At 42.2% G+C, this 144,179-nt stretch overlaps 9 protein-coding genes across 45 annotated transcripts in view; 5 read left to right on the top strand and 4 right to left on the bottom strand.

The window, feature by feature from the left end:
• The window catches only part of LOC112043681 (serine/threonine-protein kinase grp), a 21,819-nt gene extending 13,408 nt beyond the window's left edge, over positions 1-8,411 (top strand). For 6 of the 11 annotated variants that reach the window (XM_052883702.1, XM_052883696.1, XM_052883701.1 and 3 more), the window contains 6 exons: positions 3,037-3,321; positions 3,872-3,960; positions 4,275-4,362; positions 4,677-4,765; positions 6,410-6,539; positions 7,162-8,411. The gene's annotated coding sequence lies outside the window, so the exon portion shown is untranslated. The remainder of the gene's footprint in view (positions 1-3,036; positions 3,322-3,871; positions 3,961-4,274; positions 4,363-4,676; positions 4,766-6,409; positions 6,540-7,161) is intronic. The other 5 variants (XM_052883700.1, XM_052883703.1, XM_052883699.1 and 2 more) reach the window with 5 other exon arrangements.
• Positions 8,412-11,663: 3,252 nt separating this feature from the next.
• LOC128198388 (protein phosphatase 1 regulatory subunit 14C) lies at positions 11,664-25,041 on the bottom strand (the record flags this gene model as incomplete). Its single annotated transcript, XM_052883628.1, has 6 exons — positions 11,664-13,778; positions 17,273-17,314; positions 20,920-21,024; positions 21,100-21,225; positions 21,298-21,502; positions 24,728-25,041. Coding segments are annotated over 6 exons (834 nt in total), but the record flags the coding sequence as incomplete, so codon positions are not given.
• LOC112043658 (uncharacterized) lies at positions 24,832-35,621 on the top strand. 9 transcript variants are annotated; one of them, XM_052883690.1, is made up of 7 exons: positions 24,839-24,972; positions 25,046-25,061; positions 28,332-28,933; positions 32,509-32,800; positions 33,036-33,293; positions 33,893-34,639; positions 35,482-35,619. In XM_052883690.1, exons 3-6 carry the CDS (start codon positions 28,655-28,657, stop codon positions 34,582-34,584), a joined length of 1,521 nt encoding a protein of 506 aa, XP_052739650.1. In that variant the 5' UTR covers positions 24,839-24,972; positions 25,046-25,061; positions 28,332-28,654; the 3' UTR covers positions 34,585-34,639; positions 35,482-35,619. The 9 variants fall into 9 exon arrangements, with proteins under 9 accessions (XP_052739651.1, XP_052739650.1, XP_052739649.1 ...); XM_052883689.1 differs by having other exon boundaries at positions 25,046-25,136; positions 28,335-28,933; XM_052883688.1 differs by having other exon boundaries at positions 24,841-24,967; positions 25,046-25,141.
• Positions 35,622-36,671: 1,050 nt separating this feature from the next.
• Positions 36,672-50,681, bottom strand: LOC128198392 (blastoderm-specific protein 25D). 2 transcript variants are annotated; one of them, XM_052883681.1, is made up of 6 exons: positions 50,314-50,681; positions 42,037-43,461; positions 40,894-41,114; positions 40,352-40,464; positions 39,774-40,129; positions 36,672-39,469 (listed from the first exon to the last, which is right to left on the bottom strand). In XM_052883681.1, exons 1-6 carry the CDS (start codon positions 50,362-50,364, stop codon positions 39,410-39,412), a joined length of 2,226 nt encoding a protein of 741 aa, XP_052739641.1. In that variant the 5' UTR covers positions 50,365-50,681; the 3' UTR covers positions 36,672-39,409. The 2 variants fall into 2 exon arrangements, with proteins under 2 accessions (XP_052739641.1, XP_052739640.1); XM_052883680.1 differs by lacking the exon at positions 50,314-50,681 and having other exon boundaries at positions 42,037-43,840.
• On the top strand, positions 48,500-50,318 carry LOC112043680 (chitinase-3-like protein 1). Its single transcript, XM_024079198.2, has one exon. The coding sequence runs from the start codon at positions 48,913-48,915 to the stop codon at positions 50,206-50,208; it is 1,296 nt and encodes a 431-aa protein (XP_023934966.1). The 5' UTR covers positions 48,500-48,912; the 3' UTR covers positions 50,209-50,318.
• Positions 50,682-61,272: 10,591 nt separating the features above from the next.
• Positions 61,273-72,167, bottom strand: LOC112043677 (SID1 transmembrane family member 2-like). 7 transcript variants are annotated; one of them, XM_052883673.1, is made up of 16 exons: positions 71,367-72,167; positions 70,351-70,423; positions 69,419-69,524; positions 69,230-69,346; positions 68,527-68,666; positions 68,348-68,458; positions 67,645-67,728; positions 67,395-67,571; positions 66,961-67,123; positions 66,365-66,427; positions 65,659-65,870; positions 64,978-65,136; positions 64,595-64,895; positions 64,020-64,142; positions 62,577-62,693; positions 61,273-61,829 (listed from the first exon to the last, which is right to left on the bottom strand). In XM_052883673.1, the coding sequence occupies exons 1-16, from the start codon at positions 71,459-71,461 to the stop codon at positions 61,327-61,329; spliced, it is 2,544 nt and encodes an 847-aa protein (XP_052739633.1). In that variant the 5' UTR covers positions 71,462-72,167; the 3' UTR covers positions 61,273-61,326. The 7 variants fall into 7 exon arrangements, with proteins under 7 accessions (XP_052739633.1, XP_052739637.1, XP_052739635.1 ...); XM_052883677.1 differs by lacking the exon at positions 71,367-72,167 and adding an exon at positions 70,911-71,306; XM_052883675.1 differs by lacking the exon at positions 71,367-72,167 and adding an exon at positions 70,557-70,891.
• Positions 72,168-72,316: 149 nt separating this feature from the next.
• On the bottom strand, positions 72,317-92,156 carry LOC112043676 (serine palmitoyltransferase 2). 2 transcript variants are annotated; one of them, XM_024079194.2, is made up of 6 exons: positions 91,944-92,156; positions 83,111-83,302; positions 78,677-78,831; positions 78,248-78,452; positions 77,570-77,797; positions 72,317-76,103 (listed from the first exon to the last, which is right to left on the bottom strand). In XM_024079194.2, exons 1-6 carry the CDS (start codon positions 92,100-92,102, stop codon positions 75,420-75,422), a joined length of 1,623 nt encoding a protein of 540 aa, XP_023934962.2. In that variant the 5' UTR covers positions 92,103-92,156; the 3' UTR covers positions 72,317-75,419. The 2 variants fall into 2 exon arrangements, with proteins under 2 accessions (XP_023934962.2, XP_023934963.2); XM_024079195.2 differs by lacking the exon at positions 91,944-92,156 and adding an exon at positions 88,608-88,744.
• A 1,509-nt stretch (positions 92,157-93,665) lies between these two features.
• LOC112043675 (reticulon-1-A) lies at positions 93,666-124,453 on the top strand. Of its 8 annotated transcripts, none has more exons than XM_052883682.1 (7): positions 93,666-94,686; positions 102,753-102,788; positions 118,021-118,228; positions 119,127-119,228; positions 120,951-121,057; positions 122,142-122,247; positions 124,219-124,453. In XM_052883682.1, exons 1-7 carry the CDS (start codon positions 94,068-94,070, stop codon positions 124,268-124,270), a joined length of 1,230 nt encoding a protein of 409 aa, XP_052739642.1. In that variant the 5' UTR covers positions 93,666-94,067; the 3' UTR covers positions 124,271-124,453. The 8 variants fall into 8 exon arrangements, with proteins under 8 accessions (XP_052739642.1, XP_052739643.1, XP_023934961.2 ...); XM_024079192.2 differs by lacking the exon at positions 93,666-94,686 and adding an exon at positions 96,061-96,217; XM_052883684.1 differs by lacking the exon at positions 93,666-94,686 and adding an exon at positions 102,018-102,102.
• Positions 124,454-125,717: 1,264 nt separating this feature from the next.
• Positions 125,718-143,498, top strand: LOC112043674 (solute carrier family 52, riboflavin transporter, member 3). Of its 4 annotated transcripts, none has more exons than XM_052883669.1 (4): positions 125,718-126,018; positions 129,252-129,382; positions 131,563-131,740; positions 139,162-143,498. In XM_052883669.1, coding segments are annotated over exons 3-4 (1,299 nt in total). In that variant the 5' UTR covers positions 125,718-126,018; positions 129,252-129,382; positions 131,563-131,738; the 3' UTR covers positions 140,459-143,498. The 4 variants fall into 4 exon arrangements, with proteins under 4 accessions (XP_052739629.1, XP_052739631.1, XP_052739632.1 ...); XM_052883671.1 differs by having other exon boundaries at positions 125,718-126,180; XM_052883672.1 differs by lacking the exon at positions 129,252-129,382.
• The last annotated feature ends 681 nt before the right edge of the window (positions 143,499-144,179 follow it).

Here is a 144,179-nt window from a genome sequence, read left to right as displayed (position 1 = left end):
GTGTTGATAAATTTGTATTGATGAGAACTTTCCACCTAGATGGGTTGTGACTGTATTAGGGGTCTGGTAATGAAGACGAAGGACGGTTAAGGGAACTTCTCGATGGTTCACAGTAGTAATTAGTTTGATTCTAAGTCAGAGGCAATCAAATACAATGTTTTATCACGACTCATAGCAACATACCTTTGGCGCTAGATCAATATCTAGGATGATTGATGAGGAGGATGATTGAGATGATTAGAACGAAAAGGAGATTTAAACCTACGTCTTACTAGACACGGGCATAAGTTAGTTATTTCTGCATATCGTCTCCAAAGAGTAAAAAAATCTTTTGTAGGTTTGGGTGTACTCTTCTATAATAAGATCCCCAAGACTGTGATGGACCTGCCAATGCATAGCTTTAAGCAATGTGTTAAAAAACATTTACTTAGTCGAGGGTACTACAACATTGATGAGTTCCTTAATGATAAAGATGCTTGGAGGCCGTTGGATCAGCTTCCACCTTCACACAGAAAGTAAAACTATAAGAAATGTAAACAGTAATTGTTATTAACTGTAAATTATAATACTGTATGACTTTTTCAAAAGAGCAACTGTTGAGTTTCTTGCCGGTATCTTCTCAGCAGAACCTGCCTTCCGAACCGGTGGTAGAATCTTTACAAATAGTCAACTGACGTGTCAAAAGTGCTTGTAAACTGAGCCTACTTGAAATAAATGATTTTTGATTTTGATTTTTTGATTTTGATTTCACTAAAAATGGAAAAATAAAAACTTTTAATTAAAGAAATTCAACCAACTTCAAAAACATAAAACATACTGGCTAAACTAAAAAGCGAAAAATAATATTATACTAAGTTCATATCATATTATGTTCTAACTGATGATCAGTTTGAAGGCTGTGCTAAACCGGTGTTGCTTTAATTTAAGCTGTTACTGAAAGAACTACATGAAAGAACACTGTCTGAAAAACCTAAATATTTATGATATTCTTACATGGCTTGAATTAATACATCATTGGGCTAACACCACCTTCAAACTGATCATCAGTTAGAACATAATAATTATGATATATAGAACTTAGTATAATGTTATTTTTCGTTTTTTAGTTTAGTAAGTATGTTTTTGAAGTCGGTTGACTTGTTTTTATTAAAGTTTTTTAATACACATGTTCCTTAGACATTTTAAATTAATTTTCCTTATAGAACTTGGAGCTACCCTAGAGTTATGGGAAATACTCCCGAGCACCCTGTAGATGCTACTTAATCCTACTAATCCTTCATTCATCAGTATCGGTTGGTTGGCTTGGAGTTTATAAAGAATATTAAGTATATATAATTTATTTATGAACATTCCTCATTCAGTTGAGCTTTTACTATCCATAACACAAGCTAAGCTTACTTTGAGACTAGTTAGTGATGTGTGTAATGTGTTAATATAAATATTAACCAACTTTCTGCAGTTTGAGAATACGCGGATAAAATATAGCCTATGATACTCAGAAATAACATGGCTTTCTAGTGGTAAAAGAATATTCAAAATTGGTTCAGTAGATCCAGAGTTTACCTGCTAGAACACCACTAACTTTACCTCTTTATAATACATACTAGCGGACGCCCGCGACTTCGTCCGCGTAAAAATCGATGTCAACTTTCAACCCCTATTTCACATTCTATTTTGCAAGTTTTATAACTTATACCTTGTAACTAAAAAAATTAAGGACTTTCCGTACAAACTTTCTACCCCTACTTCACCCAATTCTGATTATGTTTTCACGACAAAAAGTATCCTATTATCCTTCTACGTATTATGGTCTCAAATCGTCTTAAGTATCGTTTGAATTCATTCTGTAGTATCAGCGTGATGCCCGGTCAAAAAAAAAGGCAAACAGACAGACAAAAAATAGAAAATATGAGCGTGGTGCGATGACAAAGGAAAATAGAGACTTCTATGCTAAAATTATAATCTTTGGATCTACTGGACCGATTTGAAAGATTGTTTTATCAATAGAAAGCTACGTTATTTGCGAGTGTCATAGGCTATGTTTGATTCCCATATTCACACAGGAACGGGAACCACGTAATGGAAAGCGCGGGGCGTCATGTAGCGGACTTTCTGCGTCTTTGAGAAATTTTGTATTATCTCCAAAACTAATTAACATACTATAAAGGGCAAATGTTATCTCCATAATATCCTTGTGATTATTAAATAATTTATTTTGATAAGGATTTAAGTTAAGTAGCATAAATAATGACGCAAACCTAAGTATATAAAATTTATAATTTTTAAAACACAAAAGGTACTATATCTGCTAATATATAGAAGATAGATATATGGTGTCGCGGACTTTTTTGTAGAACTTTTAAAGATACATAAAGCCTCCATACATTAATTTCAATTTTACACAATGGTTAAGGCAGCGCATGCGAATAAGTCTGCTTAAGAGGATTTTCGGTCCGACCTGTATGACAAAAACTGTGTTAACTCGGCGAATATATATAATGCTAATATAAAATATAGCCTATAGCACTCCCCGATAATGTAGCATTCTACTGGTGAAAGAATTTTTGAAATCGGACCAGTAGTTCCGAAAATTACCCCATTTAAAAAATGTGACAAACTTACAAACTTTACCTCTTTATAATATTAGTATAGATTAACAACCCATTTTCGGCTCATTGTTGAGCACGAGTCACTTCTCAGGACGAGAGGGGTTAGGCCTTAGTCCTCCATGCTGGCCTAATGCGGATTGGCAGACTTCACACACCTAGACAATTAAGAAAATTCTCAGTTATGCAGGTTTCTTCACAATGTTTTTGCTTCACCATTTAAGATATTTAATTTAAAAATGGGTTGAATACATATCAGTATAGATTTTTATTGTGAGTTTATTGAAAGAAGGAAATGCTCTCAGAAAACTCAGAATTTCATGATAGTTACACTGAACCAATAAAGCAGTTAGAGAGAGAGAGAGAGAGAGAGATAAATAAAAAGAGTTTATTATGTATTAAAATTAAAATATATACCTAATGCTTTCAGCAATCCTGCTTCTTCACATGAATTTTACCCGCATGACGACGGTTTTTAATATAAAAAATATTTACACAATGTCTCAAAAAGCAATCAAAGCTTTCAAAAATAAACAATGTTCGCAGAAGTTCAGTACCAACAAACTCACAAAAAATGAGCCCAAAATTTAGCATTACTTGCAAGCCAGACTAAGAAATTTCAAGAAGATAACTTAAAAGAAGACAATAGAATAAAATAATATTAAGACACAATGCTTAGCAAATATAGCATTAACAGATGGAAACCAGGCAATAGGTATGTTAAAATAGGTTATGTTTCATAGAAGCTATTTTAATCCTACACATCCATCATTCATTATTGTCTCCATATAGTAGAGGAGGTATGGAGCTGAGACCCACCACACTGCTCCAATGCTGTTGGTGGGCTTAGGGTGATAATGTTCAATTAATTAATTACCACTATCTGATGCTAATGTTAATAATCGGGATTAAAGGTTTCCCAACTTCAGGACGAGAATTTAACTGATTTTTTTTTACATTTTTCATAATCTATTCTTCACATTATTCACTTAATAAAATTCTTTTAGTTTTTGTTTGTTTTTAACCTGGTGAAAATATGTGAAATTTTGCTATCGGCTTCCCAACTCCAAGATGAGAATTTGACTGAATTTTTTTTTATATTTTTAACCGATTTTAAAAAAAGAAGGAGGTTCTCAATTCGAGTCTATGTTTTTTTTTCATAATCTATTCTTAACATTTTTCACTTAATAAAATTCTTTTAGTTTTTATTTGTTTTTTAACTGGTGAAAATACATAAAATTTATTCTTTATGTTTAAATTTTCAGGTGTAGCAAAATAGAAGATGAAGGTCTAGCTGTGCCAGTCAGTGCTGAGCCACACAGTTGCTGCTGGCATGTTTGCAAAATAGCACAAGGTAACCTACTTCATCGTTATTATCAACCTATTTTAACAGCAGTACAGGGCCAGGCCTTATAGAAAAGTGATTATGGAGCTGAGACCCACCACACTGCTCCAATGCTGTTGGAGGGCTTAGAGTGATAATGTTCAATTAATTAATAACCACTATCTGATGCTAATGATAATAATCGGGATTGAAGGCTTCCAAACTCCAAGATGAGAATTTAACTGAATTATTTTTAACCGACTTCTATGTTTTTATTTTAGTTTTCATTTGTTTTTTAACTGGTGAAAATACATAAAATTTATTCTTTATGTTGAATTTTTCAGGTGTAGCAAAATAGAAGATGAAGGTCTAGCTGTGCCAGTCAGTGCTGAGCCACACAGTTGCTGCTGGCATGTTTGCAAAGAGCACAAGGTAACCTGCTTCATCGTTATTATCAACCTATTTTTACGGCATTACAGGGCCAGGCCTTATAGAAAAGTGATTATGGAACTGAGACCCACCACACTGCTCCAATGCTGTTGGAGGGCTTAGGGATATAATGTTCAATTAATTAATAACCACTATCTGATGCTAATGATAATAATCGGGATTGAAGGCTTCCAAACTCCAAGATGAGAATTTAACTGAATTATTTTTAACCGACTTCTATGTTTTTATTTTAGTTTTCATTTGTTTTTTAACTGGTGAAAATACATAAAATTTATTCTTTATGTTTAATTTTTCAGGTGTAGGAAAATAGAAGATGAAGGTCTAGCTGTGCCAGTCAGTGCTGAGCCACACAGTTGCTGCTGGCATGTTTGCAAAATAGCACAAGGTAACCTGCTTCATCATCATTATCAGCCTATTTTAACGACACTACAGAGCCAGACCTTATAGAAAAGGGGTTAGGGAGCTTAGACCCACCACACTGCTACAATAAAGGTTGGTGAGATAAGGGAGATAAAGTGAAATTCATTGTGGATCACTATCAGATGTTAATGATAATGACCTGGACGAGGCGCGGGAGTGTAATACAAACAACTTACCAACTCCAGGCTGAGAACTGTAAATTTCTTGGAAGAAAGAAAAACTCAGTATCTGTTAGCCTGACCCAGAATTTGAAGCCACGACCTCGTTATCCAAAACCACATTGGCTAACCAATATTATAATACTAGCGGACGCCCGCGATTTCAACCGTGTGATGTTCAGTTTTTGAACATCCAGCGGGAACCATGTTTCTGGGATAAAAAGTAGCCTAAATATTGCTCAATAACTTCCTCTATCTTCCAATGAAAGTCCAATTAAAATCGGTTCAGCCGTTCCAAAGATTATCCCAGAGATACAGAAACACAGACAGACGAAAAATTTAAAAGACCTTGTTTGCATTTTAGTATTGTGTATATAATTATAATCACTTGAAAAAACTATTGATAAATTTCACTAAAATTAACTTTTATTCCTGAAAAAATCAAGGGAGATTTGTGAAAAACTGTATTTCACGCGGTCATTGTTGCTTGCCTCACCCTACTCAACTAAATTATTTTAGTGTACAACATGATTTTTTTGAGACGAATATCTTACCAATTCATGGATTCACCATGTGGGTGTCCATCACGTGGCAGAGAGAAAAACGCTGAGCAGAGCTTGGACTTGTGATCAATGGACGTAAGGTTAAAGAATTCCTTGACAATTGATTAACACTCCCCTTCTCTGCTCGTGTTGTTGTCCCTGCGTAGTAAGGTCTGCCAAATTTGGTAACCCAAATCTGCACTTCTAGAGAGACCAAGGTCTCTAAGCAAATTATAGAGAGATTTTGCTGGTAATCCTCTCGCACCTCTCTACGGCGTACAAACTAACCATACAGCCATTTTAGTTAGTTCATTTGTTAGGTCATAACATTTATTCAGTTTTATACTGTGGTCCTTTGGAATGTTAGTCTCCCACGGGACAGTAAGCTCTACAAGTGCTATGCTAAAGGAAAATGTCTGGTTTAGATCACGAAATAGCAACATCCTCTGGGATTATCCTCTTAACTGGTAACAATAATAATTATGTAAAATGTATACCTTATCAGCCGATAGACGTCCACTGCTGGACATAGGCCTCTTGCATGGATCTTGTTGTGTTGTACTATACATTGCAAGGTAATGCCCATAAATGACCACGCTGGGCATGCGGGTTGGTCATTCGCAGGCCTAGACTTCTCGCACCGGTATCGCTGCTGCCTGACACCGGTCTGTGGTACTTGTGAAGTCTAGCTGAATCAGAATGGATAAACCGCCATTAGTCGGTCGCCAGAGCCTCGTCGGTCAATCTGCAGGGTTCACCACGTGCAGGTGATGTTGGCAGTTGGAGAGGCTGACTGGTACTAGCCTCCCCCGTACACCCCATAAATGTATACTTCTTATTTATTTTTGCAGGTGCAGTGCATGCAATAATAGTTATGTAAAATGTATAACTTCTGATTTATTTTTGCAGGTGCTGTAAAATGAAGATATATTGTTAAATATCATGAGATAGAAATAAAAGATGAATATCTAGCTGTACCCGTCCCGAGCCACACTACTGCAGCCACGTTGCTGCTGGCATTTTTGCAAAATAGCACAAGGTAACTTGCTTTATTCATTCGGCTTAGGTTGATATTATTAGATTGTTTAATGATCACTATCAGAAATGTTAATGATAATGACCGGGTTCGACGGCTTAACATGCTCTCTGAGGCACGGGGGTGTGACACCACCAACTTCCCAACTCCAGACTAAGAATTTGTTAGCAGAAGCAAAAACTCAGTATCTCTTAAAGACAGAACCAGGATCTCGTGATCCAAAACACATGGACTAGCTACTGAAACAACAAGGTAGTTTTGACCTGCTTAATAACAATGAACTACATGTTTCCTAGATACACTTACAGTTTTGTTTTTAAAAACTGAAGTAAACACATTATAATTTCTCTTTAAGTTTGTGTGCAAGTTTGTGAAAAACTGAATTCCACATAGACGAAGTAGCGGGCGTCCGCTTGTAAATAATGTAACAAATTATCCATATTTCTATACTTTTCAAGGTTACAGCTGAGCTTCCTAAAATGATTTTTTTTAAATGGAGCAGAAAATAGACTAAAAATTTGATATGTCCCTGATGAGAATAGGAATTCTTATTATATATAATTATGTAAATATTTATTTTCAGTGCATTTTAAAAAGTCATGTTAAATGAAATTTTCTATTACAGGTCACAACAATTGATGTAACAAATATAATCAATGGACCAGGCACCTGCACCATGATTCTTTGGAATACTAAAATTCGTCTCTTTATGTCTGTACATAATTCTCATAATGAAAAATGTCACGTTTTTATGAAAGAAATAATGGAATCAAATAATAAATAAAACAAGCATATGCTGGAAGTCCTCAGAAACAGCTCCGACTTTAATGATTTTTTTAAAGTCATGTTTTTTATGTTATTTAAAATCAGAAATGTTTTGGTGGACGAAATTATTTAAATTGTTAAAAAATATCTATGCTATTTATACATATTTTTTTTTAAATACAACCGACTTCAAAAATACAAACTTATGCAGAAAACTAACAAACGAAAGAAAATATTATAATATTCACTTTGAAGATCACTTTGAAGGCGGTGCTAATGGTCCAATTAATGGGTCGACAATTAGTTATCTATTGTTTACCTAGCTATTGGGTTCGAATTGCTTTTTCATATCTTTAAAAGACTATCTTCGGAATGAACCCTTTATAATAAAAAAGTATTATCAAAATCGGACCACTCAATAAAAAGTTATACTTGGTTGTATACTAAAATTAATGGTTAAACAATCAATTATCCCCTGTTTTCGTAATGTAAAACCAAGCATAACTGTTAACATGAGTAGTCCGATTTTGATAATTGTTTTGATGGATCATTCTTGATTGTTTTAGTTTAAAACCAAGCATGTCTTCGAATTCCGATTTGAATAACTTTGTTTTAAATAGAAAGGGTATATTCCGACAATGGTCCCAAATCATTATAAATTTAAAAAAACGAAGATGACTGGTTATTTTCCCATTAATTGTATTGTAAAACTATGCGTAACTTATTACGAAGTGGTCCGATTTCGTAAATTCTTTATAGATTGTAAAGGTATTTTGATTGTAAAGCTCCCATATAAATTTTAAAAAACAATTCCAATCCTAAATGTGCGATTGATTGTTTTCTCATTCATTTTAATGTAAAACCAAGCATAACTTTTTATTGGGTGGTTCGATTTTGATTATTCATTTTTTGATAGAAAGGGTATATTCCTAAAAGTCTCATAAAATGTTGGAAAACAATTTCAAACCTAATAGTAGGAAAATAGAAGATGATTAATTGTTTTCCCATTTATTGTAATGTTAAACTTAACTTTTTACTGAGTGGACCGATTTTGAAAATTCTTTACTTTTTGTAAAGGGTTTATTTCGAAGTAGGTCCCATATAAATTTCGGAAAACAATTCGAATCCTTAAGATGAAAAAAAACGGTACGATTGATTGCCTACCCATTAATTGTACAATTGGCACCGGCTTCAAAGTAATCAGTAGATAGAAAATATTATAATGTTTTCTTCAGCTTATTAGTTTACTGCATAACTTTGTGTTTTTGAAGTCGGTAGTGTTTGTTTTTTAATTATTTATTATATAAATAGCATAACTATTGTTAAATAGTATAAATCGTTCCATCCTCACTCCAAAAGGTTTCTGATTTCAAATAATATAAAGAAACAAACTGAACAAAAATAATCATCAAAATCAGAGCTGTTTCTGAGGAGGTTGAGGGTAAATGCTCTATTGATTCGCCTAAAAGTAATATTATGTTATCGCATTAGGTTGTAAAGTTTAGCTAATGAAAGTAGAGATTGATATTGCCCGCCAAATTTAAAAATCATATAAATAAATTAAAAAAACATGCGTTTTCATAATTTATTTAAATTAGTTTTTCTTTGTGAATACATTATTTCCTTTACTATAAGTGTTAAACTCAGTTATTCCAATATTTGCACTATAATTTTGAGAATTTACTCCGATTTTTTAAAATTTGGCGGGTGATTTCAGTTTCTACTTTCATTAGCCAAATTCTAATAATTTTATTGTTTATGAAATTTATACTAATTAGAAAGAGGAAGAATTTGATTATTTGTTTGTTTGCATTGAATAGGCTCTGAAACTACTTTGCTGATTAAAAAATTTCTTACAGCATTATAATCATGGATTAGGCCATAATTGTTATCTCTGTATTCCCACGGGAACGAGAACTACATTGTTGAAACTGCGTGACGTTTGCATAGTTTATCATATGTACAAATATCCCGACAATCTATATTTTTATGTATGAATTGGTTAAGTTATAATTGACTTGATTTTCCCAAATATCTCAGTGAAGTCACCCAATTGATGCATAGATATATTTTTATTTTGGTTTTCATTTTACTTTAAAGATAAAATTTAGTTTTAGAAGCAAAATGAATATATGTAGATTATATTTTAGGTGCCGATGTTTACTTAGTTATTGATTAAGTGCATAAGATTTTTTATTTGACAATAAAGACATTTCAACTTGAAACTGTTATTCTTTCTATTGTTTAATTTATTATATACAATTACTTGTTACTAAAAAATTGTGCTATTATATTGTTTTTAATATTTTCACAGTTCAGCTTTTGGGGACGGAGTGGTTTTAAAATAAATATTTTTAAAAATCTGTTTAAATTAATTAATTAATCAACAGAGTTTATAAATATCTGTTTAAATTAATTAATTAATCGAAATGGTTTTTAAAAATATTTATTTTAAAGCTATTCCGTCTACAAAAGCTGAACTGTGAAAATTTAAAAACAATATATTAGCTTTGAATTTCCCGCGTTGGCAAATTGTTTCAATGGGGGCATTCCACAGATGGCGGTAATTTTAGTGCCGCTTTTTTTGTATGAGGTTGGTATTCTTCTCCTGAGTAAATATGTTCCTTGGTCGTGACTGTCATTAGGCGTCTGGCAGTGAAGACGAAGAACAGGTTATGGTTTACAGTAGCTACCCTGTGATTGGCTTGATTAATTTGTATTGATGAGGACTTTCTAACTAGATAGGTTTTGTTTCTCATTAGGAGTCTGATGAAGACAAGGAACAGTTAATGGAACTCCTTAGTGGCTTACAGTAGCTACCTTGTGATTGAACTTGATTTATTTGTATTAATGAGAACCTTCCACTTACATGGGTTGTGAATGTCATTAGAAGTATGGTGATGAAGTTAAAGACAGTTAAGGGAACTTTTTATCGATTTACAGTAGCTACCGTATAAAAAAAGCCTAACAGAAGGCTTTTTTTATACGGTTCAATATGCCAAAATGTTCAGTTCGACAAAAATAATACCTAATTAAGATTATTTTACATGTTTTTGTACCTATTAGTTATGATGTCATCGTCGTAATCAAGTCATCTTAAGTAATGCTCTTTCGTCGTGTGGTAGGTATACTAATTGATTTGCACAGGGTTGATTGACACAGGGTTGCAGTCAAGTAAAAACATGAAGATGAGATACGACCGAAAATCGAATACAAGCGGATTCGATGAGGGAACATTGGTCTGGTTGTACAATCCGACTCGCCGAAAAGGGAAATCCCATGGAAAAATACAAACGTCATGCGTCTCCAAAACATCCGCACATACTTACTTACAAACTTTTTTCATAATTTGTATTTCTGAGACGAATGTCTTAGCATTCCATGGATTCACCGTGCAAGTGCCGGGTCCATCGCGTGGTAGAGAGAAAAACACCGAGCAAAGTCAAGGACTTGTGACTACTGGATTAGGGAATTCCTTGACGATCGATCAACATTCCCTTCTCTGCTCGTGTTGTTCTCCCCACCTATCCAAATTTGGTAATATCCTATTAGAGCAGCTTTGGATACTCGTTCTAATATAGAACTAGCTGCACTTCTAGAGGCCAAGGTCTTTAAGCAAGTTATAAAGAGATTTTGCTGGTAATCCTCTCGCACCAACTTCTACGGCGTACAGACTAACTACATAGCCATTTTTAGTTAGTTCATTAATTGTTTGGTCATAATATTTATTCACTTTTATACTGTGGTCCTTCAGAATGTTAGTCTCCCACAACACAGTAAGCTCTACAAGTACTATTCGCTTTGTTTGTTTGGACAAAAGGAAAATGTCTGGTCTAGATCTCGAAATAGCGACATCCGCTGGGATTTTATAATGTTTCTCATACGTATCCATTAATAAAGTCCAATCAGGTGCAGAACCTAGGATTTTGACGGCCCCCGAGGCGCAGTGGATTGACAAAACGGAGGTCCTGGGTTCGATCCCCGGCTGAGCAGATTGAGATTTTCTTAATTTGTCCAGGTCTGACTGGTGGGAGGCTTCGGCCGTGGCTAGTTACCACCCTACCGGCAAAGACGTACCGCCAAGCGATTTAGCGTTCCGGTACGATGCCGTGTAGAAACCGAAAGGGGTGTGGATTTTCATCCTCCTCCTAACAAGTTAGCCCGCTTCCATCTTAGACTGCATCATCACTTACCATCAGGTGAGATTGTGGTCAAGGGCTAACTTGTAAATTTTATAAAAAAATAAAATATAATAAAGAGAAAGGCTTATTATATGGTTTTGTTATTGAACCTGCTTTGACGAAGTTTAAGGTATGTACCGATTTTGATTTGCGGGTACGTTAGGTTTAAATGAAAATGCTCTTTTATTAAATTAATTTATTACAAAAGTCTATCATCACTTGACAGCAACAGCCAGCGGCAGTGTGCGGCGCGCCGGCGACGACTCGCTACACTTACACTGACAATTATATCATTATAGCTATTATCATTAGTTATCGTTACCAGCTACGGCGGCCTCCGGGATACGCCGACACGCGCACTCCGCACGAGCGACGAGCGACGTGCGACGTGCGCGTGCCGACGTGCGCGTGCGACGTGCGTAAATAATAAAGTGCGTAGAACCTTGGCTGATGTAAAAAAACCACAAATTATTCTAAACTAAATTTAAAAAAAAATCAAACATTGTAATTTTTTCATCTTTTCTTATTTGTACAATAAAAATAATACTTTTATACCGTTATCTGAAACTTAACTCAATCGATATTGTAATCTTATATTATAAACCGACTACAAAAAGGGATGTTCTCAGTTTGAATCTATGTTTATTTATAGTCGCCGACGCCGAATAAAGACGGAATTATAGTTATTAGATCTATCGTGTCGAGTGTCGATGACACGTCGCGTTGTAACAGGGAGGTATACGATTTACTCTTTGGTTCTGACGCTCGGTGACGAGTTGACGACATGTTGGGTCTCATCCCTAGCATCTAGTCATGTTTCCATTAATGTATCATGTTCTTATCTCTGTGTTTTTCCATATTTTTTTCAGTTCTGCTATAAATAACTGTTAAATTTTGGCTGTGTCAAAGTTTAAAAATAAAACAAAAACAACTAAGTTGTAAGCGTTAGCAACTTAGTTGTTCGATAGTCGGCCAACTAAAAATTGCCAGTGACCCTAAATACTTCTGACGCGACACGTCACATTGCGTCACGACGAGAGGCGCACGACAAGGGTGAACGCTTCCATAGCATTACATGAAATCGATTTCGTTCTGATACGACACGATCACTCTAAAGGCAGATATATATTTGGCTGACGTGATGCCACGTGTCATGACGTGACGCCACGTGTCATGATGTGATGGCAAGTGTTTACATTATAAGTCGTGTTCTGACGCATCAGGACAATGTTTTGAATCATTACAGCCGCTGCTCTTTACGTAAATGAACAAGCGACGCACATTACTCTGATGTGTCCGTGTCGGGATGGCGTCGTTTCAGCTCCCCCGCAACCCGCCGCTCTGACGCGAACCGGGATAGGGTCTGTCAGACATCGACATATCAGAAGTCATCACGACATGTCAGAATACATACGAGTAAGTGTACGTCGCCATACAAACATAATATCGATTCTGTTCTGATACGTCACGACACGACACGTCAGGTCAGACTAATATAATTCCGCCTTATTAATATAATTCCAACTTAAATATACAAATATCGTGGTGAAGGCGACCGACGCGGAATGTGCGCCAGAAGTACACGCCGCGCACCCGTACACGCCGCGCACCCGTACACGCCGCGCACCCGTATCTACACGCCGCGGGAAACGTGACTTTGATTATGCTTTTCGTAGTTTCTACGGGATGCGGAACGGCTAAATTTAAGAATAGGACAAACTTATACCTTCGAGTATATACAACGTTTAAGCATTTAGGTAATTTGAAACGCTTGCTCGGTTCCTATCCACTGACCACCAGTGAGCCGTGACGTGAGCCGTGACGTGAACGCGAACATTAGTCGCGACGGCGACGGCGAGTGCGGGGGCGGGTCGCGGGGAGACGCGCCGACACTTTCCCGAGGGCCCTACGCGAGTGTACAAAACATATTTTTAAATTACAAAGTCATTTATATGACGGCAGTGGAAGCCTGTCGTCAGACTACGACTGCACGGACGCATCGACGAGCTGCTCGGCGGCTAGCCCCGGCAGTCGCTGCAGCCGCTCGCCGTGATATGTATGCGCTGGTCTGCGCCTGGCGCTGCGACGCGCCTGTCGCGGCGGTGTGTGGCGCTGCGACGCGCCTGTCGCGGCGGTGTGTGGCGCTGCGACGCGCCTGTCGCGGCGCTGTGGGGCGCTGCGATGCGCCGCTCGCCGCGCGTCCGCCGCAGGAGCCAGGCGAAGATGAGATTTGGTTCCGTTTACTATTACTTACTTAAAGAGTTTTAGCTTTTTCTAATAAATCGTTGATAAATTTCTGAAAACAAAAAATTCGAATGAGTATAATTACAATGATCACGTGTCCAGCAGAACATTGTCTGTAAAGTCACAGTTGAGATATATATGATGAATATATGATGAAATACTTTTTTGTTGCTCTTTGTACGCGCTATAATTAAGATCCCTTGCATTTTTTTATCTATCGTTCATAGTTATTAAAATATCGATCAAAACAGTTCGAAACGATTATTATCGATTATTGTCGCCAAACCGATCGAACCGGCTCGGCGACAATAATGACAACTCAATAGATTTATATGAAGTTGTCTGTCGTTATTAAACTGGAATTAAATAAAATAGGCTTTTGAGGACGCTGATACCGTCATTGTAACCGTAGCAAGGTATTGAGATATCATTCACGTTTAGGGTTATCTTTTTGTAAAATGATTAGTGGACTATTTACTACTAGCGGACGCCCGCGACTTCGTCCGCGTGAAAGTCGTTGAAAACTTTCAACTAACTATCCCCCCCCCCCCCTAGAAACCCCTATCCTACCCTACCCTAACGTACCTCTACCCTACCCCTACCCTACCCTATCCCAACCCTACCCCTACCCTACCACTACTCTACCCCTACCCTACTCATTAAAGCTGCACTTCTTTATTTATTCCATCCACCGCGAGTCGCGTCGAGCGCGACAAAACTAATAAACCGTTACACAAAAATAATCCTTAAAGCATGAATTAGTATTCACGCGCGATGGCTTAGCGTATTTCATGTATAACTTTGATGTTTTTTTACCGATTTTTATGATTCTTTTTTTATTGAATAGGTAATAATATTAACTTTCATATTTGGGATGAGTGATGAGTGTTATAAACATAAGAGTAGACAAATATAATTAGAAAGCTCCGAACTGCTAAGCTATCGGGAGTTACACGTGTTATTGTGAGTCAACCATAAAAGATAAACATATACTCAGAATACAGAAAACCACCAGAAGGAGTGATAGCGCAAAGAAGTGAAGCCATTTAAACTACACATTTTACGATTACTCACTCTGTGTTTGTCGTGTTGTTTGACGTGCTATACAGGTGACAAATTTAATTAAATTAAGCCGTCTTGTGCTATTCCTTCGTGTAAAAATGCCGTTGGTAAAAAAAAGAAACTGAATAGGATCACATTTCACGTGTAAGTAGCACAAATAAATATTCTTATGTTAAAATAATGAATAATTTTTACGTGAATTTAGTTGTCATAGAAACCGATGACTTCATTTTGTAAGTGTTGCCAATGTAATTGTTTTGATTTTCCCTACTTTTAATTTCAATTCAAGGATTTATTATTTATGTAAAATATTAATCAACTAAATAGGTAGGCATAGGTTCCGGCAATTAAGTTGAAATAAAATTGTGGTAATCAGCGCAGATAAAGAAAGTGTAAAATAATCTTAAAGCTTTAAAATTTTACAAATAACAATGGCGTGCTATATTATAATAAGTTCGATCGTTCTTGTCTGTTTGTGTGTTTGTTTGCACATTTGTTTGTTTTCGTGTGCTTGTTTGGTCTTTTGTTTGTTTGTGTACCTGCTTGTTTGCTTGTTTGTTTGAGCAAGAGGATTAAATAAAATATTTTTATCTTCAAAACACATTCTTAAAAGATATTAAACCAATTCAATGGCCTTATTTATACTTGAATTTTAAGAGACATAAAAATTAGAGAAATAAGACGAGATAATAATAACTGTGCACACGATTGAAATACATATTTATAATAATAATATAATATAATTATATGGAATATATAAAATTATTATTGTAAATATGTATTTCTTTAGTTTGTTAAATGATAAGTTTTATAATAACCGTCTTATTATATCTATTATTTATTTGTCCTTGTCTTAAATTTTTTAGAGTTCATTTTCTTGCTGACTCTTAGCAATCACTAGAAAACCGGTCCCACTGTTTTTATTATTTACCATACAAGTTAACAATGTGATGAACTGTACACTTATTGTTTTCCTTTTAACATTATAAATTTTTACCACAAAATAGGGAAAAATTTAACAGCCTCATGTACTAGCAACATTACGCGGGTGAGAATTGCGACTAGTGCAGGCTGTTGTGTACAATTTTTGGACACACTGCGCACTATAGAATGACATCTAAACGTGGCTTCTGGTGGTTTTCTGTATTCTGAGATCATATATATGCTGTTGTGTTTTTATAGATAATTTTAAGGAAAACATTTCCGTCATACATGATTTCTATGTAGCTTTAACCATTAAGGCTGTACACGCGACGGAAGCTTAAAAAATTTAGTAACTTCTCCCGTTTTCTCAACATTTCTCTTCACTGCTCTGCTGCTATTGATCGTAGCGTAATGAAAAGTATACTATAACCTGCCCAGGAGTATGATGAATAATTGTACCAAGTTTCGTTTAAATCCGTCCAGTAGTTTTTGTTTCTATAAAGAACATACAGACAGACAGACAAAATTTTTACTGATTGCATTTTTGGCATCAGTATCGATCACTAATCACCCCCTGATAGTTATTTTGGAAATATATTTCATGTACAGAATTGACCTCTCTACAGATTTATTATAAGTATAGATAATATATAAAACACTAGTAGATGCCGCGCGGTTTCACTCGCGTGGTTTCCGTTCCCGTAGGAATACAGGAATAAAATATAGTGTTATTTATTCTTGGTATTTTACTTTTTTTCATGACATTGTCAAATTTAAAATATTCGACATATTCGACTTCACAGCATAATATTCAAATTTTTATTAAAATATAAAGTAGGTAGTAAGAATTAATGTAAATAATGGCTATGAATATAGTTTTTATATTTTATTTATAGGTAAGATTTAGTTTAATTTAATTATTTAATGTAAATATAAATAAAAATTATATTTTATTAATAGAAACGCAATCAAGCATTTTACTTCAATTCATGTGATATTATTATCCTCAGTCAGAGTTTGTCCTCAATGGACCCTAAACCACTTAACCGATTATAATAAAATTCGCACACCATGTGCAGTTCGATCCAACTTGAGAGATAGGATAGTTTAAATCTCAAATTATAGTCGCAATTTTCATTTATTGCTAATTATTTGTCTCTATATACATATACAAAAGAAAGTCGTGTTAGTTACTCCACTTATAACCTTATAACTCAAGAACGACTGAACCGATTTAGCTGAAAATTGGCAGGGAGGTAGTTTAGAGCCAGGAGAAGGACATAGGATTTTTTTGTAGGGGTAGGGTAGTGGTAGGGTAGGTTTATGGTATAGGGATAGGGTAGGGGTAGGGGTGGGAGTAGGGTAGTGTAAGGTAGGGATAGGGAAGAAGTGCAAATAAATAAATTAATAAGTCAAAGCGAAGCTTGAGCAGGTCTGCTAGTATATAAATATATAAAACATGTGAAAATATTAAAAGAAGGGGTGAAATAGGGGTTGAATTTTATGCGGTCGAAGGACGGGCGTCCGCTAGTAAATAAATAAGTACATCACTTCACTTACATGTACATCTTTTTGGGGCTTCTTGGCGTCTGCGAGCAGCGTCTGCAACAATACACGACATCAGTGTTGGGGCCGGTCGGACTGGCGACTGTCGCGGCACGTCAGCACAAGCGCGACGGACGCGGGACGACGTCGGAGGGATCGCGGGCAAGTTATGTGAACGCGCAGTCACATTCATCCAGTGGCCGAGGGGCCCGTACACCCGTCGGGGTGGGGGAAACAGTTCCGAGGTCGCAGCCTTGCTGCTGCGGTTTCCGCCGCCTGCCATGGAATCGGTCAGGGCCCATTGTTTTGAGATTCAGCGATCACCTGCAGACCTCACACTTCGGCAAATCCAAGACAAGTGTTGAGCAAGCAAACACACCACTGTTTATTTCCTTTGTCGACCTGAATGAAGCGTTCGACTCATGGTCAGCGGAGAGGGAATAATAATAATCAGTATTAGAAAGCATAGGCTGTCCTCCGACACTCCTTAACCTCGTCAAGACTCTTTACCATAGATTGAAGGGTTCCGTATCTCCAACCATGTTTGGGATTTTGCTATTTTGCCCCTAGTAGTTGGTGCTTGGTGCCGTAGCAAATGAAAAATACCGGACCAAGTTGAAGTAGCGTGAAGAGGGTTCCGAATATTGATTGACTATCATGTTTTTTTTTATAAAATATTCCTTTCTTCGGCTTTTCCTCATTTCCACAACGCGTTGTGGAAATGAGGAAAAGCTCGACACGAATTTCGCTATTTGGTCTTTCTGTGATTGTCACAATGCGTCGTGTGCGTTTTCATTAGAGCCATAACACGAATTTCGCCATGTGGATGTTTTACTGTGACCACAACGCGTTGTGAGCTATTTTTCCGCTCACTGAGCGTTTTCGATGTTTGTGCATAATATACATATCCCTGAATGATTTTCCCATATTTATACTCACTGTAAAGCTGACATTTCTCGCTAAAAACTAGATAAGTAGCAATAAAGTGTGAAGCTATTATGCCGTTAATAAATATCGCTTATTGGTTTATGATCTGGCAGGCACAAGGCGGCCCCAATCGACCGCGGGGCCCTGGGCAGGGGCCACTTGCCCGACGTGACCAGTGAGATGGATGACCTCTTCAAGCACCTTACTTTAATGTGAACAATGCAGTAAAACACGTCGACGAATTGGTCTTCGCAGCCGTCTATCGAAGTGCTTCCCGAAATATATTGTTTAAATCGTGTGACAGACGTAAAGGCTTCGACTGACTGCCGCGACTGAGTGAGTGCGCGAGTAGGAACTTTACTCGAAATTTACTTAGATGACTTTTTTACACAACAATAATGGCCGACTATGAATCAAAGACAATCAGTAGGGTTGAGAAGTTAACGGCGGGCATCGGAACGATATCAAGTAGGTATCGTTATAACTGAAATACCTAAACTAAAACATCCGTTACTATACTACGTTATCTTAAAAGGGAACGTATAGTAACGTTTGTCGGTTGTGTGCATTTTAAGAAATTAAATATCACGTGTCACAAACGGTGAACGGTGCACGGTTTATGCCTATGGGTACGCGTGGTTAAGAAATGGGGTAATCTTTTTTTATTATTATTATAAATATACTTAAACAATACACATCACTATCTAGCACCAAAGTAAGCATACAGAGTAGCTTGTGTTATGGGTGCTAAGATAGTTGATATTATAGTATTAATATACAATTATATACTACATATAAATACTTATATACACTCATGCTCATCACACAAATATTTTCCAGTTGTGGGAATCGAACCCACAGCCGTGGATGCAAAAAGTAGGGTCACTACCCACTGCGCCACGCGGCCGTCTCTTTCTTTAATCTTTTGGTAAGATTTGCTTATACTTCAAAAAAGTGTGCACGTATCCACGTACATACTGGGTGTAAGGGACATGATACCGAAAACTGCGTGAAGAGGTTAAATTTAGTTTCCACGACGATATTTTAAATAACAATTACGTGGGAAATGAGAAAATTCAGATTTTGAAAATTTTGAGCACGCAATGTACAGCTAACAATGCGATAACAACGCTCCGCAATCTACTGTGTACGTACGAGTAGGTACGTACGCATCGACAGCAAATCGGCTGGCTATACTTACCTATCTAATACCTATTTTTTATACTTTACAAGTTTTTAACTAGGTACAGGTAATTAACTTACTTCAGGTTGTTTCTCGTTTACGAGACGTTCTGTCGTCATAGTAGGTACAATATTCATGAGTACTGAATTGATTTGATCTAAGCATTTCAAGACTTCTCAGTCAACACACACAAACACACACAATACAAACGACACAATTGTATGAGTATTCGTTACAGAAAATCACTACTAACATAACATAGAACATACACAAAGGTTTTTGAATTTTGGTTTGTTTGTCAACAGACCGCCGAACACGAACTAAAGAAAAAATAGCGTAGCGTCTAGCGAAAGGACCTAAAGTTTCAATATTTTGAAAATACCTATTAACCACGCCGCGCGGCTTAGGTTAGAGAGAGATAGCAATTATTTTCCTCGGCACCGGCGGCGGTCGGCAATACAACGTCGCGCAGTTTGTTTGTGACTTTGTATAGATAGACACCTATTAGTCGTGACCTGCCTATTTGACCTCTTGGAAAACAGCTGATCGCGCGCATTTTGCAAATTAAATTTACATTGCTAGTTTTTGTTAAAATCTTGATTTGACGATTTTTATTAAAAATCGTATTGAGATAATGTTATTCATACCAGTGTTTGAATAATGCTACTATTCGTAAGATATCTTTTACGCTATAGAATAACGTGAGCATATGTATTGTATAACATTTTTATTAAAAAACTATTTTTTAAAATAAAATGATTATAAAATATTTCATTTTCCCATCTTTAAACTAACAACATATCAATTATTAAAGAATCATTCATTATCATTTATCGATAAGTTAACACTCGATGTTATTTACCCATCCTTGCTTTTCATAGACAATCTAGCGTTACGCAATGTCAAATTGCCGTAATCGTAGTTAAGCTGTGCAAATTAATCTCGTTGTGATTTTGTTTTTCAGAAAATAAATGTGAATAAATCGTAAATTCGGTGTAGTTTTTGGTGTAATTCGTACTGTACGCGTATAATAAAGGATTTAGACACTTTGTTCTTTAGAAATTACGTATAACGTAAGTGAAATATGTGATTTTAGTGACAAGACGGGTTTGTTTTGGTGATAAGACTTCTAAGAAAATTTTTGGTATACGTATGTATACGCTCATGTGGTGCGCCCTTGGCGCGCCGGTCGCACAGCTGTGCGGACGCTGCCGGAGCGGAGCCGGAGAAGATACTTCAATAGTCGGTTTTCTGTAGTTCGACTTACTTTACATCAATTACATTATCACTTGTACGAATAGTTAGGTACTTGTACATATCATCGACGCGAAGTTTATCATAATTATCTCAAATTGAATTTATTACAGACAATATTTATCTATCAATATACATAAATGATATGTAATCGAATCGAGCATAGAGTATGTAATTCGGTTATCACAAAACGTCCTTTATTTCAACCCCCTTCGGGAACGAGGCCTTGCGAGCTATGGGTCATCCAGATTGTCAGTGCGTATACCGCACATCGGGCCGGGTGTGTGCGAGCGCTCACCGCGAGGTGTCGCCGCCGCAGCTCGTCGCTGTCCATGTCCAGCAGCTCGTCGATGTCCACCTCCACCTCCGCGTCCCCGCCGCCCGCCGCGCCCGCGCCCGCGCCCTGCAACACCACTCAGTCACTGCGCGCCGGCTACGAACGGCACATCCCGCCCCTCCCGCCCGGCGCAGTACTCACGGGCGCCTCGTACAGCTTCTGCAGCTCGTCGTAGAGCCACATCTCGACGGCGAGCCGCTTGCGGATGAGCGCCATCTGGTGGCTGCCGTACTTGGCCGTCAGGAACTTCTCCCGCCGCTCCTTCACCTGCGGACACGCGGCGAGAGGTGTCAACTGGTCGCAGTCGGACTGGGTCGGAGGCCGTCGCGGCGAACCCACCTCGCCCTTGTCGCTGAAGTTGACGTGCAGGCCCGCCTTGGCCGGCGAGCGCTCCGTGGGCGACAGCGGCGGCGCGGGCCGCGCGCGCGGGGGGAAGGCGCCCGCCGCCGCCACGCCGCACTCCATGCCGCTCGCGCTGCCGCCCGCGCCGCTGCGGCTCTGCAACAGTGCGCGAGCGTCACCACAGGCGTGCCCGCGACGGTCGCTTGCGCGCAAACACTGCGACGTTCGACATCGTCTCGACTAGATAAACACGCAATAGATTGCGCACACAGCACGACAGCGTTACGAATACAATCTAAAGGCGAATACACAAGGCAAAGGGTATATATGCTAGCCATTGACGATCAATATACTATAACTGATCGTGTGTTGGTCGCTGCGTGCATGACGCAAAAAATATTTTATTATTTTTCCTGCCCACAAGTGTGCAGCCCACAAGTGTCCATCTGTGGGGACGTCAATCATGTCGGATTTATATTTGTCTGACGTCTCGCGTCGTGACGCATCAGAACAGAATCGGTATCATATATTTTACTAGGGGACGCCCGCGACTTCGTCCGCGTAAAAATCGATGTCAACTTTCAACCCTTATTTTACATTCTTCTATTTATATTTTTGCATGTTGAATATATAATAACGTAAATACCTAATAAATAGTCCACTAATCATTTTACATTTACAAATGTATCTAGAAAAATTAAGGACTTTCCGTACAAACTTTCTACCCCTATGTACCCGTTTCTGATTTTATTTTCGTATTATTCTTCGTATTATAGTCTCAAAAAAACTTGGCACAGTTTTATTTAAATTCATTTAGTGGCTTCAGCGTGATGCCCGGTCAAAAAAGGCAGACAGACAGACAAAATTATATAAATGCCCTCCAACAAAATTGTTCAAAATATTATATTCAATAGCGGACCCAGTCAAGGTTTGCTTTTATTTATGTGCACTTCTTCCCTACCCCTAACTTACCCTACCCTATCCCACCCCTACCCTACCCTACCCCTTCCCTGCCCTACCTCTACCTCTACCCTACCTCTACCCCTACCCTACCGGTACACTACCCCTACCCTACCCCACCCGTGCCCTACTCTACCCTATACCTTCTCTACCTTACTCCTACCCTTAGCAAAATCGATCCAACCCTTTCAGCGTGGTGGGATGACCAAGGGAAATAGAGACTAATAGAGATAATCATGGCCATGTTAAAAAAAAAAACTACAATTATAAAAACGTTATTTATTAATTGTCTAACAAAATGCTCGAGGCGGATGACTATGGGTGCGAGGTTTATGAAGTGAAGTTTTAGAACACCTAAAATAGACTAAATTTTATATTGATTATAAAAATCGGACAAGTGCGAGTCGGATTCGCCCACCGAGGGTTCCGTAGATTTTTTTTTTTAAATATTTACTTAACCTCGGTTGGACGTATCGTACTTAGTAACATGTTACAAACGTAATTAATTTATTTTAAACTACATCGTGTGATCGTTTTTGTAATTTTGAAATAAATAGTTTTCAAGTTATTAAGAATAAGAAAATAGACCAAACCCCCCCCCCTCCCCCCAACCTAAAATATGAAAAAAAAAATACAAAAGTTAGCTTTCTACTTGAAAATATCCGGAAAACTTTGAAACTCAAATTTTTTTCATATCTTTATAAATCATTCAATATTGTACCGGCCTACTTGCATATTATTATTAAACCTATTCATCAAAACTAATGATGAATTTTGATGAAAAGTGAACTTGGTTTAGATAAATATTTAACTACTGTCCTACTAACTGTCCCTAGTACCAAGAAAGACGCAAGCTGTAGTTTTTATCGGGAGGCGGAAGGTAGAACCTTTAAAATTTGTAGTCGAGGAGACGACAGTTTCTCCGTCAGAGTACATCAAGTATCTTGGGGATGGCTAGACAAAGTACTTACAAAAAGCATATAGAAGAGACTGCCCTGCCCAAAAAGCGCAGAGACTATCCGAGTCCTTGTACAAACTGATGCATATAAAAGGAGGCCCTAAAATGAGCAAAATAACGGTACTAGCATCAGTGGCCCACTCCATCCGGAGCCCCAATTTTCGCGAGTGCAATGAGGGTTGGTTGGTCACGGGGTGTTTAACACCTAATTATCTCTTCGTGATCGGGAAAGCTCCTAGCGAAAAAATGCTTTTTTGCGAAGAGGAAGACACTCCGCGGTATCGGTCCGCTATCTTTGAATGTGTCGCCAGTAGAGACCGAGCCCACTCACACAAGGAACGAGTAAAAAACAGTAATGTAAATCCTGAAAGCCTGATCACACGTGTGCTGTCTAGTAAGCGAGATTGGCAGACATATGGACAAATGCTAAGAGCGATTATGTTGAGGAGAGAAGAGATAGAAAAAGAGGATAAATAGAAAAGAAGAGAAATTAAGTAGAGTTGCGGCGCCACGCTGACTTCACAGGAGGCCGTTTAGTCCGTGCGAAACGGATACCCTGCCCTGATCGGCAATAGTCCAGAAGGTATTTTTCATCCTCAAAAAAGTTATTGTTTGTAGTCATTTTGGGGTCAACTAAAACTTCATCGCTGTGTTCATATTGTATTGATTTTTTTCTTGGACGAATTGTATTTATGGGCGGGAAATCTGTTTTTACATTGAGTCGTGAGCACACTTTGCAGCTTCTGCTAACACCATTTGAAAGTGTTCTGCCGTGCAATATTTTGTGAACTTATCAATCTTTCTTCGATTACATTTTTGCATATTTAAGTATTCATAGTGGAATTCTGCATTATTTTGTATAGAACATTAATTTCGTTTAAAATATCGAACCAAATTATTACCGAGCAAATAACAAGTTTTCGTGGATTACTTAGGGCGGCGCCACCAAATGAGGCTGTGGCGTAACTTAGTTTTAACTGATGGTAATAGATGGTGGCGCATTTTTATATATGGGTGGGTATTATGAATTTATAACAATGACTTGAATTAGTTGCTTGCGGCGGGCCTGGCTCGGGCCCTCGGGCCGCGTGGTTGTTTCCGCTGCTGCTCAGTGCTCACTATCAGTATCAGTCACGTGTTAACTAATTGCATTCGAGCGATGCGTGTGCTCGGTGCGTAGTGCCGGTGCCAGTGATAGTCAGTGCCACAGGCCACTGCTACGCGCGTGAGCGTGTACTGTACGACGGTGACGCATCGCACGGCAAGCAAATAATAACATCCTCGTCATAATATAACGGGAACCGACTCCGTTATCTTATTTATACTCTCAAGTCTCGACGACTGTGACCCGCGTGTCCCACGACGGCGCGGCGCATATTTGCGACGCGGCGTAATTAGGTTACCGCCTGCGGAGCCCGCTGACGAGGTGAGCCTCCTCGGGCTGGGAGCCGACGCACGGGTGCACCGGCCGGGCGCGAGTGTCGCCTACGTCACACGAGCTGCACGTACCGAGAGGCGAGACGTGGGGTCAGTGGCCGCAGGAGGCTGCGCGGCTCGTCGGCGGCGCACGGCTGACGGCACTTGGCACTGCACGCTACGGCTACACGACGCACACAACACTGAGCACGCACTCCGCCACGGCGCACGGTCGGGCGCGGACTGAGCGCGGGCCGGCGGCGAGCGGGCGGGGCGGCCCCGCGCGGGGCGCCGGCAGGGCGGGCGGCACCTTCGGGCGCACCTCGAACGCTGGTGAGGTGAGCCGAGCGGGCCGTGGGCGGCCAGCCGACTACATCACATGAGATTGTAACTAGACACTTCTGATTTCAGGCAAACTTCAGCCGAGGTCAGTGCCCGACGGTACGGCTTCCGCCGGAGGGCGCTACCTGTCCGGGGGAGGCACGGGGGAGGCGTCATTCGGGTTTAGTAATTAGATCATTAAAATTATCTTATACATACTAGTGAACGCCCACGACTTTGTCCGCGTGTGGATAGTTTTTCTACCTTTTTAGGATTCCGTAGTCAACAAGGAACCCTTGTTTGGCTTGTTCGGACTACTTTGCAGTTTATTCAAGTCACTTACTTGTACACAATATGTTTTCTGTGGTCGAGTAGCGTGTTTAGCTGATAGACGTGTCTGACAAACGATTTTTGGGCGGTAAATCCAAAAATCCTTCGTACTCGACTAAAATAGCTAGTGTCCGACCGAAAGTTCGGTTTCGGTTTCGGCCGAGTTTCGACCAAAAATCAAGTTACGGCGCCAGTTTCGGTTTCGGCCAAAATAGGGCGAAACTTTTGCCGAAACCGTAACTGATTTCGGCAGTAGTCGTGCACGCTCGTCTAACGTCGTATGTCGCGACAACGCTAGACCATACGCTATGGCGGACGCGGGAAGCGCTGTTGGCAGTTGTCGGTTGTCGTCACTCGTCCGCCGCTCGGGCAGATCTTCTGGCTCTGCTTAGTCAGTGCATTAATCGTTATCGCCCGAAGCAAACATTCTTTAGAGGTTATGTTTTGATGGAACTGATTTCTTTTTATTTTTCCAAGTACAAATACAAAACAAAGTATTAATTAATAAGATTTCAAAATACCAATACAGTGATTTGATTATTGATTACTGATAAACATTCTGCTATGAGAACTTTATTTGAAAAATAAATATTATTAATGTTTTTTTATATTATTTTTAACCCGACTGCGAGAAGGGTTACGTTTTTCACGCGTATCTTGTATGTATGTATACATATATGTAGGTAAGTATATTATTTATTACCTCATATCTTCCAAATCTCTAAACGGATTTACGTAATTAAGATATCGTTAGATTTTTTTCTCTCTACCACGCAATGGACCCGGCACCCGCACGGTGAATCCATGGAATGCTAAGATATTCATCTCTCTCTTAATATCCCAAGTGTTCTTAGATAGGTGAAATAAAAAAACCCAACACGACAACTGTGAGACGCTATGGACTTGAGGTGAAAGAAAAAAAATATTTCGAATATTGCAATATGGGTATCAAATTGAAGGACTTTTTACGAGGATTTTAAAATGGTTTTTTTAACACTGCCACGTTAAAAAAACTACAAATACAAAATACGCGAGGCGGATGACTATAGGTGCGACCAGGTTTGTGAAGTTAAAAAACACCTAAAATAAACTAAATTAAATATATTGATTATAAAAATTGGACAAGTGCGAGTCGGATTAGTACACCAAGGGTTCCGTAGAATTTTTTTTAATATTTACTCAATCTCGGCTGTACGTAGGTATACATTATCTTAATTTGTAACATGGAACAAACGTAACAAATAAATCTGAAATTCACCATCTGTTGTAACTAAAAAGTGTGAAATAAATAAATTAATTAAAAGACCCGACTGCATAAAATAACAGTCGGGACCTATTAATTAAATAATGTAGGTAGACGAAAATATTTTTATCCAATATACCTATACCGACTGTTTTCTAATTGCTTACTACACTTCTGGACTGAGCTTGTTTTTTTTCTTTTCAGTTGTTTCATATTTTATGCAGTCGGGTCTTTTTATTTGTTTAATTTATTTATTTTTTATATTCTATTATTAATATTTTTTATCTCATCCACTTCTTCTATTATAGCCATTGTGATTAGCTTAATTAGTTTATTTACTTTATTGCATTATAGGTATTTCATCTTGCTTACCACCACTTACTTGTGACGTACTCGAGCAAAGTGTAAGTTGTTTTTGGGCAGTAGCAAGTACTTTAGTACGCTACTCGACTAAAATGCTAAAGTAGTCCGATTATATTACAATTTAACGGTAACATATACATATTATTATATAGTTGCCTACACTGCCTACCTACCTACCCCTAAACTACCCCTACTCTACCCCTAACCTACTCCTAACCTACCCCTACCCTACTCCTAGGGCTTAGGGGTTTGAAAAGATATTGAAAAAAGTTTCAATTTAACAGCCAAATCCCCATTAGCAAAACGAATTCTATTAATAATTCTAATTCATTAGAATTAAATATAGGCTCGAGTTTTACTTATTACTACTACTACTAACACTACCTACTAGTACTGTCTACTACCACAGAAAACATATGTACAAGCTACTACTACCTACTACATAATATAAGGTATATACATTCATATTAAAATTAGGGTCTGCGGAAGTCGGAAGGTGTGTTCACTAAATACCGGCAGTAAGGCAGGCAACTAAACTAAACGCAAACATGTCGTTGGATACCAAGCAACATCAAAGAATACATAAATGCACGCTTTTTTTATTTGTCAATTTTCAGTAGAATTTTGTAAGTTGGTGTTCCGGCCAATACGCCTACAGAGAATACCCCCTAATCGTCTATTATACTAATTGCTATAAAAATATTGACAGGCGTTATATTATAGTGACCAATCTTTTAAAATCGGTTTATTAGATGTAGAGATTACCTCTGTAATAGCTCACAGATTCACTAACTGTATGCCTTTATAACATTAGTGTAGACTAACAGACGCCCGCAACTTCATTCGTGTCAAACTAATTTCTCACGATTTATCACGAATCCCATGGGATGCCCAAGCGTTAGCATAAAACGATTTCTACGTATCTGAGGGGACGCTTCCCGCTGACCCGACGCCGAGCGGCGGCGCCAGCGCTCACACTGCTGGTGCTGGAGCGCGCCGCCGACCTCGAGTATGTGCGGGCGGGCTACGAGATGTGTGCTCTCCCGACGGTATGGATATGGAATACCTAATAGATAGCATTGCTTAAGGTCTGCCGTCTGCGACAAGCACGACTACCTATACTTGTGTTATTTATCTCGAATTTGGTATTGACGCATTAGAAACGCGACGTGTGGCCCCGCGCCCGGCGCGCCGGTAGACACATTTCAAATTTGAAGAATAATGAAAATTGAAAACAATCGAGTATCGCGGCTCGAGCGGCGGGCGGCGGCGGGCGACGACGGGTGCGCTGACATTGCGAGCGCCGAGCGATCGGCCGCGCTCGCCGTCTCGAGCGGCGCCCCGTCCAACGAACACTTGATTGCCTGCAGGCCTGTCCGGTCGGCACGGACGCCCCGCGGCACCGCTTCCAGCTTCGGACGATTCAGTATTTGTTTGCAGCAGTGGGCGGAAAGATCTCTCCGAGAGCTCCTCCCGCGGCGCTCGCTACTCACCGCGCTCCGGAACTTGAAGAACAGCGACATGCGGGCGCGGCGAGCGGGCTGCGGCCTCCGGCGCACTGCCGCCTCCCGCGGCGCCCGGGGGACGGCGACTCTGCGCCCTGCGGCACGTGGCGACCGCTCCGGAGGGGCGCCGCCGGAGGACCGCAGGCGGGGAGTCGCCGCGCGGCGCATGCGCGCGCCCATCGATCGCCCGCTCGGCCCGGAGAGGACACTTTCCGGGAAACGCCTCCGAGCGGACGTCCTCACGCCGCGCGTCCCGAGATGAGCGCGCCGAGGGAGCGTGCGCGGTGTGCGCCGTGGGCGCGGTGGGCGCGTGCGGCGTGGTGCGCGTGGTGGGCGCTGGCGGCGGCGGCGCACGACCTGGACCCCGCGGCGTGCGCGGCGCGCTTCGACGTGCAGCGCGACAAGATCATCCGCACGGAGGAGTCGCGCGACATGGGCGCGCGCTACCTGTCGGAGCTGGACGTGGGCGCGCGCGACGAGTGCCTGCGCCTGTGCTGCGAGACCGACGCCTGCGACGTGTTCGTGTTCGAGGAGAAGGTGAGCGACGTGACACGTGTGCGATTTGTTTGAGCAAACTTCACACACACCATCTACTAAATAGTCCGAACAAAGCCTAAACATTTGGTTTGGATAGATGAAGTTGTTCTTGAGTTATAAAATTACAACGAAAAGTGTGTATACAGATATATAGATTTAAGGTCCATCTTGAAGAAACTAAAAAGTCTGAAAAATAGTGATTGTTATACAAGGGGCTGAAAAGACCCATTATACGAGGTATTAAATAGAAACCGAGTATATAATGGGTTTAGCCCCGTGTGTTACACTATATTTTTCACTACGATTGCGAGAAAATAAAAAAAATACTTACGATAATTCAATGTTTGATTTCAATTAAAAGTTAAATGTACGAACGGAGTTATTAGTTTAAAAAACTTCTTCCTATTTTTTTCCATTTATTCCAAATTCAAGTTTAATTTTTATGAAACAATCAGGACCTCAACTCTGGCTCAATCGCTCGACGCGCGGAGCCATATAACCAAAAGAAGAAGAAGAAGGGCCTTACTTATGATGATTCTATTTACGAATAAAACGTTATAAAGTAGGCTAGTACTTGGCTAGTACTCGTAACAGACAAAAATTAAAAAAACAAAATTACTTTAGCCCCTAGAGGCTAAAATGCTTGTTTAGCACCGCTGTGGAGTGGTAATATGACAATGTTTTTGAGCAAGAGTAGTGAAAAAGTTTATACTTATTATTACAATCAGATGAATCTTCAAAGATTAATATTTATTCAAAAAAAATTAAAGGTAACACACGATAGACAAGGCTTTGCCTAATAAAATACAAACTCAAGAACTTCATTGACGTCTGAATATGCTGTATGGTCAACGATCTTTGCCTGTCCACAAATTTAGTTGGGGACGAGAAAAAAAAGTGGCGAGCTGCGTCTGCAAAAAGAATTTTAACATTGTAGTAGAGGAGCCGAAGAGGGGATTTTTGCAGTTACTCGAGCGCGGCAGATAAACATAAGGGACTATACCTTACACTTTGTCGAGTACCTCCACCGAGTATGAGCCCTTAATATTGGTGGGTACGTTTAGGCAACCAAAAAAAAAACTAACTTCATAAATACTCAACCAGCACGTCAGATTAAAATAAGGTAGGTGAGTTGATAGCTAAAAACTGCACATTTCGAAAATCTGACGATTTGAGCGTAACGTAGCGTAACGTGTTCATAATGTAATTGTCTGATAGATCCATATCTATATTTTCAAACGCAAATCTAAAACAGTTTTCTCCCTAATTTAGTCTAATTAACTTATTTATTATTCTTTTAATTTCTTTTTATGTGTCTATTCGAGTACTAAATTACGCATGTTGAGGTAACCTATAAGTGGGTCTATGACACAACAACTTCACTAATCTATGTTTTTGTAAAACTCAATTTTAATTGTCATAACCTGTTGGTACCCTATAAAAATAAATAAATAAATAAATAAAACGTAATGGAATGGGAGGGTTTCAAAGTTACAAAATTAAACCCTTATATTTTAGTGCTCGAGGTACGAGTGCGATTAATTTTTTACTTATTTTTAAGGAAATAATCTCCTAATTAATCGCTAAAATTTTCTTACAATTTCAGTAAGCCAAAGTAATAAAAATTGTTTTTAAAGTCTGTAGTTTTTTTTCCACCGCTAAAAGCGAAAAAGTAAATAACCATTTATTCTTCCTATAATTTAATCTACCAAATGTAATCGGTCTCAATGACGCTCGAGTAACTGCAAATTTAGCATCCCGGGCTCCCCTACTATTGAATAGTGAAAAGTATTGTGTAACACGCGGGGCTAAACCCATTATCAAAAAATCCAAACCCAATATAAAAAATGTGTGGAAGTCAATAACTTGAGACCTATTGCAGTACTGTCAGTATTCGGAAAATTATTTGAATCGATATTGGAGAGTCGAATTAGAAGGTAGTTTGAGTATCAACTTACTGATGCACAACATGGGTTCCGTGCAGGTCGGTCAACTTGTACTAATTTATTGTCTTTCTGGACAGTGGATGGTAGTTCACAGGTTGATGCAACTTACTTTGATTTTCAAAAAGCGTTTGACGCAGTTGATAATGACGTGCTTCTTAGTAAGTGTGCATCGGTTGGATTTACACCGTCATTACTCAAGTTCTTTTCCAGCTACTTGAGAAATCGGAGAGAGTACGTACAGTATGAGGGACATTGTTCGGAACCATATTTCATTTATTCTGGTGTGAGTCAAGGAAGTAACCTAGGCCCGCTGGAGTTTTTAATATTGATCAACGGTCTGCCGAATGTTATAACCCGCGCTAGGTGTCTACTGTTCGCAGACGATTTAAAAGTCTTTCATAAGGTGGAACGCGCTTCGGATGTTCAATTTCTTCAGGACGACGTAGACAATGTGTTGCAATGGTGTAATCAAAATCTATACTAATATTATAAAGCTGAAGAGTTTGTTTGTTTGAACGCGCTAATCTCTGGAACTACTGGTCCGATTTGAAAAATTCTTTCAGTGTTAGATAGCCCATTTATCGAGGAAGGCTATATATTATCCCTGTATTCCTACGGGAACGGGAACCACGCGGCGTCAGCTAGTAAATTATATTTTAATATTGATAAATGCGCAGTAATTACGTTTAGTCGAAAGCACAGTAGATTGTCGAAAGGTAGCACCGATTGTTGGAAATTACAAGTTAGGTGACACAAATATTTTGCGTGTGACTGCAATTAGGGATCTATGGACAAGTATGTCTGAAGACTTCAGTCACATACATGATATTTGTGGTAAAGCCTATAAAACTCTTGGGTTTGTACTCCGACAATCGCAGCATTTTAAATCAATTGCTATAATAAAGACTCTGTATAATACGTATGTGCGGAGTAAACTTGAATGTAATGCCATCATATGGAGTCCGTTTGAGTACGAATACACAGATATTGTAGAAAAGATTCAAAAAAAGTTCGTCCGTTGGCTTTATAGGAAGCAATATGGGTACTCAGTGGGTTATCCTACTATTTATCTAAGTGTCTTTCTTCTGGGTATGACAGGGTATGACTTGAATTAAGACGGCGAAAAAAGTAATTCTGTCATATTAGGGTCAATAGATTTACATGTTCCCGACAAGTATGTAAGTTGCCGACGTCGCCAGTTGTTTGCGGTGCCGCGGGGCAGAACTACAGTGAGCCAGCACGCGCCGCTGGCTCGAGCGCCGCTGGCTCGAGCGCTGCGCCTGCTCCATGATCTCACCAGTAGAAATTTAGAATTAGACATTTTTCACACTCTTGTCTATCAGCTTGTAAATAAAATTATAAACTCTGTTACTATTTAGGCGGTCCTCGCCTTACGTCTCGGGCCCTAAAGATACCTCGTATATAATGGGTCTTTTTAGCCCCTTGTATAACAATCTACTAATAAAAACGTGCGCAATGCACTGAAAAGAAAAAAACAAGTCACAATTCACAATATCTCCTTACTAAACGAAATTCTAACTAAATACTGTATGGTGCTGCTAGCGGTCACAAACAAGTGTTTGTCGTCGCTTGCGGCACACGTGTGTGTGACCGCCGCCCGCCCCGCAGAGCCCCGGCAGCTGCTACCTGTTCACGTGCGGGCCGCCCGAGTTCACGGCGCACGGCAACTTCAGCAGCGGCGTGCTGGCGCTGAGCCGCCGCCTGGCCGAGCTGCAGGACCGCGAGCGCCTGGCGCAGCGCGAGCGCGAGCTGGCCAGCCTGCGGCGCCCGCCCACCGCCGCGCCCAGCCCGCCGCCGCCGCCGCCGCCGCCCGCGCACAGCTCGCCCGCGCCGCGCGCGCCGCCCGCGCCGCCCGCGCCCCGCCAGCCGCCGCCGCCGCCGCCGCCGCCGCCGCTGCCGAGTGAGCGTCGTCGTCTACTTCAGCCTAGCCTTTCTTACTCTAAACATTTTTCTTAATGCTGACAATAAAAAAAACGAGTCAAAATTAATTCGACACCGAAAATTCCAGAAAATATTTCAGAAATTAAAAAGTGTTATTAAAAATACCCAAACTCATGAATGGAAAGTAGAGGATGAATGCGATAGGCGCTCGGTACACGAGATATTCGGATGTGAGCTACGCCGCCTGTGTGCAGCGCGCCGCTGCAGCCGCAACCAGTTCTCGTGCCGCGCGGGCGGCGAGTGCGTCGCCGTGTACAACGCCTGTGACGGCGTGCCGCAGTGCGCCGACGGCAGCGACGAGGCGCCCGAGCTGGGCTGCCCGCCGCCCGCGCCCGCGCCCGCGCCCGCCGCGCGCACGCCGCCGCCGCCGCCGCCGCCGCCCGAGGACGCGCCGGACACCGAGCTGTGGCCGCACCGCCTGGCGCAGGCGCAGCCGCACCGCTACGGCGCAGGCAAGTCTCGGCGCCGCAGTGTGTCACCATCATCATCATTACTAGCCGATGGACGTCTGGACGCTGCTGGACATGGGCCTCTCGCATACACTGCCAAACACCACGGACTCGAGCCGTCACCATCCAGGGGTTCCCTGCTTAATGTCTTCGGTCCACCCAGTAGGAGGTCGACCGACACCGAGTGCTTTCCGATTCCGGTGCGGGGTCGCCATTCTAGCACCTCAGGACCCCGGCTTCGAACTGTGTGCCCCGCCCCTTGCCACTTCAGCTTCGGGACTCGCTGAGCTATGTCGATGACTTTAGTTCGTACATTACTACTACCGTAGGTTAGTTAGGCTAAAGAAAACATATTATGTCCAAGTAGTTAGGTGTTAAGTTAATGTAGTGCATCCAAGCGTGTTTTTTGAAGTGATGACTTCTTATGGGAGGGTAAACCGCTTCCTAACGTAACGCGTTACGTTTCCACTCCTTCTGGCTTCTCTTTTTCTTACGCATAGGGCAGCAGGTTAAAGTCATCATTTCTGTGGAGCGTCCAGAGACGCTTCTTTTATTTCTGATCAACCGCAAGTGTGGATGTAACGAGTGCGTCCGTCGCGCAGCGAACGCGAGTCCGGCGGGCGGCTCGCGCATCTTCAGCCACACGGGCGGGCTGCTGCAGGACAGCGCGTACGAGCCGCCGCGCGCGCCCTGGCCGCCGCGCGCCTGGCCCGACGCGGACGGCGCCTGGGGCTACGCGCGCCTCGACTGGCCCGACGTGGAGCCGCGCCGCGCCTGGCCCGTGCCGCCGCGCCCGCCGCCGGAGCCGCCGTACGCGCCCGCCAAGACGATGCCGGAGCTGCCGATGCCGTACGCCGGCCAGCAGCACACGCTGCGCGACGGGCCCAAGAAGGGCTTCGAGCTGCTGAGCGAGCCGCCGCCGCCGCCGCCGCCGCCGCCCGCCGCGCCGCCCACGCCGCCGCCCGCGCGCCCCGCCGCGCCGGCGCCGCCGCCCGCCGCCGGCGCCACCGCGGCGCCGCGGCCGGTGAGCGGGCACTGGTCGGCGAGCGCGGCGGAGCGCGCGGCGGCGCACGGCGCGGTGGTGCTGGAGGCGCACAGCTGGCCCGAGGGCGCGCGCGGCGGGCGCAGCGAGCGGCCGCCCGCCGCCGTGCTGCTGCTGGTGCTGGGCACGCTGCTGACAGCGGCGCTGGGCGCGCTGCTGGCGTGCCGCGCGCGCGCCGCCCGCCGCCGCCGCCGCGCGCACCCGCGCCTGGCGCTGGACGCCGACTACCTCGTCAACGGCATGTACCTGTGAGGCGCATGCGTCGAGGTGGCCGCTGTACATATTGCTGTATATTACTATTAAGTAGGTATATATCGTCTGAGACCCGTGTTAGAAACGACCTTCACCCATCTGTTTAAAGGAAGAAAAGTGTTTTATATGTATACTAGCGGACGCCCGCGACTTCGTCCGTGTGGAAATCAATGTAAACTTTCAAGCCCTATTTCAACACTTTAGAGATTGAATTTTAAAAATTTTCAAATCTTAATCAAATCTTAATCTTTTAAAAATGAAGGACTTTCCTTACAAACTTTCAACCCCTATTTCACCCCCTTCTTATTTTATTTTCGCAATAAAAAGTATCCTATAACTTTCTCCGTATTATGGTCTCAAACCGTGCCAAGTTTCATGTGATTTCATTTAGTAGTTTCAGCGGGATACCCGAGTAACAAAAAAACACAGACAGACAGACAAAAAATCGAATAAAAATAGCGTAGGGGTAGTTGAAAGTTTACATCGAGTTTCACGCGGACAAAGTCGCGGGCGTCCGCTAGTTCTATATAACGAATTTATATGGAACTAGCGTTTACGTTAACGCGATAGTAACAGTATGAAAATATTGAAAACTCCCACTAGGCACACAGGAAATAAAAATTTCTGAGCGTCGGAACGAGATAATGTACCACGCAATTTATTATATATATACGCACGACATTGTGGCTGTAAAGTTGTATAACAATTAATTAAGCTATTATTCTGGTTAGTAACAACTTTTGCTAAACTCCTCTGAACTTGTATTAATAATAACTAGGTTAAAGATGATATCAGCTTTCTTTACTGTTGCTTAATTAATAGTTCACAAACAAACTTTACTACTACTCTTTATCTTTAGTAAATTAATATTATAACCCTACTATATATCTGTGCAAGGTGGTGTCTGCGGCTGCGGCGGGTGAGGGACTCGCATCTTCGCTCCGACTGTACCGTCCGCCTGCCGCCGAGTACACGAGCACCCACAGCCGCTCCGTGTTGTACAGAATATTCATAATTTGTACAATTGTACAGTCCACAAATGTTATTTTGAAATAAAAAATGCACCGAATTGTGTTTTTTTTTTAATCCTGTCGCAAACATTGTGCTTGCGCACGCAGTGCACAGCTCATCCTATCGAGATCACTATCGTCGGAGCGATCACCGAGCAGATACCTCATAGGTACCATATCTTCTAGTGTAGCTGGGCCATCTGCTCCAACACCCCACCGCCTGTAAGCGTTTTTTTTTATTCTTTACAAGTTAGCCCTTGACTAACAATCTCACCTGATGGTAAGTGATGATGCAATCTAAAATGGAAGTGGGCTAACTTGTTCTGAATAGGATGAAAATCCACACCCTTTCTTCGTAGGGACTTCGTACAGCGTCCGCTACAGAACACGAACAGCGACACTTCGCGGAGGAAACGATAAACATGCGCGTGGCCGCTGTCGTGTTGGCAATGAGGTTGTCGCTCTATACTACTGCGGTAGGTTGTAGGTATTTACTACTGAAGTTAGATTTGTTGCTGTTAGTTTATTGCGTTCCTGATTTATAAGAAATACTGGCGTATCCAAGAATCTATTAAAGAAGCACCAACAGAAATTGTAGTCCCTGAAGTCAGAACAAGGTTTGACCCTGATCAACCCCCAGCGAGGCAACCCTGCAGCGAGTACGTGAGGCAGCCCTGGCCAAAAGTGCAAGATTGCACCCATTGTTCGGCCGCATTCCTTTGTATGAGCGACACCTACTCTTTCACAATATGCAATAATTATTTTAACACTTTTACTCCCAACTTTGGAGTAAACAGGCACTTGTGTTGTGACTTAGCTGTAGTTTCTAATATTAAATCTAATCATAAGTCAAATTTGGGTTTTCTTTGAGATTCTCGGTGCGACCATACATTTTTAGTAGGCACGACATAGAGGTGCTGATGGAGAGAGAGCGCTAGAATTCTCAACATGTTCGTAGCGATATTGGGCTCTATGCTGGGCTCGTCACATGTTTATGCTCAAGTTTATTATGACCAGAGTATAGGTATCGGCGACACCGAGGGAGAGGCGGCAGACACAAACAATAAAACTCAACGATTTGATCAACATTTATTTAATTTACTTACATTGTCCGTGCATCTGAATCACAAGACGACCACGCGCGATCGAGTCACAAACGCTTCCAGACTTAGGAATGTAGGTGATGATAAATATATTAAATATAGGTAAACACATTTTGATATTTTTCCTTTGTCTGGCTTTAAGCTTCCACCTGACTTGGTGGCGAGTCGCTGGCACGGCGCGGCGTCGGCGGACGATCGCTGCAAACGATTACCGGAGGGCCACAGCCGCGTCGCACGAGCGACACACTCGCACGATTAGCTGCCAGTGGCCCGGCGGCGAGTATAATAAACCTGCTTATGCAGAATATAATGGTTAATATGTTAACATTTACATATCGGCGCCGATTCGGTGGCGCGCCGGCGACCGGATCGGCGCCGAGTCAACTACAACTAACTGAGCTAGAGAACAGCAACTGAACAGAATGATGACCCTAGTTTAAAGATGGAAGAAAAGGTAATAACAGTAAAAAAATATACTGTAATGATTTTTAACAATAAATCTGTATTGAAAGTGAAACAATAACAATATTTATTTATTTATAATTATTTTATTTTCTCGTAAGTGAAAAGTAGAGTGCAACACGCGGTGCAAAGACAATTATAACTCTTGTTTCTATTTAACGCCCTCGCCTTACGGTTCGGGCCCTAAACAATCTACTATTTCATCATTATTTGATATACCTTTTATTTTTCACATCTTTATGTGACTGGCTGACGCGAATTCCATCACATTTCAGCTGATTACTTTTTGACTATATAGCTGGTTGGTTACATACCTATAATGTGATATTCTTTTGCAATGGCAGCTATATTGAAGCTGTACACAGCAACACTGTGAAGAACTGCACAAGTGTCGGGGTGCACATGTGGGTAGCACGCGGAGGGGGAGGGGGAGCGTTATGTCGGTGGATGTGTTTTACAGCGGACTCCTCTACAACTATATTCTTTAACTTGTACCTATAATAATAGTAACTGTGACATCTGAGACGAGGGCACTCCGTGTCTACAGTCCGGACGCTCAGAGATTGCGTTTCTAATGGTTTCTCTCTCTCTCACATGTTACATCGGCCACCTGTCAGAGACGCAGAGTGACACGATTCTACATATTATGTAGGCAACAACACAAAATAGTATAAATTTCTACAATAAGTAGTAATTGCGGATTTCGAGCCGTTGAGCGGCGAAGCGAAAAGATTTACCTAAACGGCATGAAGTTTGTAGCACGGCTTTCGTTTGCTACAAACTCAACTATAAACTAAAATGCTTTTCACAGCAGCTGCAATAGTTTATTTACACGGAACCACTATAAACCATTGCGCATGTGAAACGCGTTCATACTTCACTAGGGATGTTTTAGTGTCAAGGTAACGCGCGAGGCGCGACGCGGTCCCTGTGTGTACAGTGTACACGTACAGTGACATGTGTACAGTGTACACGTAGTGACATGTGTACAATTCACATCATACAATATTATTAGTATACAGATGTCCAGTAATTAATGAACAAAACGCAAATGGTATAATACACCAACTCATTATCTAAAACTAATTTGTCTAGTTTTCCAAAATTTTAAAAAATCCCTAGGGTGACCAAGATACTTTTCTTACGTTACTTACTTTCAGTTTATTGAATGAAATTAATATTTCAAGAATCTGATTTATGTTACAGGCCCGATTGGAAATAATTGTCCTTTAAAAAAATATATGGAATTGAAGTTTACCATCATTTTGAAAACTTGCATGAACAACACAACAAGTTACGCACCAATTTACAAACCTCGATAAAGGTTTGTAAATTGGTGCGTAACTTGTGGCTACTCTTTGTACTTACACAATTGTTGATGAAAATGCATAGAGGTGCTGAATATGATACAAGAATAATTTTCAGTGTGAACATTCTTTTTTCTTCAAAATGTATTACAATATCTGCCTACTTGCCTAAATTTACTAATACAGTCATTTGTATCGACTTGGTCGTACACTTCAGTTTTATACATTTTTCTCAACTCATCTTCATGAAAGAAAAATAAATATTGCACTAAAAGCTTTTTCTACAAAACAAATTTTTTTATAGAAATAGTGTCAAAGTAACTCAGTCCGTAATGTTTTACAAAAATCAGATATTTAAAATATCAATTGCAACAGCTACAGCATTGAAAAACTGATTCAATATAAAAATAATTGAATATCTGAAAAAAAAATATAGCTTGGTCATCGGAGAGATTTTTTCAAATTTGATTTTAGATAATTCAATGGTGTATCGACTATTTGCGTTTGATCCATTAATTACGGGACACCCTGTACAATGAAGGCACTTGGTCCACCTGAGCGCGTCCGTACACGATGTACGCGTCTACTACAATATAATACATATGAACAGCTTTCAGCTGACTTAAATAAACTATGGAATCGAATGTACATAATTATATTATTCGTTCTGCTCAGCGCACGCCGGTCACCACTTCTATACAACACGTGTGTGTGGACAGTGGCACATGCGTACAGGCGGCCGCTTCACAACTACACAGATAATATGTAACGCCTAACATACGAGTAACACAGTGCCGGCGGCGCACGGTGGCCGACTACAAGTTTACGATATTTATTTATTGCAATAAACATTCAACTCGTACGAGCGGCGGCCGGCGGGTGCGCCGGGTGCGCCGGGTGCGCCGGGTGCGCCGGGTGCGCGGGGTGCGCGCCGGCGCCGCGGTCAGGGCAAGCGCGGGTGCGGCGGCAGGTGCGCCAGGCGGCAGTTCTCGATGTACAGGTCCTGCGAGCACAATGTCCACATTGTGATTGGCTGTACACCAAGTTTACAAACGCGCAGAATTCGTTCCAATGTTGCCGATTGTGCCATTCAACAACAAATAAAGAGGATCAGGTGATCTGCTGGATCAGGGGACCTCAAATACATTTACTCAGTGTTTAACTCTCCAAACCCAAATCATCCATGAATTTGATGATATGCGTTTTACCATCACGGCCGTTTAGATCTCTGCAAATTAATTTGTGTTCAATCATTGTGACGAAGAGCACACGTGCCTTCTCAGAATAGTTCTGCCGGCGTCGCTCACCTTCACCAGCAGGTCGGCGGCGGCGAGGCGCGCGTGCAGGCGCTGCGCGGCGCGCTCGGCCCGCGCGGCGCGCGCGCGCAGCTGGCCCGGCCCGCGCCCGGCGCACACGCAGGCGGCGGGGGCGGGGGCCCGCGCGCGCGCCGCGTCCAGCTCGCGCCGCGCGCGCGCCAGCTCGGCGTCGGCGCGCGCGCGCTGCTCGTCGGCCTGCGCGCGCCAGCGGCCGAACTCCAGCTCCAGGTCGGCCACCTGCCGCTCCAGCGCCGCGCTCTCGTCGATGGTGGGCAGCGCGGGCGCGCGCGCGAACTGCCGCTCGTACTCCGCGATCTTGGCCACCAGCTCCGCCAGCCGCTCGTCGCCTGCGCACACAGCGATACGAACTTATGTTGGACGTCACTATGACATGGCACGTGCAGCACGAGCTGCTCGCACGTGTCGAGACTGCGCGCGGCTCCTGGGCCGGCAGCAGCTCGAGGTCGAGCGAAGTGGCACAGGAGACTCGTGCGCCAGTAACGTGTTTGCTCTCATCTGCTCCAGGCTCGCCTGCAGCTCTCTGAGTACAGAAATGTGACAGGACGCACCGGCGCGCTGCTCCTCGGCGAGCAGCTCGCGCTCCTCGTCCAGCTTGGCCAGCCAGTACTCCTCGCAGCGCTCGTACTCCGCCCTCATCTGCTCCAGGCTCGCCTCCAGCTCTCTGAGTATAGAAGTTAAAACTCGTAAATTTAATTTTAACCATTTTATTAAACTAAAGTACTAAACCACTTTTGACGGGTTTTGAGGACTTTATCTAATCCTGAGCCTGTATCCAGCGAATCACTGCGACTCGCTTTGTGTCGTCAGTCCACCTGGTTCCTTTGAGTGCGGGTCGCCATTCCAGCACCTTGGAGCCACAACGTCCATCGGCTCTTTGAACTATGTCCATTGCTACTTCAGCTTCTCGACTCGCTGAGCTATGTCAGTGAATTGCTCATTCTCACCTTGCAGTGTCAAAGTGGGGTACAGACAGATGCACCATGTTGATGATGAATATTGGAATAATCTCAACCATCGCTCGAGTTATGGCTGAGCCCTAAATGTCCTATATCCTAATCTAAATAACCTATTTTAAGTGGACTCTGCTTACTTGATAACACTTTCCATGTTGCGTTTGTCGTGGTCCGCCTCGTCCGCGTCCGAGCAGCCGGCGGCGGGGGCGGCGGCGGCGGCGGCGGCGGCGCGCACGGCGGCGCACCGCGGACACGCGCTGTTGGCCGGCACAGGCGACTCTTCGCTATCGAGAATCGTTAGTATTGTCGCGCTCAGAGAGAGCTCGTCTCCTTTGGCTAGCGACGACGACACGGCAGTCTGTAACAGATATTATATATATCAGTTATATCTTGATTGTAAATAATAATTTAAAAAGATATATCAATTAATTTTTTATTTTAAACTAGCCGACGCCCGCGACTTCGATGTAAACTTTCAACTACCCCTATCCTACCTATCCTACCCCTACCCTACCCCTACCATACCCCTACCTTACCCCTAGCCTACTTTTCTGGTTGATTTTTTACACCTTGTGTCCGACAAAACCCAAATATCTTACGGAACCCCATTTTTTTCCAAAATAAAATTTAGCCTATATTACTTGTGGATAATGTAGCTTTCGAATGGTGAAAGAATTTTACAAATCGGTCCAGTAGTTTTTGAGCCTATTCATTACAATCAAACAAACAAACAAACAAACATACAAACAAAGTTTGTATGTTTGTTTGTTTGTAATATTAATATAGAAAAATAACACTATAAACATTTGTCTGTGTAAGCGACCAGATATAGGACTTTCAAAATTACGTCATTTTTGCTTGTCTGTGGATCCTATATCCGGACGCTACACAGACAGTGGTTTTCAGTACTAATTTTGATACAGGAGTTTAGAAAAACCAGATTTTCTCTAAATCTACTTGTTATTGTATATAAACTCAATTAGTTTTCTTGTTAGCAAATATTTTTTTATGATAAAACTCACACTACAGCGGCTGATTATTACAAATATAAAACACTGTTGTAATTAAAATTATATTATTTTCATAAAATCTTACATGATATATCATGATAATGATGAAAAAAAAAAACTAGAAGATGTTTCAATAGAATTTTTTAAAACAGTTCAAGCTTTTAAACAATAAGTGAAAGAGTAAATCATAAGAAAACCGTTTAAGTGATTTTGATGTATTTTGAGACAGAGTACAGAGATTAATATGAATATATGCAGCGTATCAGTCACCTCGCTCGTTCCTGACGGGGGCGCGTGCAGGGACACCTCCTCGCGCCACGTGGGCGCGCGCTCACAGGCGGCGGCGGCGCGGCCGGCGCTCGCCTCCAGCGCTGCCACCAGCTCGTCGTTGCGGTCGCGCAGCCGCTGCGCCTCCTCGCGCGCCTCCCGCAGCCGCGCCTCCGCCGCCGCGTCGGCCGCGCGCGCGCGCTCCTCCTGCGCCGCCAGCCGCCGCGCCGCGCCCGCCGCCTCCTCGGCCGCACGAGCCGCCTCGCGCGCCGCCGCCGCCGCCCCCTCCTCCAGCGTCTGCGCACGCTCCTGCAACTGCGCCACCCGCTCGCGCAGCGCGCCGCTCTCCGCGCGCGCTCGCGCCTCGACCTCCGCGCGCCGCGCCATCTCCTCGTCCAGCCGCCGGCGCAGCTCCGCCGCACGATCGCGCTCGGCGGCGGCGTCCGCGGCCGCGGGGCGAGCGGCGTCCGCGTGGCGCGCCTCCACCTGTCGCAGGCCCGCGCGCAGCTCGGCCTCGATGCGTGCGTGGTTGTCGTCCACGTCCTGCGCGAGCAAGCGCGCGCGCCGGTCGGCCTCGCTCAGGTCGTCGCGCAACTTGTCGCGCTCGGCGCGGGCGGCGCTCAGCTGGCGCGCGGCCGCCTCGAGACGCAGGCGCGCCAACGCATGCGCAGCCTGCAGCAGAAGCGCGCGCGCGTCCGGCGGCCCTTCGGCGCCCAGCGCGCGCAGCTCGTCGTCCACCGCGCGCTCCAGGTCACGCGGCCGCAGCGCGGCGCCGGCGAAGCCCAGGTCGGCGAGCAGGCGGCGCGGGCGGTGCACGCCGGCGCGCTCCCACGCCTCGGCCACCGCGGCGGCCGCCAGCACGGCGTCGGCCGCGCCCGCATCGTCGAGCGCGGCGATGGAGCCGGCGAGCGCCGCGTCGAGCCGCTCGAAGAACTCGCCCGCCGACATCTCACCGGGCGACGCGTCGAAGATGCGCTCGACGAGGGCGCGGTCCACGCCGGCCAGGCGCAGGTCGCGGCACAGCTCGAGCGCGCGCGCTCGGTCCAGCGGCCGCTCGTGGTCGAGCGCGGGCGCGTCGTCGTCGCGACCGTCTGCGGCGGAGGAGCTGCGCTCGGCGCGCGCGAGCCGGCGGGAGCGGCTGTCGAGGCGCGGCTCGGATGCGCCGCGGGGCCGGGGGGCGCCGTCGGTCGCGCGCTGCGGCCGCGAGCGGCGCCCGTACTTCTTAGAGCCGAACACGAACTTGGGGGCCACCTCGCGGCCGGACGAGTCGTCGTCGCTGTGCTCGGCGGCGGGCCCGGCGGGGGGCAGCGCGGCGGGCGCCGCGGGGTCCAGCAGCGCCAGCAGGCCGCCGCGGAACTGCGCGAAGGTGACGCGCTCGGCGCGGCGCTCGAACAGCGTGTCGACGAGCGCAGCGCCGCGCTCCTCGAGCTGCAAGGTGTCGCACAGCTGTAGCACGGCGCGCCGGTCGAGCGCCTCCTCGTTGGCTACGTCGAAGGTCTTGAACACACTGTACAGCTGTTGCTCGTACGTGTTCGGGGGCGCGCTGGCCATGTCTCGACTCGCTCGCTACCGCCGTGAGCTATGTACATCGAGCTCAGGGTAGTCGCCGGTACGATCACATGTTTTGTTTAATTAAATGAAAATCGACTCGAATCTTATTTGATCTTGCAGTTTGCACCACTTGCACACTTGCACGATATCACAGTCATCAAAAAATAAAAAAGCAAAAGCTGCACGGCAATCACAGATTGGTATTGTGAATGTGAATGAATGAAATGTCAAAATAAGAATGTCAAAATATCAAAAATGTCACACTGACTGATGACAACAGCGTGTTCAGCATAGAGTAGAATGTTTACAAGGTATAGAGTCATCACTCTGGACAATCAAACGAAAGAAAGTAGCGCCCCCTGGTGATTTGTGGCGTAACTACTATTGAGCCATATATACCTATCTGAGTATCTAGTTAAAGCATTTATGTTACCTACCCATAATTTTTACTTTTATTTCCGATTTAAAGGAATTAAATGATAATAATTTGAAATAAATTGTATTCCTCTTTAATTGATATTCAAAATAATTTTATGCAAATAAATGTAAGTGTGTATAAAACTTATATCAAACCAAAAATAAAAAAACATTACTTAATCATTTTTAACTTTTATTGTAATAATGTATAAGCAGTTGTTAAAAACATTTTATTTACGCGTTTAACTAAAGTAAACACAACATATTTTATCTTTCGATAGTGAAATCGTCACGAGAAAAAACGAAAAGAAAATCAAAGTCCTTTGGATAAAGCGCGGGTTAACAATAAAAAGCAGGTCAGTCAATGTCCAACTGAAATGCACAGGTAAAAAGCACAGGAAACGAATTGAGTATTTATGCAACGAAATACGAATAAATGGGTTAATGACAAAAACTTTGTAACTAACTGCATCATCATGTTTTTATTTCGTAGTTTTGAGTCATCTGTCATATGTCAATTGACATTTACATTTTTTTTCTATATTTTTTCCCATGGGTAAAAGGCAAAGGTACAGCCATGTCTTCAGTTAATATCATTTAAATTCATATCAAATAAATATATTGTCATTTACATTTACAAACGCAGTTCTTAAATTTAACAATTTCTATTTTAAATATTGCAAAATAAAATAAAAAAAGATTTTTTGATTTTCAAAAGAGGTTTTCTAAACATTATTGTTTACAAATTAAAATTGAAAAAGTTTAAAAATTGAATGACATTTTATTGAAGTCAAGTTATTCTAATATTAATTTTTAAAGAAATCTATATTTCGGACCTCAGAATACAGAAAACCACCAGAAGCCACGTTTAGATGTCATTCTATAGTGCGCAGTGTGTCCAAAAATTGTACACAACAGCCTGCACTCGTCGCAATTCTCACCCGCGTAATGTTGCTAGTACATGAGGCTGTTAAATTTAAGACAAGGACAAATAAATAATAGATATAATAAGACGGTTATTATAAAACTTATCAACTAACAATCAAAAGAAATACATATTTACAATAATAATTTTATATATTCCATATAATTATATAATATTATTATTATAAATATGTATTTCAATCGCGTGCACAGTTATTATTATCTCGTCTAATTTCTCTAATTTTTATGTCTCTTAAAATTCAAGTATAAATAAGGCCATTTAATTGGTTTAATATCTTTTAAGAATGTGTTTTGAAGATAAAAATATTTTATTTAATCCTCTTGCTCAAACAAACAAGCAAACAAGTAGGTACACAAACAAACAAAAGACCAAACAAACACACGAAAACAAACAAATGTGCAAACAAACACACAAACAGACAAGAACGAACGAACTTATTATAATATAGCACGCCATTGTTATTTGTAAAATTTTAAAGCTTTAAGATTATTTTACACTTTCTTTATCTGCGCTGATTACCACAATTTTATTTCAACTTAATTGCCGGAACCTATGCCTACCTATTTAGTTGATTAATATTTTACATAAATAATAAATCCTTGAATTGAAATTAAAAGTAGGGAAAATCAAAACAATTACATTGGCAACACTTACAAAATGAAGTCATCGGTTTCTATGACAACTAAATTCACGTAAAAATTATTCATTATTTTAACATAAGAATTTATTTGTGCTACTTACACGTGAAATGTGATCCTATTCAGTTTCTTTTTTTTACCAACGGCATTTTTACACGAAGGAATAGCACAAGACGGCTTAATTTAATTAAATTTGTCACCTATATAGCACGTCAAACAACACGACAAACACAGAGTGAGTAATCGTAAAATGTGTAGTTTAAATGGCTTCACTTCTTTGCGCTATCACTCCTTCTGGTGGTTTTCTGTATTCTGAGTTTCGGACAATGCTGCATGAAATGAAACGATGGATGATGTCAAGGAAAAGCATACATGGCTGGTGGGAGGCTTCGGCCGTGGCTAGTTACCACCCTACCGGCAAAGACGTACCGCCAAGCGATTTAGCGTTCCGGTACGATGCCTTGTAGAAACCAAAAGGGGTGTGGATTTTCATCCTCCTCCTAACAAGTTAGCCCGCTTCCATCTTAGACTGCATCATCACTTACCATCAGGTGAGATTGTAGTCAAGGGCTAACTTGTAAATAATAAAAATAAAAAAATACCATTACAAAAAATCTTTAGTGTGGCTGTTAAACAAAAAGATTACCGCCCTCTAGGCATCTCCGATCCTTATTATTATTTAGACAGCCAAATGCACAACAATATTTTTTTCCCATTATTTTTTTTTTTGGTTAATAATATTTCAAACGACGAATGATAACGAACGGGCGAGCGCGCAGCGTGTGTTAAAGCGTCCGATCCGAGCGGCGACACTCGCCTGTTTCAGTCGCCCCGGGGTGATGCGACCATGTACCTGTACGTTTGCGCTAAAACACGGAGTGAGCCAGGCCTGCTATAGTTACTCATCATAAAGTACCGAAAGGTATAGATAAATATGGCTAAAAGTTAGTTACGCCACAGATCGCCAGGGGGCGCTACTTTCTTTGTTCGTTTGGTTGTCTAGAGTGATGACTCTATTTTAAACATTCTACTCTATGGAAAAGACCGTGGTGTTCAGTTTAGGGTGGCCACTCACTGATAATTTTTAGTTGGCCGATAGTTGGACGACTTTTTAATTTGTGCATGATTTAGTTGAACAATATGCGGGCTATCATACATCGCTATACCTGTTCTATAATCGGCCATACATCGGAGAATACAGAAAGCTAACATTTAAAAATAGTTAACAGTGTTCAATATGGTTAATTCTAAAATTTGGCAAACAAATTACTTATCGCAAAATAGGACTTTTTCATTTAATTTAGTCAAATCTTGCTTGATTTTATATGGAATCATAATTATATTAATCTCAACAAACTTCTTTGTCATGAAATATTTGTTTTACATGCATTCAACGTTGACCAAAACCTTAGACCATTAATAACTGGACGTGGTTCGCTAACCGTTACCCCTCTGGCAAAGATCAAAAATCTATGATCTAATGCGTTTATAAAAACTGTTGCTACAGAATCGATGTTTCATTGTTGTAATCGTTTTCGTCGTGTAAGGAGCTCCCTAAAAATGCCGGTTAAATGGCATAAAAACGGCCAAAAACTTGTAGTTTAGTAAAAGATGGAGTAACGTTTCATTTGAAAGTATTTAAACCTTAATTTTATCAAATTTTTAATAAAAACAATTTATAAAAATAATCGATTCTTTTGACGAAACAGCCAAACATCGATCAGTAATCGAATATTCTATGTATTTAATCTGTGGATAGTCTAAGCAATGTCACAGTAAATATGCAAGCAGTAGTTTGACTTCATACTAGAGGTCGAAACGCGAGCTATACCTCAATTTCAATTTCAACTTACTAGTTAAATAGATTTTATTAATTAGAAATAAGACTAACTCACTAACATACTAAACTTAAAACAGATACACTAACAATGTACTAACACAGAAAAAAAATTAAAACTGTTACTCTTATTAATTGAAAAACTTGTTTAATGTAATAATGTAAGGAATAATAAAGACTTTGAAATTGAGAAAAACATAAGGGATTAAAGGGCTAACATAATCTATGGAACCCTATACTGCGCGTGGCCCGACACGCACTTGACCGGTTTTTTAATATTTGGTCACGTAGTGTGGAGGTAATACCTAGATGGCATCACCAAAATAAACATATGAATACGACCTAATCTTCAAGGTCATTGATTAGTATCAGCCTTATTTAAATCTACCAATCAAAAAACAACACGCATTTTATATTTTACTACAATTTACAAAATATTTTATTTGTTTACATAAAAAAAGTATATTTACAATCACAAAACTAAATGGAAATACAAACTTGACAAACACATTGTGCACAGTAAAAAATTTCAACTGCTTGTATATATTTTTACTGTGCACAATGTGTTTGTTAGTGTGTGTAAAAATTACGCGTGTGTGTATTGCGAGTCAAATTTATAGTTGTGTGTAGTGTATGGACACAGAATATACTTAATGGTGTTAAATGTTTTCGATGTGTGAGTTTACCTCGTCCCCCTCAAAAAATGACAGACTTTTTTGTTGGTGAATTTGGGTGCGAACCGCGTCCAGTTATTAATGGTCTAAGACCAAAACGCTTTAAAACGTTCATCTTTTGGTGCCACTACCAATAATCGAAAGTGAATCACGACTCTGTACGATCGGTGTCCAATTTATTTGTTGGACGATTTAGTTGGTGAATATGTGCGTCTTAGGTCGCTTTAACGTATCGTAAATCTATGTTATGCCTGTACTATACTCGGCTGATTTAGTCGCCCAACTAAAAGTATTTTAAGTGAGCGGGGGCTCTAAAATTGTAGAACTCTATTGACTATTGAACCAAAAAAAAGTATATTTTGACAATTGACATTGACATTTGACATTAACCAATTTTACCCAAAAGCAAAATATTTTTGTGCTTAATTTCTTATCTGCCGTGTGTGATATTATTATTTACATATTTCAGAGGTCAATTTTACAATTACCTAGTCATTAAATATTAGATTAGATTTAGAAATTTGATTATACCTACCTTGCTTACCTTACTTGAGTTGACCTTGTTCAATTTACAAGATTCTACAGGTAGGCCCCTATTACAGATAAAATTGATTTATAAAACCTAAAGCATATGTTTTCTGTGAATAAAGTAACAAAGAAAAACAATATAATAGTGCGTACCGCGTACCGCGTACCTAGTGCTCGAGCCTCGATTACAACGTATAAATTTAATGTTTATTATTCTTGCAACGTATGTATCTACGTTAAAGTCTTTGTATTTCTAATAAATGTGTATAAATCCAAATAAAGTACGCAATGGTTTTTAAATCGATCTCTATAAAAAAGAACAACTATGAGTATCCTTTGAACCTACGGGGCACCGCCGAACGGAACACTGAGCGTATTTTGAGCTACAAAGCAGCAGCGGGCGCACTCGCGCTGCTGCTGCTGCTGCTGGGTGGCGCCGCGCTGCAGGGCGGCACCGCGCTGTCGGGCGGCACCGCGGGCCCGGTGGTGGTGTGCTACTACGGCGCGCCGGAGCCGAGCGCCGCGCGCGCGCTGCGGCCGGCGGACATCCACCCGCACCTCTGCACGCACATCAATGTCGCATTCGCTCAGATTAGAGATAAACAGATTCACCTCGAGGATTACCAGCGGCGAGTCATTGCAGATGTTGTCAAATTGAAACAGAGCAATCCCAATTTGAAAGTGCTGCTGTCGGTGGGTGGCGCTGGCGCTCACGCCGGGTTCTCAGAGATGGTGTTCAATCACACCTGTCGGAAGACTTTCATAAAGTCCGTCAAATACACGCTGCGGAATCTGTCCTTGGATGGCATCGATCTGGACTGGGAATTTCCCGCCGTCGAGTATCGGAGAGGTCAGGGCAAACGGGAGAGACAGCACTTCTCCCAGTTGCTGAGAGAGATCAGGAAGGAGTACGAGAGGGAGAGGCGCGACTACCTGCTGACGGTGGCGACGGCGGCGCCGCAGATCATCGTGGACGCCGCCTACGACGTGGACCAGCTAAACCTGTACGTGGACTATGTCAACCTCATGACGTACGACTTCCACGCGTTCAGCCCGCTGACGCCACTCACGGGGCTCAACGCGCCGCTGTTCGCGCGCGCGAGCGAGCAGCTGTACTGGGCCACGCTCAACATTGACTACACGGTGCAGATGTACCAGAGCAAGGGCCTCGACCCCCGCAAGATTGTTGTCGGAATTCCTACGTATGGCCACACCTTCACTTTGGTCAACAGCGAGAACACTAAAGTGGGCAGTCCTGCACTCAGCTTTGGGAGTCTCGGTGAACTTGGTTTTGTCAACTATCCAGATGTGTGTGAGTATATAAATAAATTTAAAAATGACTCTACTGTTAAAGTGGAAAAAGATGCTAAGGTGCCATACTTCTACAGGCACTCTGAGTGGGTCTCGTATGACGACCCCGAGAGTGTGGTGGAGAAGGCCAAATACATAAGAAGCAACAATCTGAGAGGCGCCATGATATATTCCCTGAACGCAGACGACTATGACGGAGTGTGCCGTGGGCTGACGGGGATGGGAAAGTTTCCCTTAGCTCAAAGCGTCAAGAATGCCCTAGATGGCACATAATATCTGAAAACGCAAAAGAGAGAAGCCAGGAAGTCTTAGAAGTTTGTAAAAAGAAATCAAACACTTGGCAAAAAGAAATCAAAAACAATCAACACTATAGTTTACCTTCTTTTTTCGGCTGACGTAGGTGATCTTATACATGGTGCAGGATTTCATGGTCGCCTCTGGCTGCGGGCGGACTCTGGGCGCGCGCGGCCGGCATCGTGGGCGCCCACGCGCCGCGGGCAGGTCGGAGTGGCGGGCGCGCGCGCGGAGCACTGGGCCGTGCGCGGGCGCAGCGAGCCACACGCGTCGACTTCATTACCGTACTTTTACAATTACAAAAAATGCAAGAAACCGTATGTTTAAGTGGGAGTTTCCACTCGACCGGCGCCGCTCGCCGCCGCTCCGGCCATGCTCTGGCAGATCGTATTCACTTAGTAATTAAACATACATAGTAATTAAAAATAGTCAATATTGACAGTTACATGTACATAACGTAACATATTTATATTTTATCTCTATGGTTTGTTAGCTGACACCATGTTGTGTTACGTATAAGTCTGAGAACTCTAAAAATTATTTTGTCTAAATCACAGTGATTTAGTATAACTTAGGTAAATAACATAAGCTAATTAGTTCTGTGAAGGCTGTGACTATATTGTTATTTATATGTAGCACTGCCTGTTGTTGCAGTAGAATAAACTCTGCGTTGTTCAGTAAAGTGTTTCACTGTGAACACCGAGCCCACCGCTCCCCGTCCGCCGGCGCCAGTGTCGGGGACCCTTCAGACATGGGGGATGGCAGTACAGTATACCTACAGTTAAGCTATTAATATTAGAAAACCTCATAGAAACCTGTTGAATGATTTCTGAGCAAGTAGGTATTTCTATATATTTCTGTTCTGCATAATATCGAAGGTTTTAGCGCGCTCGCCAGTGCCAGCGTGGGAGGTGGTTTGTGCAGTTTTGGTAAATTCAAGGTTCCGCCTCGTCGCCGCGTGTCTTTCCTCATCCACGCTGGCGGTGGGTGATGCATTACCATAAACGACATATTAAGGTATGATACAGCGCTCTATGATATAGAATAAGTACTTTTGTAGGGTTCCGTAGTACACCAGGAAACCTTATAGTTTCGCCATGTCCGTCTGACTCATAGAGTACATTTGGTCTGACAGTCTGTCCGTCCGTCCGCGGTTTAGCGCAGAGACTATTATTACTAGAAAACTAATTTATGTGGGGTATCGTTCGATAGGTCTTTAAATGATCTTCTACCACTATTTTTCAATTTAGGGATCCGTTTGTGAAATATTTGTTAGTCAAGGGTGGCCCTTCTACCAGCTAAAAGGTTGTGAATGTACAACAATCAGGATATATGTAAGTATATAATCAAATTAGAAGGTAAACTATAACTGTAGTAATTGTCATATAGAGTTATAGTCGACCAACTTGAAAAAACCGGCCAAGTGCGTGTTGTGCCACGCGCAGTGTAGGGTTCCGTAGATTAAGTTAGCATTTTAATCCCTTAAGTAATGCTCAAAAATACCGCTAACGATACACACCCATTGGTTAATCGATAAACAAATCATCCTCACTTTGCATGTCGGGTAGGAACCAGAACAATTATAATTTCTATGCAATTTTCGAGTGTCCGAGTGCGTTAACGTCCGTAGTCCGTAGTTCCGGGTTTGAAGTGCTAGTTTAATTACGGAACCCTACAGAACCTACTCTGCGCATGGCTCGATAGTTCTTGGCGGGTTTTTACTTATTTATAAAACTGCCACATATTTTTTTTCTATGGGTCCAAATCTTAGACCATTAATAACTGGACGTGGTTCGCTAACCGTTACCCCTCTGGCAAAGATCAAAAATCTATGATCTAATGCGTTTATAAAAACTGTTGCTACAGAATCGATGTTTCATTGTTGTAATCGTTTTCGCCGTGTAAGGAGCTCCCTAAAAATGTCGGTTTGTGTAGTTAAATGGCATAAAAAACGGCCAAATCCTTGTAGTTTAGTAAAAGATGGAGTAACGTTTCATTTGAAAGTATTTAAACCTTAATTTTATCAAATTTTTAATAAAAACAATTTATAAAAAGAATCGATTATTTTGACGAAACAGCCAAACATCGATCAGTAATCGAATATTCTATGTATTTAATCTGTGGTAAGTCTAAGCAATGTCACAGTAAATATGCAAGCAGTAGTTTGACTTCATACTAGAGGTCGAAACGCGAGCTATACCTCAATTTCAATTTCAACTTACTAGTTAAATAGATTTTATTAATTAGAAATAAGACTAACTCACTAACATACTAAAATTAAAAATTAAAACTGTTACTCTTATTAATTGAAAAACTTGTTTTATGTAATAATGTAAGGAATAATAAAGGCTTTGAAATTGAGAAAAACATAAGGGATTAAAAGGCTAACATAATCTACGGAACCCTACACTGCGCGTGGCCCGTTTAATATTTGGTCACGTAGTGTGGAGGTAATACCTAGATGGCATCACCAAAATAAACATATGAATACGACCTATCCTTCAAGGTCATTGATTAGTATCAGCCTTATTTAAATCTACCAATCAAAAAACAACACGCATTTTATTGATCACTTCCTATTTTACTACAATTTACAAAATATTTTATTTGTTTACATAAAAAAAGTATATTTACAATCACAAAACTAAATGGAAATACAAATTTGGCAAATGTAATTAAAATGCTGGAGGCAGGCAGCCCCAGCACATGTTTACGTACCGCGTGCTGTATTTATTTCAAAAATACGGCCGAGTATACTGCTTGTATTTATTTTTACTGTGCACAATGTGTTTGTTAGTGTGTGTAAAAATTACGCGTGTGTGTATTGCGAGTCAAATTTATAGTTGTGTGTAGTGTATGGACACAGAATATACTTAATGGTGTTAAATGTTTTCGATGTGTGAGTTTACCTCGTCCCCCTCAAAAAATGACAGACTTTTTTGTTGGTGAATTTGGGTGCGAACCGCGTCCAGTTATTAATGGTCTAAGGTCCAAATATTTCGGCAGTCAAATAAATATATATTTGATGAAGCAGCAGCTGAAGCAGGCATTATGTATACATTTGGTCAATATAATGTCGCTATGATAGTGTGGCTAATGAAAGTAGACACTGAAATCGCCCGGCTTTAAAGAAAATTCAAATAATATGCAAAAATAATAGTGGAATTATTCGAATAACACAGTTTAAATACTAGTAACGTTTTACACACATGCGTTTTTGTTTAAAAGTAACTAAACAAGTTTATTTTAGACTAGCGGACGCCCACGACTTCGTCCGCGTGAAACCCTACTACTACCCTACCATACTCGCACTTTACAGCTACCCTCCCAAACGGGATGAGTAGGGACTCAACCCTACCCCTACCAAACACCTATCGTACCCCTACCCTACCTCTACCATGCGACGGAAGCTTAAAATATGCAGTAACTTCTCCCGTTTTCCCAACATTTCCCTTCACTGCTCTGCTCCTAGTGATCGTAGCGTGATGAAAAGTATACTATAACACGCCAAGGAGTATGAAGAATAATTGTACCAAGTTTCATTTAAATCCGTCGAGTAGTTTATGTTTCTATAACGAACATACATACAGACAGACAGACAAAAATTTTACTGATTGCATTTTTGGCATCAGTATCGAGCACTAATCACCCCCTGATAGTTATTTTGGAAATATATTTCATGTACAGAATTGACCTCTCTACAGATTTATTATAAGTATAGATAATAATAGGGGTTAAAAGTATGAAATTGCCGTTTTATTGCAATAGGTTTTTTGAATTGACATAGAATCTTCATGGTTTGAGGTTTTCGAATGAAACTTTTTTCAAATGGTTTCTATGATGTTCTTTTTTTAAAAAATGTGAAACATTTGAATATCGGCTTTCAATTGTTTTTGTTATTCAATTTAGACAAGAAAGATGGATACTGCGAAAATTCGAGCGATTTTTGAATACGAGTTCCGACGCGGAACTAACGCGGCAGAAACAGCCCGCAATATCAATGCTGCGTTTGGAGAGGGGTCTACTAATGAACGCACCGTGCGATTTTGGTTTAAACGCTTTCGTGATGGAAATTTCGACTTAAAGAATGAGCCACGAGGAAGATCGCCCACACAGGTGAATAACGATGAATTAAGAGAGATAGTGGAAGCCGATCCTAGTCAAACTACCCAGGAATTAGCGGCATGGTTTAACGTTACCTTACCCACAATATTGACTCACTTGCGTCAAATCAATAAAATAAAAAAATACGAAAAATGGGTGCCTCATGATTTGACTGATCTGCAGAAAGAAACGCGTGTTGAAACTTGTGTTTCCTTGTTGACCCGGTACAGAAATGAAGGAATATTGGATCGAATTGTAACGTGATGAAAAGTGGATTCTTTATGATAACCGGAAAAGAAAAATGCAATGGCTGACCCCAGGTCAAATGGCACAACAGTATCCTAAAGCAAAATTCACCAATAAAAAGGTAATGGTAACTGTTTGGTGGTCTCTGCATGGTGTTATTCACTATAGTTTTCTCCGATCTGGTCAAGCAATAACGGCAGATGTCTATTGTGCCGAACTCCGAACCATGTTGACAAAACTAGCAGTTAAACAGCCCCGACTCATGAATCGATCTTCACCATTATTGCTCCACGACAACGCGAGACCTCACACAGCACGAGAAACCATTTTAACCCTTCAGGAACTGCAGTTTAGAAACTATTCGTCATCCTCCGTATTCACCAGACCTTGCTCCAACGGACAACCATTTTTTTCGTGATTTGGACAATTATCTACGTGACAAGAAGTTTTCTTCCCAGGAGGCAGTACAAAATGCTTTCACACAGTTTGTGCAGTCTAGATCGTCGGAGTTCTATCGCAAAGGCATTAATGACCTTCTTCGATGATCTAATGGGAAGGTCATTAATGCCTTTGCGATAGAACTCCGACGATCTAGACTGCACAAACTGTGTGAAAGCATGAAAGCTTGCGAGTAGGTAACACCTACCCTTACCCACGTTAATCCTTGTATTGATACTAAGTAGATATGTGTATGTCGTTTCATATATAAGTAGTTGGTATAATTTAAGACCGTGGTAAAGGGATCAATAAACAAGCCAAGTTTAAAAATAGGAAGCTCTTTAATATGGCACTACCTTACAGTACCTACATAGTACAACTAGAAGTGTGACGTGGTGCAGGGCACGCTCGCCGGGGCCGCAGCAGCGCATTCATTCGCAACGCTCGCGCCGACTGCTACGCGAGGCAACCGCGGGCGCTGCGAGCGGCGCCACCGTCTGCAGGCCGAGGCGCGCCGCCGCCGCTTCCACACGTCCGTACGATAAACTTACGTGCAGCACCAGTACATCTGATATATCGACTCTTACACACACTATTAGCGCCACCTACATTGTATAAGTCCTTAAACACTATTAGGATATGTGGGCGCCTGGCCGGTCGCTCGCACGGGCGTACGAACTCTCAACGACCAGCAGGTGATGCATTTCGATTCAAAACATGCGCCCCTACATCATGTGGCATCTTACCACGTTACTTCGTAACAAATTACCATGTTAGATAGATGATAGCAGAAACTAAAAATGATTCCCCTTGGATGTAGTGGAGTGGCTAACGTTTTGAATCGTACACCGAGACGATGACCCTGCAGTTGAGCTGTTGACTAACTCAATGTCTTCTCGAAGGGTGAAATCAACCGAGCCAGTTTGAAATTAATTCGTTTTACATTACAACTTCATTGAGTGATACAATAAATACAAATAAATTCCGTAACATATTAAATATCAAACTAGATCAGTGGCTTACATTTACTGAAAGCGACCGAGTTAGAGAATACGTCAACGTGTCTATTCACAAACAGCTGACACACACAACTTGCTGGCAGCTCGTCATCCCCTAGATAGGTACTATCGCTACGCCAAGCTCATCTACCTAAAGTTTAGCTATGATTGGGATGATTTTGTTATCAAACTTCCCGACGTTCACTAAATATGCATGTAGTAGGAATCGCAGTAGTACAGCGACCTCGCCAGGCATTTTAGAACAAGAGGCAATAGGAGCACTAAAAATCTTCGCTTCTGTGTAAATAGACTTTTAAATGGTTGTAGATGACTACCAAGATTTGAACTATTTATTAAGATAATAATCTGCAAAAAACTGATTAAAGATGTTTGCTGGTCAAGTTAGTCAGTTTGTGTGGGTTCTTGCCGAGAACCAGACTGCAATCAACTTAATGTCTAACTTGTGATGGTCTCACACTTGGGCATACATGCAGAGCGACAGTTGAGTTTACACAGGCATTATAATCACAAATATTTGAATATGGGATGAGTGTGATGATTGTGATTATTATTATATTTTACAATATACATTTGTATATTGTAAAATATAAAAATAACACTATAATAACTATAATAACACTCCAAATAAACTTTATACATATACCTATTATGTATTAAGATAAGCTGTGAATAGTTATATTGATCTATGTGAAGTAATGAATATTTATAATAATTAACTAGCCTCAATAGCTCAACGGTAAGAGCGGTCGAACTCATCACCGTAGGGTGGTGGTTCGGTCTATTGTCGTACCCACTCCTAGCATAGTCTTTCCCGACTAGTTGGAGGGGAATGGGAATATTGGTTATATTATAAAAAATACGGCAAATATTCTTTAAAAAAAAAAATGAATATTTAAATCTTTAGTGTCCTGTACCTTTGCGTTTGAAATAGGTATCTACTTATTACTTACATCACCTGTAAATGTCAGAAGTGAAGAGTGAGGTTCTACCACACTGCTCCCCCAAATGTCCCTCTACATCTACAGACATACACTACAATGTGAGCCCTTCACTGATGAAACTTCATTTTACAAATCAAAATGATAGAGATCTTAAATTTAAAAATTCTTATAAGTACCTAAATAATAATTAAATCTAAGTAAACAAGTAACTAAAAGGATACAAATTACAAGCAAATGATATCAACATGTGCATGTCAACACAACATTACGTATGGCCACGTCATCATGGCTGTGGAACATTCACACGGACTCAGCCTCCACCATTTATTGGTTTTCCATATAATATGTTTAGCACTTCTCTGGATGAAAGACAGTCTGTTTTATGTATGAATCCCTCACAACATGTACGCAAAATACACAATGAGCAGTAAAGTACTTAGCAGGAGGCAGCATATGCACAGTGTACAATGTACACTTGTACAACTGTACACTGAAAGACCCTGCCAGCAGTGGCGGTGGACTCGGTGTTAAGTGTGAATGATCCGGTGTGAAATTTGTAGACAAAATTTAATTTCAATATGCATGCAGACGTTTTGCTTAAACCTACAAGAGAGCAATGTTTTTTTCGAGTATTATTGTGTAAAACACTAATTATGATTTATGTCTAAAACAAAATACATAACATAAATGTAAGGTCTGTAAATGACACAGAAGGAAAAATTCCGCTCCATTCTGTGTGCCAACTGCCAGTTGTGTTACATTGTTTATTCATTATATTATGTTGTGTGGAAGAGATCAGCAAGACATCCTCGTATCTTGCACAACTTTTTGTAATGGAAATCACTAATTGAAGAAACAATAGCAAAGAAGTCTGCATTTTATACATACAAAACATATCTATTATTATCTATCTATTGTACAGGCAGCAGTTTTCTAAAGTGATGTTAACAATTGTAATTAAAATATAAAATAAGCCTAAGTACATAATATTTTGATGGCTTATTTTTATTTAATTGGCTCCAAAAACATTACATCAACAATAGGCTCATTTTGCTCTTAATTACTTAATAGAAACTAAAATAAGTATAATCCATTTATTAGAAATACGCGCGAAACCAGCTGGTAACGTGACATTTGTGTGAGATGTGATTTAAAATTTTATCTATACTAATAATATAAAAGCTGAAGAGTTTGTTTGTTCTGCATGCTTTTCTGAGTTCAAATCTGAAAACAGAATGCGGTCCTCGACTTTTGCACACTAAAGTCCTCACAGCGCCTGGTCTATTTGATACATAACTGAAATGTAATTAAATAATGTCAAAGCTGACACGCCACATTACCAGCTCTTGTGATTCTTGTAAGTCACAGATATAAAAAATGTAATTTATTGTATTATCAAATAGCTATTGCAAATAAAAAATTGTAATGTGAACTACAAATCTGACGTTTTAACCAAGTTAAAAAGCTTACTCAAAGCAAAGCAGAAATACTATAATAATAACTAAGTAATAACAAAAATGAAATTCTCCTGTGATTTGTTGAATGCCAAGGAATGTAAAGATTGTCACACTGGCAGTCAATGTCACACGCGCCTACCCTACATGTGAACAGCTAATGTCATACATTATGCACTAAATGTAAAATCATCGTATCACAAACTATAGGTATACATAAACTCTATACTTCTCTATATGCATATATAATATCAAGTATCTAAATATTAGGATATGGCAACTTAACAACTTATTGTCTAATGGAATATTGACCACCTGCTGCAGTCCTGCGGCTCCCGTGGTCTGTGCGGAGCCACACTGTGACAAGCGGGATGCTGTTACATAAGCAGTTATGCACCTAACAGTGCCTGGATGTAAATCATACTAATTACTTTGAGTTAAGAGTGAGGTTGATTCTAGATCAATAACTCTGTTGTAAGAAGATACTAATAAACATTATTCATCTGGCAGGAAGATCACTATTTGTAAACTATGAGAAATCCTCCAACAACTGTCACCACAGCACTTCCTCCCTGGAGACCACAGTGTGATCCGAGGCATGGGTGGCAGAGGAGCTAGTAGCGTGAAGACATAAACTATTCTTTAACCTAGAGCAGGACGGTTCTCTCCATTGATCACATGTATGCCTATAAAAGCTGCACTTTCGCACCGATATGTAAAACTACATTGACAATTTGAATTTTATACCTCAAGAGCCCCAGTACCCGACCGGGACTGACCTGGTACCATCACAACCCACAGTTAACCTAAACAGTTATCAAGTAAGAAACAAATGAGACGTTCGAGAGCAGCGATGTGGGCGCTAGGAGGCGGCGGGCGGCGGGCGCGCGCGGCGGCGCTACGTCTGCAGCCAGTGGAACATGAGGCTGTGCACCGTCTGGTAGTCCAGCTCCGTGTTGGGCGCGCTCAGCAGCCGCGCCAGGTCGGCGGCGGGCGCGGGCGGCGCGCGCGGCTCGCCGTGCGCCGAGTTGTCGTCGGACGCGCAGTCGGAGGACGCGCACGGCTCCCGCCACTTGTCGTCGTAGCGCAGGTCGCACAGCGTGGGCGGCTCGTCCGCGTCGCTGGGCTCCTCGTCCACGGACACGCACGACTTGCCCGCGGGCTCGCCGTCGGCGCCCTCGCGCGAGCCCTCGTGCTGGCGCCGCGCGTTCTTCAGCGCGCGGTACCGCCGCGACCTCTCCCGCTGAAGCCTCCGTTTGCGTTCGTCGGCTCTCTCTAACTCTTCGGCGGTTTTCTTTGTTGCGTTTTTTCCAAAGAAATATCTCATAAAAGACTCGTCGCAGTTTCGTTTCGATAGATAACTCGCCATCAACTTGTAGTAGTACTGGTTGTCCATTCCTCCGCTTTACGATTTGATACGAGGTTCGAGGGAATTAATTACAATTAAACTTAAAGTAATTAGTCTGAAAATTGCGAAATAAAAATAACGAAATGAGAACGTGAATGACTGTAGCTGACGTGACGTCACTTGACAATTGAGTATGACATTTATTTTTTAAACTAGCTTTATGACTTTGAGTTCTAGCTTTTTTGAGACTGTTAGACTGACCACAGAATTTTTTTATTCTTTACAAGCCCTTGACTACGATCTCATCTTATGGAAAGTGATGATGCAATCAAGATGGAAGCGGGCTAACTTGTTAGAAGGGGAATGAAATCCACACCCCTTTCGGTTTCTACACGACATCGTACCGGAACGCTAAATCGCTTTGCGGTACATCTTTGTCGGTAGGGTGGTAACTAGCTACGGCCAAAGCTTCCCACCAGCCAAAAAGGGTTACGTTCCACTGAAGGTTATGAATATCCCTTTGAAAACATAATTTTACGAGTCGATACAAGTACTTGTACCCGTTTCACACAAGTTTCACATGACGACCAAGGTCGTTGTGGTCGCAACTAAAACGTCACTCATGACGACATTAATAGCAGGCTCACCTCACAACGACCCATCCCTTCTCAAGAATTCGTTCCTGTATTCCTATTGTACTCGGTTCCTATAAAAAAATACTTCGACAATTCGAATACATGCGTGGCAGCATCGTAGTCACACTTTTACTTCGATTTTAAAAATGACGATGATCCGGCCATTGAAGGCTTACGATCTTTACAGGCAATTATTGTAAAATGCTTATTAATTGCTTAATATAGTCAGTGAGAAATCATCTAGATGGACTCCTCCTCCTTTTTCGGTCGGTTAAAAAGCAAATCTATCTCAAGTCCGTGTCTATAGTGTAACGACTTCTAAAATTGCATTTTGGCGGGCAAGTTTTATAGCCTCAATAGCTCAACGGTAATAGCGGCCGGACTCAGCACCGAGGAGTGTTGGTTTGATCTCCGCCTGGTCTATTGTCGTACTCGTACCCACCCACTCCTAAGACAGTCTCTCCCGACTACTTGGAGGGGAATGGAAATATCGGTTATATTTAAAAAAAAGTTATGGCAAATTCTTTAAAAAAAAAAAAGTACGGAACCCACAGTGCGCGTGGCCCGAGACCATCACGCACGTGATGCCGCTGGGCCTCAAGACCATATCTTTAACAAAAACATTGGTTTAATTTGAGAAGCTGTGTTTGAAATGATTATGAAAATGGAAAAATCCGAAAAAGTAATTTTGCCTCGACGAAAAATCTTGACCATTTTTATAGAACGGTACTCATTACATACTTTTCATGGATTCGTTCTATTTTTGTAGTCGTTGTAATTTCAAACCCGCCTCCAGGGCAGCGGATTGAATCTGGAAAGAGGATGATTCGATTCGGAAGATCAACAAAATATAAACCATTTTAGGAAAATATCAATTTATTGCTTCCAACAGTTGGAGGCGGCGGAGGCGGGTCAGAAGACGGGTATCTCGGTGCGCTTGACGGCGGACAGCCCGTCGTCCCACGTGAGCAGCGCGCTGAAGCTGAGGTAAAGCGCCACGGCCGACAGCATGTGCCACAGGTCGTGGTTGTCGTAGAACTGCGCCACGCGGCACTCGTGGTTGCGGTGGCGCGACAGCGCGGGCGTGGTCGACCAGTCCGACGAGCCGGCGTTGAAGAAGTAGAGCGCGGGCGCCCACGCCGCCGCCGCGCCGCCCAGCAGCGCCCACGCGTACCAGCGCAGGCGCTCGCCGTGCGCCAGCTTCATGCCGAGGTAGAACAGCATGTACAGCAGCGCGTTGCCCAGCAGCACCATGAGCATGTGGCCGGCGAAGTCGCCGCTCTGGCGCAGCAGGCCGAAGCCGGCCAGCAGCCAGTTGAGCGCGTTGCCCAGCACCAGCAGCGCCAGGCGCGCGCGGTACGCGGGCCGCGCGCCCTTGCGCAGCTCGCTGGCGGCCAGCGCCAGGCTCTCCTTCTCTGCACAGGCCACGCGCTGCTTACTCATATTGTAGCTTCAAATTACTTCTTGTAGAGAACGAATTTCTTATAAAAATTTCTACCGTTCATTTTAATAAAACAAAAAATATGTTTGAATAAAGAAACGAGTGTGCTTTAGACCACGCTGAAGTAAAACTTCTTTTAAAAATAAAAAAAAAACGCCATCTATGAGCCTCAGGCATGACTGCATCGCAACAGGTTCTCGACATAGTATACAAAGAGGGATTGTTTCAAAGTTCTTTATGAACGCCTTGGTAGATTGTACAAACACAGTTTCACTGAGCCTGTAGATGGCGGTGTGCACGAGTTCCTCGAGTGCGGGTACTGTTGACATACATTCAATTATATGTATTATTAAAAAGGAGATATTTGTACGAAGTTGTTGCAGCATAATTCATGATGGTATAAAATATAAGAAAAGGGATGTGATGACTTGAGTTCAGTTCTTTGTTAGGCACCATAAACACCGCCACGCTGCTAGTCGCGTTAGGAATTTTGTGGAGTTATTATTAATAATGTTTGTGTTGTAATTGTTAAATTGTTAGCATACAAACATACCGGGCAGAGGAGGTGAGTGTTAATGCATTGTAAAGGGATCCTTTAAACCTACTCCCAAGGTCACAAGTCGTGGGACCTGCTCGGCGTGTTTCCTCTACCACACACATGGCACGTGCTCGTCTCTGGGGAATGGGAAGCAACGAATGAGAGAATGAATGCGGAGCGCACCGAGCCGGAACTGGCCGAAGTAGTAGATGTGCAGCGACAGCAGCAGGAAGGTGAACACGTGCGCCGCCGTGAACACGCCCCAGAAGGCGCGCCCGCCGCCCAGCACGCCCCACACCACTGCACACAGCACACAGCACACACTGTACACCGCGCCACACACGCTGCCGAGCTCTACGCGAGCCGGTAGCTCAACCTCAACTTCTATTCGTAAATTAATCATTTTTGTACACTAAGAAAAATAAAAAAAATTCAATCTAGTGCCAAAGTTATGTTGCTATGAATCGTTTTAAAACATTGTAAGTAATAGCGTCGTCTGACTTATATTTAAACAAATTAATTAGTAGGACACACGACAAAAGAGCATTACTTATTAGAATCGACTAGGCAACATGAATTCCGTCTTAAATTGATGCTTCATCATGACTAGTACAAGTAGGTATTTGTTGTTCATGTAAAACTTTAAGTAATCTTATTACTTTAGTATTATTTGTTTGGAACTGAACATTTTGGTATACTGAACCATATAAAATAAGCCTAACAGAAGGTAGCTACTGTAAACCGATGAAAGTTCCCTTAACTGTCCTTAACTTAATCAATGGTGATTAAGGAGTATGGAGTAGCTACTGTCAATCGTTCAGGAGTTCCAGTAGTACCTGTCATTTGTGTTCATCGTCAGACCCCTGATGACAGTCATATCCCATCTAGGTTGACAGTTCTTGTCGACACAAATTAATCAAGTGTAACTGTTGTAAATCGTTAAAGAGTTCCATCATCAGATCGACTCCAGACCTTCATTAAGTTGTAGTACTATAAAAAGGTTAATGGAAAAAATATAAAACGCTATAGTTGTCCTTACAATCTTCGAAAGTTTACTTCGATTTCATCAGGATCACATCATCAGATCCTGATATGGTGACTATGGGACCACTTCAGGAGTATTCATATTCAAACAAAAAAAAAATTAAAATTTGTTAATAAATGACGAAATTCAGAGGTAACAAACACTAAAAAAAAAAGCATACGCGTCGAATTGAGAACCCCCTCCTTTTTTTGAAGTCAGTTAATGACGTAAGTGGCTTGCATTATATTTATTACAGGTGTAACATACGTAAAATGAATGTCTCAGGTACTTAGTAATGGTGCAGCGTAGTGGACCGCTATGAAGCAAGACCATGTCACTTATGAAGGAGGAGGTATACCTTTACCTGACGTGGTGCCGGCTACAAGCGTAATGGTGTTTAGTTTTCTACTTCTCTAGAGTATGGCGGTCTAGGATTTTATTGTTTTTTTCAGTGTACCAATCACTCGCCACAATGCAGAACTCGCTAACGGCATTACAGCTTGGTAAATAGGTGATTCCAAAGAGCGGGGGTCTCGGATTCGTCCGGGGAGACCGGCGTACTAGGGTTATCTAGCCGCAGGGAGCCAGCGGAGAGCGCGTACCGGTGGCGATGAGCGCGGCCAGCACGCCGAAGGTGGCGTGCGCGCGCGCGTTGATGTCGGGGTGCCGCGACTGGTAGATCTTCACCATGATGAGCACCGCCAGCACGTACATGAACGCCGTGTCTGCAAGTAGTCGGTCGGTACGAACATTGTGTGTACGCTACTCATCATAACACTTCTTTCTGTCAAATACCTAAATGTCAAAAATGGACAGAAAATTTAGTGAACGATACCGAGCAGGCACACTTTTGAAACGGAAGGCTTCTAGGGTAGGTACCTATTACCTTCGTGCTGCCAAGAGGCATTGCAGTGTTCCGAACACAAGAACACAATCGCTGACGCTGTGCTAGTTCCGAAGGATGCACGAGTTATAAACTTCTAGCTGTGTTTATTGTCTTGGGCGATGATTTTCATTTCAATCAGAAGGGCTATCTACTTCTTGATCCGACCATTAGTGACTACTTTTTAAAATAAACAAGTGTATTTCAAAATCGTTTGTGTGAAGAGCGAGAATTTAGAAGGAGAATTACATGTTTTCGTGATTCAAGGACGCGGGGATGCAACTGTGCACTCACCGAACTGGAAGTTGAGTCGGTTGGGGCACACGTGGTAGCTGGCCGACAGCACGGCCACCACCATCATGCCGGCGCCCAGCGCCGACAGCAGCCCGTAGTGCGCCGGGATGCCGTAGTCGCGGTGGCGCGGCGTGCGCTTGCGGCGGCGGCGGCGGCGGCGCACCTGCAGCATGAACAGCGCGCCCAGCAGCAGGTAGCCCAGGTTCGACACCACGTGGTTGAAGTCGCTGAGCGCGCCCACGCGGTGCGCGCACAGGAAGTTGTAGTAGCAGTAGTCCAGCGAGCCCGACACGTTCAGGAACTGCAACAGGAGTGCGTGTGTCTGTGCGTGTGCGGTACGCACGCACGCGGTGTGTGTCATGTGTGTGCAGGGGCGCACTCACGATCTGGAAGGCGATGACGAACTGCACGACGGGCAGCGCGTAGAACACCGCCACGGTGTACAGCGTGTGCAGGTAGCGGTCGGAGCGCGCGCGCAGCGTCCGCGTGGGCCGGCGCGCCAGCTCCGCCAGCCGCGGCGCCGCCGGCAGACCGAACGGGCCCTGCCGACCAGACAGACAGACGATCTATCAATTTCATACAAAAATTTAAATAAGGAAATATATAAGTATATAGCTATAAAATACGTCTTTAACCCTGCTACTAGAGGTTGCCAGCCCGTGATTTCGCTCGTGCTTGACTTTCTGCTATACGATAGTTAATCCTGGTTTACATCTGATAGTATCAGCGCTATACTCGATCAATAGTGTAGTTAGAGGGTAGAGTAGAACTGTATTAGTAAGTTAAGCGGTCGTTCCGGTAATGATCCACAGTGTTATTTTGTGTATCTGCCATCCTTGACACGTACCTAAAGCTTAGAACCTGCTCTGAGACTACGGCTTCTTCGTTATCAAAAGTGGAATTTAATCGATGCCCCGTCAAGTACATGTTTCAAGTGAAAGAATATAATAAGGAGTTATTAGCAAAAGTACCTTATGCTAATAACTATACAAATCATGCCTACTTGCAATGGTGGCAAGAACACTGGGCGCATAGTGGACAGTGAGACAAAACGTGTCGCACACCTGCGAGTCGGTGAGCGGCGCCGGCGCCGGAGCGGTGCGCTCACTCGTCGCGGCGTCGACGGCAGGGGTCGCCTGGCTGGTGGGCGCCGTGTGCTCCGTGGGCGCCGTATGCTCGGTGGGCGCCGTATGTTCCGTGGGCGCAGCTCGTTCGGCGGGCTCGGCGGAATACTCCTCGTCGGAGTTGCTGTCATCGCAACTGTCGTAAGTGTCGTCTGCAATCAAACAAATATTTTGTTGTAGATAGTTTATATAATAGGCATACCTTGACTACGTCTTGAATACCTATTTAGTATTGTATTAACTACAGAACAGAGAACGCTAAAAGCTAACGTTTTTAATTATTCAAAATGAGCAGTTTACAAAACATTAGAAAGTCGTTTAAAGCATAGCATATAGCATAGGCTTCATTAAACATCAGTGTAAAAGTACGATCGAGTGGCCGTGGATGTATTATGGATGTATGAGTATATTATTAGAATGAGCTATAAAATATTAGTGACATTCATAGACAATTAACATTGTAGTGAGTGTACAAATCAACTTCAGACAAATTACTCTCTTTTACCTCGGTACCTACTGTCAACTCATCGTTACGTGACGATTTCTGCCAGTTCACTAAGCAGGTACATTCCTTACATCACACACTACATGCCGTATAGCGACTTGTCACAAGCGAGTAGAGGGAAGAGCTAGGGAGGTAACTCACTGGAGCCCCGGCGGCGACGCGCGCCCGGCGCCTGCGCCTCCGCCTCCGCGCCCGACGGCGAGCCTGCGGGTGCGACACGCGGCTGCTGCAGACTGGCATTATTACACCCGCAACGGGACAATGACATCATTTAATATAACAACACACCACCTAACGTTTAATGACATTTGCCTCGTCGATCGAGTGGTTGTGCGGTTTCAGAGCAAGCTCCGGGTTCGAGTTATGACACATCAACTTTCCTATCCTTCGGCAAGTCCGCAGTAGCAGCCGAAGCGGGGACGAGCCGGCGGGCGACGAGCTCGTGCTGCCCGGCTCCCCGTCGTTACTCGTCACCGTTCACTGCTGATAGTGATCGTAACAGAGACGAACGTTGTCGCATTGGCATTTCAGTTTCAAACTCACTCTCCTTTAAGGAGGCGAGGCAGACCCTGTGGTCCGTTTGAATAAACTGACAATCATCATCATTAACAACACATATTTGGCTCATTTGCTATTGCTTATTAGCCTCATCTCAGAATCAGTGGTCAGGCACTGGCCCAATGCGGGTCGGCAGACTTGGCACACGCGCAGATAATTAAGAGAAGTGTCCGCAGTACCGGCGGGCTCGCGCGGCGCCAGCACGGCGCGCGGGCGCACGTGGCGCGCGAAGGGCGGCCAGCGCTGCGCCAGCACCAGCGCGCCGAACAGCACGTAGAAGGACAGGAACAGCAGCAGCGTGGCGCCCGCCGCCAGCGCGTACTGCGCGCGCGTCAGCGCCACCTGCCGCAGAGTGCCGCTCAGTGCTGCCGGTGGCATACACAAACAACTGTTGGGAGCTGTGAGGGGCAGTGGGGTCCCTCATTGCATTTTATAATGTAGGTGCGTACTTAACAAATATTTTGTTTACAATCAAAAACAAAAGTAATAGAATTGTCGGCCTGCATATCCTCGTATTTAATTAGTGTAGTAAAAAGTTAAAACATGTATTTTATCCAATTGGAGCGCTACAAGTTGAGCGTTTCGGCTGCGGGTGCGTAAGGCGGACGCTCACCCCCACGGCGATGCTGAAGTCCTTGGCGGCGTGGTCGGCGACGTCGCGCGGCGGCTCGCTGCGCAGCACGGCGTCGCCCCACAGCCAGTCGTCGTCGTCGCGCGGCGCGTCGCGGCACGGCTCGTCCGTCGGGAACACCAGCGCCACTACGAAGAAGCCGCGCGGGAACTCGCGGCGCTGCAACACACGACCGGTGACGTGTGGCCGCCCGCCGCACGCGCGCCGCACCGCACGCGCGCCGCACACTCACCATCACCTCCACGGCGCCCGAGTGCACCATGGTCAGGCGCTGCCCCACCGTCGCCGCGTCCGCCAGCGTCTGCGCGATCGGGCACTGCAGCGGAACAAATCGCGTTAGGTATGCGACGAGCGTGGCGCTAATTTGTAGATAATTTACCGCTGAAATCGACAAACGTATAAGAAATTTATGAAAAAATTCTTCCCCGTAACCGTCTCCTTTTACTATAGAGAGATACCTATTTAGTTATCTCTACCCAGTTCAGACTAGACAAAAAAAATACCTAGTAATATTCGGCATCCTCATCGTCATCATCAAATCAGCCGATGGAAGAGGACGTCCACTGCAGGACATAGGCCTTTTGTAAAGACTTCCAAACATTACGATACTGCGCCACCTGCATCCAGCGAATCCGCGACTCGCTTGATGTCGTCAGTCCACCTGGTGGGGGGTCGACTAACGCTGCGCTTTCACTGCCGGAGATTCTTAACACCCCCACAGAAAACATATGACACCTCTTAATAAATATTAATAACTTGATGATTAAAAACGTATAAAGCTTTCCAACTGTTACGTGTTCCTCTAGTATACAGGTGGTATTTACATTCACATGATGGTACTTAATATCATTGTCGCCGCTACCCATCACATTATACAATTCCAGAGAGTGCATTATGAACGTATACGGCAAGTAGGTATACATCGTGAAGCTCACCGAGTAGTTCTGCACGGAGAGCAGCGCGCAGGCGCCGCTGGCCGACGACGCCACGACGCGCACGCTGCGCTGCTCCGGCGCGAACTCGTAGTGCGCCACGCGCGGCGCCGCCTGCGACACAACGCGGCGGTCAGTGCGTGCTCACACGCGACGCGACGCGACGCGACGCACGCACGCACCTGCGACGCGTACACGCTGACGGCGGCGGCGAAGGGCAGGCGCCACACGTCGGGCCGCGACACGCGCAGCTGCACCCGCAGCGGCGCGGCGCACGCCGTCGACACGTGCAGCGAGAACGCGCTGCGCTCGTCCGCGCCCTCTGCCGCCGCACCGAGCACCGGGAAACGCACATTTATTCATTCAATTAAAACTTCTTTATGCGCGCTTTACTCGGGGAAGCGAATGTGTTACGAAAAGTATAATCGAAATGACATACTGTTAAGTTTTAAAAGAGCTATACACACACTGCGACACTACACAAGTAAGCCCCGGATCCGTAATCCGTTTTTTGGCGTAATGTCGCGGCATATTCTGATCTAAATTCTAATTAAATAGCAGAATGTGGATTATAACAAGTTCGACACGAGAGTAGTGGCGCTACTAACTGTTCATATCTCTAACTCTTTTATGTTCAAAAAATATAGATAATTTTATTCTTTGAACAAGTTTTACTTACTTCAGTCGTATGGTATAAAACACATTTTGTTTTATTCTACACGAAATTATCAAATTATGAATTGTGTATTTTTATTACAAAACTCGATGGCTGGAGTGCTACACTCTGTCTTCGGAGGGCGAGATGAACCGTCCCGGTCATTATGTCAACATGTCACGGATCGCGTGCAAACGTCACTGTGACGTCACAGTGGGGGTCGGCAGTACCGCAGGCCGCGGCGTCGCCGGCGCCGGCGGCCGCCGTGTCGTCGGGGCACAGCGTGCGCTCCAGCTCGAACAGCAGCCGCGCCTGCAGCTCGTACGGCAGCTGCCACGTCACCGCGCCTGCAACACGCGCCGCGTTACTGTCGCCGCCAGTCGCAGCCGCAGCCGCAGTCGCAGGCGCCGCTCACGCACCGGCGCGCTGGCGGGCGGTGACCAGCACGGGGTGCGCCACGTCGCCGCCGTCGCTGCGCAGCCACACCATGCTGGGCATCGTCTCGTACGAGCCCACGCCGCCGGTCTGCAAACGGAGCGGTCACACTCGATTAATGTTTACGTCGTCGCGCGCCCGCAGATCATTTCTTATAAAACGAAAGCTAAGTATACCTACCTAACTATTAGATGCCTAAATGGAAGTGCAATGAACAAGAACCGAGAAGGTACCTATCGGTACGTAATAAGGCGCGCAAATTCCGACAATATTTTTATGAGTTTACTCGTTTTATTATCAATTAGCAGTTTAACTAATGCTCTTGACTCCCGATCAGGGGCGTAGCTACCGCCGTATCAGCCGTATCGATGACACGGGCCCCTGGACTACAGGGACCCCTTACGTGTGAAAGTAAAAAATAGTAAAAAGTAATCACAGTCTTACGTAATCATATGCTTCCCGAAAAAAAAAAACTTCCTGTATAAAAAGATTTAACTTTTGTAATTTCTGAAGTCAAACTCGGACTTCAGAAAATGGAAAAGAGCAATCTATTTTTCCCCGGGTTAAGCGTGCGCAGAAAAGTTAAAATCCTACTTCCACGTATCCTACATAGGTTAAGTCACTGTCATATTTGTTATAGAGCATTAATTCTGTATCTTTTGTGAGAAATCTTTTTGGGACCCCTCCAACTAATTTTGAGACGGAGCCAAGGCCCGCTGCGCCACTGCTCCCGATCCTCCCCTGATGAGGAGGACCCTCCCTCTCACTGTGGAGACAGCTGAGCTTAGCAGATAGGTAGGTATGTTATTGAGGTTGACATTCCGTGTTAGGTTAGTTTAGGTGGTTAGCACGGTTAGCACGGTTAGCACGGCTGTGGGCTGTAGGTAGGCGAGTCAGAAGGAGGCGGACAACTCACCGGCGGCGTGAACTCCAGGATGTACTCCACGGAGTTGTTGAGCAGCAGCGTGTGCACCTCATTGTACGCCAATCTGCGGACGCAGAACGCGCACTGTCAGTGACACCATTACACACTCGTACCTCAGCAGGTACAGCAGGGGGAGGGCGCACAGTGCACATCTCCACGCGCTCGCCTCAACGACAGCACAAACACACGTTACGTACATTAAATACACGAAATCACGACACATGAATGTGCTCCTCGGAGGCGCACGCACGGGAGAGCGAGTGCCGCGGCGCGCACACCCCAGCGTGCGGGCGGCAGGCGGGACACTCTCCAGAGGCAGAGGCGTAGTTTCTTGACTAACAAGTGATTTGATAAATTAGCGAATACGCGGCGGCTCGCGGAGCCTTGACCTGGCAGATTGATAGTGAACCGACAAAAAGTTCGTCCGACCGCAGCTTATCGCCGCCGAAACCGAACGGTTCGGCTTTACCGAAAACCCAAGCTCACGTACCTACGTACGTAAAACTAATTCAGTTGTTTATTCTTTACGCATCACGTAGGTAAATACTTACGATAGTTATCTACATGTCCAAGAATTTGTTTTTCTTTTTGACGCCCTGCTATCACTTGGTTCGGTGTACGCAGCCGATCTGCCGACTGCAGGCATTGCAAAACAAACGTAACTTACATCGATATCACCGAACACGTAATATAGCGACCAGAAATGTGTCACGACTTGTCGATTGTGTCGCATGAGCGGCGAGCAGCAAAATGAGGACAGGTCAACTTTATCATTTATTAGAATAACATTGTGAATACCTAATAATTTTAAATAATAAGGTAAAATAACTAAGTATATCTTTATGTACTTACTTACTCTACCACTGTTATTATTAGGTAAATAGCATTCAACCTCAGTAGTGGGTGGGAGGCATGTGGCATGTGCATTGTGCGAGCACGAGGCAGTCATCAGTCACCATTGTGTAGATACTTGTAACGACTATCTAGTATTATGTGGTCATACTCACTTGAGCTGCACGACGTCGACGTCGGCGGCGCGCGCGCAGCCCAGCGCCAGCAGCAGCAGCAGCACCGGCAGCGGCGCGCACTCTGGAGCAGACATCTCTGCGGCAGCACTCACATAGTCCCGCGACACGCCGCTCACGAGTTTCAATTGAACTCGACTAACTACAATAACCCCGTGTTATGTAACAAACGACCATCAAACTGGAATGAGTAATACTCGACAAGAGTCGACGCTCGTGGTCGGCAGCGGCGGGCGGCGGGCGGCTGAGCGTCGTGGGCGGAGACGGGCAGGGCAGCGTGGCACAGAGACGGCGCTCCGATCTGATGAACTCGCGCTCCGAACGCTCCGCGCGACGCCGACGCGACGCCCGAAATGCGTTCACCGCTTATCAGTTACTAGATATCGGTTATCGCCTCCGATTGTATAGTCATCGATCGCCAACATTGCACATCGTTTCTGGGAATCACTGGAGGTGCGTATCGGTATCCACCGGTGACACGAGGGACGCTTCCGTCGCTCGCTCGCGTCGCACCGTGGGCTAGTCCGCGCCACATCATTTTCATTATCGATCCATATTCGGCTAACGGTGAGCCGAATATGGATCGAGCACGAGTCCACAATACTGGCCCAATGCGGATTGGCAGACTTCACACACGCAGAGAATTAAGAAAATTCTCCGGTGTGCAGGTTTCCTCACGATGTTTTCCTTCACCGTTTGAGACACGTTATATTTTATTTCTTAAAATGCACACAACTGAAAAGTTAATGGTGCATGCCACGAAACGGATTCGAACTCACGCCCTCCGGAATCGGAGGCAGAGGATATATCCACGGCTCTAAACTTGCTTAGGCTTCCATAAACAGAAATGTGTAGGACATCTACCGTTATATCGATAGGTCTGCAGTCGTACCGACAGCTCGCTCGAGCGTCCATCAAAAAAAAACTCTATATGGCATCAAAAAATAATTTATTGAATACTTAAGTTATTACATAAGTAGGTACATAGTACATCGGCGCAGGGGGACAACAACAACAACAAATACTCGAGGTCTATTTGCATTTACATTAGTAAAATGTCCTTTGGTGTACGAGTAGCGTCAGCTCGTCATGGGGCTGGTCGAGTCCCTGGGAGAAATAAACATTCCAATACCCTTGTCCAGTAAATAATACTGTGTAGCTACTTACTAGTGGCGAAAGATGGAATATAGATGTCGGTAAACCGTCCCAAAGAAATGCAAATTCATACAGCGTGATACAAACTCCGGACTCCGGTTTCTCATTTATATGAATACAGTACAAAAATGACTATGCATGAATTTTCAAAGGTAACCCGGCGAGAATCGACTTACATGAACTCTTCACCGCTGCTACTTACTCGTATCGCATTCCAACAAAGTCACAAGCTCAATAACGCGAGTCACAAAGCGCCTGAATAATAATTTCCATTAAGCAAGTCGGCCACTGCCGAGTGCGCAAGCGACGTCGACATCTCCCACATCAGCTCGCCGCACGAGGCCGCTGCTGACGTACTCTTCCGGACACCGGTTCCCATTTGAGTTATGTTTTCATTTGTTTCCGAAAGTGATGCGCATGCATTAATACCCAAGGGTCCAATATTATTGATTCATATTTAGTTCTTATGGCATCAGAGAGACCCCACGCAAATATTCGGAAAGCGAGCTTATCTTTACTAGTAAAGTAAAATTACTCGAAGCAACCAGTGTGCCCAGTGGGAGTTTTCAATATTTTCATACTGTTACGATCGCGTTGACGTAAACGCAAATTTATATGGAATTGAAACAGTTGTGCAGTAGTGCCACTAGATGGTGCTGTTTCAATTCCAATTTTCAGTTTCAATACTTTTAATTTTCAATTTTAATTTTCTACTCATTCTCTTGAATACTTGGAGACTATTTATTTTATGATTACAAAAACTGATTCAGCGAATATTTACCTACTATGACAGACGGACATGCGAAATATAACAAATTGGCATATTGTTTCTTTTTTCAAACCTAAAAGGGCTGTTTACATACGGCCACTAGGCACTCTGTAGGTCTTTGCTCGGTCGCTTTTTTTTTTTTATTCTTCACAAGCTAGCTCTTGACTACAATCTCACCTGATGGTAAGTGATGATGCAATCTAAGATGGAAGTGGGCTAACTTGTTAGGAGGAGGATGAAATCCACACCAATTTCGGTTTCTACACGGCATCATACCGGAACGCTAAATCGCTTCGCGGTACGTCTTTGCCGGTAGGGTGGTAACTAGCCACGGCCGAAGCCTCCCACCAGCCAGACCCACGACCTCCCAACCTCGAACCCAGGACCTCCGTCCACGGCGCCACGGAGGCTTGCAGTGAACCCGACGCGGAGGGCGGAAACAATTCAGACGTTCCGTACATCCGTGCCGTAAACCGCCACTTGCTTACAGAGTGTTAAGGTCTTGTTTGATAGTGCTTGACCTTAATGCCAATATATTGTATCTGTAAATATTTGTTTTATAAAACTTCATTGTCATACATTGTCTTTGACAAATTTGTGTAAAAAGACGAAATTAAATATTAACGGTCACACTCAAAAATGTATTTGGTTTTGCGGTCACCGGTCCATCGCATCGTGCGCGGGCGCCATTCCATCGCACCTACAGCTAAAGGTATTTATCATTATATAATACTTTCATATAAATATATTATTTATTTCGTATCTTATCACACTTATTCTCTAAAATTAAATTAAATAAAAACTGCAGTTTAAGCAATACGCGTATATGACGAAAATACGGAAGTTTTAGATTCATATTCCGACTTATACATATTGTCATATTATGCGAAATGTACATTATTTTCTCTTATACAAGTACTAAAATGCAAATTGTAATTTCAAAAACAATTAATGGTACACCTATAATAAGAGAACAGGGAGCCTATAATCTGGCAAATTCGTTGATGACACTCCCATGACATGCGGGTGACGGGGGGAAAGAGTGCGCGGGTGTGAAATCGTGCGTGCCGGGAAGTGAGGTGCATCACTCGTGGGTTTTTCATTCATCACTACACGCCCCCCGGCCCGCGCGGTCCATCGGGAGTGTTACGAACGAAGTTGCCAAGCTATAGTGGAAGTTTTCATACTGTGACTGTCGCGTAACGTTAATACGAATTTCCAAGGAATTGGAACAGCGCCATCTGCATTACTGCAGATCTGTTTCAATTCCATATAAATTTGCGTTAACGTTGACGCGATCGTCACAGTATGAAAACGTTGAGGACTCCCACTAGAGTCAGGAATGTGCGCCACACTACACAGAGATCGTGCCTGCACCGACAGAACGCCTTCCCTGGCGACACTCTGGTGAAGCGTGTCAGCGGGAAACTTAGCGTGATGACGTCACAGCTGCCCCTGGTGCCGAGTGCCACGTCGATTCTCTTTCTACGATCGCAAACATTCTATTGCTATCGACAGGTCACGTGATCAAGATCTGTCATTCCCATACATTTGTCTAGTTTTAGAAGCGTTTGCGATCGTAGAATTCGTGCCACTTAGCGACAGGGGCTGAACACGGCGCAGCCGACGACGAGAACAACTCACAGTTCAGTATTTCACTCCGCGACGTCAGCGACGAGGCAGTTCCGAGTATATAAATAAATATGTAATAATAGGGTACTTGACACATATCAAATTTAATACAAACAATATTAATTTCGGAATAAGGGTCCGAAATATATTGATATCAATTAACAAAATTTGAGGATTTCATAGAAAACTTAATTAAAAAATTGTGTATTTATTCAATTTTTCCAAACGTCAAAACCGCTGTCTATATCTTATTGACTAATAATTTTGTTAAACGTTCCGTTTGGTTTTAAGGTTTAGTGTTTACGTGACGTCAAGAAACAGTTAAAATATAGCTATCACCGTCGATAGTGTTTTATCTCGTATTGGCAAAAAAATATTTAAAAATTGAAATTATTACATATTCATGTTTCTTTTACCATCTAGTAGAACGCTAATGAACAATGTAGGACCCATTTAAGATAAGTGTCGAGTGGTGATCCCTACACCGCGCGCGCGTACCGCAGGCCCAGCTCGTCCACCACCTGCTGCACGGCGTCCAGGCAGCGGTCCAGCTGCGCGCGCGAGTGCGCCGCCGACAGGCAGAAGCGGATGCGCGCCTTGTTGAGCGGCGTGGCGGGGAAGCCCACGCCCACCGTGGCCACGCCGCGCGCCGTCAGCCGCTCCACCGTGGCCGCCATCTTGCTGAACGTGTACACCAGCATGGGCACGACGGGCGAGTCCTCGTGGCCGAACACCACGACGCCCATGGCGCGCAGGCGGCGGCGGAAGTGGCGCGTGTTGTCGCGCAGGCGGCGCACGCGCAGCTCGCCGGCCGGCGCCGCGATGGCGCGCATGGCGGCCAGCACCTGCGCGCACACGGCGGGCGCCATGGCGTGCGCGTAGGCGTGCGCGTGGCCGCGCGCGCGCACGGCGTCCACGAGCCGCGCCGCGCCCGCGATGTAGCCGCCGGCCGCGCCGAAGCTCTTGGTGAACGTGCCCATGAGGACGTCGACGTCGCCGGGCGCCACGCCCCAGTGGTCCACCACGCCGCGCCCGCGCGCGCCCATGGCGCCCACGGAGTGCGCCTCGTCCAGGTACAGCAGCAGCCCGTACTTCTTCTTGAGCGCCACCAGCGCCGGCAGCGGCACGATGGAGCCCTCCATGCTGTACACGCCCTCCACCACCTGCGGCCACCGTTTGCGCTTCAGTCGCGCCTTCGTCACGGCGCCATCGCTGCCCTACCCCCCACCTACCCCTTCTGTTCTCTCACAGTTGTACCATATTGATGAAAGTTCAACTTAAATTGGTCACTATCATACTTTCTATAGCCTAATTTAAATAAATAAATCTTAAATTTTGAAAGAAAAATAACTCTTGCACTCAAAGTTTCTTCTACAAACCAAATAATATATTACCGATAAAAATAGTAGTATTTATTACATTGGTAATTTAAATCAACAAAAATCAAACCTTTAAAATCTACAGAAAAATCCTGATTTTTAACCGACTTAAAAAAAAGAAGGAGGTTATCAATTCGTCGGAATCTTTTTTTTTTTAATCGGGTTATCTTAATGAATGCAAAATAATTATTGCAGTCAAAGCTTGTAGGCTTAACAAATAAATTATTATTTATAAAAATAGTATCACAATACAATAATTTAATTACAGAAGTTATAGCATTGAAAAAACTGATTCAAGATAGATTTTTTTTAAAAATTCTAAAAAATATATTTCTTGGTCACCCTAGAAATTTTTGGAAATTAGTTTTAGATATTTAGATGGTGTATCTACCATTTGCGTTTTATTAATGACGGGACATCCTGTATGTGATATAAATATAAAATATAGGCAATGTCACTCCTCAATAACGTAGTATTTTAAGATTGGACCAGTAGTTCCGAAGAATAACCCTTACAAAGCCTGATACAAACTTTACTTCTTTATAATATTTCGAATAGTATATAGATAAATAATAATAATTAATAAAAACATTTATTGATGCTCTTTTTTTTTGAAGTAATAGCGCGTGGCTAGTTACTACCCTAGTGACAAAGACGTACCGCCAAACGATTTAGCGTTCCGGTACGATACCGCGTAGAAACTGTCAGAGGTATGGGTAGAATAAACTTGTACCTCTTCCGAGTTAGCTCGCTTCCACCTTAGACTGCATCGTCACTTTACATCAAGTGAGATGTTTATTTTTAGCAGAAGGCTTCAACAGTGGATTTAAAAAAATAAGAAAACTAATGTCGAACAAAGGTTCACAACCTTTAAGGACAACTTAATTAACAAATCAAACTGTAACCAAAATAAGACCTTATAGATTGGCAGACAATGACTTGAGTGGAGTCATGCACTTGTGAACGTTGTGTGTAGGGTTAAAGGCGCCTTTGACTGTTAACCAACACTCCCTTTTTCCACTCAAGTCAGTCTCCCCGCCTATCCCAAGTAACCCATAAAGAATTACATAACAAGTAGTCTGGACGGCTCGAACGCGAGCGCCATATATCGCAAGTCGTTCCGCCAACCGATCGCTACCCCTCTCTAACTCCCTACTGTTCACGGAAACAATTACTACTATACTACTATTTCCTACAACAGACTAAGAAACCGTGAGCGTGTCGGCACGCTCGACAGCATGGTCACTCACCACAACGATCCTGTCCCAGCGGCGCTCGGCGATGGCGTCGCGCGCGAGGCGCTCGAGCTGGCGCATGTCGTTGTGCGCGAACACGCGCACGGCCACGCGCGCCAGGCGCAGGCCCAGGATCAGCGACGCGTGGTTGTTCTCGTCGCTCAGCACCAGCGTGCCGGCGCCCAGCAGCCCGGGGATGCCCAGCGCGTTGGTGGCGAAGCCCATGCCGAACACCACCGCCGCCTGCCGACCCAGCGGTACAGTGCATGTTAAAAAAATAAATTAAATAAGTTGTTCATCATACTAACGTATAACTATGACTCTGTTTTTGTCTAATTATAGAAAAATGTCAACTATTTATTCAAAATGTAAAATATTGTAGAACATGTAAAACGTGTTGGGTTTTCTGTATAGTGAGGCGTAAGGTTACATTATAATTATGTACGCACACATGCTCCACACACACCACACGCGCGTTGTCGTCCACAAGTCTGCATCCGCAAGAGACCCATGTGAGTTTCACCCATACAGGCCACCCCCCATTTCTTTTATCGCCTTCCGAACTGCAGCGTAGCGCTGTTCTAAGTCTGGCATCGATTTTACCGTAACGTTGCTATGCGCCCCACAGTTTTGCCGGGGGGAGCGAGTCGGCGGCTACAGGACCAACGCGCCCGAGTAGTCGTACGAGCGCACCTCTACTCCCAGGAACTTGGCGGTGGTCTCCTCCAGCTCCTGGTGCAGCGGCGTGGAGCCCAGCTCGGCGCGCGAGGAGGCCAGCGCCAGCCCGTAGCGCCGCGCCGCCGCCTCCGCCGCGTCCGCGCACTCGCCCTCGGGCGCCGCGAACCCGAGGTAGTTGTACGAGCCCAAGTTGATGCAGCGCTTCTCCGCGCCCGTGAACCTGCAGCATCAGTCTCTTCGTTACAAACTATCGGGAGCATTTTTTAAACTGACACACTGTCAAAAATTGCGAGATTAGTTATCTATACTATAGTCCAGGAATTTTTAGGATCAAAAAACTGCTGGGATCCTGGAATCGTTATTTCTTTCGCAATTGTCAAAATCAGTCTGGAGTTGGGGGTGCCACACCCTCGTCTCGTTAAGCCCCCGGCGCCGGTCACGTACCTGAAGGACCAGTTGTAGTCGTCGGTGGCGCGCTCCTTGAGCGTGAGCTCCGCGCCGGGCGTGGAGCAGATGGGCCGGTTGAAGATGTGGCGCACGCGCCGGTACACGTAGCGCGAGTAGAACTGCTCGAACGGGTTGTACAGCGGCGCGTAGCCCTGCAAGCGACGACTCGAGCTCAGTCTCATTCTACGATACTCTACGCGATACATATGAGGCACACCGTACTCGGTATCTATAAAATTGTCTTCATGGTCGCTGTGGCTGTATGATTTAATCATTTAAGTAAAAGTGGTCTATTGTCTTCAAAAAATTAATTATGATCGTGGTTTCAAAAATTAATAAGGGTTCTGTTTTTTACTACGTACGTTCGGAACCTTAAAAGTGACGTGATGTACAAAACCTCCTGTAAATGATAATTTGGAAGGGTTCGTGGTATTAGGTAACCTACTTCTGGGACAAACGAGTGCGTAACAATTTGACACATATGAGTACTCGTACCGTATGTGACGTACTTGTAGCGTGTGATTGTGAAACCGCTTGCACAGCGCACACAGATAACCAAACAATTAAACAGATTAGATGCACAATAGATAATTACCGACCGACACATCGCGAACATCGCTGCGCCGCGTTGTCAGCGTGGAGTGTTAGCTGAGTCATGTAGAGCACAGCCTCAGTGAGTCCGTGACCTACCTACTACAATGTGTGACACCTTCAATATCCCCTTGTTAATTCATCCATCCCTTGACATCCCATGAATATCTCATCATAGACTATAGTCACAGTAGATATCTAAGTACACAGTAAAGATCTAACAACAAATTGTTCCTTAGTTTTATCCTTATATCCTCGTGACACGTAATATTGTCAATTTATAGTTTTGATTGCCAATTATATCCTACTAATATTATAAACGCGAATGTTTGTATGGATGTTTGGATGTATGTTTCGATATTTTGTTATTCTTTAACACCGCTACTACAGAAGCGATTTGGCTGAAATTTGAATGGAAATAGATTTTACTCTGGATTAACACATAGTCATAAAAATCTATGGTTTCCCGAGATTTGCGAAAACTGATGATTTTGAGGATATAATTGTTTGTTACTCTTTCACGCCTCGACTACTGAACCGAATTAGCTGAAACTTGGTATTGAGATATATTATAGCCTGGATTAACACATAGGCTACTTTTCATCCCGGTAAAATCCATGGTTCCCGAGGGATTTGTGAAAAACTAAATTCCACGCTGACAAAGTCGCGGGCGTCCGCTAGTTTTTACATAAAGACTGACATGTCTATCACCCCAACATAGCCCATGCATGCGGACGATGCGGACTGAATCATGGGAGGGCGTACTAGCTCTTGGCGTTTCTCAGACCGCCTTCCCGACTCCCTACAAGTTATTTACTCTTCATCCTTTTCCCATTGGCATGTCGAACAAACGACACGAAGTACTGCGAGGAAGTGGACTAGGCTACTTATCCTCTGAGCATGTACTACATACGGCAGCTCACCATGCGCCGGTCGCCGCTCGGCCGACCGCAGCCGATACGACTGTGCGTACGCGGCCGATAACAGACTCCGCGCCTACTGCATGAATCACGATAAACAAATGCTTCTCTGAAGGTGTACCCAGGTACAGTGTTCAGTGTGTACCAGGTACAGTGTTCAGTGACTCATGCGCTGGAACTGATCGTACAACACTCTGGACTGTACTCTGTACTTGTGTAGGTACACGCGTCGTAACCAACGTGTGTCGAGGAATGTGCGTCAGGAAGTCGGCCTCCGAGTTTAATAATTAGCAGCAGATAATTTAAATAAATTATCGTTATCACGTATTATTGCATGTCCGTCACATTCAATTTGGAATATCTTGAATGTGCGACTAGAGAGTACCTACATACCTACTTATCTATATTTGAGTAGGTACACGACAAAGGTACGTACGAGCCCTGTACCTCTTTTTGAATTATGGAACTATGAAGTGTGACTTAATTTTAATTCATAGTTTATTAGACTGAATAAATTAATATATGTACCTAGTACCTACTCGTAATATGTACCTACAGAAGGACGTATTATGTACGAAAAAAAAAACATGTAATTTAAAATCTACCCGCATTCTTTTTTTTTTAGCAATTATTTATTTTGATTTATTGTATGTAGGATTTAAGTCTAATTAGTATGTACACACGTGAATTACCTTAGTGAGTTAATTGTATTTCTCATATAAGCGAATTTTATGTAATTCTTTTGAGAAAATAAAGATCTTAAACCAGAAAAAAGAAAAAATATAAAAAGTTTTATAGACTATTTATTATGTAAATATTTTCAGTGTCTTCTTACACAGAATCGACTGGTTGTTCGAAAATAACCCAAATCTGTAGAGACTGGCGCAATCGATATCAATTAGCTGAACAGTTAGAGAAACTGTAGTTATAATCAGTAATAACAAATGATTATTACTGATTGTAACTTTCTTAGTTACAATCACATGCGTTCTAACAATTCCGTGTTCGTCCACCGTTTAGTAGTCCACTAATTGACCTATATTACTGTTTCGGCCTCGCTGCGCTAACGGCGAGCGTCTTCGAGCGTACCGTACGCGTACGGGTACAACACGCGCCCGATACTATACAACATGTAAAGGAATTTGAACTCTAGACATTGGTACTGCCTATTGGCAATTCTCTCATGATGGGTTATGTTAACATTCGCACGACATCCAAGTACTAACTAGTGTAAGGGCTCACACTAGAACCGCCAACCGACTTGGTGAGGATCATTGGTTTGTTACCGTCCGTTGACAAAATGTCGTCACACGTATACTGTACAGTGTACACACAGTAATTTGTTGATAGAGTCAAAGGCGAGAGTGAAGTCGTAGGGACAAGAGTCCACGAGCGACTCTATCTCGAGGAATATCCGTACCGGTGTAGTTAAGAGTTGACACTTTGTCACTTTCATTAGGATTTTATAACGGACTCTTCAAATTTAATGGCCTTTTGATGACAAAAGCTATAATAACTATTGTTTTATGGTTTCCATAATTTCATATTACCTGCACGTATACCTATCTGTTATAATCATCAATCAATATATATATAGTAACGACACGTATTAGTCTACCGAGAACAATAATTACAAACAGAAATCTTTTAAGGAATTTCGGATATGGGATTGACTTTGGATTCCAATTTGTTTATAAATATACATCTTATGTGTATTTCTGACGCAGCTTAAGCGATTCATATTCCGTGTTCTTAACGATATTTTACGACAACAGCTATTTTTAACCGACTTCCAAAAAGGAGGAGGTTCTACGTTCGGCTGTATGTATGTTTTTTTTTTTTTATGTATGTCCAGCGATAATTCCGTCATTTATAAACCGATTTTGAAAATTCTTTTTTTGTTTTGATTATTTATATAATTATACTGGCAGACCCGGTCAAGCTTCGCTTTGACTTACGTGCACTCCTTCCCTATCCCCACCCTACACTACCCTGAATTTATTTGTTACAAAAAAAGTGATAAATGAAGAACCGCCCGACCGATTTTGTGGAAACTTCACACAATCTACTGAATAGTCCGAACAAACCCTTGGTTTTGATAGGTGAGCCCGTTCTTAAGTTATAAAATTACATCGAAAAGTGGCATTGATTTTATATATATAATTGAATAAATTTTTCACGAAATACACAGTTTTATTTATAAGTTTGATGTGTATCCATGCAACACGACACCCGCTGTCAGCACTCTAGAGAGCGGTGTCTGGTTACCTATTCACCTCGTCGACTCACATAACAACCGAAATACCATGGCTAGGAAAATATCGTAATGTTATTAAATACTGTCCGCTAATTGGGAATCTCGTGTCAGTAATATGCGATGAGATCGTGCGTGAGAACAGTGCGCGCTAGACTTGCGACTGACGCGAGCGTTACACGCAGCCAACGACGATGTTGAGGTGTCTCATAGCATATTAGTGGTACATCAAAACTCTACATTACACCATCTCATGTACTATGTACTATTTACATTAAGAATTCCTCTACGTCTGCTCTTGGTATAGTTTGCTTCCGGGATTGCTATAGCATTTATTTTGTTCATCATAAAGTTTGGAACGGCAATTCTAATAAAATTTGATGTCACATGAAAGCTAAGATTAGAAAGGTAACATATGTATATGTTTGTAGATATAGTGTTCCCGGCGCTAAATCACTCAGAGGGCGCCATTCAACGCCGAGAGCGCCGGTGACCGGATCACGGTGTGCGAATGTGTTCCCGTGCTCCAGTCATCAGACGACTGGTAAGGACACCGTGAGGTCGGTCGATTGGTCGGTGTTAGTAATCTCATATAACATCGTCTCCTCGTAGCGAGAAGGCATCAAGTCTGCCAAGGTGAAAGGATAGCATAATATGGCCACTCACCACGCGGTTCCTCTCGGTGGCCACCTTGGGCGTGAACAGCAGCTGGTTGACGAAGCCCAGGAACATGAGCAGGTACAGGCCCGCGTGCGTCAGCGCCGCCGTCAGCAGCGAGCACTTTTCGAACGAGCCCGGGAAGATGTCGAGCTGCGCCCAGTCCATCCACGGCGCCGGCGCCTCCATGTCGGCCGCGCTCTGTGACACGCCACCGAAGAATATATACTCCAAAGAGAACAAGTGAATCTACATACATGAAAACGTTGGACAAGCAACAATATTAAAAAAATATATAAATGTTTTATTGTTGTTACCCGGGATCGAACTCAGGATTCATAAATCGTACCTAGCTTGGTTATACACCACTAGACCAAATGGCTATATATAAATTAGTTGACATTAATGTACGCTTACTGCCTATATTTAGCTACTGTCTGTATGTATCTCTCATGTCCAAAAGTCTTAGTACTGAAGATTCGCCCCCTTGCACGCGACCAATGTACTGGCAATCGAAGGACAGCTCCGCGATCTGCACCATGCAGAGGAGCGGCACATCTCGTACACTGAAGCACAGAGTCGCAGCCACGACAAAGGATTGGATGTCTTTTGTGTCGTCAGCATAATGTCCAAAAAAACCAACAGCCCGAACGATGGTAACAAAAGCTCAACATTTCCTAGCCCGAGGCAGGACTCGACTATCATATTATTATGATTCGAAGCCTCACAGGTTAACCGCTGGACCGACCAAGAAATTCCTTTTATAATAATTAACGATTTTTTTGGACTTGGAATAAATTACAAAAACATTTGAATAGTTACGAGTTTAGCCGTGGGAATTTACCGGTCTGATGACAAACGAGGTACAGCTAATCTTGTTTGGTCGGTCGGAGGGCTTGGACCAAAACATAGTCAATAGCGGCCAAAGGCACCGGTCCCGCCTCGGAGAGAACATTCTCTCAGCGATACAAAGGCTAATCTTCGTCCTAAATCCGCCAACCCACATTGCAAGCCGAGTGGGCCTAAGCTCCAAATCCTATCTTCTAGGGGAGGATGGATATGGATAGGCCGTACGAGTAGGATGATTATGGAACGAATTGTACGGAGTATCCGAATGTTGAATAATATGTATAAATTGTTTTTATTTTTAAAATAATTAGTAGCTGACGCCGCGCAGTTTCACCCGCGTGGTTTCCGTTCCCGTAGGAATACAGGGATAAAATAGCGCGTTGAAACAAACAAACTCTTCAGCTTTATAATATTAGTACTTATAGATAAGTGTTTATACAGTAGCGACGAGTACGCCGCACAGAACCGAAGCATTCGTATCAGCATCGCACTAAGTAAAGACAGTACGGTCTACCGGCCCGGCGAGGACTGAAATGCCATGGGTTTGATTTTCACTTTGAAATTACCTACCTACCGTCACACTTGCATTGCTCATTTGAAGCAAGCCGGCAAGGAAATGTTGTTCAAGTTTAGAAGTTATGGTGTATGTAATTATTGGTAAAGATTCTCATCTTTACTAATACTTACTTATCTATTTGTGAGTATTTTTGGTCTATGTAAGGAATAAACTCAAAACTACTAGAGCGCTTTGAAAAAAATCACCAATAGAGAGCTATATTATCAGGGAATGTTTTGTATGCCCGTAGGCCGTATTCCCACTGGCAACATGCACTGTTCGAAGACTTGTGTCTTCAGGCACGGAGACGTTTCGGACGAAACGAAACGCAAACTTTCCCGAATGCTGCTCAGCCGAATCCAGGAATTCACTAGATGCAGGCGGCTCAGGATCGTGACTTTTAAAGTTCCTACAAAAGGCCTATGTATTGCAGTGAACGTCCAACGGCAAATATAATGATGACGATGATTCCCATGAGAATGGGAACTACGCGGATGAAACCGCGTAGTTAACATTATTTTTAAAAAGAAAAGCAAGCAATTTATAGTTTAAAAAAAAATAATAATAAAAATAAAAGCATGTTAAGTGCCGCGGCGCGCGTATCACTGAAACGATTTTCAGACTCGTATTATTTGATAAGAAAATAACACGACAGTTAGCAATAAACATTGTAATGTGTAACTGCGAGTATATACTCGTATGTACGCAACAGCCGCTACTGGCTTGTGTAGAGCTGTCGACGGTACGTATTATAATTATACATAAAAATTTTAATAAAAAAAATTCAACCGACTTCCAAGTCAAAAAATAACTTTAACTAAAAAGCAAAAAATAACATCCTACCTATGTGCTACCTTCTGATCAGTTTGAAGGCGGTGACAAGCCAGTGATGTTTTAATTAAACACGTTTTAACTACAAAATTTATGTGGTTCTTTCAGAAACAGCTTTAATTAAAACACGACACTGGCTTGGCACCGCCTTCAAACTGATCAGAAGGTAGCACATAGGTAGGATGTTATTTTTTGCTTTTTAGTTAAAGTTATTTTTTGACTTGGAAGTCGGTTGAATTTTTTTTATTAAAATTTTCATTTTTTTATTTTTAGTGTTAGCACACCTACTGCGTGTGTACAGTCACAACCTATCTAAGTGGAAAGTTCTTATCAATACAAAATTATCAAGTCCAAACACAAGGTAGCTACTGTGAGCCGTCGAGGAGTTCTCTTCACTGTGCTTCGTCTTCATCACCAGACCCTTAATACAGTCACAATCCATCTAGGTGGAAAGTTCTTATCAATACAAATTTATCAAGTCCAAACACAAAGTAGCTACTGTGAACCGTCGAGGACTTCTCTTCACTGTCCTTCGTCTTCATCATCAGACCCTTAATACGGTCACAATCCATCTAGATGGAAAGTTCTCATCAACACAAATTTATTAAGTCCAAACACGAGGTAGCTACTGTGAACCGTCGAGGAGTTCTCTTCACTGTCCCTCGTCTTCATCACCAGACCCTTAATACAGTCACAACCCATATAGGTGGAAAGTACTCATCAATACAAATTAATCAAGCCCAAACAAAAGGTGACTGCTGTAAATCGTTGACGAGTTCCATCGTCTGTGTTTCGGCTCCATCATCAGACCAACTCCAAACCTTCATAAAATTGTAGTGGTTTAAAATATCTTATGGAAACACTAACAAACGCACTAGCCGTCTCTACAACTTTCGAAAGTTCCCCTCAATTTCTCCAGGATGCCATCATCAGATCCTGACATGAAAAAAATGGGACCACCCTGGAAGTAAACCCTTCAAAACAAAAAAAGAATTTTCAAAATCGGTCCATAATTGACGAAATTATCGCTGGACATACATAAAAAAAAAAAAAAAAAACATACATACAGCCGAACGTAGAACCTCCTCCTTTTTGGAAGTCGGTTAAAAAGAGTAGTGATTACGACGTCAGATAGAAATCTGGACCAGGACGCTGTGTTGATGATGAGGAAGGCGAGATGATAGAAATAATGAATACCACAACAATAATAATATAACGCGTCTGGGTTATCCAAGCCAATTTACGTACGAGCAACGATATTATTGTTATTGGACCGATATATCACGTAATTGTATGTTTGCAGATTTTCCTCGTGTGGCCGACGCACTGGTTCTAAAAGATACTCGCTGACGGCAAACCAGTAAACTACTATACAAACTATTTTATTTAGAAAATAGGTGTGGCTTGTGAACTACACAGAGGTAGTTTGGGAGTATCACGCCTGGGGAACACTACCGCTATGCTTAGCTACCCGCACGCAGCATTGCTGTGCGCAGGCTGGAGTGCTACAAGGCTGCCGGTGTCACGCAGGCACGTGGAGCCTTCTCAGGTGGACTCAGGGCAGCTCCTTGTACGCTCTGCGAAGTGTTGCTCTGTCTATAGCCAATGCTCTTGGAAGCAAATGGCAGATACTAAGCATAGTAAGGTATATCTGATGGTACTCATGGATAGGATGGGCGAGTTACTTGGTCCGTCGAGATAGGTTTTATAAAACCTTCCCGCTGCAGCTGAGCAACATGTCTGTGCCAGGAGTGAATACGACAGCAGTGTGTCTGACGAGCAGGCTTGGACCCGTGGCCCTCGGATGAATCTGAGGCGTATTACGGTGTGCATCGTGTCAGTCTGCTGACGCTCATCTTTGGAAGTACTAAGAGGTTTTCGTACGGTTTTCGCTGGCAGATTAGCTAACGTTTGAACAACACTTATAGTCATTTTGTTAAGGCAAATATAATTTTAAGCAAGATTCAAACTCTGGCCCCGCTACATGTAACGCTGCACCGCTCCGCTCAATCTATAATCTATACTAATAAAGTTGTAGCAGGTCCAATTCTGTACATGAAAGACATTTATTTAAATGTATCTTGGGGGACATTATATGTATAATAATAATAATCGATAGGTCCTGAATTTTTTGTCTGTCTGTCCGTGTTTTTGTTAACCGGGCATCACACTGAAACTACTGAATGAATTCCGATGAAACTTGGCACGATTTGAGATCATAATACCAAGAAGGTTATAGAATACTTTTATTGCGGAAATAAAAGCAGAAGGGGGTGAAATAATGGTTGAAAGTTGAGGTATATTTTTGTAAAATGATTAGTGGACTATTTATTATAAATTAACATGCGGAAGTATTAATAGAAGGGGATAAAATAGGGGTTGAAAGTTTACATAGAGTTTCACGCGTACAAACTCGTGGGCGTGTGGCTAGTGCTTTAATATTATTAATTAATGGGCGTTAATTGCTCTCGTGAAATGCGGGAAACGCGACCTCGCTCCGACGTGAAATTGATTTAGCCGATACAAATTACACTCAATTGAAATTACATCGATAACTCTCAAAGTATGGCTCGCTTCACTTCTTTACTGACTCCCCGACGCGACGTAACAACATTCCGCGTGTCCGTCTGTGCCATCGTAACTTACAACCACGATCAAGTGCAGCGCCAAGTCTGCAGGTCGCTCAGGTGTGCTTATGAGAATGGTTTCGGCATTTATTTTAATTAGCCGTCCACATCCATGAGTGTTCTGCACCCTTGACGGAGATGGTAAACTGATCGTGAGTGGGTCGCGTTAGCAATGGGTCGCTTCTTTGTCTTGAAGATCTGATAAGCGAATCCAAACACACCTACGAGTACTTATTAGTTGTTTAATACATATAATACATATGTACAGTTGTGATAAACTTCCGACATTATTGTAGCTATGATTCCAGACTGTCAGAGATTTTTATTACGTTACATTACACGGGCTTGTGTCGTACTGCGATCACGGCTCAAAGAACAGTATGAAGCCGGAGACTTGGAGGGTACTCGACTAAGGGGACTCTGAGATATTGGGTTTAGTCGGCGGAGAACGAGATACCTAATGTAGGTTGATTATAAAATAATTCTTTAAAAAAAAATGGGGCGCGTTTATAAATTAAAAACAAACATAAACTGTATAATAAGTATATATAAACCGCAACTGTGTATGTATGTAATTCAATGTCTTAGAAGCTGGCCACCCATAAATAGGGTAATTTCAAAGTACAGAGCTGTGCGAGCCTACCTTTAGATGCAACGCAGGAGCGCACCGCCGCCGCCGCCACCTGCTGACTTACAACTTGTTGGTGCGGAGCGGGCGCGCTATAATGTACATGTACAGGGGGATGTTCTGGCGACCTCAGCCATGTCAAGCCGGTTCACATTCGCAAGCAAGTATCTTACAATCAAACCGCCTATCTACTTTCGATAACAATTTAATGTTTCAACTGATAACTTGTTATTGGGAGGGTAAATCGCTTCGTAACGTAACACGATACGGCGTTACTGCCTGGCTTCCCTTTCTCTCACGCATACGGCAGCAGGTTTAAGTCATCACTTCTGTCGAAACGCTCGACAAAAGTAATGACGCACACGTTTTTTCATTTTCTTTACATTTTCGTAAGTACAATAAAAAATTAAATAAAATTACTACAATAAAAAATATTTGAAAGTATGTTAATGCCCGTAACAGAGCAGACGCAGTAACAGAGCGAGTGACGGACGCTACTCGTACACGTGCGCAGGTAAACACCGGAGACGGCGGCTACTTTGAAATTCAGATGCACGAGACGTGTACCCAGCAGCCGGCAGCCGGCCCCGAGCACGCGCGCCTCTTCTTCGCAGAGCGATTTTTTAATTCAGTAATCTGGCCTAATAAAATAGGCTGTAAACGTTTTAGAAGAAAAGGAAATATCCGCATATGGATAAATATAAATTAAGCTAATTTTAAGCTGCTTGTTTTTGTATCATACAAATTGTAACTTCAATTAATTGTACTTGTGTTTTACTTTGAATTTATCACTAAGTATTGTTTATTAGGGCAGTAAATATTTTAAGGGTAAATTATCTAGTATGAATAAAATAATCCAACCACCCTGTATATGTAAGATTTTATAAGTAGAGAAGGATAAAGTTGAGGAAGGCGGGCGGGAGTTCCGCGGGAAAACAAACAAGTCGTGAGGTGACGTCATGAGGACAACTACACAATAATAACTATTGAGTTAACGAGCAAATTTTACCGCAAAACAAATCTTGGCATAAACTACGAGCGCCGCAGCAGCAGCGCCTGGCCAGTGCCGACCTGACCACGATTTGTGACCACGTGCCACAAATCGTAGTCTAGTAGTAGTAGTAGTAGTAGTAGTCAGTAGATGCTGAGCTTTGAGGGAGCGGTCACACCTGTATGTAAGTTATATATTAGGTTAGCAACCCCTATTCTCCCAGATCAGAGCAACTCAGTACGATGGGGGAAAGCCACTAAAAAATCTTGTTATACTTGTGGTGAGGCAATAGGAACAGCAAGGCACTTGTTGGTTGGATGCAAGGTGCTCCTGGTTAGGGGTCTTTACTCACGTCGTCATGATAGAGTACTTCAAATTATACGTGAAGTTATAAGCCTTTCAGTAGCTGGAGCTCAAAAAGGATTGACTACAAAATATAAGACAAATTAACTTCGTCCAAGCAGGTACAATAACAAAATCATCTAGTAAGCCTTAAAGACCTTGGCCTCTCTAGGAGTGCAGCTAGTTCTATATTATAATGAGTATCAAAAGCTGCTCTAATAGGATCTTACCAAATTTGTCTAGACAGGGAGAGCAACATGAGTATAGAACAGGGAGTGTTGATTGATCGTCAAGGAATTCCTTAACCCTACATCCTGTAAATAAGTTCAGGACTCTGCTTGGAGTTTTTCTCTCTACCACACGTTGGACCTGGCACCCAGACTGTGAATCCATGGAATGATAAGACATTAGTCTCCCTCTCAGAATGAGAGAGGTTAGGGCAATAATACACCAGCAGTCTACGCTGGCCCAATGCAGATTGGCAAACTTTTTAGAAAATTCTCTGGTATGCAGGTTTCCTCATGATGTTTTTTCTTCCCTGTTAGAGACACATGCTATTTAATATCTTAAAATAGCACACAACTGAAAAGTTGGGAGTTGCATGCCCGAATTTGAACCCACACCATCCGGAATCAGAGGCAGAGGTCATGTCCACAGGGATATCACGGCTCTTCCGCTTGCAGGTAATAGAACAGTTTAATTATGACTGACTTATGGATATTTTACTAATAACTGTGTGTGTGTGTTTTATAAGCATATTAGATTAGATGAATGTTGGTTGTGTGATAACTTGAAGTATGAATGTTAAGTATGTAATGTTTTTCAAGTGACATAGTATGACTGTGTTAGGTATCTATTTCACTTAATAATTTAAACAGTGTGTTTGTGTTTGGAGGTTACTCAATCACCAAAAACAATGGGGATGAAATACTCATGATGAATGAAAGATGCATTTTATTTCAGTATATTATGAGATATGAGTAGGTAAATCTCATGTGGATAGCACATTAATTCCTTGATCTATAACCAGCCAGGAAAACTCAGAGAGAAAAGGAGTATACTTGTAGATCTTTACAGAGAAGCATGCTTTTGTGTATGAAACTGCAGGAGCAAAGGAGAATAATGTTTATAAATTATCATCTGTCTGACTTGTTGCTAAACAACAGATTGCTAGTAAATAGGATTCTGTCCCACACATAGCACCCAATAGTGAACAATACATTTCTGCTGTGCTGACATTCCTGTAATGTTATTTACAAGAATGAAATTTGCCAGAGAGCTAGTTTATAGCGAGTACACGTCGGCTAACAATGAATTATGAGATACAAGCAGATTAAGGGACGACAAAGTCACAGACATCTGCTAGTACTGTACAGTACATAGTAGACAGTAGTAATTAATAACATCAGAGTATTCATTATTTTCAATAATAGTTCAAAGTATAATGAATAGTGGCGGTCATTACTAGCTGAAGATCACTGTGCTGAAATTGATTTAAGTAATTTGGTTTAGGATTTAAGCTTGACATATTGATGGCACAAACACAAGACGTGACAAAACTCAGTGAATATTGTTTGTTACTGAAGTTTGATTGGGTACATGTATTAAAGACATGACTGCCCCGTGGCTGCCAGTATTTATGATTTTATATGACTTGAATTGAGGCAATTGTTAACTTTCACATTTTTTAGCTTCAGCCTGTAGAATTAATGAAAAACAATAATTTTGGATAAACGGCGCACTTGCATGGTCTTATATATATGAATATAATTATTAAAATTTTCGTAGTGATTCCGTTTGCCGATTTCGCGATAAATCATTCGATATGTGGCCTTGACCGTCTATTTGGCGTATTGATCTAATTATTTTTTACTCTTCCTGTACCCAGCCCAAGCCTGGGCACTGGTGCAGTGCGCTGGACAGCGTGTCGGCATCTTTATCAGGCCACGACACTGTCACTGGGCGAGGAGACCTAATTTTAAAAACACTAGTGAAATTAAATGAAAAGAGCGACTTACATCCACTCCATTACTTTTATGTTCTGAGTTTACGTAGCCGTTCTGATTACCGCCCATTTTTCCATTATCAGTTTTCTTCTTGCCATTGCATTCAGATATTTTACTTGTTGATTTTGATTCATTTAAATTATCACCACCACCCACTTGAACAGCCGCCATCCTCCGCCGGCGCCGATCCGCTTTGCAAAACTAACCAGTAGGCAGTAACCACAAATTAATAGAGCATGATGATTTCGACAGCTGACAGTTGAGTTGACACAATCAAAGAATAAAAGTCGTAGACGAAGTATAACCATACGTACCACAAGGTGTACCGTAGTCAGCTTGTTGATAGTTAAAATCATGTAGGTAAAAATGAAAATACATAATAAACTCGATTTTGACGTTGTTTGTTGTCACTTTTGTATTTTTGCTAGGTACTTATAATTTGCAACAAGTTGAAGCTAATTTTGTGCTTACACAATTATTAATCACGATGTTTATTTTATACTACTTAGTAGCTAACTCGGTGTATGAGTTTATATATTCAATGTACTAATTTATATCTTTTGATAGATTAGCGTGCCATCTAAAAATCATCCATCAAAAAATATTTGAATTTGACCTTTAACAATATAGAAGTCAGAAGAAACGCCCTTGCGTCATAGCACCGTATATCAATCTAATTGTTTCGTTTCTTTTGTTTACAGAGTTCATGCATGCATAGGTTGTAATCTTTTGAAGTGAAAATTCTTTAGGCGCATGAGGGTAACATTTTTACAGATGTAATGTCACGCCGGTATGCAACGGAAGTGTCGAAAAAGAGAGAGAGAGCGATCGAGACAGATTGAGAGAGAGTAAGACATGGCGAACGTAGCATGAAGCAACTAGCCGTGGAGTGAGAGTAGGAAGCAAGCAAGTGAGAAAGATTGAGAGAAAAAGTGAGACAGAGTGAACGTCGTATCACAGTGCTATGAAGTGAGAGGTGGGAGAAAGCTATAGTGAGAAAGATTGAACGAGAGAGAGAAATCGCGCAATGTAAATATTAAGGAAATAAATTAATAAAATATAAATTTATAATTTACATTAATATTCAACACTTTTTATATTTTAATGACAGTTAAATTCCTAACCTATCTTCCTTTTTTCCCTTCCTCTTAGTCTCGGAAATCTAAAGTTTTAGATTTGTATAAATATAAACAAGATTTATAAATTAGTTCGCCAAAGAAGTTTCACTTCTGACATGTGTACTTTGTACTCACGCATTTTTTTAAAAGAATGTAAAGGGTTTACTAGGGTTTACTAAATAGGTATTTTATCATTTATCTTTATTTGACGTCCGTGTGAGTATCTTTATTCTATGGTAGACAAAGATAGTAAAATAAATGACGTAGACTATGACATATGACTGTTTTATCGACGTCTAAAGTCACTAACTAGAGCTGACGTTGACAGATAAATGCGTTCAAAATTTTGTTGCAGTCTTCATTTATCGTCTGTGGTTGCAGTTGCAATTTAATATTAAGTAGATTGTAGGCGATGATGCTTTTATGTAATTTAAATGTATGCTTTTAAATCAAAATGCTAATCATAGCGAAAGTATTAAGCAATTTTATATGATTCATCATTTTGTACCAATGTTGCAGTTAATGAACGAACTGAACAGAAAGTCGGTAAAACAGTTTTCCAGTAAAATCTTGTCAATAATTTCAACTCTTCCAAGTTCCAGTGTACGATTTTTTGAAACTCGTCGGCTATTTTCCAATTCCGTGACGTTCTCGTCGGGCGTCGTTACGAGCTCTTACAATATACTATTAAGAAATATTTTAATTAAATATATTATACTTTTCCCTTATTTCTATTATTTGTTTTTTGTATAAATTGACTTTTCGACCGGCAAACAGTGCCGCCCCCGCTCGATCGTCGGGCAGGGTCTCGGGCGATGAGTAATACCGTACGTCGTGCTGAGTGACGTCGCCCGTGCAGACGGCCGGCGAGCGGCGCGCAGACCTCTTACCTCAGTTCACCGCGGCCCGACTCGGCGAGGAGGCGCACCCGAGCCTCCGCACCGCCGCACCGCCCCAGGCGAGCGCACCGCACCCTCTATCGATCACCTCTAGTCTCTGCCCTACAGCACCGCTCGCCATGGACGGCTCGGACAAGCTGATCGCCGGGCTCGCGAGCGGCGACGGCGCCCCCGCCGCGCCGCTCAAGCGCGAGCAGGACTCCACCGACGACTTCGAGCACCTGGAGCGCGACGGGCGGCGCGAGGAGCCCGAGGCGCCGCCCGCGCCCGCTGCCGCGCGCGCCTCCACGCAGAGCTTCCTGGATATGGAGCGCGACGAGTTCGTGGACCAGCCGCGCGCGCCCTCCGCCGCCGACGCGCCGCTGGCCGACAGGTTCACCGACAGCGAGTCGGACGCCGACCCGGCCGGCGAGTCGCCGCTGCACCGCCCCGACCCCACGCCGGCGCTGGCTCCGACGCCCGCGCCGCTCGCCGCGCCCGCTCCGCCCGCCGCGGCCGCGCCCGCGCCCGCCTCCGCGCCGCCCGCGCCTTCCGAGCCCGAACCGGTGCCGGTGCCGAAGACGCAGCCCGCGGCGCCCCCTAAGCCCGCGACTCCCGACCCGGAGCCGGTCGCGCCGCCCACGCCAGAGCCGGTGCGAGCGAAGCCCGAGCCGCCGGCGGAGCCCGCAGCGAAGCCGCCGCGCGCTCCCATCGCCCACGTGATCGAGGCCGAGGTCATCTTCTGCCAGATGGGACTGGGTGAGCTTTTTACGGTGTCCATTTAGGTTACATTATTATCTTAACGAATCATTTTCGGGCCACGTCACGAGGCGAACGGAGCGGATGCAGTCATCGCAGATCATCATCAGAAGTAGAGCTCTCGCACACGTGTGCAGAGGGCGCACAGTGTCGCGCTCCACCTGCGCACCTTTTTTTTTTTCATGTCATTGGATACCAATTCACCGTCCACTAGATCGATTGTTATTTCAAGGTTAACATTTTGAACCGTGACGAGTGACGAGATGACTAAGTTTGTAACAAAAGGCGCAGAGATGCATTGCAATGGAGCCGCTCTGAGACGATTGCGGCTAACGTTTTTTTTAAGAAATTGTCCGCACAGACCGCACAAAAAGTCAATTCTCGTGGCATGGCGACGAGACGTAACGTACAGAAATCGAACTTCTCAATTAGAGTTCAGGCTCTTAACATCTCGTCAAAGACATTCAAGCTCGTCGCTACACCGAAACATCTCTCAAACAATGTCTCACTATAGTGCCATTGTTTAACCAGTCATTCAGAAGCCATCAACATAAATGTATTACAAATGAAGCGGCAAAGTTCAACACGGTCTCGCGAAAGTTGCTAGTGCGAGGGGATGGCGGAGGGCGCAGCGGTGGCGCGGGTTGGAGCTGGCGGAGCGGCAAGAGCGATGACCGCCGAGCTAACGGCACCCGCTGGAGCGCCCGCCGCCGCCGCCGCCGCATTAGTCACCGCACACCCCCGCCCCGCGCCCCCTGCATCACGATCGCGAATTAATAAGGTCGTAATGCACTAGGTACAACTTCTTAAAATGTATGCAATTCTACATTCATTCCACCAGTTTTGAGTCATCAATGCAAACGAGAGTCGCGACGCTCAATTTCGTGGGTTTCGATCATAATATCATATTGAGATATGAGATCATTATTTCTGAGTCCTGAAGCGCAGAGACAGAGTAGCGTTTCGTGCGTGCCGTTGACGTAGGCCGATAACATAGTCGTTATCTTATCGAAAAGCATTCACTGTGACATCTACATTGTGCACGAGATAAAACTTAACAGAGACCTGAGTTTCACCACAGAATACTTTATTTATATGTACAAGTAGTATTACCTACCTAAATTTAAGCGAGAATATTCAACGAGATGTAGTATAGAAGGTAAAACGTTCCTCCTGATCTCGGCAATGTGCATGTGGTCAGGTTCAGGTAAACGATCGACACAGTTTGATTTCGGCAGCCGGCGAGTTGCAGCGCCGCTGTGCAGTGTCGCTGTGCAGTGTCGCTGGCGGTGGCTGTGGCTGTGGCGCCGATGGCAGCACGGCTAATTTTAGCAGCGGCTATGGATCGCTGAGCGCTCACAAGTCAGGAGTAGCTCGCGGCGCGCTCACGTCGCCACTGACTCACGGCGCTGAGTCGCTCCCGGTTTTCCGATAACTCGATTAGACTGTGATCGTGGAAAAAGACAGTGTTCTGTGATTACTTGTGAGTTTACCAGTTCTGCGATGGGATCCGACAGTGAGGCTATCAACTGTAAGTTTGAAAGCAGATATGAGAAATTCTAGGAACTCGCCTCGAAGATTTGGCCAGACTTTTATGAAATATGTGACATCACAGTCGTGTAAATGTTATGTACAAGCTAGACGCATTCAGTGTTACGTCAGGCGAGCTTATATCACTCTGAACTTTATTCGTCGTTAGATTTTCGGTTCAGTTACAGCGGAATAGCACGCCAGTTTCTAAATTCGAGAGCTTCCGTCTATTACGTCAAAATATTTCCAGCGGTTTTCAGTTCCGTGGTACATTCTCTGATTATATAAATTCCATCGTATTTTTATTCGCAGTCGCACCCAGCGACCGCCAACTTCAACGTGTGAAAATGTCTCATACGTCCAACTACGAATGTATGATACGAGTAGTATAATAATCATATTTTATAATGATTTTTAGTAACACAATATGTGTCGTCGCGCGTATTATCTTAAACTTGTACCTATACTGTGCTATAGGTGTTCTAATTTCTCGTTCCAGATGTTAGATGCCATACTCCTCCGAAACAGCTTGACCGATTTTGATGAACTTTTATGTGTATATTCGGTAGGTCTGGGAATAGGTTATTATTTGTTTTTCATAGCCAAAAGTGATAAGGATGTTCCACGCCAAAATGTATAAGGCAAAACAACGTTTGCTGGTAAGCGTTGTTTTGCCATAGAAGCTAGTACATTTAAACAAATGTTCAAAGATGAACTATAGATAATTCAAAACATAATATGAAGTCCTGAATATTATCTATTATACAATGATAACATGATTATAAGTTTTGTTACAAATATTAAAAAATCTTCAATGCTAAACTTCAGCTGCTGCTGGCCCGTATCGCTACAGCACTCGCAGCACCAAACCGTTGACACTTGTGCGCTGCCGGCTCTCGCTGAGCGGCTGCACTGGTTGCTCACCCGAGCGAGCTCAACTCATATTAATTGCATTTAGGGCTGCTGCGAACAGTAAATTAACCTTTTTCTTGTGCTTGAGCAAGTGGTGACTAATTTATTTGAATTCAACGTCACAATTGATTGAAAATCTCATAACCAGTTGCTTCTATAGTCTCGAAAATTCGTGGCCAACACAACATTCTCAGTTCTTACTGATTGCAGTTATTGTTTGAGAGTGAAGATAAAACGATTTTCTAATACAAGTATTGAGATCGCATTCTCGCATAGGATGAGGACTTACTGGATGGGAGTAACGACGAACTAAAAAGTTTGTTCAACAGAGTAAGGAATTTCTAAATATCCAAGTGGTTACTTGGAAAGTTTCCCGTGCTCAGGGAGTAAGCCAGACGTAAGCAATAAACTGGCTGTCGGGGGCGCGGCGGATCGATACTCCACGCGCGCTCGGACAGGCAGACACCCAGTCTGTTGGCAAACTTGTGTCAACTTGTATACACTACTTTACTAAATTACATATTAAAGATGTTTAACTCAATTTTGTATGATATGGTTAACTTATAGTATAGAAAGCTTTTTGTGAGTTTCCCACAAAAGAACGACTGGAAGTCACATGATATTGACAGAAGTACGAGTAGATCGATCGAAGCTACCACAATACGGACACATTGCGGGAACACACGGACGAGGGGTCGATACGACGGCTGACTCATTGGGAAACACTGGCGCCACCGCCGCAGAATGGGTTGATGTTATCTGTCGAGAAAGTGAGCTGCCGACTCATTGTTACACTCATTCGTATTGTACCCAAACTGTACTCGCTGACAACAAAAGCAAATGAACGTTGAACAGAACTTTGACACAAAGTCATTGCATTTACCTGAAGCCGAATCGGCGCAATAAGCGACGTATCTAGGTCACGCTCTCCTTATAAATATTTAAATAGGCCAACCGATTTTGCTGCTTAAGTTTAGAAAGTATCTGTAAGTATTGTGTCATATAAATGTCTCTTTGTAGAAGTGGTCCACGTCGGCGAATTTTCGGGTCTTCGTTTAATTTGACCGACATTTAAAAATCATCTCAAATTTGTATTCGATCAAAAGAGCAAAAGCTGTCTTTTCGTTTTTTCCTTGATATTTGGGCACCACAGATCTGGGTTAACACTCACTCGTATTTCTGTATGGAAAGAAAATATTAAAAACTTATTATTTTTCTTCCTGCTCTGAGGGTTTTTACATATAGGTCTAACTATTTGAATAAAAAAATGTTGTCTTCTACTTAGACGCTTTCCCTAAAATTGGTTCATATAGTGTTGTATATTGTTCATATATAAACTGTATGTGCAGTTCTGCTGCTTTCTTGTGAACACTATAAAATACAATACATACTCGGGCAAGCATTATTATTGTATTTTAATGGTTTCCGGTGTAGTGATGATGGTAGATGTATCTAGATGCCCCCTTGAACAACATGATGGTCCACGCTGCGGCATTTTGTTATCTATGGTGATGTCTCTTAATATTTTTAAACATTATCTAGATGCAGTTAATAAATCTTACAGAATTCAAGTCAAGGTTAACGTACATCGAAAAGTTCCATAACGTCGCGCACGCATCTGCACGGACCCACATGATTACGTCAGTATTTATCGTCGGCACCGGGCAGTGAGTCAGCGACACACACGGCGCTCCACCGGCGCCGTGTGTGAACACTTATGTACTAAGGTGTCGTTCACTGACTTTATTTGGGGGATTGCAAAAGCTGTATCGCGAATATTTCATTCATTTTAAAATAGTATATTGTAGACAATTTTTTTTAATAAAATAGGTATTTTAAAATAAACACCATAAAAGAAGTTCAGTTTCTGGAAAATCGTTACCGTAATTATGATATTTCTGTAAATTAAATACTTTTTTTTTAAATGGCAACTATAGTGCGAGTTGTTGCTTGTTTTGTGTATCGTTCGGAACGTCGACTTTTGCTTAACATAAAACAGTTTGAAATTTTAACAACAAAGTTACTATGTAGTTTTTAAATACCTAAATTAAATAATTTACGAGTAATGAAAAAAACTACAACACGAAAGGTAATTTTGTAATTTCGCGTAGGGCATCTAGTCATTTTCCCCGATCGAGTCTTTATACATTTACGCGCTAATTCGCTTTTCCGTCTGCGAAAAATTTGCACACATAAAGTGTGCACAACACTTAGTAACGGATTCAAAGAAAAGCTCTAAAAGGATTGAGGTTATCAGGACAGGTTCGTCTGTGGGGCAAGGCGATCGATCACCCAGCCGGCAGTAGTGCGTGTCGTGCGGCACGGCGGCGGCACGGTGGCGGCACGGCGGCGGCACGGCGCGTGCAGGTGCGGCGACGTCACGCGCCGGGCCGTCGGCTCGCGACCGATTATTTTTAACCGGCCCTGTCGCCATTAGGCCCGTCACAATTCGCTGCACACATCGCCTCTTGTCCGTCGGTGCATTGTTTGGTTCTATTTTCGGTAAAGAGTTTTCGTCAGTAAAACGTACATTAAGTATACAAGGCACTAAAGTAGCTCGTGCTCTCGGCTCTTACCTAGTCGTTAGTAAATATGCAAAATTATTCCTTCCTCGGCGTTCATCGCTGTAGCAAAATGCAAAATTACTTCGTGTAGTATTTAGTTCGCAATTCTTGTGCTTCAAATGTTATGTTAAGAATCCTCTCAGCTCCGATCTGGTTTAAAATTATGAAGTTAAAAATTAACATTATTTTGGAATGTTCAGTTTAAACAAGAAACTATTTACTTCAATTTCAAAGGCTCATCTATACATACAAAATGCTTTGTCCTAAATAACTGACTGACGAATCAACGCACAGCTTAAATCGCTGATCGCAGAGACCGGAAACTTAGAGGGTATGTTTTTGTAGGGCTTAGGCATCCGACATAAGAAAGGAATTTCTAAAATTCTACCCCTAATCCCTAAGGGGGTGAAAAGAGGGAGCAAAGTTTGTAAGGGACAACGTGTTTACTTGGACCAATCTACTTCTAATTTTGCATTAATGTTGTAAATACAAGAGGAGCTAAGTTAAAGTATATAAAGTAATAGCACCTAAGTAGTAGCAATAAGTACCACGTAGTTGCCGTCAGCCCGTCACCTGGTGACTCATGTCCCCGTGATGAAGTAATCGCAATCGTGCTGGCGCAGAACAATGTTCCATTCGTTACCTTATACTGCTCGCTGCTCAATAAGAGCATACTCGTACACAATCTTTGTACTGTTTAGCGTTCATTTGCATTTGCGATCATACAGATTTGGTTCAGCTATTAAATAAAGATGATTGATGACGTGAAAATCACAACAGAACTTTAAGTACCTATACAAGACGCGGGTCTTGTACTTTATTATGGACAACAGTTACTAATTTATGTTATTGTAAGTAACCCAGAAAATTTGACACTAATATTCTTACATGTCTTTAACAGAATTGTCTAAAATGCAGCTCGTATTCATGTTTTTAGCGTTGTGACATAGTGAAACTTTTCTCAACGATCATTCTTGATTTTGGTTTGCCACGATTTTCCATAAAGACAAAATTACATCTATGTGAAAAATAGATATTTTTTCCAATGAGAACAATTATTATTTTACCAAAATTTTTCGTAATGTCAACAACATCTTTGAGTTTTGAACATAAAATTATATTTCGCAAACTCTCCCGATTGATGTAAACTAACCGCGAACAACTAGGTATACGATTGCCACTAGCTAGTAAATTTTCTGCCCTATTTCTCAATATTCTTAAAGATACGACAATTTATCGAACGACATATTAAACGGAAGTAAAGAAGAAGAAAGAAATTACTGTAATCAATCTCATAAAGATTGCTTTTAAATTGTGCGCAGTAATTACCACTAATTATGTTAATGTACATAATTAACATAATTAACTGTAACATGTAGACTTAACAGCGATTAATTCAATAAATTAAACTAAGTAAGTAATACTTAAACATCAATTTTGTAATTACTTCATTAAGTAATTATCATTATTTTATTATAACTATAATATACTCTTTTCTTAAGATTCTTTACTTAAGTCAGTAAAATAAAAGATTGTAATGTTTCTCCATCTTCTCTTCAAGTTCAGCAGAGATGACATTCTCAGCTTGCATTAGATTCATCTTTCGGCTCCAGGTCTCTGAGTCAACGCGTCACCTTCGACAGTTAAGAATTTCTGCGCGTTGTATGATTTTATTACAAGCTTTTATTTAATTTGTTATATTGGTGTGGGTCAAATCTTAAAGCTTAGACCGTTTCCTGACGATCGATTGGACTAAAATTTGTTATTAGCGTATCTTCAGCGATAATTCAATAATGTGGTAACACACAGCTAGTCTGTTGATGGGGTCCAACCGCCCAGAGGAATTCATTAACTAAAATATATTAAACCCGTCGAGTTTGGTCTTATTTGTTTTGCCATATTTGTATCCACTTGAAGTATTTCTTTTATTTGAATGTCTAATTAAGCGCTCCTTAATAGTACCTAACTCATCATGGTCGTGGTACCCAGTGCCCAGCATCCTTGAACTTTGCGATTAGTTTGTTGTAGCGCCGCGTGCTCGCGCGCGCCAAGGTCGCTCCCCGGCGCACACCGCACGGGCACGGACGGACTCGCTCGATGACTCACTCACATGTCACCTGCTGCTACTTGCCGTGCCACTGTCACTTGTATAGTGAATACTGAGCTTTGTGAGGGTTTGTTTTACTTTACTTCCGACCGCTCATTGTATGAAACGGTTATCGGGCTGCAATCGATAGCGTATTGTCTAGAAGTGGAGTGTTCTTTTCGTTCAATATCATCATCATTACACTATTCCGTGCCATTCTTCTTCGACGAAATACATAAGTAACGTATAGAGATATGAATTGCGGCTACTTATTGCAGCATCTCGACGAGAGAACGCGCGCGGCCGTGGGTCGCGACGAGTGTAGTAAGTCATCTTTTCAATAATTTGGGTATTTGGCATTTGGGGAAACCTGTTCGCTGATAATAATAATTACGTCACAACTGATTAGAATGCATCACATCACTATCTGCATGATACATGTAATGTACCTATTTATTATTTATTGTTTAATGTGTATTTAATAACTACTTATATATCTGTGCCGACTATTTCTATAGTTTATATTATAAGTACATGGTGATGGGACCTCAGCTGCTTAGCTAAAGCATTACACTAACGACCTGCTCTGCCAGAAAGCTAGAAGCGCCGGCGTGAGTGCGTGAGGTATGGTCGGGAGCTCCGGAGTGCCGAGGCTGGGGCCGGCAGACGGCCAGCTCGGCGGCTGCACTCCGGAGCGAGGAGTGGCAGGCGCGGCGCGGCGCCCGCGCGCATGCGCCGCGGGGGAGGGGGCTGCGCCGCGGCCGCCCCGCGCCAGTATCGACGCGAGTGTCGGGCGCGGCGCGCGCTCTGTCCGCCGCCTCCAGTCCGTTCAATATTACGTAAAGAATCACGATGGCGGACTGCGGGCCCTCCCTCTGCAGCGTGCTCGACCCACGTAAGTGCCGGCGCAGGCTTCGCTTGGCGCGCTCGCCCCTGTCGCGACTAACCCGCTAACGCGCCGCCCTCTCTTGCAGATGCTTGGTTCGACCCGCAGAGGCTACACCCCGAAGGTGAGTGAGCGCCGCGGCTGCCCGCGATCGATCCTGTGGGGGTCCTGGCGGGCGGAGCGGCTCGCGCCGAGTGTTTACGTACTGCCGACGGTCGCTTATCACTCGACAACAAACCGGACGTTATCTGTAGGTACCTGCTCGTGACCCGGAGCGGTCCGTCACTGTCGGCCCGGTAGATAGCGATTCGCGAGTATCTCGGTAGGAGCGGGCCGGCGGCGGCGGCGTGGTGTCGCCGGCAGCTCGAGGCGGCGTAGTGAGAGATCGCCTAGCAGCCGCTTGTCTGTCAGCTCGGAGGTATGCCATTTGCCAAGATCGAATTAGTATCATTTCGTGCGACTTTGAAGCCTCGTTCGCACGGACCCAGCTGGTCTGCGGCGCGTCCATTGTTTGTTGATGAGCACGAGTTGCGCAATCATCATTAATCGAAGATAAAACATCGAGAAGGTCGATCGTTAATTACGTACTTTATCGTCCATTCCGAGTGTTGCACTTTCGCGATGTGTCGAGCGGCCAGCGGACGAAGTTTTACTCACAGTCCTTGCGAATCAATAACTCCAAAGTGACTCTAATTAAATTAGTGCAGCCTCGTTTATTTGATACACTTGCCATCAGTCGGAGCACCTTTTGATACTCGTTATCGTATGGTCGGCGGCGGGCGGCGGCGGGCGGCGGCGGCGCGTGCGGCAGAAGTCGAGTTTCGCTTTTGTTTTCCGGCTTGGACCGCCGCAGAAACGCGACACCTTCGCCTGTGGCAGGCGGACACACACAAACTTAGTCCCCGACAGTTGTACACAAGGCTTGTCGTCGCACAGCACTTGGTGATTACATTGTCCGCATGTCATATAGCCTGTAGGTACACCTGTTAACTAACACTACTAATAAGAGGTTATTAGAAACATATTATGTACATATACACAAAACCTGCGAACACAGTACCTGTGTAGGCACATTGTATCTCAATGATATTGAAGGAATAGCAGTAATCAGATGATCAGAAATATTTAACTATAACCCGAATTTGACAAAGAACTCTTTCAATTTCAAGTCGTTTCGAGACAAAAATAAACGCACTGTTGATGCATTGTGATTGATTCCCGTGAATTGAAACCTAATTGTCCAATTTCACGTACGAAGATACTCGTAGGTAACTTTTTTTAACACCGACGAAGATGATCGGAGTCTTAAACGCAATGTGAAATCATTATTTTTTATTACAATAAGCCACGTGATTACACGCTTATATACCTTTCTTTTTCTTGTTTCTTCTCCTTTCGTTAATATTTCCCGTAAAAAACGCAATATCTATAATGGCCTTGTATCACTAGACACTTGTAGAGTAGATGGTAATGTATCACATATGTAATCTCGGGGCATGCACGCGGCCAGCAGCGGTTGATTGCCACACAAGGTTGTTTGCATTTCCGAACATCACCTGCACCTCGGGTACGCCGTAGGCACACTAAATCTACTTACCCATTATGATTTGAAGTCTTCATTAAATTTACAAATCAGCCACATTACAACCCCTAAAACATTGTCCTAAGTTGGAATATTAATGTTGACAATAGCAAAAATATTTTTAAGCTGTTTAGAGGCTAAGCTATGTTATTATGTAAGTAAGTAGGTCTATCGATGAAAGAAATTATGATAATGATTAAAACCCATCCAAAATGAGTCCTGTTCCGGCAAATGATATGCCCCATTTCACGTCTCAAAAACGCTTTATTCTTGGACGATTGAGGGTCTGGAGCCTCATAACCTGCGTTCAAAAGCCAAAATGTAATTGGCTACCGTACGGCGTTCCTACCATACCAAAATATTAAATCTTAAAAGATATTGTAAATCAGATTTATCCTATTGTTAGTTATTCGTCTTCTAAATAAAACTGAAATCAAAAAGTTTTAAGTATTCATTAGATATTATGGCGTTTCAAACGATAGTCTGAGAAATGGAGAATGTTCACTATTTTTTAATGTTAGCTTTCTGTATTCTCCATTGAAAAGAATTATTTTGATACGTTGATTAGTTCCCGAGATATAGCGAGCGCGCGGCGATTAGCCCTCGTTTAACACCGTCTTTGCCAGACATTTTCCTAGCCGGTATAGGCAATTTCGTACATTTGCCTTACCTACTGACCAACTAATGGTTAGAATTGAAAAATTCGTTTTGTGTTAAAAGCCCATTTATCGAGGAAGGCTTTAAGCTATATAACAACACGCTACGACCAATAGGAGCAAAGTACCGATTAAAAATGTGGCGAAAACTAGGAAAATAATGTTCTGAGCGGATACCTACTAACTGTACTCTGCACGCACGATCGAGTTATTCCCGAAAAGCGGAACTGAGTCTGTCCCGTGTGCGACATAATTTTAATTTAAAAATCGTGACGTCCCGCCAAAATCGTCTGGCAACGCTGGCCTGGAACCCCAAAACCTACGTTCCAAACCCAAACTATAATTGGGTACCGTACCTACCCATGGCAGGAGCAAGTGCTGACAAACTTCCAGGTCTGGATGTCGCAAGCTCTCAATAGAAAATTTTACGAATCTCAACTGCCCCGTCACATCCCAAAACCTCTATTACTCGAAATTTGAACCCTCTGTATCACGAAATTATAAATCAATCACTTTGAGCGCTGGTCTTCCGTGGAGCCCTGTGATGACGCGGGCGGGGACAAAACAAAAATTACTATATAATGAATTATATGTAACATAATTAGGTATTAATTAATATATATTATTGTATGAAATAAATAAATAATTAGTACAACAATAATCAGTAAGAAATATAAGTTTCAATACAATACACACACAATATTAGTATAGAATTATAGATAACAATGTGTAATGATCGCAAAAACGAAAAATCACTGCCACTTTATGTAGTGAATTATGTTTTGAATAGTACACCGAGATACATAATTACTCTGCCAAATGAGATATACATAACTCGGCGACATTATCATTATGTTAGTATGTTCTGTATTGCAACTTCACTCAGTCATAGAAAAAAAATTCGTAGTAAAATTATAAGTTTCAAACCAGTTCGGCTGTATTCATTTTCTGAAAGCGTCAAGAGTTATCGAAAAGCCTAAGTAATATCGTGATGTTCGATAAGATAGTATAAAGATGAAGTCTCCAAGAAGTCATAAAATAATTCTGCTGCATCAAAACGCATCGTGTAATTGGACGTACAGCACGTACAAGTACATACTCGTAGATACTATATATTAGTTTGTGTAGATATTAATGAACCTTGCATTACTTTTACACATTTTTTTAAATGTATAAAAGTAATGCAAATACCGTATCGATACCAATATTAATAACACCATTTTGAGCAGCCTGAAGCGGCTGTGATATGTGACAAGTAGCCTAATATTTTTCAAACTTTACAGCAATTATTGTATAAAAGTGTGCTCAGTGAAGCTTCGATTTATTGAAGAAATTTTTCTGATTAATTGTTGCTGAAACCTCGATTTCGTTCCCGTGGTTACATTTTTCTGGATGTTATTCTGGTTTTTTAGAACGTCCAATCTAAGTGTTTTAACTCTTAATTGAATCTTTGGAATAATCCTGAGCTATGAATGAAGGCGTGAATGTATTAATAGCTTTCACCTTGAACATAAATGTACCTAGATGAAGATTTTAAAAATTACTTTTGTGGCTCCTTTATTTTCAAGTTACTTTCTTTGACTTATGTCAAGAAAAGGAAAGTTTCAGAATTTAACGCGTGTTTGTTTTTAATGTTTGTTATCTCGGAACTTTTTTGTTTGTTATTATTGTCTCATAACACCGTCATTTACTACGAAGATTTAGATTTTTCTTCATTCGTTTTCAAATTTGTTCCGTCATCGAGTCACGGAAATTGCGTGTTTTTGTTTATAAGACATTTTTTAAGTGATGTTTCCGGTTTCACCATCAACATTTCACAAAGCCGAAAGGTACCTAGGAGAGGAACTACATAACAATTTTATGTAAAGACTTGACATTAAGATTAAGGTGACTATAATATAAATAATGCGAGCTACATACCTTTAGTTGTAACTGAATAGTCGAACTGTTCAGTTAAACTTCCGTGTACCTATAGGCAAATCTGAAAATGCACATTTAAAGTGAATAAGTAAGGCACACTAAAACAGCTCTGAATAATCTTTAAATAAAATCAATCGCAATCTTAATACCCAAAGCATATGTTTTCTGTGTCCAAACTCTAAACACTAAAAACCGAAAAATAATATTGTATCTATGTGCTACCTACTGTTAAATTTGAAGAACCGACGAAATTAAATTATGATAAAGAATTAGGAAGTTAATTCCTGCTTGATGCTATACATGTCTGCTTCTGCTGTCTAGGTGTGCCAAAGTATTGTATTGATTTGTCTCATTGTTTGAACACTGCGTCTCAATGACACATTTCCACGAATTTTCAGTTCCGACACAGCGAAGGAGGCTCGTACAGCGTCGATCGTGTACTGAATCATTTAAATGTGTGCAACTTCAGGAGGTGTCTAGTTGTACTTTCGTGCTAAGGACACATTTCGTACTCGTTTTGTCCTCGAGTCGCGAGTTCTGCCTTTCTTCCAGTCCTACGTTCCTGTGTAGGACAAGACAATGATTCTTGTCGATAAATATGTAGCATTAGATATTTGAACTGATTGTTAAGCTATTAATGTGTTTCTGCTGCCATTGTAGGCGTATCCAATAAAATAATAAATAATTGAAGTATCGTTGCTTTTATCTAGATCTCCACGTATTTATTTTTAGTGTTTACTTTCTGCTAACACTTTATGCCCATAGTTTATTTGTTAGTTAGTCGCTGGGATGCATCAAGAGGTTGATTAGTAACAAACCTAACAGTCGAGAGTTGCACGGCTATTACTATGTGCTCTTCATTGTTTTATTATCTCTATATTAGACTGTCGTTGAATATTTTAAATACCTAATGAAATCATTTCTGAGCAAATGTGAATTTACTTAGAAAGTGGCGGCGTTCCTTACAACTACAGGAAGACCGGCAGTTTGTAGAAATCAGCTGCAGGCGTATTCGTAGTATGAACTTACTCGTTTTGTGGATACTCCTTATTACTTACAAACGTACATACATGCTTACTATTTAAGTTATAATACTTCCATGAGTCACAAATGAAACATGTGAATATCTCGTAAACAGTAGACAACGGCCCGAGACTAACATCTGCCTATACAGACTGTATTGTATTGTAGCGTCTTATTTATCTCCGCTCAGATCCTCTCACACGCGGGCCGGACTCCCCGGTCCTTCCACTGTGCGCTGACAAATGTATTGTTCTCTCGCATTAAATGGGAGGTCACTAACCTAGCCACTCGATAACTAAGAAAGACAACTCCAAATACGCCATATCGTTTAGTTTCTATATACCTACAAGTCTGAAAACTTTAAATCCTTTGTGGTGGCCCGCAATACTTTAATTGCACTGTCTATTTTTTTTTGCTTACGTTAGTAGACTTTTTGTTCCCAAATATTTTTAATGCTTTGTGTAAAAAAATAATATCACTGTAGTTATTAATTCTATCACTGTATGTATCTTACGAGTTTAGTGTAGGTACAGTATGGTCGATGCTCTTGACCGCTGTCTCGGACTTTCAAGCAGTTGTTCATCAACTCTTCCTTTCAGAAGTGTCCCTTCGTCAGCCGCTTCCCACACCCTCACATCACCCACACCCTATCCTATGTGAATAAGCTATGAAGTGGTTCCCTAGAGCCCGTAGCCCGGCGGCGGCGTGTGGTGGTGGCGAGCGATATTTTTACCGCGGACGGCGCGCGACGTCTCGCCTCCCATTGTATTTCTATTTAGCTTCAGTTTGTCTGCTAATGTCAGATGCCACAGCGGCACTCGCTCACTGTTTGTTTTATACGCTGAAACTATTTGTGAACTTTGAACTGCGTGACTGTATTATTTACCATTTCTGGCACGCAATCGCCGTTTAATTTCACTTTGAAATCTTATTCGTTTATAGAAGCGCGTTTGAAAGTCAAGTTTGTCGATTCTATCACCGGATTGGGAGGCAGACTCTGAGAAGAGCCGACAGAAAGCTCAGCAATTTATAAAAGATTTACAGATTCTATCAATCTGTTTCGTACATAGAAGACAGCAGAGCCCACTGCTTCCATAAATCTTCGTCGTTAAATGTGCCGCCTTGAGCAATTTTTGAAGCTCATCATGATTAACAGTTTAATTTTATTATCTGACTGTTCAGCGTATGACAGAGATAAACCGGTATACGTTCATGTGCTGTTTCATTGTAGACGATGGACCTTATTTTATCTCGAACACGTAATGAAATAAAATGTTTTAAACTTAATTCTGTAAATAGTTACGGTAACCTGGAGATTTTATGAAAGTACCAAAGTAAATTTTACTGTTATCGGTTATTTAGCAACATTGACACAAAAACGCAAATGAAGCTAATTTAGCCGAGTGACATTGCTCTCTCAGAGAAGTTTATTGATGTCAACATTTGTTGCTGCTGTATTTTTGGCTCGGGTTATAATCGACGGCAGGTTGAGTGTATTTTTACCATCTCGAGTATGCGTGTCGAGAGTCTGTTACTGTGAGGTTCGATCGGACGGCGAGATTACTGTTGTTTTATTGACGCCATTTGTATCGAAGTTCCATTTGGAACATCCACCCGATAGACCAGAGCACCAAATATATCAATGTTTTATGTATAGTACTGGAGGTCTGTCTAACTTTTAATATATAGGTTCGCATTTATAGTTTCTCTCTTTGTCATCAAAGCTAAAAGCTCTTATAAATAATAAGAAATAGAAGAAGTAAGTGTTACTTAAAGTTGCGTAAGTAGTCCCTAAAATTTAGGAAACGTTGGTGAAAACGGGCATTAGGCTCCTAATTCTTAGTTCTTGAGTCTTTTGCATAATATATGACGTCTTCTTGCATACCACAGTCTTTGCAAATGCGCTAGTTTAACAGTTCAGTAATCTTCTTTTGCCTTTCCTTAATTACTAACTACATCAAACTAAATCCAAGAGATGCGCAACATGTAAGGCTTTTAAGGGAGAAAATTACGCTACCGTTAAATGAAATGAAATGTTACATAACTATTCCATGGCACTACGACCTTTGTCCATAATAGAACAGTCATTATCTGTGTGTGTCTACATAAAAACGTTTTTGTTTATAATAGATAACTAACAGGACAGGTCCAAGCTATTCATTAGCTGGTGCCTGGTGGCTATTGTGTGGCACGGAACACGGCAGGGGCCGGTGCGCGGCGCGCCCGGTGACAGGCGCCGCGCCGCTTGGCTGAGCGCAGCCTTTGAAATATAACCTTTTTTACTTAGTGACAAGTAGTAGCTTAGCCACGTCGCGTAGCGCAGGTCGATGAGTACTTGTCATTACCAAACTGCGGAAGGGATCTTTCACTTGTCTTGGTTAAAGAGTCTTATCATTGTACTCGTAGGATTGTTGCTTATATGTGCTGTTTTATCCCCAGAGCAAAAATCCCTCTGTTTCTATTTCCCCTTGTGTAACAATCACTATTTCATTATCCTCAAACCTCGGTACGAATAGGTTATAATCCAACGGGTGGAGCACAGAACCTTTGAGTTATCGAATGTAAGCCTGCCCTCTGAACCGTGCAACAATATATCAATGGCGTTTTTCTTTCACTTCTTTCTAGCTAGAACGTTATGATGTAGGGAGAGAACACAACTCAAGCGATATCATGCTGTTGACCCAATTAACGCCAGCGCTAGTCGCTACCTACTCTTGTAGCTGCAAATGTGTCGAGTTCGCAGTCTCGACTCGAGAGTCGATACCGCAGAGTTAACGGCTTCTTTGTATTGTGCTGCTGCTAATAAAGGACTTGAAATGTATCATTATGGGGAAATTATAATTAAAATAGCATTGTTATGAGCTTAGTTATTTGTGATTGCATCAGCAAATTACACGCTCATGGTAAATCGGCTTTTAATTTATAGATTTTACTTGCAACTTCACGTTCACTAAAACTCTTGATTCTATATGCAAGGCCAAGGACGTTATAAGCGACTAGAGAAAATGATTAAAGTATCTAAATGAAATGATTAAAGTATCTAAATGATTGCCTGCAATATTAGTATGATCCGCTATTCTCGGAGGGTTATCAGGAGGATTTGTTAAGTTTTCTCCTTCTTCCAAAAACCTATTTTACTGTTCTACGCGATGACTACTATGTCTCCGATTGTTGTTAGCCTTCGTGAGATAAGTATCCCTGAATTATAAATTATAAGTCTACTTGTCTTTTTTACAACAAGTTGAATGATTCGTGTGCGTGACGTGTAAGTTTTATTTGCTTATTGTCCCAAACCCATAAACAACATGATGAATGATAGTCGAAGATCCCGCTGTGGTATTACTTGTGTACATTAAGTGTCTGTAATAATGTTTAAGCCCAGTGCCCCTTGTTCTATCACTATTTTATCTAAATAACTGATAAACTAACTAACTAAATAAAAAATTCGTGAGGAACTTTGAGACCCTATTTTGTGGAATTCAGTTGAATTGCATTTACGCCAACTTTCACACACGTATGATTTACCTAGACATACAGAAATTTATTAAACTTTTCCGTAATTCAATATCAACAAAATGTCTACAGGTATTTATTTTCCTTAAATATGTGTAATTGAATATTGCGGTGTTGTTTTTTGTGCAAAACAGCACAAACCGAAATTCAAGTTACTCGAATAACATAGACGGTAGATAACTATTTTACCATGAATACCAGAAATAAACTATTGTTTAATTGTTTAAGTTTGTAATAAATAAAATAGATTATGAGTCTTATAACCATTAAGAGTGGATCAAACAGCCGGAGGGAGGAAGGGAGCTATTGGAATGACGATCAGTGGAAGAATAAAATAGGAAATTTATCAGCCTTTTTTATACCGACCCAATCAGTGCAGAGCAAGCATTTGGAGCTTCAGCTCACCACGCTGCTCCTGTGCACATTTCACACTGTAACGGTCCTTATTACATGTTACTGATAAGGAGCAGGAGCAGGACGGCCTCCGTGGCGCAGTGGTATGCGCGGTGGATTTACAAAACGGAGATCCTGGGTTCGATCCCCGGCTGGCCAGATTGAGATTTTGTTAATTTCCAGGTCTGGCTGGTGGGAGGCTTCGGCCGTGGCTAGTTACCACCCTACCGGCAAAGACGTACCGCCAAGCGATTTAGCGTTCCGTTACGATGCCGTGTAGAAACCGAAAAGGGTGTGGATTTTTATCCTCCTCCAAACAAGTTAAGTTAAGCCCGCTTCCATCTTAGACTGCATCATCACTTACCATCAGGTGAGATTGTAGTCAAGGGCTAACTTGTAAAGAATAAAAAAAAAATAAACCTAAGGTTTAACGTGTTACTCGAGGTACGGGGTGTAACACCACCAACTTGCGAACTCTTCGCTGCTACTGAAAAGTTCTTAGAAGAAAAAATTACCAAATATTTCGTATTGTCCAATGATTGAAAATGATTGTCGCTCTTTTTAAGAAGTTACGCCGTGTCCGCGCGGTCTGCGGGGAACCGTAGCTTTGTCGGCTTTTGCCTTCGAACAGACATTGCATGCTTGTTGCATGGCATCTGAAACCTCTTGTCCTAGTAAGGTGTGAGGGCCGCCTGACTGACCTACACGCGCACGGCAACCGGTTGGCGCTTTTTGTAGCGTCCCAAAGCTGCCACTTTCGCTCATTGCACGCGACAGGCAGGGCAACTCGTCTGACGTGTCGTCGTGTGTCAATTATTATGGTAAATTCGATATGCTAAGTTAGGTGCGATTGATTTATACATACCCAAAAATTTTAAAATATGTCGTACCCGAATATGAGTCGTTAATGATTTTGACGATTCATCATCAACATTAGTAACTCATATTCGCCTCACTGTTGAGCACGGATCTGCTCTCAGAATGAGAGGGGTTAGACTATAGTCCATCACGCTGGCCCAATTCGAATTGGCATTCTCAGGTATACAGGTTTCCTTACGATGTTTTTCCTTCACCGTTTAAGACGCGTCATATATAACTTCTTAAATTTCTTTTTTTAAAAATTTAAAAATTATTTCTTAAAATGCACATAACTGAAAAGTTGGAGATGCATACCCCTGACCGGGATCGTACCTAGCCTCTCCGTCTCGAAGGCAGAGGTCATATCCACTGGGTTATCACGGCTCATCCGTAGAATTGAGTTGTTTAAGAAACTGTGGTCACTGGTCAGTGGTCGTACCTGTCCTATCTACTGATTTCAAGGCTGTACCTGTACCAAGCCAAATATGTAGTGTGTATTCTTTCAATTCCTATTTCTTTAAGCAGGTAAGTATGCTTTTTTTGGCATTGGCCTCCCTTGTGTTTAATGAACTCGGTGAATTAAAAAAGATTTTTTTTCTGTTGTGCCCGTGAATCACTTTACTGCCAAGAAATGTCTACATTTACAATTATTACAAAGTTCGTCCAGAACATGAAATTCCTCCTACATGATCGTTGAGTTTGTTAGTAAATACTCACGCCACATGTGTCGCATTGGAGCAGTTCCGGCGCACGGCTTCGGCTTAGACACGCTTAGCGCTAAGCCAGCGAGGTGTCTCCGCTGTTAGCACTACAGTGTACCCGCTATTAGCACTGTCCCACACTAGCTTCTGTAGTTATCATTTACGTAATCGACCTCATAAAACAAAGATTACTATTTCGGTGCATATTTTATACAAACCTGTTTACTAAATGCACTTATTTTTCAGAGGTTTAGGCACAAAATTCTCAACATGTTGAAAGCAAATTATTATACATCCAGTCAAATCTACAGCTATCCTGTGAAGAGTTCTTCAAATTTCTTAAAGAGAAAAAGGACTTTAATAGAAGTTAAATCTTCACAGATATATCATGAATAAGTAAACAATTATTGTCTTATTGTAAGTTGAAATTTGTAACACTCACTTCTCAGACTATTGTTTGAAACGCCTTATTTTCATAGTGAAGAAACCCTTTTTGATTTCTGTTTCTTTTATTTTTTTTTTATTCAGAAGACGAATAAAACTCAACCATTTAAATTATACATAGGGTAAATCTGATTTTAAATATCACATTTTATTAAAATACATTTTCTATGGATATTTTTACTATCTAGTGTCACGTAATTTGAACTCGAATAAAAATATAATTATTCAAAACTTTTGATAAATAATGTTATGCACACCACTAGTCTGACGGCAGGAAATCGACAGCGTACATAATGTACATAATGTGATCAGGCAGGTTACTATTCCCATCTTTTACGTCTCCGAAACTATTTGTCTGATAATAATGATATGTTTGTTAAATCTTTTGATGATTACCTCAGTAGGTTACATTTTCTTGTAAAAAATATTTAGATGCGTTATCTGATATTTTCACATGTTATCCTGATAACACAGCATCTGCGTATCTAAATTTATCTTAGCACCGAGGTATGAGTACATTAATTTGTTATTCTAGCGGACTACCCTTCACTGCTGCTTTTATTGATCGTAGCGTGATGAAAAGTATACTATAACCTGTCCAGGAGTATGAAGAATAATTGTACCAAGTTTCGTTAAAATCCGTCGTGTAGTTTTTGTTTCTATAACGAACATACAGACAGGCAGACAAAAATTTACTGATTGCATTTTTGGCATCAGTATCGATCACTTAATCACCCCCTGATAGTTGTTTTGGAAATATATTTAATGAACAGAATTGACCTCTACAGATTTATTATAAGTACAGATTATCTCAAGAGTGTCGTCTCGTGCACGTGTCGTAGCCGGTCGCCGGTCGCCGTGTCGTCCACGTTCTATCGCCGTCTGTATTGTCACCGTGATGTAGCGCCGCGTCACACGGCGTAGGGCGGCCATAGCTTGCGGGCGCAGCGAGACGTGTCCGCGCTCGTAGTTCCAACACGTGCCCGACACATGAGCCTCTGTTTAGTAACTGTATCACTTGACTTTGACTTGTACAAAAATGAGGGCTCTACTAATTTAGTAAGTAGGTACACTGCTAATGACGACGGTATTGTCGGCCCTTTATGAAAACGGCCAACTTCAAATTATTTAATTGTCTGTCAACTATCGTTCGATCCTAGTCGTACGTAGGTAATAGTACCCAGGTACTATTTGACATGACACTCTATCTATTGATAACATAGCTTAAACAGCTCCCAAGAATGGTTAGAAAGCTGAACCAAGACATATTTTAATGTATAACTACATTCGTTGTACAATTTACATAGCAACAGTGGTCCGTGCCGGTGACGCAGCAGGTCCCCTGACCCCGACGCTGACGCTGACCCCGCGGAAGGTCGAGCTGCGGTTACACGCACCACTCGCAAGCGCGCGCGGCGACCGGTGCAGCCGGTGCTGCGACTAGACCGAATGTGTCGAAGCGAAATATCCAGACTCATTATGTTTATATAAATAACTAAGATAGTGTTATCTGAATTCAGCAGCGTATGAATGAGTTACAAATAGATTACAATTAATATAATATTTTTGATACACGAGACCTTCAAAGATTACAGATACGAGTATAATAATATGTAAACTTTCTCGAATGGATTTTTTAAATTTTATTATCTGAAATCGTCATGCGCACTTTGACTAGCTATTCCCGCTGACCGCTATGGTTTGTTGGAGCTCGGCCACGAGACTCGTGAGATTTCTATCGTCGTCTGTCATTTGTGGTGGTATGAACGAGAGCGTAAACCTCAGATCTTTGCTCGCAGTGTTTATCTTATCAGTTATCGGTGTAGGCGCTCGGCGCACGAAAATATCCTGTGCCTATTGAATTTTCTTGTGCATTATTCTCGCATTTTATATTAATTCAGTAGAACAGTCACAGGTACATATTATTATTTTGTTTTTTTTATGACGGGTTCTAACTGTAGTCATTTGAGTAGCGATCGTATCGACGGATCTAGTTTATACCGTGTGAGTCGTACTGTACCGTCGGAGAACAAGGATAAGTGCAGTCAATGCGAACAGTTGGTCGGTACTCGGTACCAAGTCATCGAAGTGTGTCGCGGTAGTCCGCGCGGTGTCCGCGGCGGCGGCGGCGCGTGGTCGCCCGGCGCGCGGGTGACGTGTGTAGAAAGGCAGCGCGGCGTGGCACGTCGCCGCCATGCGGCCGCACGGCGCTCCTCGCCGCTCGCCCACTCCCGCACCATGGCGCGTCCGCGACAGTCGCCCCGCCACTTCGCGCAGAACGCCGACCTGCCGCCCCGAGGACCAGGTACTGACCCTCGCCGCCTCCCGCCGGCCTGCTGCACCCCGCGCCGCAGCCGGCCTGCGCGGACGACCTGTCGCTGTGGTGCGATCCGGGACGGCTAACGTTGACGGGTTCCTGTCTTCCTGCCTTCCTCGCCGTCGGGACTGTGATGTTTTAACGTCGGGAATTTGTATTCCAGTCGGAGGAGACGATTTTCATTCACGATCGCGGCGCGCGTTCGACTTTACCCGCGGACGGTCCCGCGTGACCTGTGTACGTGTCCAATATTTTTTTTAAAGCCATATGTCGAGTCTGTTCGCGTTTTTGAGGGCACTTTCATTCATGTGCTCGAGTGTTTCGCTGCGGCCGTAGAGTTCATGGCGCACAGAGCGGCGGCGTCCCGCGGGATCGCTCGGCGCAAACGGGTTCCGCGGGACGACGACGTGGGCACCTCCGAGTAGGTCACTGACGTCGCTCATCGCGGCCTACGTAGAATCTGTTGACTCTGCGGAGTGAAATAAAATAAGCTACACGTTGCGACATTACAATTTAAACTCGAATGTAAATCGAGTTGATGATGAGTTTCTCTGAGTGGACACTTTCAGTGAGCGGCAACGTGTCGACGTTTAGTGACCTTCCTTCATATTGGTGATATTATTATTGGTGTACCCATCGAGATACCTATGGTTGGAGCGAAACTCGTTCTGCTGCCGAGTCAAGCCGAACCTGTAAACCATCCACGAATAGGTCCACACTCCACATTCGTTCTGAGAATTTTCCAACAGCTGTTTACATTCGAACACTAGGGGTCATATTATTATTGTGCCAGTTCGCAAGCGAAGGAGAACTAACGGTAGCTATAATAAAAGCTATAAGTACTCGTATTACACTAATAGGTATTTAATATAATGACGTTATGCGTGGTTATGCGATATTTGGGCGACGAGTTCAGCTCAGGCGTCTAGTGTTCGTTGTGGTGCTAAAATGCGATAAACTGTCGAAAGCTCACTAACTGTTACCTACAATAATAAGTACGAGTCGATATAATCACGGATCAATTAATTTCTCTCAGAAATAGCAGAGTAAAGATATATATCAAAATTGTATTGTCCGCAGCTACACTATATCGGGCGCGCGGTGTTCGTTCCGCTCTATTGGAAGTATACGTTCGATTCTCAGATGAAACGAAAGTTATCTCTCGTCCTCGTTGAATATTAATGATATGCCGTTGATGAAAATTACCCGTATGTGTGTGTGAAGGTGTAGGCGCGTCTTACTCGTCGACAGACATACGAGTACGAATGAACGACCATTTTTCTATTCGCACTGCAATGCGGATGTAGCCGTGTGAGAGCCGCCCTCGCCTCGTCTCGTGAGGGAGCGGTGACGTTGCCAAAGAGAGTATCGAGGCGTATGTAAAATAGTAATGCAAGACTATGGTTATATCAACACATAAACATAGTGTTCCGTATACCATTATCATAATCTGTTCTAGTCATCATCAGTTCATGGTCTTTATCATTCCCTTTGACGAGCGTTGACAACGCGTAGTTGCTGCACCAAGTTGTAATTCTACACTTCGAGTTTATTTTTATTATTATCGATTTTAGTAAATGTAGTTATCAGTTTTACAATTACTCAAGGAGTTGACTTTTACTCTAGCCATCAGTTATGTATTAGTCAAGGAGTTGAATTTCTAGCCATCAGTTTTACCCTAGACCATCTAGATCAGTTGTACTCATAATCATCAGTGCTACACTAGTCGTTTAGTTCAGTTTTACTTTCAGTTCAACACCAGTAATCGAGTTAAGTTTTACTCTAGTCATCACTTTACATTACTCATCGAGTTAACTTTTAGTGTAGCCCCAATTGCCATTAATTTTACGTTCACTCATTGAGTATATTTTTTTTAATTTGAGTTATCTTAGCACAGATATGATGTGGTTCGGTAGAAGGCAGAGAGTAAGAGTGTGTGCACGTTGCAGTGGAGTCGCTGATCTACTGGCGGTCGGCGGCGCGGTCGGGCGCGGCGCTGGGCGCGGGCCTGGCGCTGCTGGTGGCGCTGGCGTGCTGCTCCGTGGTGTCGGTGCTGGCCTACAGCTCGCTGCTGGCGCTCACGGCCGCCGTCGCCTTCCGCGTCTACAAGAACGTGCTGCAGGCCGTGCAGAAGACCAACGAGGGACACCCCTTCAAGTGAGTACTCATTAGCATTGACAATAACACTCACTGTTGAGCACGGGTCTGCTCTCAGAATGAGAGGAGTTAGGCTAATAGTCCATTACGCTGGCCCAGTACGGGTTGGCAGACATCACACACGCAGAGATTTAAGAAAATTGTCTAGTATGCAGGTTTCCTCACGATGTTTTTCCTTCACCGTTTGAGACACGTGATATGTAATTTCTTGAAACCGAAAGGAAGTATAATTTAAATATCTTTCTATAATGTGTAATTGTCGCTTCACAACAGGAGCTATCATAAACATCTACAGCAGCATTGAGTAACAAGTACTGTTGTCATAAAATTAAAAGCTAATAAATAGCAAAGATTGAAGACTAATTAATTATTGATTACTAGCTGACGCCGCGTGGTTGCCGTGCCCGTAGTAATACGGGAATACCTACTAATATATAAGCCTACAGCCTTCCTCGATAAATGGGCTATCTAACACTGAAAGAATTTTTCAAATCGGACCAGTAGTTTTTGCGTTATAGCAAACAAAAACAAACTTCAGCTTTATAATATTAGTATAGGTAGACGAGGGATGATCAACATGTAGAAGGGAAAGATCAGCAATAGCTGCCGCTGCATGTCTGCTACATTACATGAGCAAGTTAGAATGTTTACGTTACATTTGTTCATTTATTGTTAAGTTGTTACTTTGAAACTTTATGATTTTTGAATGTTGTAAACGCGTTGCAACTGAAAACCGTGAATATACCTATAGCTTGGCAATTTCGTTCGTAACACTCCCGATGGTCCGCGCGGGAGTGTAGTAGCGAAGCCCCGCGCGCACGACTTCCCCCCATAGGAGTGTCGTCAAGGAACTTGGCAAGCTATACTCGTATGTAACCCCGGCACGCGGCGGTTGCAGATGGCTGCTGGAGCAGGACGTGAGCGTGTCGGCCGAGCGCGCGCAGTCGCTGGCGGCCGCCGCCACCGCGCACCTCAACGCGGCGCTCGCTGAGCTGCGCAGGTACGCACCGCTCTAGTGGTTCTCACGTAGCATGGTACGTGAAACAAACTGTCATCCGCACCATCCTACATGAAACGTACTGTAAGTTGATCGAAGCGTAGAAACAAAGTTCTTGCTACTTCGTGTCGCCTCGCGCTTTTGTCCTGAGGCAAAGCACTCGAAGCGAAGCAGTCCGAGCTCCGACACTTCGTCGAACCGTCGGAGTGTAGTACATTTGAGACCACAGACATTACACATTACATTACATTACATTAACCCTATTAATCTGTGGTCTCAAATGTATTACGCAAAGCGGAAAGTCGTATTTTGAGACTTTCCTCTTCGAGACCGGGCAAACTTTCCTTGCGACGACCCGGACAAGAACGGCAGCCCCCATTCGATTGTCCAAAGATTCAAGTAAATTGATAGACAAAGCTGAAATTTGACAAAAATATCTGCAAAAAATATTCTTAGTAGCTGACTATTTGTACGCTTGCCTCGTGGAGGGCGGGCGATCTACGTGCAAGCACAAAAGCTAGAATCATTTTGACAGAGAAAATGTAATATTTATTGGTGACTATTGCGATTTTTTTTGTACCTATTCGATCGCGTAAAATTAATTTAAACGGATTACAAACAGCGCCATCTACTAGTTCTCTCGGATCACGTAACTAGATGGCGCTGTTTCAATTCTAGCTTTTTTTAATTAATCCTCAGACGACTTATATTATAGGGACCTGCCTCGCCAGACTTTACCCCTCTGTCAAAGATCAAGAATCACCGATCTAACGCGTTTATAAAAACTGTTTCTATAGAATCGATGTTTCATTGTCGTAATCGTTCTCACTCTTTTCGTCGTGTAAAGAGCTCCCTAAAACTACCAGTTTGTGTAGTTATAGTTCACTAAACGATAAAGTTATGTTTCATTTGTAAGTATTTCTAACTTAATTATATCAAATTAAAAAAAAAACAATATCTAAAAAGAATCGATTCTTCAGCTGGAACAGCAAAACATCGATCGAGTAACGAGTCCAAGCGATGTGTTTGTTAATCTTTGTAAAAATTACACGTTTGTGTGTTAAATATTTTCGATGTGTGAGTTTAATTCGTGTCCCTCAAAAAATTACAGACATAAGACTATGGAGAATTTACATTTTTTAAATGTTAGCTTTCTGTATTCTTCGTTGAAAATAAAAAATACTCGTGAAAGTATTATTTCGATACGTTAATTCGTTCCCGAGATATAGAATTTGAAAGTGAGTGCGCGGCGTTTAACGCCTTGACGTCATCGTCCGACATTTGCTCAGCTGCTATAGGCAATTTCGTACTTCTGCCTTACCTACTGACGAAACACTGACTAATGTAACCATTACATTGTACATTAGTTCGTCAGTAGGTAGGCAAGACGATGGCGTCACGTACAATATCGCGACCGTTAGCGGTAGTCGATATTTATGCGAACTTTGAATGCATGTAAAATCATAACTATTTGGTATTGTAAAATAAAACAAAAACTATTGTATCTGTATATATAAAATCTCTAATGTAAGTTTCAAATGATTTTGCATACCTAGTAACATTCTCCATTTTGTTAGTGAATTTGGTTGCGATACAAGTCCATATGTAATTGGTCTGAGACTGATTCGAATAATTACAAACTCGCACTGGACCCTGTTAGTGTGTGTAGGCTGTTATTGTGTGTGAGCGAGTATGAGTCTAATAGAGCATGGCGCGATGTTGCAGACTGTTCCTGGTGGAGGACCTGGTGGACTCGCTCAAGTTCGGCGTGCTGCTGTGGTGTCTCACGTACGTGGGCGCCTGCTTCAACGGCATCACGCTCATCATCCTCGGTGAGTGCCCGCCCACGTGGGCGCCACCAGCGTCAGTGTCAGACACTTGACGCGAGGTGTTCACATCTATGTTGAAAATAATTAACTATATAGTCAGGGATCCGTAGAACATTTTTTACAACTGATTACTGATAGTAATCAGTTAATTTTCGATGAAGTTAATAGCTGGTTAGTATCAACTTTTAATAACCTAGTTATTGATACAAGTTGGGAGGAGGGTACTTCACCAAAATTTGTTACTAACCAGATGTTTTTTTTTTACTTTTGCTTACAACTTAATACCCATTACATTTATCTTGATACGACGCTAAGAAATTTTCATTTCGTGGGAACTCAGTTAGCTACCACATTCAAGAATTTTTGTAAATAAAAAAGTTGATCGTCTCATCGAGATGAAGCTAACAACGAAAAATTAACTTGATAGTAATATAATCAGTTGTAAAAAATGTTCTTCAGATCTCGGACTAATAGTGTATTCTCCACAAAATTCTGAATTAAAAAAAAAACTATAAATCTTTTGAATATAACCATAATTTATGTTCTCCCTTCAATTAATCGGAAAGACCGTGTAAGGAGTGGGAATCTATAACCTCTTAGTGTTATTCCAGTCCCATTAAATTGTTCAGGGTCAATTAATATCGGGGAGGTAGTACCCAGCAAATGGGAAAAAAGCGAGTAGGAGTGAGTAGACATGCCACGTAACTCTGATTTCTCCTTTAGGATGTACTGGGGTGTTAATTAATATTCCATCCACCATGAATTCGGAGCCATCGTCAAAAAAAGTGCTTAAGAGTGCTCAAGGACGGATATATAACAACCCCCATGTACGAGTATATCTGTATAGCTCAACAGCACCGCTGTGTTTCGGTCGGAAAGTCTGTAGGATGTTACTGACCAGTGTCGTAACTATACTATCTGAACTCTGAAGCCCGTGGTGAATTCATTAGATGAGGGTCCACAAAAAACATCCCGTATTTTTTCTAAAATGTTAGGTGAGCCTATGTGACATTGCCAATGGCAGTTACGCCACTCGCTACCTGACTGTGCAGTGCGAGTGAGTGAGACAGTGCGTGTTGTGTTGCAGCGTGGATAGCGCTGTTCTCGCTGCCCAAGGCGTACGAGATGAACAAGGCGCAGGTGGACGCCAACCTCGAGCTGGCGCGCTCCAAGATTAACGAGATCTCAGCTAAGTATGTGCTGGTGCTGGTGCTGGTGCTGGCCGCTGCTGGCGTCTTGCACCGCCTTCTGATTAGTGTCTGATAGCTTACTCACAAGTTTTGTTTTTGTCATTCGATATTTAGTATAGTAGGGGAGCTGAAGAGGGGAATTTTGCAGTTACTCGACCGCGGCAGATGAACAATGCACGTTGTTGAGTACCTCCACCAAGTATGAGCCTTTAATATTGGTGGCCGTGGTTACGTTTAGGGCAACAAAAAATCTGACGATTTGAGCGTAACGTAATGGAATGGGAGGGTTTCAAAGTTACAAAATAAAGCCCTTATATTTTAGTGTTCGAGTTACGAGTGCGATTAATTTTTTACTTATTTTGAACAAATTAACCCTAATTAATCGCTAAAATCATCTGACAATTTCAGTAAGCCAAAGTAATAAAAATTGCTTTTAAATTCTGTAGTTTTTTTCCGACGCTCGAGTAACTGCAAATTTAGCATCCCGGGCTCCCCTACAGTCAGTCTGAAGTGTCAGCATAGTGTTTGTGTGTGTGAAATAATAAAAGACTGGTTGAAATAAATGAATGGTTACTGACAGGCGCTGCAGTACTCTGCTCTGCACCATTCAGTATTTTAGTCTAATTCATTTTCACACATAGAAAGCGTTTTCTTTGTCTGTGAACTGTGAAGTTATGCTGCCCTTCCATATGCTAATTTACCTTACAACTTAAGGGCCTGTAGCCATGTGGCACATCGATTCTTTTTCTACAAACGCTAACGCCTCGAAAACTAAAAAAATGTATGGGGATGACAAATCCAATCGATAGCTTGGTCACGTGAACCGTCGCTAGCAAATGTCATTCCCATACAATATTTAATTTTTTAATCTTCGAAGTGTTTAGGATCGTAGAAAGATAAGGCCTTTATATACATACAAGGCCTGTAGCACCAAGTCACCGTAAAATTGTAAATACCATTAGTTTGTAATTTATCACACGAGATTGTAAACTGTCGATAGATTGTGAATCGAAACAATTTAACTTGTTATTATTCAGTAGATTGTAAGATTGTTTTTTATTTGTACGTTTATAAATAAAAAATACCTAACCTAACTTAACCATTGGTTTCTGAGCCATTTAAGTTCCAGTTTTTAGGAGTATGTATGGAGTTCACAATCTATCAACAGTTTACAATCTTACGAGATAGATTATAAACTAACGGTTTTTACAATTAAACGGAGACATATACAAGTCAACAGTGAATAGATAAGCATGTTCCTCCGTAGACTACATCTTCACTTACCAACAGATGCGATTGCAGCCAGTGGCTTGCATTTTATAATGAAACAATTTAACTACATTGCCTACCCTGACAAGCCATTACGAACCTGACAATTGGGGAAGAATTCATGTTGTACTATTTACGTTTAATGCCTACTCTGTTACAACACTTTGTGCACGCCACTGATTGCAGCCAAGCGCTATACAATGTATAAAAAGAGTAGGCTAGTTGACACTTTTTTAAATGGTCTTAAATCTGTTCATTTTATCATTCTACTAGATTGAAAAAAAATATTTTTTTAAGACGTGACTATATGAAAATTTTAATTTTTATACTATATATTTTTTGACAGTACTAGCCAAAACGCTGTCGGCCATGATGGTCTATATTTTAATTGTTTCATGACGTCACGTTACGTCTCGTACAAACGGAGCATTTGACAAAAGTATTAATTAACAATTAGTTTGACGAGTACATCAAGTAACATTGTGACGTCACAAAATGGACGACACGAATGGCATTTTTGACGTTTGGATGATTTTAAATTTTATTAAATTGAGTTTTATAAGAAATCTTTAACTTTTATTAATTAATATCGAATATCAATATTTTTCATGTAGGTACTATACTAATTACTAAATTAATATTGTTTATAGGTATTAAATTAGATGCGAGTGAAGTACCATAGATAAATGTAATGTATGTTGGCAGGGTGCGAGCGGCGGTGCCGCTGGGCAGGAAGGCGGAAGACAAAGACAAGTAGAGGCGGAGGCGCGGGGCGCGGGGCGCGGGGCGCGGGAGAGTTTCACTGTTTGTTATATTATATTTATTGTGTCGTGCCTGCAGCGCACCACTACTTACTGTAAAGCTTTATGGGACGAGTCATGCGGAGATTATTATTGTATTTGCTTTTTTGAAATTTTAAATTAAAATAACTGTCGACCGACCTTGTCGTTTCATTTTCTACGAGCTACCACTTCACCTGTCACATGCCCCACGGATCTTCATCGATAACATATTTGTAACATGAATACTATTCTCATCATTATCTTCTATTACTGGCCTATTTAAATGGATTTGGACATTAGATCAACCCAGCTCTAGTGTGGGTTGACAAACTTAAAAGTGATTCTGTTTGACTTTATAACGACCGACGGCTTAACATGCTATAAGTTGTGTGCACTATACTGGGATACAAAGTATACATAGTATTGGAGGAGGATTAAACCGGGATAGTAAGTATACATCAGATTGCATTGGTAGGGGATACATTTATTCAACTGGGGGCCTGACTCAACTCTAGGAGGTGTTGGGTTCGATCCCCAGCCGCTGGACGCTTGCCGTCCCTCACTCCTAACACAGTCTATTTATGTACCAAAATTCCTCTAGGATTTTGATTTCTGACTAATTGGACAGGAATGGTATTGGTCGTGTAGTGTTCGTGTATACGGCGGACGTGTGCAGCTGGCCATTATAGTGTAGTGGTGAGACGATGACTTACTGCTATTACGGTAAGGACAAGGGACCTTACAGGTCGTATTTAAAAAATATATCGCAAATCTATTTAAATGTTATTAGGGATAGATAAAGTTTGTGGTATTGTATGGGGCAACCTCTGGGTCTACTAAACTGATTTTGATAAATTATTTTACTTCTAGATAGCCACGTTATTTGTGAGGGCATAGACTCCGTAGATTTAAGAGTAGGTACAGAGAGATCTAGTTTTATTCTTTCTCACGAGAACGAGTAGGTACTACGCGGGTAAAACCGCGGGACATCGGCTAGTATTAAAAAAAAAAACCTTTTATCCTAGAGTTATGAAAGTAGTGGTAAAGACTAAAATCGCCCGGCAATTAAAAAAAAAATCGGAAGGCATTCCCAATATTATAGTGCAAATATTGGATTTGTTCTTGACTCAGTTTGATACAGGCAACTGTAGAGATGGTGGAGATGGTTATGGATTTTTCCCTTCCTTTACAATTTTCTCTGTTTAAGGCCCTAAAACACTAGAACATGGCTATAATTAATACTATTATAGAACTAGAATTAATAATATTATAGAACTACAAGCCTTTAAATCTTAAATCCATAGACAGAATTTTATAAATAAATGGGAACAAAAACTCTTTTTGGGATTTGTCAGTGCCAAAGAATTAACGATCTGTGGTACTAGCTGTCAGCTGTCAAGGTTTGTACTCTGTAGTTGTCACTACTGTCACTGTCAAGCAGTTCACAGTCACAGCTGATTTTGATATTTCTATTAAATTTCAAAATTCAATTCACTTCACAATTCACATTGGTAATAAAGTTTTGTATAGTTAGTTTCGTGAACCGTTGACCTTATTTACTTAATTCAATTATTTATTATGTTGTGATATAATCCACTCTTCTGGTAGATCTACCACTGTGTTGTGTCAATATGTTAGTGATTTATCATAACTCGTGTAACACAGAGTCAGCGAATTCTATGCAAAATTTGTAATTTTGTACAGCCATGAGCAGCTTGAGAAGGTGAGATGTGATTTGTATCGATTCCATCCACGGGTCATATCGCACGCTTGTGGTTGTAGTTTGTTACACAATAGCAACGACTATCTTCTTCAATTCAAAGTCCCTTGTAGTTAACTTGTGAACGGAGTGGTGCTGTGAATGATGCACGACTTGTGTCAATAGGTAAGCTTGCGGTACACTACTGACCTATATAACTTAATGTTATTATCATGTTGCTCTGTACTATGTAGATGTAATTTGTAGTGGCATTGAAGATGATTTTCTTGACCTTTGAACTTAATATTATTTGAGTATAATCATTTTTGATTGCAAGAAGTTTTTAAGTCATATTCACATGGTAACATTTAATTGATCACTTGTACTTTGAATCCTTTATTGCACACACATTTTTTTTCTACGATTCTGGGTCTATTCTGCATCTGCATCTGCATCATTCTGGTTATGTATTGGGCATCATGGTGGAATGTTTTCCTGTCTGTTTTTCCTCTGAGCACACTGTGCACTTTGATATGTCTGATATACAGCAAGCTGACAGGTGTTTCTTAAAAGGTGTTCATCCATTATTGCACATGCTATTACTACTATTTTCAATTTACTGTGCCTACATTGTAGGAATTTTGCTGTTAATTGTGAATTCTCTACACACAGAATAAGATGCATATTTAATTATAGCAGGAAAGCTTAGTCAAATGTGTACTATTATCAATGAGATGTAGGTAATAAAACCACTATAAAATATTCAAGTTATCAATGTGTATATTAACCTAAAGAAAGAAGTAAACAATTGAAGGTGACTATTTTGAATTAGTGAAGGTAACATTTTTAAGTATGTTTAATATTATCATGTTACTGGGCATACTCAGTAAAACTTATAAATAATTTTGATTATGATGACAATTTTATTTAATTTACAACTACTTAGACTTTGTGGTCTGTGCTAATATGTAATTTTTAAAGTAACTGGTTGAAGAAGTTAATTGTAATATCACAATTGTTTAAATAAATGTAATTGTGTCAGATCTTATTTCAAGGTTTCTGGGTTGTAATAAACTGGTGTATTATTATTAATGATTTTAGACTTATTTTGTGTTTGTTCATTACATATATTATTTAAATGGGTACACACCACAATAAAACGACAAGATTTTTAATGTTGATATTTCAACCCAGTTGCATGGATTGTGGTCACAACGGGACTGAGATATCATCATTAAAAATGTCGTAGTTTTATTGTGGTATGTACCCGTTTGAATAATATTGGCATATTGGTTATGTTTAACACTTAGTAAAAATTTTAATGTAGTTGACTCGTTTTGCGTGTTGATAATAACAAAGTCTATGTAAAGTGCTTTTATTTCCCTTGTCATGGAGTCGACAAAGGAAATAAAAGCATGTTATAAGTAATTGGATATGCTATTTGGTCAATGAAGTCCTTATACAAATAGAGCAGGCACTTATTTGAAGAAAAATAAATTTATGTATAAAGAATTATACAGTTTTCTGTAATATACTTGTAACCAAAATATAACAATAAATCCTCTAATGTAATCTTACTAATATTATAAACACGACAGTTTGTATGTTTGGATGTTTGTTACTCTTTAACGCCAAACTCGAAATGGCTGAACAGATTAGGGTAGGGTAGGGGTAAAGGTATAGAAGGGTAGAGTAGGGATAGAGAATAAGTGCACTTATGTCAAAACGAAGCTTGACCGGGTCCGCTAGTAATTATATACATATTATGTATTATGACAGTTGTTAGTTTAATGGTTGGACCCTGTCCCCCACCTACTCTACTCCCTTAATGTGAGAATCTGTGAGATTATAAACGATGGATTGTAGCTAAGTTGAATTGTATTGAATGTATTAGTAAAACATATAATACATGTTACATTAGTTACAAGTAGGTTGGTTATGTCACAGGTATTGCATCACATGGTGCTGGTGTGCAAAGTGTGCATCACTGTGTGTGTGCCACTCATAGATAGACAAGCAAATAAAAATACAGAAACCGTCACATCAAATAAGGCACAATAATAAATAATAATTTGGCGAGCCGCGTAGCGCGGCCGCAGGGCAAGGGGTCATTTTATGTTTGTGTCTGGCAAGTAGGTAGTTACTTTGTTTTTGTTGCATCTCAAAGATCTTGTTGATTAGCGGGCGGACATTGTTCGCGTACAATTCGGTTCCAGTAACTTTTGATAGTTCATTGCGATCTCATCATCTCGGTGAATCAGGCGGATCTTCAAGCTGAGCTTGTAATCTATCTGCCCAAGCAGCTCGATTTTTTACTGTTCATTTGTGAGTGATACTTAAACAACTTTTTTAAATTAAAATGTAGCAGATCGCACATATTATTACGTACGTAGTACTTTTAATATCTAGGCGGTTGAGTTTTTTTATTGTTTTTAAGTTTTTAAGAAACATTCTACAGGTTACAGTTTTTGTTAGGAAACCTGTTCTTTTTGAATCTGTTGTCAAATTGGAAATATCTAAAATAGGTTTTGAGTTAAAAGTCAAAAACCGAACCCCTTTCATTTTATTTTTAGTTAATTGTTTATAACTTTTGCAATTTTTGCGAGAGGGCTTTCAATTTTTTTAAAAACTATCTACATTCAATCCGGAATCGAATGACACCTCAACCATTTCTTTAGGAGACGGAGAAAATATTTTGTACTACAGAGCACATGTTAACCAGGCTACATGTTTTTTTTTCCAAGAAAACGCACCTTTATTAAATATTTATTGTCTTTGAGTCTAGAATCATAGAACGACATACCTATGTAAGTAAAGATATCGCAAATATTCCTTTTGAGCGTGTGGGATATATCGCAATTCGCTATAGCAATAGTTAGAATTTTCTACGCTGCGGGTTGTCTGCACGAGATCGCTTGTAGAGATTATTTACTCGTATTATGATTTTTTCTTGTTGTAACGTCTTGTGGTTGTGTGCAATAAAGGATAAATCCTAATAATTCTAATATTATGTCTGGACGCAGCGGCTGCGTTTGAACCTAGGACATTCTTAGACAACTTCTTAATGATTAAGAAAAAATGGAATAGATGCCGTCAATCGCGATTTTTTCTTTCTTCTTCATTTTCATTTTCGAAAGAGCCTCATTAGTTTAGCATGCATGCATTGCATGGATTCTCCCTGTGATGTAGTTAGATGGTTTAATAAAATTTTTAAAGCTTTAGAATCAACATTTTCATACACATTTCTGGTTTTGCAGAAATTAAGTTCTTGAGAGACAAGTTTTTGGGATAGATGCCCGCCTGGTATAGACATTTATCCTCAAAGTGAAATATCCGCGCCTGAGACGAGTCTGAGATTGATGCTGTTATAAATAATCAACAACAATAAGTAATTACAATCTGTTTTAATAGATAACTTAGTTGAAACTTTGATAGAATCATCTCTAACGTAAAATTTTTGTTTCCTATTTAACGCTGGTACATAACAATAACTTTTTGCATGAATGCATGCATGCATGCATACACTAACACGCATTACAAAATCTATTATTAAATACCTGTCATGAATAGTAGCTAATATAAATATTAAACAGCTAGAGTAGGTAACGATTATCTCGTACTTTTATGGCAGAAAATATTTTCATCAATCGTAATAGGTAGAAAAACGCCAATATCTTCGGATTAGCTTGGCGGTAACATCCCCCACGCCTCGTACAACACCTTGCACCACTGGGGTAGAAGGCATATGTTACGGGTTAATTAAATGCATATACCAGATAAAAGGTACATCAATAAGTTTTCTATTTTGTTTTTGGAAGTAGGGTTTTTTGAGACATCTATCCCAGGGCGATATCTGCCCATGTTCTTTAACATGGATGAGTCAAGGTTTTACCCTACCGCATTAGTTTACCGTAACATATAGAGATACACAAGTATCACGTCATACCTATTCAGTTTATTATATTTCCTCGTAAGTTTCCCGCTGTATTGACTTTTACGTAATACATAAGTAGGTACCTACTTAATTAAAACTTTCAGTCCTAGATCTGTATTTTTAACCGACTTCCAAAAAGGAGGAGGTTCTACGTTCGGCTGTATGTATGTTTTTTTTTTTTTTTTTTTTTTTTTTTTTTTATGTATGTCCAGCGATAATTCCGTCATTTGTCGACCGATTTTGAAAATTCTTTTTTTGTTTTGAAGGGTTTGATTCCAGGGTGGTCCCATTTTTTTCATGTCAGGATCTGATGATGGCATCCTGGAGAAATCGAGGGGAACTTTCGAAAATCGTAGGGACAGCTAGTGCGTTTGTTAATGTTTCCATAAGGTATTTTAAACCACTACAATTTTATGAAGGTCTGAAGTAGGTCTGATGATGGAGCCGAAACACAGACGATGGAACTCGTCAACGATTTACAGCAGGTACCTTTTGTTTGGGCTTGATTTATTTGTATTGATGAGAACTTTCCACCTAGATGGGTTGTGACTGTATTAAGGGTCTGATGATGAAGACGAAGGATAGTTAAGGGAACTCCTCGACGGTTCACAGTAGCTACCTTGTGTTTTGACTTGATAATTTTGTATTGATGAGTACTTTCCACCTATATGGGTAGTGACTATATTAAGGGTCTGGTGATGAAGACGAGGGACAGTGAAGAGAACTCCTCGACGGTTCACAGTAGCTACCTTGTGTTTGGACTTGATAATTTTGTATTGATAAGAACTTTCCACTTAGATAGGTTGTGACTGTACACACGCAGTGGGTATGCTAACACTAAAAATAAAAAAATAAAAATTTTAATAAAAAAAATTCAACCGACTTCCAACTCAAAAAATAACTTTAACTAAAAAGCAAAAAATAACATCCTACCTATGTGCTACCTTCTGATCAGTTTGAAGGCGGTGCCAAGCCAGTGTCGTGTTTTAATTAAAGCTGTTTCTGGAATAACCACAGAAATTTTGTAGTTTAAACGTATTTAATTAAAACATCACTGGCTTGGCACCGCCTTCAAACTGATCAGAAGGTAGCACATAGGTAGGATGTTATTTTTTGCTTTTTAGTTAAAGTTATTTTTTGAGTTGGAAGTCGGTTGAATTTTTTTTATTAAAATTTTTATATATTATTTAGTGAGGTGTTACGATTTTTCGGCGTTTAATATTCGTAATGAGTATTTCAGTTAAATGCTCAAACGGGCAATGATATAACGGCGTCGGGGCAGTAGCAGTACTCATCTAGCTAATACTAATTTAGTGTATACTTAGTGGTGTGTGGCAAAGTCTATTTTAATAAAAATCTTTTCTTTCTTTCTCACGCCAGCCACTGACGATCAAAACGGAAGCGCTGCTGCTACGCTTGCAGCGCACGTAGGGATGTTATTCATTTATATTTTATGCGATTCGATTAGTGTTCCAGGTTTCGATATTTTTTAATTTCCCACATCCCTTCGCGCGCTGCCGACAGCGTTGCCGGCGTGACCGTCAGTGGCTGGCGTCATGTTCCTACCTGGTGAATGTAGATAACAAACGGTGCTACTGTGATCAGAAGACAGATAATGACGTGATGTGGGACAGTGGCCCGTGTGTGAGTGCGCTAGTGCTAGCGGCGGCGCCCCGGCGGAGCCCTGCGGCGGGCGGCCTGCGCTGAGCGCTCGCAGGTAGGCACAGTCGCGCGCGCGGCCGCCCTGCACGCACACGCAGCGCACGGCGCACGGCGCACGCAGCGCACGCAGTCTCCAGCGACACTCGCCATGTAACGTATAACCTCCTTCACATTGCGTGCACTGTAGTGTCATATACAGTGCGGATACAGCCGTCATATATTACAAATATTGTCATTTCACAGAGATTTCCTACATAAATTAATTCTAATATTCTTATGGAACTTCAGAGTAAATTACTACTTAATATCGTAAAGTAAGTTATATTACATAGTATAAATTTATTATTATAAACACATCAAGGGAGTATTTTTTATTATACTTAAAATGTTTAGACTTTATTTCACCATAACACAACACAAAAAGGATTCTTTTAAGCGGACACTTTTGTTTCGATTCACGTAAAAACAAACAAAATATTTTCTTTAATTATTAATATTAAATATTCAGTATATTAAGTATATAAATCCCTTAATAACCCAAGCAGACATCAGTCATAAACCATTTTGAAAAATCAAAGGTATTAATAATATTTTAACGCAAATAACGCAAATATTAAATTTGCGTTTTAGCAATAGACATTTTAAAAATATTAAAAGCTCTCTTGCGCGTAGACATTAGTTACTTTTGCTATATTGATCTCTTTTCTTTGTATTATCTATTGACGATTTTTCTTATTTTCAGATCTTGATCTTTAATTATTTACAAATATTGTACATCCATTTTTAAAACTATAATATAGGTAGTTGTAGGACGTCATTTAGTACATACTCGGCGTAAATATGTAATAATTATGTATCGTTGTATGCCAGTGTACGCAGGTGACTTCGTACGCCTGGGAATTGGTTAAATTATGGTTTCGCGGTGCCTTTAAACTAGTCAGATTGGTCTGAAACGGCTGAATTGGTTATTTCTACATTCGTTTTCAATTTTATTTTAACTCTTAAGTCCTAAGATTTTCATTTCAAATTGTTATGCCGTATCGTACTTGTAAAGTAGGCTTGTAACAAATATTAGCACTTTAATCAAATGAAGCCCTAAATCGAAGAATAGTGTCATAACAAAGTCATTAAATTATTTAGACTGTCTAACAATAACCCACACTATGAGAATACGAGTAAAAAAATTCACACCCACTTTACATTTTCCTCCCCATTTCATTATACAATAACAGGGCATATTAATGTAAATAATATATTTGGTTAACAAAGGAAGTTTTATTTTACGACGATATTCGTAAATACTAAACTTACAATATTCAATCCTTTTATAAAATGTTAAACACTCCTGAGTTGTATGGTTTTGTTTATTTATATTGTGTAAATTACCTAAACGTTTTGAGCATAGGTAGGTAATTTTTTTATTTAAACAATAACGAAAGTAAATTTTTCTTCAAAATTATTTTTAATTTTGGAAACGGCACAATAACAATATTCTGAGACTTAATACCAGTTTAACACTCAGGTAATTATGTAATTGGTAGTAACATGTAATTGGTAATTTATTAACTTATTTTCAATTAAAACTCATTAACAAAGAGGCACTTGGTAACAGGACATTCTCTACAAGGTCTTGTATTAACACAGATGTGAAAGACGACGTGAACTGCTTGCTTCTTTGTTTATTTTATTTATTTATTCAAGACTAAAATTGAACTATTAACATTTATTTACATATGACTAACTGACGCCGCGCGGTTTCACCCGCGTGGTTGCTGTTCCCGTATGAAAAGAAGGATAATATATAACCTATAGCATTCCTTGATAAATAGGCTATCTAACACTGGAATAATTTTTCAAACCGGGCCCGTAGTTCCTGAGATTAGCGCGTTCAAACATACAAACAAACAAACACTCTTCAGCTTTATAGTATTAGTATAGATTAAAATAGTGACATTTATTTTTTAGACCAAATTTAAAGTAGATTTATCAGTATCAAGGTTATATTTTATCCTGTACTAGCAGACGCCGCGCGGTTTTACCCGCGTGGTTCCCGTTCCCGTAGGAATACCGGGATAAAATAGCCTATAGCCTTCCTCGATAAATGGGCTATCTAACCCTGAAAGAAATTTTCAAATCGGACCATTAGTTCCTGAGATTAGCGCGTTCAATCAAACAAACAAACAAACAAACAAACAATCTCTTCAGCTTTATAATATTAGTATAGATTAGTATAGATTCATTCCTACGGGAAAGGGTGCTACGCGGGTGAAACCGCGAGGTTCTGCTAGTACAAGATAAAACTAAAATAAATAAAAGGAACAAGCAAACTCTTACACGAGTAACAGTTGTACACATATATTATTTTTGTTTTATAACACATCTGGACCTTGATTGAAATTACCACGTCAAGGCTTAGTTTTTCATTAGTGTACCACAAAAATACACTGTTTCCTAGCATTAGCCCTCATTCGCACGAGAGTTTTTTAACGGACGTTAAAAAAGCGTTGAATAGTATAAAGTTAAATGAAGGTCTATGTCCAACGCCCAAAATTAAAAATGCAACACTGCTCGAAAAAAAGCGTCGTGTTTTAAAAACGCTGTCGTGTGAACACGTATACTTGGGAATGTATTCGTTGTATTTGAACGTGCGTAAAAAAACTATGCTGCGAATGAGGGCTTAGGGTCTCATTCAATGTCACCAGTAAAACGGGGAATCATTTAATGACACTTCATATTAAGTTCAAATTCTTCAAAAACACATTTATACAATTCGTGCTCGTGGGTTTGAAAAACACCGTAGTAGGATTGAGCCTTATGAACACCTATACGAACAAGTAACGTAAAAAGTTTATAAAATATTTTATAAGCTTTATGGCAAATAATTTATAATCAAATGATGAAAGTACTTATGTGCAATATACTCATACATAATATATAACGGCTGTAACTGCTCAGAGCTTACACTTATCACTTGTATGTGCTTACACGCATATCTCACCTGTATGTTTTAACTTGCTCATTTGTTTGAGTAGTGCTTGTTTAACATTACAATAATGTGGTATGCTGATGGAAATAATGATGATGACCAATCCCATGTCGTTGTTTTCTACGACAGACATTTTGCTTAGGACGTAGGTACACACGAGCGGTTGATTTGCGCGTTGCGTTGATGACGGACTACTGAAGCAACGTCAGGAATGCTAAAACATCTGCCTGTGCTTTGCAACGGTTTATTGATGATCATCTGCATTCTCTACAGTTACAGTCGGTTGAATTTTTTTCGTTAAAAAGATTTTATTTTTCTGTTTTAGCATATATATATATGTCCTAGCATAGTGACCGAAAGCGCCACAGTAGTATTTCGTTATTTTCATTTTAACACCAAATTAATGAACCGGTTTTCTTGAAAATTAAATAAGACCCATCTGGACTACCCTTTCAAACAAAAAAAAAGAATATTTTTTAAAATTGGTTAAGAAATGACGAAGTTATACAAACGTAAAAAAACATACGCGTCGAATTGAAAACCTCCTCCTTTTTTTTTGAAGTCGTTTACAAATTGCATGGTACATTATCTCGTTCCGAAGTTCTGAAATTTTCATTTCCTGGTAACTCAGTTAGCTACCAGAATCAAGAATTTTCGTATATAAAAAAGTTGTTCGTCTCATCGAGAAGAAGCTACTCACGAAAAGTTAGCTTGTTAGTAATCAGGTGTACAAAATATTCTTGGGATTCCTGACTATAACGTATACCCAACTAATTCCTGTATGACAATAATAATAATAACAACGTCCCGTTTTCATTAGTTACTGGCTCATTGAACTATACCGCAGTAACTATACCATCAATAAGCAACCAGTAGTTCGTATATCATTTGTGTTCACTGTCGTCGTAAATTGATTGTACCTAACCATAGTGAATGTGTGTACCATACCTTTGTGAATTTTATTACGTTACTAGCGCACGCCCGCGACTTCCTCCGCTTCTTTATTCAGCCCTTACTGTAGTGTCACTGTAAAAATGGAGTAACTTCTCCCGTTTCCCCAACATTTTCTTTCACTGCTCTGCTCTTATTGATCGTAGCGTGATGAAAAGTATACTATAACCTGTCCGGGAGTATGAAGAATAATTGTACTAAGTTTTGTTAAAATCCGTAGAGTAGTTTTATCCGTAGAGTAGTAGTCAGACAGACGAAAATTTTACCGATTGCATTTTTAGCTTCAGTATCGATCACCAATCACCCCCTGATAGTTCTTTTGGAAATATATTTTATGTAAAGAATTGACCTCTCTACAGATTTAATATTATACAGCTCAGTGTGTACCGTAGCTGCAATACACTAAGATTTGTTGTTATCAAGGCGACATGCAGTTGATACAAAAACGAATGCCTTGTAGTCAATGATAACTAGTCTGTTAAAGTGTAAGTAAAATGATAAGGGTTCAGACGGATGTTAGCCATGTAATTAGTATGTACCTACTGGTAGAGAGGTATCCAAACCGGGAATAGGTACTACGTTGTATGTCAACCTCCACGCACACATGAGCTTATCAGTGTGCAGTTTGTTTTGCTGATGGTATTTTTATCTGTATTTATATTTTATTGGATAGATACATAATATTATTTACTACAACCAATGTTTTCGTCTTGTACAGTGATGTAGCACTCCTCTTTTACTCTTTGATTTAAGAATACTAAACATTTTTTGATGAAACTTAACTAAATTATATTTTCAATAGGTAATAACAATACTGACCTTGCAACCGAATTTCGACGACGAAGGCTAATCTCACACCACTGTCAGAGACATCATCGCACTCGCAATTGTAGGCTTTACGTGCACTCAGGCATATGTATGTATCATCATCGTGCTTCATCCCGACTCCAGACTACTGAAAATATCTTGAAAAAAAAAACAGCTACGTAATAATAGCTTTCGAACTGTAACCCTAACCGCGAGCCACAGCACAACGAGTCACTAGACCAACGAGGCAGACAAACACAAGCATGTAAGGCGTGTATGTAGTATGTGTGCAGTGATTGTGTTAAATTGGCCAACATTTGTAACGATGATCACGGATAAGTGTCGAGTATGTCAGAAAAATTCCTACCGTTAGAGGATTACGAGGCGCGCCGTGAGAGCGGGCTCACAAAATTTATCATCCAAGTCGATAATTATCAAAATCGATTCAGTGGTTTAGCCGTGGAAAGGTAACAGACAGACCGACAGACTAACTAAATAATAGTGTCGCTTAGTCTTGTAAAATAGTTTACTATAATAGTCTAGACTAGGAAATTGGTCCTAGATCTGGAGAACATTCTTAAAATTGGTTACTATCAAGGTTTTTTTTCTTAAGAAGCTTCGTCTCGATGAGGCGCTAAACTTTTCGTTTAGAAAATGAGCTCGACTACCTAATGAATCGTAAACATGTTCCGGATTCTCGACATCGGTTTGTTCGCAATCATGTTATGTTCATGTCGGCATTAAGTTTGCATTGGTCGTCACCGATGCCGACTAAATACGATTGCGGAACCCTACATTGCGCGTGGCCCGACACACGCTTGACCGGTTTGTATTTTATGTAAAATTACCTCTGTGCTCACGACTTCACATAGGCATTAGGCACTCGGACCGCCTTCGGCATGTGCCCTGTCACCCGATAGTTCCGTCCCCGGCACTACATCTACGACAAATGAGCTTTCGTTATTTTATTTACGATATTATGTATCGTTCTATCCATCATGATTTTTTATCTTTATCGCCGCCCGAATCCGAATATATTAGTTAGATTAGGTTTTTATCAGATTATCGTTTTCTGCGGCGTATCTTGGTGTTCCAAAGCCTGTGGTGTAGGCATGTTCCAAGAGAAGCTTTAATCTGCTTGCAACACAACATCGACACCCTTGAGTTTCACTCATTACTGATTAGCTCGAGTTAGTACGTGACGGATAACATTTGCAGATTGTCTTCCGTTGTCTATTTTCATAGCCCCTACTTACTTCTTGTAGTTTAATAAAAAAATAGCCAAGATTAGATTTTTCTTTAAATAAACCATATTATAGTTAGTTAGTTAGTTTAAAATTTTCCTGAATAGACCGGTGTTTGAATCGTTATATCTCAGAAACGGTGGCTCGTAAGAAAAAAAGTTTTAATACATTTTTTATAGATAATTTTATGAAATACAATTTTTGTCTAAGGTACTTTTATGATAAAAATTACCGTTATGCTGAAAATCGCGATAAACTAATTTTTTGGACCTTTGATCTTGAATAAAATTTTTCCCATACACGGGAATGATGGGGAACAACTTTTAAACATTGTTTATAATTATGTTTGAACAATTTTATTGATTTTCAGCTTTTTGGGATTTTATGCACCTTCGAATGTCTAAATTGACCGGACTATAAGTGTTAAGTTAAATATATCGCAAAAGATAAGATGAGAGAAGAGATTTTTTTAAATAATTTCGGCATGCGTTTTGAATCAAATGCTTGGAACAAAACTTTATTAATTAGGTTCTTGTTCATAACTCCTGATTTGTGTTTTTGAATATCAATCCACCCACGTGACGAAGTACGATAGTAAATATGTACCATCGTGCGTCGTCATGTTCGCTGTTTTCGCTTGAAACGTTTTCAGTGACACGGATACGACATCAACAACTTCAACACTCGTCACTACTCACTGTTGTCACAGCGCTAGATACGCCTTATCTGTGGCGCACCGCCACTGTCGACGCCCTGTCCTGTCTGTACGGCTGCTCGGCTGATGGAGAACGCGTCGCATCGACAATAGAGCCGCGGTCGTTTCCTCTATACGCGTTCGAGTCAGATAAATAAGTTATCGCATTTGTCCGAATGCAGTAGGAGCCTCCGTCCAGCCTCGCAGTCTATGCATGCAAAGAGAAGCCGTCTCGTGACGTGTGCCCCAGACGAGGTCGCGGCCTGCGGAAGTGGGCCGACTCTAAGGTTTCGTCGCGCGCTGCAGCGGCGGCGGCGGGCGGCGGCGCGCGCTCGCGCTAGCGCAACACCTATCTGTATCTAACCCTCATAAACGGGCATTTAGATTCCACGATAACTCTTATCAATTTCTTGGCGTTACAATTTTCTGCTGACTTCTCTCGCTTCAACTCGACCGGAAAATAATATGATTATTTTTAATAGTTTTCAATGATCAAAATGAAAATAAAGTATTTATTTTAATAAGTAAAAACTCATGCAGCTTATAAGTAGGTGCGTGTGGTCGTAGGCGGCGGAGAGTTGCGTGACGACGTCCGCGCCGGTCAGCGGTGTCCTCGAGCGTGCGAGATTCCGTTTGTTGTGTTCCTAGTAGCCGTGTGTCAATGAGAGCGTCTATAATGAAGTAGCTACTAGCGTCGTAGTATCTCGTGCACGTCATTGCTGCGTCGCGCTCGCCGGCTACGTGTGCTCTCGGCGACGGAGCCGCCTTATCGGCCGGCGCGCTCTTAACCAGCCGCGGCGCCCCGAGCGGCGCAGTCGCAGCCCGCCCGCGCCCGGCGCTCCCCTCCCGCACTCGCTCACTGACTCACTCCGGAGTCTTCGCACCGCAGGTCGGACGAGCAGCGCGAGCGATCTCCCTGTCTGGGCGTGCGAGCCGGCGACATGCGCGTGCTGGGCGGCGACCGGCGCGTGGCGCTGGACGTGCTCATGATGGGCTGGGGGCTGGGCACGTGGCTCGGCGTCAACGGCGTGTTCGTGCAGCTGCCGCTGCTGGTGCAGCGCCTGCCCGAGGGCTGGGCGCTGCCGTCCTTCATGGTGGTGTGCATCCAGCTGGCCAACGTGGGCGTGCTGGCGTACGCGGCGCTGCGCCGGCTGTTCCCGCGCGCGCCCGACGCGCCCTACGTGTACGGCATGCTGGGCGTGGGCACGGCGGCGCTGTTCCTCAACGCCTTCCTGCACGAGCGCACGGCGTGGGTGGCGGGCGCCGAGCGCTCCGTGGCCTTCCTGGCGGTCACCTTCTTCACGGGGCTCGTGGGCTGCACCAGCTCCGTGCTGTTCTACCCGTACCTGCGCCACTTCCGCGACGTGTACCTGGCCACGTACCTGGTGGGCGAGGGCCTGAGCGGCCTGCTGCCGGGCCTGCTGTCGCTGGCGCAGGGCTCGGGCGGCGAGCCGCGCTGCGTGTACGCGCCCGACAACGCGTCGGTGACGGCCGTGCCGCCCGAGCCGCGCTTCGACTCGACCGTGTTCCTGGCCGTCGTCGGCTGCCTGTCGGCGCTCAGCCTGGCCAGCTTCGCGCTGCTCAACTCGCTGCCGACGTTCGCCGCGGAGCGCGTGCGGCCGGCCGACGCGGCCAAGCAGGACGAGGCGACGGGCGAGCCGCTGCTGCGCGCGCGCTGGGTCGGCGTCATGGCGATGATGGCGGCGCTCAACGCGTGCATGAACGGCCTGCTGCCGTCCATCCAGTCGTACTCGTGCATGCCGTACGGCGCGCAGACCTACCACCTGGCGGTGACGCTGGGCGCCATGGCCAACCCGCTGGCGTGCCTGGCGGGCGTGTGGCTGCGGCCGGTGCGCGGGCGCGCGCTGGCGGCGCTGCTGGGCGCGGCGCTGCTGCCGCTGGGCTACGTGCTGGCGACCGCGCTGCTGAGCCCCGCGCCGCCGCTGCAGCACTCGGCGGGCGGGCGCGCGCTGGTGGTGCTGGCGTGGGTGGCGCTGTACGCCGCGCTGTCGTACGCGCGCATGTGGGTGTACGGCTGGGCGCGGCGCGGCGGCGCGGCCGGCATGCGCGTGTGCGGCGCCGTCAACCAGGCGGGCTCGGCGCTGGGCTCGCTCACGCTGTTCCTCATCGTCAACTTCACGGACGTGTTCGTGCAGGCGCCGCAGTGCGCGCTGCCGCCGCTGTAGCCACCGCCGCCGACGCCGCCGCCGCCGCCGCCGCCGCCGCCGCCGGGACTCGGTCAGACGGCCAGTATTATCTGTTACTGAGTTACTGTTTAAATGTTAAGTTATTATAGTGCATTTCGCTCGATTACTGAAGCACGCCTGCCGCTCGCCCGCGGTCGCAGCGGCGCTCGGAACTCACTCGACGAGTGAATGCATATGGTGCCTCAGTGCCTGTGTGTGATGTAGTCCCGTGAAAGTAGACATTCATTCCTTCCTTCCATAAATTCCCACGAAGCTCACATTTTCTATGAACGTTATTAGAAAATTAGGAACCGTAATATTTTTTGGTGAACTCGAAAAAATTACTCGTAAGTATCAACAATAAATTCTTAAATTATTTTATGACATTCCTCAGCGCCGCCGGTCTAAACGGAATTCTTTACACTCACGAATTGTAGTTTTAATTTAGTACTTACGTATAGGTATCTACTATTTTGATATAAATAGACAAAATAACATTTACCTAAAAACCCAAATATTCTTTAAGACTAAAAACTAGATATCTTCTTCTTAATGTACTTATAGGTACTTACGTGAATGTATTAATCCGGAACTTAGTCTCTTAACATGTATTTATTGCATTTTCATCAAAATAGGGAAATTCGAAGTGCGATAGAGCATTTTATGGTAATAATTGTGATATCTAGCAGATAAACTTAATACTTACTTTGTAATTCATCGTTGTAAATAATTGCGTTATCGGGCTTACACTTGCGAAACACAACACGCGTGAACACTATGTCCTCAGTCGCACGAGAGTTAAAAAAAGCGATACGTTAAATAAAACCCAGCGTTGGCGTCTTAATTAACGTTCACGTCCTACTTCCAAAACCCAAAATTTTAATTGCTCGATAAAAAAGCGTCGTGTGAAATGCATTTGTTGTATTTAAACGCTTTTTTAACGTCAGTTAAAAAAACTTTCGTGTGAAGGAGGGCTTACTCTCGTGTTCACATAACTCCGAATCGAGGACGTTTAATGGTTCAAATGGTCTCTAGCATTCGATGCCTGTGTCAAGTGTCGGGGCCTTTTGTTGTCTGATGTCAGTGATCAGCTGTCACTCGAAAGTGTCCAATCTGACGTCTACATGTCTTTTATTAGCGTCGATGTCTCCGACTGCAAGTAGAATTAATTCGTGTTTGTATTTAGACATTTCGCAAGAACGACTGGGGCGACTGAGCGCAGTTCGTGTGGCCTGCGTCGAGCGACACTGTAGTCAGTCCTTTGTGAGGCTCGATTACGTGGTAGTCCGCAATTACGTCAAATGTACGTCGGCGGTCGGCGACTGTACCTGGCCATTGGCGCGAGGCGCGAGCAGCCATACGTTCCTTTTGCCTAACGGAAAGAGTTCTCGGGCTCTTTGGGCTTCATGCGAATCCACACCAGCACTCTCCGCAGTGTCGCACGGCGTCAACTCGTGCGGGAATGTAGAGTTAGTTGGCTGTAACATAGGGACTTTGTAGGTTTTAATGTTTCTTGTGTAATCGAGTCCGAGTGATGAGCCTTCCGATATAAGTACATGTTGTCAGATTTGCATATGAGTCAGAGTGGAGTCGCTCGCAGCGCTCAGCTGTCGCACAGCCATGCCACTGCCATTTTATAGATAAGCTTACGTGTTGAAATGAAATGCCCAAACTGAGCGCGACTGATGTTTGACATTTTTTTTTGACTTGTTTTTATTTGTTTGTTGATAATGTTTTACGAGCTCCTCCGTGGCGATAAACAAAGATAGTTAGGTAACACTACGTGACAATATTTTCATATATGTAATTAAGTACCTAACTAATATATTATGAGACTGGTTTTTTGAAACAACTCGATTACCTTTTAGACGGATGTAATTATAATGCTGTATCATATTATGATTCACGCTGTTATGTTATTCTCGTCTGGTGCAGAGTCCGTGCATGCTGCTGATCACTGCTCCTACTCGTATGTCACGGACCGAGTGCAGTTTTTACGCCTCGGCAATGCAAATATTTGTACAGGTAATAAAAAACAAGGAACTTATGTCCATGATTATATTATAATGACTGTTTTTGTAACTAACTACTTGTTGACATTTTGAAAAATAAAAGTTTGTCTACCTAATAGGTCAAACAAGATTTAGTATTTGAACGACTGGTATTTTGGTACCTATTTAGATCCATTTGAATTATCATTATTCTTTGACTTGCTGAATAATCCGACCACTCGGTCCTTGACGTACATTGCCACTTTCCGACAGTGCAGGCTGTCTGTGCTGTGTCTGCGCTGTGCCGACTCCTGCGGGAGCGCGCACGCGACGCACCGCAAGCGTCGCGCGCGCTCCTGAGTTAGATTGCTGTTGCGTGTTCGGCGCACAAACGAACGTGTATCGTATATTTAACATTAGGTGTAGATTCGAAAACAAATTCCATGAAATTTCATATTTATACAATTTTGTTATTTTTTATTTTTACTGTTGTACCTCCTTTTGTACCTCCAACGAGTGTGTGCGAAAGATCTGACTCTGTGGGGAGTTATTCCAAGCTTTTCGTGGAATCCGGCCGCGCACGCTGGTGGGAGGTTAGCTTAAGTTTAGACAATGTGTTGTGTAAGTGTAACTGTGTAATGCAACCACTCACCATCCAATAAGTTCACGTGCCTGTACCTCACCAATACTCGGTCAGTTTTATCGGATGTCCTGCCGTTTGCGCTGCAAGATAATGAGCTTATTGGATGGTGAGTGGCTACCATGAGCTACTCGTATGTTGAATGATGGGGTGTACTGTTTGTGGTGAATAGATGTATGTGCATAGTTGTTTGATCGTGTGCAGCTGGCTCGTTGTGAACACGTTTATGTACTTAGAGTATTAGTTTATTGTTTCCACTTGTGCCGCGCCGCGCCTGTGCTGCAGACGGCACGTCCGAACACATCGTCCAATCGTGGCGTCGCAGGACCAGCCGCGGCCGCGGGCCGGAGTTTATACTTGTTGATGAGTGAGGAAAATATAAATAAAAAATGTTATTAAAAATGTTCAACTGTAGTTTTATTGCGCAAACAACAGCTCCATTTGATGTGTTCAAATAAACACGGCGCTTATCGTCCGCGTCAATTAAATATTTCACAAGAGACCTTATTTTAGGAGGCTTATAGAGCTTAGGACCACCACGTCTGGCTGGTGGCGAGTGTTGGGTAACAGAAGATAACGAAGAGTTGTTTAATCATCGTCAGATTCATGTACTGACAACATTAATTAAAATGTTATCAGTTATCATATTGCACACTGCTGCTCTAAAAAGCTCGAGTTATAAATCAAAGTAAACCCTGACAAACTGTGTAGATTAGGTTTATCAAGTTTAATTTCAAATTCATGAAACCACAATATATAGGGACCGGAGGAATTCCGACCTTCTTAGTACCTACTTCAGATTTATGCCTGTCTTGTATTTACTCACCTAGAAATTTGTAAGTAAGTGCAAGTGCCGAACCGATGGTAGAGTCTACAGATAGTCAAACCTGACGCTTCAAAAGTTCTATGTTTACTTGAAACCATAGAAGGCATAACAGTACAAGTAGGTGTAGGTAGAAGCCGTGATAGCCCGGTGGATATGACCTCTGCCTCCAATTCCGGAGAGTGGGGGTTCGAATCTGGTCCGTGGCATGCACCTCCAACTTTTCAGTTGTGTGCATTTTAAGAAATTAAATATCACGTGTTTCAA

Source organism: Bicyclus anynana, chromosome 9 (assembly GCF_947172395.1).
Source record: "Bicyclus anynana chromosome 9, ilBicAnyn1.1, whole genome shotgun sequence".
NCBI lineage: Eukaryota > Metazoa > Arthropoda > Insecta > Lepidoptera > Nymphalidae > Bicyclus > Bicyclus anynana.
This window is presented reverse-complemented; position numbering and strand designations above follow the sequence as displayed.

Coding starts and splice junctions, on each gene's coding strand:
- LOC112043658 (XM_052883687.1), top strand. CDS start 28,655: ATGAGCGCGCCGAGGGAGCGTGCGCGGTGTGCGCCGTGGGCGCGGTGG. Junction 28,934..32,508: donor TGTTCGTGTTCGAGGAGAAG/GTGAGCGACGTG, acceptor CCCGCCCCGCAG/AGCCCCGGCAGCTGCTACCT. Junction 32,801..33,035: donor GCCGCCGCCGCCGCTGCCGA/GTGAGCGTCGTC, acceptor GCCTGTGTGCAG/CGCGCCGCTGCAGCCGCAAC.
- LOC128198392 (XM_052883680.1), bottom strand. CDS start 43,584: ATGGCCAGCGCGCCCCCGAACACGTACGAGCAACAGCTGTACAGTGTG. Junction 41,115..42,036: donor CCCCGTCAGGAACGAGCGAG/GTGACTGATACG, acceptor TATCTGTTACAG/ACTGCCGTGTCGTCGTCGCT. Junction 39,470..39,773: donor CCGCCGACCTGCTGGTGAAG/GTGAGCGACGCC, acceptor TTGTGCTCGCAG/GACCTGTACATCGAGAACTG.
- LOC112043680 (XM_024079198.2), top strand. CDS start 48,913: ATGGTTTTTAAATCGATCTCTATAAAAAAGAACAACTATGAGTATCCT.
- LOC112043677 (XM_052883673.1), bottom strand. CDS start 71,461: ATGTCTGCTCCAGAGTGCGCGCCGCTGCCGGTGCTGCTGCTGCTGCTG. Junction 67,572..67,644: donor CGGGCGCCGTGGAGGTGATG/GTGAGTGTGCGG, acceptor CGTGTGTTGCAG/CGCCGCGAGTTCCCGCGCGG. Junction 61,830..62,576: donor CTTCGGCCAGTTCCGGCTCG/GTGCGCTCCGCA, acceptor TGGCCTGTGCAG/AGAAGGAGAGCCTGGCGCTG.
- LOC112043676 (XM_024079194.2), bottom strand. CDS start 92,102: ATGGCGGCTGTTCAAGTGGGTGGTGGTGATAATTTAAATGAATCAAAA. Junction 78,832..83,110: donor CCACCGAGAGGAACCGCGTG/GTGAGTGGCCAT, acceptor CGTCGCTTGCAG/GGCTACGCGCCGCTGTACAA. Junction 76,104..77,569: donor GCTGGGACAGGATCGTTGTG/GTGAGTGACCAT, acceptor CGGTGGCCGCAG/GTGGTGGAGGGCGTGTACAG.
- LOC112043675 (XM_052883682.1), top strand. CDS start 94,068: ATGGACGGCTCGGACAAGCTGATCGCCGGGCTCGCGAGCGGCGACGGC. Junction 119,229..120,950: donor GCGCTCGCTGAGCTGCGCAG/GTACGCACCGCT, acceptor GCGATGTTGCAG/ACTGTTCCTGGTGGAGGACC. Junction 121,058..122,141: donor CATCACGCTCATCATCCTCG/GTGAGTGCCCGC, acceptor GTTGTGTTGCAG/CGTGGATAGCGCTGTTCTCG.